At 45.5% G+C, this 121,896-nt stretch overlaps 2 protein-coding genes and 1 long non-coding RNA gene across 8 annotated transcripts; 2 read left to right on the forward strand and 1 right to left on the reverse strand.

The window, feature by feature from the left end:
- The first annotated feature begins 4,426 nt into the window (after positions 1 to 4,426).
- Positions 4,427 to 10,112, forward strand: LOC120375148. Of its 2 annotated transcripts, none has more exons than XR_005586461.1 (5): positions 4,427 to 4,600; positions 5,883 to 6,124; positions 6,203 to 6,335; positions 8,779 to 8,865; positions 9,831 to 10,112. It is a non-coding gene; the product is annotated as an uncharacterized LOC120375148 (long non-coding RNA). The 2 variants fall into 2 exon arrangements; XR_005586462.1 differs by lacking the exon at positions 4,427 to 4,600 and adding an exon at positions 4,946 to 5,011.
- A 4,746-nt stretch (positions 10,113 to 14,858) lies between these two features.
- On the forward strand, positions 14,859 to 80,307 carry FN1 (fibronectin 1). Of its 5 annotated transcripts, none has more exons than XM_039493814.1 (46): positions 14,859 to 15,188; positions 16,445 to 16,573; positions 17,657 to 17,794; positions 21,086 to 21,217; positions 21,542 to 21,679; positions 24,443 to 24,601; positions 26,368 to 26,565; positions 27,379 to 27,558; positions 29,186 to 29,362; positions 30,966 to 31,118; positions 33,201 to 33,329; positions 34,925 to 35,068; positions 39,768 to 39,889; positions 41,318 to 41,495; positions 41,858 to 42,034; positions 42,905 to 43,033; positions 43,160 to 43,249; positions 43,723 to 43,917; positions 45,257 to 45,529; positions 48,599 to 48,865; positions 50,087 to 50,181; positions 50,744 to 50,912; positions 51,418 to 51,504; positions 52,407 to 52,598; positions 54,747 to 55,019; positions 56,102 to 56,284; positions 57,644 to 57,733; positions 58,506 to 58,775; positions 59,562 to 59,678; positions 60,108 to 60,272; positions 61,156 to 61,311; positions 62,512 to 62,625; positions 64,343 to 64,612; positions 67,004 to 67,191; positions 69,093 to 69,180; positions 69,415 to 69,591; positions 70,685 to 70,774; positions 71,022 to 71,201; positions 71,914 to 72,003; positions 72,968 to 73,410; positions 74,321 to 74,459; positions 75,625 to 75,789; positions 77,028 to 77,153; positions 77,952 to 78,058; positions 78,935 to 79,045; positions 79,512 to 80,307. In XM_039493814.1, exons 1-46 carry the CDS (start codon positions 15,041 to 15,043, stop codon positions 79,584 to 79,586), a joined length of 7,416 nt encoding a protein of 2,471 aa, XP_039349748.1. In that variant the 5' UTR covers positions 14,859 to 15,040; the 3' UTR covers positions 79,587 to 80,307. The 5 variants fall into 5 exon arrangements, with proteins under 5 accessions (XP_039349748.1, XP_039349749.1, XP_039349750.1 ...); XM_039493815.1 differs by having other exon boundaries at positions 73,100 to 73,410; XM_039493816.1 differs by lacking the exon at positions 64,343 to 64,612.
- A 10,220-nt stretch (positions 80,308 to 90,527) lies between these two features.
- ATIC (5-aminoimidazole-4-carboxamide ribonucleotide formyltransferase/IMP cyclohydrolase) lies at positions 90,528 to 121,462 on the reverse strand. Its single transcript, XM_039494680.1, has 16 exons — positions 121,228 to 121,462; positions 118,555 to 118,681; positions 116,416 to 116,492; positions 115,015 to 115,081; positions 113,159 to 113,247; positions 111,876 to 112,027; positions 111,634 to 111,790; positions 108,835 to 108,960; positions 108,538 to 108,645; positions 107,301 to 107,386; positions 105,737 to 105,826; positions 103,919 to 104,047; positions 102,743 to 102,835; positions 93,836 to 94,018; positions 91,741 to 91,896; positions 90,528 to 90,884 (listed from the first exon to the last, which is right to left on the reverse strand). The coding sequence occupies exons 1-16, from the start codon at positions 121,247 to 121,249 to the stop codon at positions 90,765 to 90,767; spliced, it is 1,782 nt and encodes a 593-aa protein (XP_039350614.1). The 5' UTR covers positions 121,250 to 121,462; the 3' UTR covers positions 90,528 to 90,764.
- Between the last annotated feature and the right edge of the window lie 434 nt (positions 121,463 to 121,896).

Consider the following 121,896-nt stretch of genomic DNA (forward strand, 5'->3'; position numbering starts at 1 on the left):
TTTACACTCCTTTGCATTTCCGTGACTTGAATGTTTCCTCTTTACAATGCACAGATGTTCCAGTGTTTATATGCAGTGGTGTTGTAGCTGGGTTGGTCCCAGGATAGAAGAAGAGCTCTGTAAACTCAAAAGTTTGTCTCTCTCACAGGCAGAAATTGGTCCAATAAAAGATATTGCCTCACCCTCCGTCTCTCCAATTTATAATAAAAGTTTTGATCAAAATAGGATTTTTCTTCCTTTTTATTGACCCTTTCTAGGATTTCCATGTAAGAGAATATGATGTCTCACTATGTTATTTTAGCCAGGGGAAAAGGAGTAAATTTTAGAAGCCATGCTTAGGAAAACAGCACACAAAATATCTTCTAACAAAATTATGGGAATTATACATTTCCTTTCCAGCACCCAATTTTCATCCACCTGCACCTTTCTGAAATGGTACCTGCAAGTGGTGATTCAGGAGGTAAACACCACTGCCTTGTGTAGTATTAATTTTTATTTTCAATACTATATAATAATGTTTTTAATTATAAACAGAGAGAAGAGTCATGTCGCTACAGGAACTTTGCCTTTATGTAATGTGGACACAATATATCATAGAATCATAGAATCATAGAATTCAAGATCAGAAGGGACCATTATGATCATCTAGTCTGACCTCCTGCAAGATGCAGGCCACATAAGCCGATCCACCCACTCCTTAAGCAAGCGACCCCTGCCCCATGCTTCGGAGGAAGGCGAAAAACCTCCAGGGCCACTGCCAATCTACCCTGGAGGAAAATTCCTTCCCGACCCCAAATATGGCGGTCAGCTGAACCCCGAGCATGCGGGCAAGACTCTCCAGCCATACCCTCTGGAAAAAGGCTAACAATATCCTATCATTGACCCATTGTACTAATTACCAGTGTGGCACTTAATTGACCTATTGACTAAGCCCGTTATCCTATCATACCATCTCCTCCATAAACTTATCTAGCTTAATCTTAAAGTCATGGAGGTCCTTCGCCCCCAGTGTTTCCTTCGGTAGGCTGTTCCAGAATTGCACTCCTCTGATGGTTAGAAACCTTCGTCTAATTTCAAGCCTAAATTTCCTGACTGACAATTTATATCCGTTTGTCCTCGTCTGTCCACATTAGCACTGAGCTGAAATAATTCCTCTCCTTCCCTGGTATTTATCCCTCTGATATATTTAAAGAGTGCAATCATATCTCCTCTTATCCTTCTTTTGGTTAAGGAAAACAAACCGAGCTCCTCAAGTCTCCTTTCATACAACAGGCTTTCCATTCCTCGGATCATTCTAGTGGCCCTTCTTTGTACCCGATCCAGTTTGAATTCATCCTTCTTAAACATGGGAGACCAAAACTGCACACAATACTCCAAATGAGGTCTTACCAACGCCTTATATAACGGGACTAGCACCTCCTTATCCCTACTAGAAATACCTCGCCTAATGCATCCCAAGACCGCATTAGCTTTTTTAACAGCCACATCACATTGCCTACTCATAGTCATCCTACGATCAACCAGGACTCCTAGGTCCTTCTCCTCCTCCGTTACTTCCAACTGGTGCGTCCCCAGCTTATAACTAAAGTTCTTGTTAGTCATCCCTAAATGCATAACCTTACACTTCTCATTATTGAATTTCATCCTCTTACTAATACTCCAGTTTACAAGGTCATCCAAATCTCCCTGGAGGATATCCCGATCCTTTTCCGAATTGGCAATACCTCCCAACTTGGTGTCATCCGCAAACTTTATCAGCCCACTCCTACTCTTGGTTCCCAGGTCAGCGATAAATAGATTGAATAAAATCGGACCCAAAACTGAACCTTGAGGAACTCCACTGGTAACCCCCCTCCAACCCGATAGTTCCCCCTTCAATACGACCCTCTGCAGTCTCCCCTTTAACCAGCTCCTTATCCACCTCTGGATTTTCATTTCGATCCCCATCTTTTCGATTCCCTATATTGTACAGTAGTACACCAGATGGAAAATATGAGTGCTTGGACTGGAAAGTAAGTCATGCTGCCTTTCCATGTTGTGTATAAATCTACAGAGCATAATTAAAAGCAGAAGCATTGAATATCTCCAGACTCTAAAGCCTTTACCTGGCCCTATAAATCCTTCAGCCATATAACAGACAGCGAGCTGGGTTTAAGCTAATCTAGGCAGATGGATACCCTGAGCTGATTATTTGTATTTGGTAACGTTTGTTTCACTGCTGCATGACGGGGTGAAGGAAAAACGTGTCCTGAAGTAAATACATATGGCTCAGGATATGTACAGTGAGCACAAATGCTAGACTAGACATCAGGTGCTTTCTTTGTGGGCGGGAAGGGGGGAAGGGAGGGAAGAAAGAAGGGTTAGTGACTGATCATAACATCATCTTTTCAAAGCTTCCTACCTAACTAGTAAACTGTCCAGCTTTTCTGGCATGGCCAGAATGACAGTTTTGTACAGTGTTCTGAGAAGCCCCCTGTTCCAAAGTGATTCTCATTGGTTAGAGGTTTCTTCCCTATTAAACCTTGCCCCTCTCTGTGTCCATATTCATGAAATGGGGGGATAATATTGATCTACCTCAAAGGGTCTTGGGTGGATTCATTAGTTACTGGGCCCAATTCTGTTCATTTTGGAATCTTGGAATGTTGCCCTTCAGTTTAATAGGTTAGATGGCAACTGAGTTGTATAGGGGAGAGAATTCCTACCCTCCACCCCATGCATTAAGGCTGCTGGCTACCAGGATCTCCCTGTATCAGTGTGCCTGCATGGTTGTTGTTGCTCCCATTACCACAACAAAGTGGATAGGGAGGGGATGGAGACAAGGAGAGAATTAGTGGAACTATGACTCTGCCCACTCCCAGGCACTGGTCAGAGAAGCTGGCTGGACATGAGGGTGGAGAATGGGGGCGGGGGGTGCAGCATACTGCCCTTCCCACAGAGGAAAAGGGGAGCATGGGAGGATTAGTACCCAGGGTCCAGCCTAGGCATCATCCCTCACACAGGCCTATGACTGAGGGCACCATCTGGTCCAATGGGAACAGAGATGGGCTGAATGCTTGAGAAGTGCTTAGAAACTGTAAAGCAGTGTATCAGCACTAGGAGTTACGGGATCAGACTCCCCCTTGAAGTTAATGGGGCTGCACCCAACTGGAGCATCTAGTCCACTGCTTTTATCGATCATCATTTCATATGCAAAAAATTGTGCAGTATATTTAGCTCTTTGTACACCAAGGCCTGCAAATACCGATGGATGGGTGAGTGCAACTTCTACACAAAACAAAGACAAAGGAATTAATTAAGTACAATGAATGTGTTCTTTAAAAAGTGCATTTCAAATATTTATTGTCACTATAATAATTCTTCATTCCAACCATGGAATGCTGCAAATACTATAAACACTGTAAAAAAGGTAAAAGCAACAAATGGCAAGTTTTTGGAGGGTAGCTACTCTAAATGTGCATGGCTGCCTGGTCATTTAGTTTCTCACATGGTGCCTAACTCTGAGTCAATCCAATCTGAAAGCAGAGCTACAACTATGACCAGAAAACATGTGCAAACTATTATCAGCTTTGAATGCCAGCAAAAGAAAGGTCTAACCCACCATAATCATCATTTGGATGTAAGGAATTAATTCAAAACATTAATGACAGAGCAGAACTACATGGGTTAGCCCAGAAAATCCTTTGCTGCTGAGAATCACTTTGGAATGAAAGGAAATGTCTGAAATAAATTGGGTTTAAGGGTCTTTCTTGCAGCCCTAGCAAACAGAGATCCTTACCACAAAATTCATCCTTGATCTGGCATAATGATAAGCCTGCTCAGAAAAAGCCAAAGAAAAGGTTTAGTGTGGAGATTGGATTGTCACACAGCCCTAGACAAGATGGTGCAGGGATTGATGAAGTCTTTGGCTCACGGAGCTCAGCATGGTGCTCACTTGACTGTCCCTGGCAGCTGCTACAACACATTGGGTAATTACAGCTCCGAGTCTGTTCCAACGCTCATCCAGAATGCAAGCTCTGCAGACAAACCAACAAGTTAAAAAAGAATAGGGAAAGAAATCGTTTTTATTGGAGGGGATTCTGTTTTAACTCAAGGCTAGCTGAGAAATGGCTGAGAAGCTAGAAGAAGTAGGGCTGGAAAAATTGTTTCCCAAACTGACTCTATTGCTGATGGTTTGTAGTGCAAACTGTTTGCTGAAATGAGGGGTGAGGGGAACCCATTGGACCAGATCCTTCACTACTGGACTGGAAGGGTTTAAAGTAGCCAGGTAGGCCTATTAAAGCCACAGGCTGCACCTGGAGGAAGAGCCAGGGAGCAGGGAATTGATTGAAAGCAGGTTCAGCTGGGCAGGAAGAGGTGGGGCCTATAAAGCCAGGAAGCTGGCACCAACCAAAGACAGTAATCTCTCCTTTCCTAGAAAGAGGGAGGGGGTATTTGGAGGCTGCAGGGTCCTGTAGACTGCAGTCACTCTCTGGGATGAGGGAAGGGGTTTGGAGCTGGTGCACCCAGAAAAAGGGGGAGAGGGAAGGAGTGGTGAGGGCTGGAAGAGGAAAGCTCTGAGCTGCTGGATAGAGGGTCCCTGGACTGGAACCTGGAGTACAGGGTGGGTCTGGGTTCCCTACCTGCCACTGGGGAAGGGACACTAGTGGGCAGTGACCTGGAAGATTGCCAGGGTTGCTGTGGGAGTGACTGGGGATTTGAAGGACTGTACCCTGGCAGTGGGGGGGATGCAGAGTGACCTGGCTGGAGGGCTGAGTCATGAGGAGGATGCTGCAGTTCCAGGCATGAGAAAGGGGCTGCAGACTAGAGAGGAAGTTGGAGTGATGGTATGCAAGTAGGGTGACCAGATGTCCTGATTTTAGGGTCTTTTTCTTATATAGGCTCCTATTACCCTCCACCCCCTGTCCTGATTGTTCACATTTGCTATCTGGTCACCTTATGTGTAACCCCTGGAGGGGGCGTTGACCTTGTGAGCTCATCCAGAGAGTGGCCAGGAGGAGGTGCCCAGCTAGGGGTGAGTGGAGCACCCCCCCCCCCCGACACTAAGCTCCACCAGAGACAACTGACTGTCATGGGGTTGACTCCAATGGAGTGACATACCGAATGACACTAGCTGGGGATCTGGCCTCTCCCTGGAACAGGGGCCCCCAAACTGTAGGGTGAGGAACATTTTGGGGGGGGGGCACAGTGGGGCCTGGGCCAGCCCCCATGGGGTGGGAAGGGAGCACCAACCAGCCCTACTCTGCCCCTGGTTCTGCTCTGGCCCCACCCCTAGCTGCAGCCTCTGGCTCTGCCTGACCATGGCTCTGGCCTGGCTCCCAGCCCAGCAGCGGCTCAGGCCCCAGCCTCCTTACCGCTGTCTGTGCCCTCCCCACCCTGGGAGCTTCAGTCCTGGTTCTGACTGTGGCTCTGGGGGGTGGGGAGCGCAGATAGGGGTGAGTGGGATGTAAAAAGCTTAGGGACCACTGCTCTAGAAATATAATGGTCTTTTCTAGAGAGGTTTGGGTTTTTTGCCTATTGTTTTGATACTGTGGCTCCCCAAAGATGCTACGTGGGGCTGTTCCTCTCTCCTCTTTCAGGGGATAAGTCGCCTGTGTGCAGAAGGCCAGCTTAAGACAGTGATTCATGGAATTCCTATCACTAGCTCAGCATAGTGAGGAGGGACGTTTGCTGAAAGTGTCTCCCATAGACTCCTCACAATAGGGCTTAAGTGGTGCACAGGCCTGGTTCTGGCCTTCTGAATAGGGGCAAATAGCATCCTTGGCTAGTAAGGATCCACAAAAGAAAGGATATCCTGTCTGCAGGATGAAAAAGCTTGGCGTTAAAAGCTAGTGTTTAAGCAGTGATGTGGACTTGGGGCTGAACTCTGTCTTTGTCCTACTCAGCTGAGCGGGGGAGTAAGGCCCACTTGACAGAGGGAAGAGGGTTCGGCCAACCCATTGCAGCAGCCTTGTTCGGCTGTTCTTCCCCAGGAGGACTGGAAATCAAGTGAAGGCTGGAGCTGCCCTCCTCATAGTAGACTGACTCCAGTAAGGGCCCCAAATCCAGTTACTGGCGAAGAACTCTCAAGAGTTGGCAATACTGCACCCCTCCACCCTCACTGGCCGGACTGTCGGGCCAGGGTGAGGTAGGAAATTAGCTGTATGCTCTCAAGAGGTGAGAAAGGAGTAGGGGATGAACTGTAAATGTCACAATTTCCTCCCAGGGCTGCTGCTGCCCGCCAAGGCTAGCTATGCGATCCCCCGTTTCAGTTCCAGTTACATACTCTTCTGTATCATCATCCTAAATAGCTGTTTGTAACAGACAAACCTTCAGTGCATTCCGCTTCCTACAGAAAGGTGAGCACAACCACTTACTAGGCTTTGTTTCCGTGTGATACCCAATCTGCCTAAGCCAAACCAATGTCGGTGTGATCTGAAAATGCTCTCTGCAAATCTGCGCTCATAAACAGTATGGTTTATTGCTGAGTTCACTTAATGCTGCTATGGGAAACAGCACTGTAATTGAACAAGTAAGTTCACTTTTTATATTTTTAAGATCTTTGGTGAAGAGGAGTCATAACTTACTTCAGTAACACGAAGCTGCTGTGTTGCTTTCTGCATTAAAGAAATGGGTGGTTGTGGTAACAGCTAAGCTATTTTCATTTAAAAATTACACAGTCCTAACACAAAAGCATCTAGACTATGGTTCCAAGCACTGCCCTCCAAAATGGAGGCTACCCTATGGTCTCTGTAGCCACAGCCTCACCACAATGATACTGACAAAGACCCTGTTGCTTTGGAATTCTTAATGCATTTCAAGCATTGCTTTGAAGTAGTCTGAATGAACATCTTGGAACACCCCACTAGGAAGCTCAGGCTGGGCTTTTCAAAGAAGTGTAAGAGATGTAGGTAACTCCAGTGGGATATGGGCTCCGTGCTCAGTATTGCCAACCGCCAAGCTTCAAAACCATGGGGTACACTGCCAAAAATCATGAGATTGGCCTCAAAATCATGACTATTTTTTTAATAGATCGCTGGTTTTCAACCTGTGGTCTGTGGTGACTGTCCAAGATTTCCAAAGAGGCCTTTTTTTGAAAATTTTTAGCAGTCTGCAAATGAAAAGGCTGAAAATCACAGGAATAGATATGGTGGGTTGTGGTGGGTCTTTTGATTTTTGAACTCCCCTTGCCCAGCATGTGTGTGTTTCAATTAGTGTTGCCAGGGCTCCAACATTTACAAAGGTGATTTAGCCTCCTCACATCTGTCAATCCCCCTGCCCAGAAATTATTACTGCCCTCCATTAGTGCTACCCTCAACTCCCCATCCCTTCTGCCCGCTCCAGCCTCACCTCTGGTCCTCCTTCTTCAACTGCTATCCCAGGTCTGGTGGGGAGGGGGGCGCTGCATCAGGGTACCTCGAGCTGCCCCCTTCATAGGGGAGAGGAAAGGATGCCTCACCCTCGCCACACGCAGGTGCTGCATGGTGGGAAGGGGGAGGACCACAGCAAGGGGTTGGGGGAGAGAGATGCAGATGGGCAGCGCCGGGCTCTTTAGCTCTTATCAGAACACATGGGCTCCCAGAGAGCTGTGTCTGCTTCCTGTGGCAGCCCTGATTGGCTGCTCTTCCCCAGGGGGCCAGCAGCCAATCAGAGGGGACTTCCCACCAGGCAGGGCTCTCATGTGTGAGAGGGCTGCTGGTGTTTCCTATTGCATTGCCAGACATGCTGTGGTGAGGGTGGAGCCGAAGAGGGCTCCTGACTCTAACTCCCTGGGAAAATCACAGCTTGACATCCCTGAAGTGGAAGGTCCATGGCCATGTGCTCAGCTGGTGCACGCTCACGCATTGCTGCCAGCTCTTGCCCTGTGTTTGCAGTGATGGGACTTTGGCCAGGGCAGGAGCCCGTCGGGTGATGACACGAAGCTCTCGCCCTCTAGCCAATTTCAACCATGCCTGTGGGGGAAACCCCACTCTCATTGTCTGCCTGCGCCACCTGCTCACCTCCTGAAGCACTGCAACCATTCCGAGCTGCTGCAGGCAGAGCTTCCCATGCCCTCGGCTTGGACAGGGGCAGAGAGGGATGGAGCTGCCGAGCCTGGAAGGGGGACCCTGCTGCAGCCCCCCCAGGCCTAGGGGAGGGCGATGAAGAACCCCATAAGCAGCAGATGTGAGCTGGGGTCGGTGGTGGGAGATGGGCAGAAGTGATGTGGGGTTTGGGGGGGATAGGATTGATGTGGGGATGGGGTAATTGCTGAGCAGGGGAAGGGCAGGTGTAGGGGTGAGAACCAAAATCACTTGTCCCAATAAATGGGAGTGTTGGCAACACTCATTGTCTCTCTCTTTCTCACATACATACTCTGGATGGGGAGGAGGAATTCATCAGTCAAAAGACAGACCAAAAAAGCACACTAATATCTAATGATTTGAGGGGGAGGCCTCACTCGTGGTTTTTGATCTCGAGGTTGGCACTGAAATTGGCATTACAAAAATCAATGAGGTTTCACTTGGGAACCAGGGCCTACCACATGGATTCAGTGATGCGATCTCTCTCAACTTTGATTGTGAGTCTTGTGATATTTGGTGGGGGTTTTTTAAAGCCCCAACTTAAAAATGTAAGTTTCTAACCTTTGTGGTTGCAGAGAAAAGCTTGAAAATGTGACGAGTGCACCTTAATGTTTTGGGTTTTTTTAAAGGCACATAAAAAGAACCCTCACATTTCAACTTGGAAAAATGTAATGATTTTCAAGCCAATTGTGATTTTGGAAGGGCCTCCAGACTGATTCATGTCTTTTGAATGGCTCAGGTTGCTCCAGCTGCAGAACAAGAGCCACAGTTATAGAGTTCCTCATTGGTAGGAAGCCTCACGAATCTCTCCAAGTCGTGAACCAAGGTAAATAATTGAATCCACAAAGGAGCAGAGAGTGGATTTTCTGTGTTGCTGTCAGTGAACATTTAGAGCCAGGAACCGATAGTTTGAGAGGTGGGAAGGATTTCCTTGTCTTATTATTTCAAAGTTATTAACACCACATTCATGACCATTTGCATAGGCAGAAATGTCACAGAATCCTGGCTGGATGAATGTGTCAGAACTGTTGCGCTTGGAGTGAATGAAGTACTGTGCATGCCACAGAAGAGCCTTGATTCTGTTGTAATGAATTAAGCTTTGACTGGACCTAATGGAACCACCACATGCTTGAAATTCTGATCATGAGGAGAGTTCCAGCTCACAGCAGGAGCCCTTGTAAAATATTTGAGCCGCAGGCAAGGTTCCCAGGTATCCCTGTGTCATGGGAAAGGAATCCAGGTTTGCTGTGATTATCACCTGTGCACAGAGAGATAAGGAAGAAAAAGGCAATTAAAGCTGCATTGCATTTCCTCTGTACCTCCTAAAAGACCAATGTATAATTTGGCATGTTGGTTGCTATCCTGCTTGATGGGTGCTCTATATTGTCTGGAATTAGCATGAGCTTAGCCAGTCGAGCAAATTCTGCTCTTTCACATGCACTCAATAGGTGTGTGATGGAGAGCAGAATTTGGCCCAGTGTGCACAATTTATTGGTGGGCGATTTGATTGGGCCAGGAAAGTCAGGAGAACTCCTTAGGCATGTCTAGAGTAAACAAGGAATCAAAGGGATAAAGATGTTTTCAGGAGGAAAAAAGTGTCAGTATGAATGAAATATCTGCAACTAAGTGCAAGATTTAGGACATTGTGTCCTATTAAAGACCAGGAAATGCCACTGAAAGGTGCTTACAAATTCAGACTAAGCACATCATTATGAGAACATCAAGAATGCAGGTTGTTGTTTCTTTAATTCCCATTGGATCAACAACTAAATCAATCCTATGCACTTGCAGCATCCTGAAGAAAGCCAGAGGAGACACCAGAACCTCCATGAAATGAGCAGGAGGAAAATTTGAAGTTTAACTGGAGGCAGTATTGTTATAATTACTACATGTTGTGTTATGATTAATGGGGTAGATTCCTTTGGGAGAGGCAGCTTCTGGAACAACAGGCAGCCAAATGATGCTGAGCTATTTCCTTGAGTGAACCTTGTGGAAATGAGATGCTTATGTATGACTAAATATCAGCCCAGATTGGGAATAATGTGATGGCTAAATAAACAGCTAATTTAAGCACCGTGGCAAATTACCAGTTGGTTTCATTCTGTGAACTTCCAGCTGATGGTTCTGTATGAGACAACTGTACATTTTTCTCTCTATTTGTAAATGTAATATTGTGGCAAGGCATTAGTCATGAAGACACCCACTTGCTAGCACTGTATTTCCAGTTCTGTTTTCAGATGCTGGGTTGGTTTCAGGCCACATCTGTGGCTGGTGCAAATCAACATCACTCTCTTGACTTCAAGGGGTCTATGTTGATTTACAGTGGCTGAGGGGCTTGCCTCCATGTAGTCTACTCACATTTTTCAAACTAACCTTAAGCAGCCACTCCTGACATGCTCTTGACAGTGATTCTAGATGGCCTGGACCACCTTAGATTGCGAGCCCCTTGGAGCAGGGGTCATTTTTGAGTGTTTGGAAAGTGCCTAGCCCATTGTAAGTGCTACCACATGGAAATTATTGTCCTTTACTGAGATTGAGCTCTCTGGGCAGGGGCTACCTTCTTGTTCTGTCTTTGTTCAGCTCCTCACACAATGAAGTCCTGGTCTGTGACTAGGGCTCCTAGGTTCTATCACAATACAAATACACCTCTACCCTGATATAACGCCACCCGATATAACACGAATTCGGATATAACGTGATAAAGCAGCACTCCATGGGGGCGGGGCAGTGCGCTCCGGAGGATCAAAGCAAGTTCGATATAACACGGTTTCACCTATCATGCGGTAAGTTTTTTTGGCTCCTGAGGACAGCGTTATATCGAGGTAGAGGTGTAGTTGTTAATAACAATACACCCGTTCATTGTCCCCTACCTCTGTCTACTACTTGTCCTTGTAGCCTCAGAACTTCCACCATCCTTAGCTCTTATGCTTTTGAACAGAAGTCTCCCACCTGGCTATTTTAATCTTTCTGCACCCTAAGACCCCCCACTCCTACATCTCCGAAATGACTCAGGAAATAACACACACACACACCTTCCATTCCATTGGTGTGAATTTATTAGCAGTTCTTGGCAAGAGCAATCTTCTGTGATTAAAAACATCTCCTTTACCACCCTTAACGCTGATGCCATCATCATTGCAAACCCCTGGAGAGGAAAGTCTTCTAAAAAACTTCCAGGCAGCTCAAAAGAGACGTTTTCAGTCTCCCCAGATTAATCACCCTAACTCTAAACTAGGTGGAGCTGGCGGAAGTGTCTTTTGTTATGTGTCTATACAGAGCCTAGCACGAGGGCATCCTGATGCTTGATTGGGTCCCCAGGTGCTACTGTACTACAAATAACTACAAGTGATATCCCATTACATATGTATATTTCCTAAACTGACATATTTGTTTTCTGATTTGAGGTCAGTTCATACATGTGACCCTTTCCAAATGGAAGTTCATTTTCATAATAACATAATCGTTACTCTATAGCGTCATGTCCCAGCAATGCTCTCCCATAATCTCTTTTGTCGGGGATTCCAAATCAGCAACACAAATGCATTCTGGGATGACATTCATTAAACAAGGTCTCAATAATGGAGACACATTTTTTTAAAATCAATTCCTGTTTTCACCATAAAAGAATTGGGTGTTAACCAGTTTATGATGATTTGTGCCTCTTAAAGGAGACTATTCCTACCCCTTGATATGGCTACACCAGTTTGGCGAGTGTACTGTGTAGAAGTATATCCTTAATCACTTAAAATAGTTTAGATCTAAACCATTAAAACTGGGGAGGATTACAATTTACTGTTTCAGGACTGATCTCCCCCCGTTTTATCCACCTACCTTGCTTGACAGGTCCAGTTTCTGCCTCCTGTAACTTACAAGCAAGACATCATGGTAATGGTTGAGTAGAGTGTCCCTGTGCAGAAGAATGCATATATATTTTTAAATGCCAGAGTCAGGAGGTTTACAAATGAGCTGATTTCCCAGTGCAGTAAGTTTCTCAACAGTTTATGATGTGTCTATCCAGTGCCTAGTATGGTGTTCAGTGATCATTCAGTGCTTAATGTGCTTGCAAGAGCTCTGCTTTATTCTGTGTCTGGTTCCAACTTGCTGTGCATGACCACAAGAGCTTCACAGCACCTGGCCCAGACACTCTGTCTGGGAAGCTCATCCCTTAATGATGCTGTTTCCGGTACCATACTTAGTACAATTGGGCCCTGATCCTGACTGAGGCCTGGACACATTCCTGCAAATAGCATAATAAAACTGCAGGCATCCAATGAGTGGGTTTTAGCCCATGAAAGCTTATGTTCAAATAAAGGTGTTAGTCTCTAAGATGCCACAAGTACTCCTGTTCTTTTACAAATAACTCAGTAAGGAGTTGTTGTACATGGAATTTGACCTCTACTTTGCATTACACTTGATCTTCCTGCAGAAATCTCACTGGGAATTTAGCAAACAAAATGAGGGCGGCACGTGGCATTTAGCATCCATGCATGTCAGATGAACTGACTTAATAGATCAGGAACCAATCCAGCCTGTTGAGTTAATTATTTCTCTGCTAAGAATGCTCACGACATGCAGCAGTTGCTCCCAAGGCATTTGGGCCCAGAGCCTCAAGGATATTTAGACACCTAACTGCGATTGATTTCAATGGGAGTTAAGTATCAGAGGGGTAGCCGTGTTAGTCTGGTTCTGTAGAAGCAGCAAAGAATCCTGTGGCACCTTATAGACTAGGCACCTAAATATGTTTGTGCATCTGGGCCTTGGTAATGAAGAAATAATGGCAAAACTCTTATTGGAAGCCTTGCTGATCATCATGGCTGACATTTATCCTAGCATGATGGGCTCCTGCAGAAAAACCTCAGCACCATCTTTGCAGCACATTGGGGCTGCAAGTGGACTGGCCACACATGAGGGCCTCTATATAGAGAGTTGATGGGGGAGCCGCGGCAGTCAATCCTCCGCCGTGAGGACAGGAGGTAAGTCAAAATAAGATACGTCGACTTCAGCTACGCTATTCCCGTAGCTGAAGTTGCGTATCTTACATCGACACCCGCCCCCCAGTGTAGACCAGGCCTAGGTACCATTACAATGGTGGCTATGTGACCTTCCCACTACCATGCAGAGATCCACGTGTGACTGCTGGCTCCTGGACCTTGCTCACCAGGAGCTGTTAAGAAGCACTCTGGGGAAGAAGGCATGGAGTGATTTAATCTGCAGTAACTTCCCCAGCTGTTTGAGGAGTGGCACAAGTGAAGTTCTGTCTAGTTCCCACTGGTGAAGAGAATCATGGCCACAAAGCAAGATGTTTAGGTTGGAGGATGGCTGTGAAGCAAAAGAAAAGAAGGGATCCTCAAGGTCCTGACAAGGATATAGAGGACTGGGGGAATTTAAAATAATTCTAACATCTGGCAACCAAACTCAAGTTCAGCAATTAAGATTCACATCTCTGACAAACTCTTCTATCTAAGAGGCTCAGCCCTTTTGTTAGCAAAATATTTATTGTTCCAGAGAATTTTATTTCATTGTTTCATTTATTTCAAGGGAGTTAAAAGATGTGTCTTTATTGTTTCTCTCCTCCCCGCCCCTCATAGCTCTCCAATGTTGCCAGGTTTGAGATTTGGATGTTAGAAAACTATATAAAAATAGTTCTTGTCCAATAGTCAAAAGTGAGTCTCAACCCTTGGGTCAGAGATAAATAAAGATGGGATGAAAAAAATAGGCAAGCGTTTTAGAATCCCCTCCCCCAAAACCCCACCAAAATATGGATTGTCAGATTTGCTTGTGAACAAAGGGTTTAAAAGGCCAACACAATTTCCAAGGGAAGTGATGAAAGACCTGTGCCTTGAGTCATTAACACTAGACTAGATAAGGAATCAGGAACTACATTTAGGGTTTCTAATTTGGTGGGGGTTTTTTTCCCCTGATTTTTTTGTTATTTATATTTATGGCTAGTTTCTAGTGATGTGCAAAGTAATGTTTCCCTTGTACTAAATCAGGGGTTCTCAAACTGGGGGTCAGGACCCCTCAGGGGGTTCTGAGGTTATTACATGGGGGGTTGAGAGCTGTCAGCCTCCACCCCAAACCCCACTTTTCCTCCAGCATTTATAATGGTGTTAAATATATACAAATATATTTTTAATTTATGAGGGGAGGTCACACTCAGAGGCTTGCTGTGTGAAAGGGGTCACCAGTACAAAAGTTTGAGAACCACTGTACTAAATGTTTAATGTCTCAGTTCCCCTATGGATAAGCTTGCAGGGAGTATGAGAGGGTTTCTTTTTTTTGGGGGGGGGGGTGTTTCTAGTGCCTTTTGTGAACAAGTTTCAAGACTGCCAAAAATGATGTGGGTGCTTTCAGTGTATACAGTATTTTTTTTTTTTTACTAAAGACTGATTTTCACTATAACTCCCAATACACCGAAGGGAAGGAATAGCCCTGCACTTGCCCCTGGGGAGGGGGACCTCTGATTTGACTTTCCAGCTGTTCCCCACCTCTCATTTCTCAGCATCCTCTGCTTTGCAAAGCTGAGGGAGTGGGAAGGGAGGAGCCAGGATCCGTGCCCCCGCCCTCCGGGCTTAGCAAAGTTTCGGGGGAAGTTAGAGAAACCCCTGCCCGTCCCCTGCGCTGAAGCGGCTGCTCCTGCAAGCAGCATCTTTTGTTCGCGGCTGGATGCACACCCCCATGACGTCAGCCAGGAGCCTGGACCAATCAGAGCGGCAAAGGGGTGTCCCGGTGGGGATCCTCCCCCCCACCCCCGCTGTAGTTAGCCCTGACGGGGGGTCCCCGCAGCAGGGGCCTATATAAACCCCCTGGAGCCAGCCGTCCGCCGCTCCTCGCAGGCTGGAGGCGGAGGACGAGCCAGGCAGGAGTGCAGCGGGCTCAGCCAGGTCCTTGTCCCCGAGCAGCGCCCCACGAAAGTTGTTCGCCTTGGGCTTGCAGCGTGAGGAGCCACAAGCCCGCGCCTCTCCCTAGGGCCATTGTTTTTCTCTCGCCAGCCTGTGACGATGCCCAGCAGCCCGGGGTGGCTGCAGCTGCTGCTGCTGGTTGCCTTGTGCCTGGGGACAGGGGTGCAAAGCTCGCAACCCAAGACGAGCAAAACCAGGAGGCAAAGTCAACAGATAGTCCAGCCGCAGCCAGGCAGCCAGAACAAACGTGAGTATCTGGGGGCACAGATCCACCGCAAAGGGGGGCAGGGACACTGTCACAGACGTTGGGGAGGCTGGGAGTGGGTCCAGGGGTGGACTTTAGAAACCCAGCCAAAATCTCCCGCCGCAGGCTGCAGCCCTGGGTGTGTAGGTGCTTTTTGTGCATAGCGAATTCTGTGATAAAAGAGGGTCCAAAGTGATCCCAGTTGTTCCAGCAGCTGGGTCAGATTTTAGCTCCACGCTGCAACAAGCACTAACTAGAGAGCGCGAGGGGCTTGCGGGCGATGCACTGAGTGGCTTGGGGAAAGTTTTCTGTTTGCCTTTGAATGTTTGTGAGTTACACTCTCATGCACCACGGTTCCAGCCCAAGCGGGGTAAATTCTGCCACCCTTCCTTATGCAGTTGATTCTGAGTAGCCCCAGTGGTACTACTCGAGTAAGAATAGCATAATCTGTCCCTGTGTTTTTTGTCATTAAGGCAGAAGTATAGTGTAATGGGATCTGGTTTAGTTGATGAAATGTAGATGCCAGACTTTTATTTGAACTAAACAGCTGCTATTTTCATGTTTCAGTTCTGGGTACATGGTTTTCATTAGAGCCCTTAGTTAAGAAAACAATAGTTTTATTATTACATGTAATTAAAAATAACCTTAAACACAAAAACACTCTTTCTGCAAACACAATTTGGGAGATGTTTGCTGGAACAATTGCAGTTGTCACCTTTGAAAGCGTCTGGGGAACTTGAGGCAGCATCAGGGAAAAACTTCCTGGCACTAAGATCTATCAGGCTGTGAAATGATCTCTCAAGGGATGTGGTGGAAGCCCTGCTGCTTGGCACACTTAGAACTGACCTGGACAAAACACTTGTAAATGTAAACCTGGGAAACAATCCTACCGTGGCTGGAACCTATCCAAAGCCCACTGAAGTCAGTGGCAGTCTTTCCATTGAACTGAATGGAGCTTTGAATCAGGCCCTAGATGAGATTCTGAGTCTGTTAACTCTTTGTTTCAAAGTCTCTCTAAACTCCTGTGCATGTACTGCAGTATTTAATGTGGTGTAGATTGACATTCAGGTGCCTGATCTCACTTTCTCTGTGTGTCCCAAACTCCCATTGTCTCAGTGGGAGTTTTGCATGTGCAAAGAATGCAAGATCAGGACCTAATGGATAGTCCACACATGATTTAACTCTCCTTTTTTACTTTTGTTTGGAACTCTGTGGTTGAAGGAGGCTAATGTAACCCGAGACTTCCGTTTCTTTTTCAGAGGGCTGTTATGATAATGGGAGATATTATCAGATAAACCAACAATGGGAACGCATATATCTGGGGAACATGCTCATCTGTACCTGCTATGGGGGAAGCAGAGGCTTTAACTGTGAAAGCAAGCCTGAAGGTAAGTTGGTGGGAGTCATGATGAATGACAAATGGGTTGTGAGGCCAATTAAAATAAACATTAAAAAAATTATAGACCACAGATCAGATTCTCAGCTCATGTTAATGGGCGTGAAAGTCAATAATGGATTTATGCTCATTTACACTGAAGATCTGGTCTGAGATTTTAAGAGATGTTCTTCATTAGACATGGGCCTGCAATCGGAACCCTGGGTCCAAATAACAGTCAGCCTGAACTTTGGATCTGAATCTGAACTTTGCAGTCAGCCTCAACTCTATAATGATCTGACCTGGCCCTAGATTTGAAATCCCTAATAATTGCAGAGTACACAACAAATCTGGAGCCAGACTTTTCAGCTCTGACTTCTCTAAACTTTTTATTTGATTGTATGGTCTGTAACTGTTAATATGCATTTCATAGCCTCATGTTGTCAGACCGTTTTTAAAAACATTTTAAAAGTTGACTTTCATTTGCAACTTGTTTCATAGTCCTTCTAAGTTGCATATGAGCGTCCCATAGTTGGGTGTAAGGTTGGAGTAATTATTCTTATACCGATTTATGATTATTTTGATCTCAACTATCTAAGTGTCATAGGGAGACATGGAATAAATTTGGATAAAATTGAGGTTTTGGACAACGGGGATTTTTAAATGTAACAGATATTGGGGGATGTGACCCTGTTTGGGGTAACAGGGACATTTGGATAATCAAACTGAACTTTATTTACTGGGCTGTATTCACTGGTTTGCTCTGGCTGCATTGGGCTGCTCTGGTGACGCAAAGCAGCCATAAACCTATCTTAACTGATGAGATGGTTTATGGCTGTCTTTTGTAGCTGGTGCAGCACAAATCAGCTGATTTGCAGTTGGGTAGGGGGCCACTCTGCCGACTTGCATGCTGCCACACTAATATGTGGCTGTTACTCTTCAGAGAAAACTAGACACATCTGAATTTTCCTGCACAAGGAAAAACAGTGGTGAGGGAGGGAGGGGAATAGGAATGTATGTGGTTTGTATTCTTGCAGTTTGAATGCTACAGCCTGCACCTTAATTCATCCTCACATGGACTTTATTTTCCCCTCAGCTGAAGAAACTTGCTTTGACAAATACACTGGATCTACCTATCGGGTGGGGGAAACTTATGAGCGCCCCAAAGACTCCATGATCTGGGATTGTACCTGCATCGGGGCTGGACGTGGGCGAATTAGCTGCACCATTGCAAGTATGTAACAAAGATATTGAGTAAGCCATTGTTCTTCAGTGTTGTGCATTTTCCAGAGAGGTTGACCTGACAACCCCAAGTGCAGTGCGGATTTGCTTATTACTTAGGAGTATGCGGACTGATGCAAAGCCCACTGAAGTCAATTGGAGGCTTTCCATTGAAAAAGCTCATCCTCTTCCCATGAGTAGTCCCATGGAAGTCAATGGAATTATTTGTGTGAGCAAGGCTGGCAGGATAGGGCCTTTATGAGCAAATGTTCCGATCTACGACATGTTAAAAATAGTGCGATAAGTGTGTTAGTGCCCTGCTAATAGGACCAGTATAAAATATTTCAGCTGCTGCATGCTTGTTACAGCTATAAGAGATGCATTGATGGCAACTCTAGTGGAACAGTGTTTACTCACTGCAGAGAATGAAGGCCAAGTCCTCAGCTGGTGAAAACCAGTATAGCTTCAGTGACATCAATAGATTTGTGCTGATTTACACCAGCTGAGGATCTGTCCCTTAACGTGGCCTCTGTAGTGACACCCACTCTGAGGGTACATCCACACTACTCGCCAGATTGGCGGGTAGTGATTGATCTATCGGGGATCGATTTATCGTGCCTCGTCTAGATGCGATAAATCGATCCCTGAACGCGCTCCCCGTCGACTCTGGAACTCCACCAGGGCGAGAGACGGAAGTGGAGTCGATGGGGGAGCCGCGGCCTTTGATCCCGCGCCGTGAGGATGGGAGGTAAGTCGATCTAAGATACCTCAACTTCAGCTACGCTATTCTCATAGCTGAAGTTGTGCATCTTAGATCGATTTCCCCTCCCCCCCACACAGTGTAGACCAGGCCTTAGAGTCTATGTGCTGGAGATTTGGCCGGCCAGGTTGTGATCTCTCAGACCATTCCCAACGTGCTTCTTACTCATTCTGCTTCTCCTGTCTTGGCTTCCTCACCATCCCCTCCCCTCTGTTCTCTTCTCACCCTTTCATTTTGTTGCCTCTCCATCTGGAGCGCCTTTCCTTTGAGTTGTTGGGTCACTCTTTAAGTCACCTGCTAACCACTTCTCTTTAGCTCCTGATTTAGACTCTGTCTGCAAAACAGTTTCTGCTACTGCAGATGAAGAGCACTTGGTACATTTGGGCTTAGATTTCCCAGTCCCTATGCTGTCTTTGAGAAGCGCAGCTTTATTGCATCTTTAACACAACAGCTGGTTTGGTTTGATTTGCAATTTATTTGCAACATGCAGCGCTGCATATTTCCCACAGGACACCAGACATGAACTCTCAGTAGTGGATGGAAGGAAATCCTGCGAAGGTTGAGGGGTTAGTTCTGCCCTGCATTCAGTGGAGTTGCATTGGGCATGGCTGAGTTTGGCCCAGAATCAGAAATGGGAGATTTCCAGTTCAAGATGTTAAATGATTGTTAAGCTCTGGCTTCCATTTCCTCATCATGGATTTGATCCAAAGCCCACTGAAGGCAGTGGAAAGATTCCCCTGATTGCAGTTGGCTTTGAATCAGTTGTCATATCACTGCTACTGCTCAGATTGTTTGGTCATTTTAGGAATTAGACCAAGGTCATGCTCCTCTTAATCTTGATCAGTGCTATGATCCTTATCCATTCAGACTCAGCCCTTGCAATACTCCACTTGCTGTTCTTTCGGCAAATGGATCTGTGCTAACTAGTGGATCCAAAATGTATTTATTACAAATCCATCTGATCATAACACTGCCATGCAGGTCTTTGAATCGGCCTACAGTATGTCAGCGCATTGAATTTTAGATTTAGCTGGATTAATAACATAATATCAACTATAAGGTCCATCCCCTTCAGAACTTTTTGTTCTGTAAATTCTGGCTAGTGCTTTTGGGTCTCCTGGTTCTAGGCAATTCAACAGGCCTAAGTCGAGCTAGTTGAAAAACCAGTTTCTTTAAAAGTTGTGAACAACAATTTCTTTGAAAATTTTAAACTTTTGTGGGAATGTCTAAATGAAATAAAAGTTCGTTTTGATTTGGCTCCAAAGTTTTCATTTGAATTAAACTCGAAGAGAAAGTTTTGGTTTGGTTTTTAAAAACTGAAATAGAACAAAAAATTGTAAACTTAAACAAAATGAAAAATGCGATTTGAAATTGAAAAAAAATTGAATTTCTGTTCTTTAGCAATTTCCCACCACAAAGCCTAATGAATTCATTAAAAGAAAATGTTTTTCTGCAAAAATAATAATAATTTTTTTTTTGATGAAACACCAAAGTCTCACCTGAGTGCTGTGGGTGACTGAGGAACTTCAGAAAGCATTAATGACTCTTCTGTTTGGAACTCTCTTTCTTTGACATTCAAGGAATCGCCAGCTGGAATGAGGGTGGTCTTGCTTAGTGGGTAGAGCAGAGATCGGGCCCCAAGGACTGGGATTGGAGCTGGAGTCAGCAGCTAAAGCCAAGGGTCAAACTGGAGGGCGGGAACCGGATACCAGAGCCGAGTGTCAAGTGAGAGTCAGTAGTCAAGAGCCAGGTCAAACCAGATGGCAGGAATTGGAGCAAGCAGGGTAGAAGGCAAGGAGGGGTTCAAGGCAGATAAGGCAGGCGTAGGGACGGTGGTGGGCATGCACATCAAATAGCCAGTAAATTGCTGCTGCTGGTTTAAGAGCCGGCCTGCTGGTGCCTGCAGCCAATCAGGCAGTCTGCTGCAGGCCAGCTATACTGATGAGGCTGCCTGGAGATTATCATAGAATCATAGAATCTCAGGGTTGGAAGGGACCTCAGGAGGTCATCTAGTCCAACCCCCTGCTCAAAGCAGGACCAAACCCAACTAAATCATCCCAGCCAGGGCTTTGTCAAGCCTGACCTTAAAAACCTCTAAGGAAGGAGATTCCACTACCTCCCTAGGTAACCCATTCCAGTTCTTCACCACCCTACTAGTGAAAAAGTTTTTCCTAATATCCAACCTAAACCTCCCCCTCTGCAACTTGAGACCATTACTCCTTGTTCTGTCATCTTCTACCACTGAGAACAGTCTAGATCCATCCTCTTTGGAACCCCCTTTCAGGTAGTTGAAAGCAGCTATCAAATCCCCCCTCATTCTTCTCTTCTGCAGACTAAGCTCTGCTGCAGGCCCTGATTCCCTGACAATAAATCTTTTCCCTTAGAATTTATCTTCGCTAAAAGTTCATCTCACATTGACTTGGGATGCCTGAAGAGGATGCTGTTTAAACGACAGGGGATTGGATTGTTTGCTATTCTACAGTGAATATACACAGGCCTAATTCTCAACGAGGTGATGACTAACCCATTTTCTGTTTCCCACAGATCGGTGCCATGAAGGGGGTCAGTCCTATAAGATTGGCGATACCTGGCGCAGACCACACGAGACGGGTGGCTACATGTTAGAATGTGTGTGTCTGGGCAATGGGAAAGGGGAATGGACCTGCAAGCCTCTAGGTATGTAGTGGTTTTGGCACATTTCTTTGAGAGATCAGGCCTCAGAAGTATTTAACAGATGTCATTAAAGAATCCTATATTAAAACAAAGGTTGCTAATTTGTGCTGATTCAGGCCTTTAGCCTGCTCTAACTTAGCCTGCTGCAGTGGCAGTGTCTACTTTTTTTTCTGGCAGCCTCCTCCCATCTACCAATATGGGAAGGCAAAGGTGGTCATGACCCCCTGACACCTGTTTGTGACTCCCAGGGGGTTGCCATCCCCAGGATGAGAGCCCCTGGTTTTTAGAAATATTTAAAACAAACCCTGTCATCCTCCATTCCCACAGCTGAGAGATGCTACGATAACACTGCCGGGACATCCTATGTTGTCGGTGAGACCTGGGAGAAGCCCTACCAAGGCTGGATGATGGTGGACTGCACTTGCTTAGGCGAAGGCAATGGACATATCACCTGTACCTCCAGGAGTACGTATCGATTTCTCTTGCCAACGTATTCACGCCACGCAAAATGGCAGGTGCACTTCATTCTGCTGAAGCTCAGGTTCTAAAATGATGCCTTTTCTTATCCTTTCTTTGGGGCCCAGAATGCACAAGCTAAGACACTTAAAGTAAGACAGAGAAAAAGGAAGACAACTTCAAGTATGTGGTGTGCTTGATATTACATAGAGAAGTAGGTGGCGTATTGGATTTCACCAAAACAAATTGTATGGGGTGACCAGATCAAACTGTAACATAAGAATGGGCCACAAGCAAAAATTTGCAAATGGCATTTGCCATATCCTGTTCTGGAATCCCATACCTCCTTGTGGATACATTGTGGAGTTAGCTCTCTGTGCAGGTGATAAGTGGTTATGTTATTGGGGCCATGCCGTGCTTTATACAGCCATTTTTTGGGGAAATATTCCTATAGGCTAAATGGCTCTAGTGGGTCAAATTATGCACTGATTTACACTCCACATATCCCGCAGGAAGTCCATGGAATTGTGCAGAGTTACAGACCTTACACAGTTTGGCCCAGAATTGCCCCCATGGAGAGAGAAGGTGCTTTTAAAGGGAAATTGTTCCCTGGTTTATCTTTCTTGAGGTTCGGGTATTATTAACAAATCCAAAAATTCCTGCAGAGCTCTAAAAATGCAGGGTTTGCCATTTTTTAACATAATCTAGTCCATCTGAAAGCCAAAACAATGATTATTTAGTCTAATGCTTTGTCTGCACTGAGGATTTGGTAATGGTGTGAACCTTGAGTGTAAATACTTTGCAATTGTGCAAAGATCTTTTAACACCAGCACATCACTTTTCCACTCCAACTTTGTACCAGTCCAACTATATTGTTGCAAAATATCCCAATGGATTGGCCTATAAAATGTAGATGGGGCCTTTACAAGTGACTTCTGCTTATTACCTTCTCTTCTAGTATGACTGTTCTATAAAACAAGCTCCACTATGCAGCTATGACAATATGTACCAGCTGTACATCTGCCCCAAGGTAATTTGACCTGGTCTCTTGTACCTTTGTTATACAGGTTTTGAGATCTTTCTCTGTAGCCTTTAAATGGCCTCATGCCCAGTTGCCTTGAGATATAAAGCTAATAGCTTTTTGCTAATATAAACAATAGAAATGTAAAGAACTAAAACTCAGAGGTTTGGAATTAAAGTCGAAGTTCTGGAGAGAGGTAGTCAAGAAATAAGCTATGAAACAAAACCAGCTGGGACCATTTCAGCTCTGTTTGAAAACACGGGGGGGTGGGAATAATTAACTGTCAAATGGGAAAGGACAAAGCAGAAAGAGAACATGTTATGTGCAAGCTGCAAAGTTACTATAATCAATAAAAACAATTAGGCAGTGTCTTTCATCTCACCGTTCTGGAGTCTGCTGGTGGACCTTAGAGGAAATTGCAACCTATTCATTTTTTTTCCAATAATGGGTTTTGCTTCCAGAATGGAATCACATAGATAAATACATTGTCTAAATATAAAATGATAGTTGTGGCCCACGTAGTAGTGTAAGTACTGATGTGTGGATAAAATATAAGTATTATGGGCAAGATTTTCCAAAGTAACTAGTGATTTTTCTAGTCCAATGTGCCTACATTCTTGGGTGCCCATCCTGAGACACCTGATCTTCTGAGGGCAAGTGTCCACATTTTCATATACATATAAATACATTATCAGCCCTGTAGCCACTTACCACTTTCTTGGTATAGACACAGCCCAGTGTCATTTTATCTGCTGTGGTTTCTTAATGTGTTTGCCACATGTTAGTTTTTGACCCAAGGTACCCTAGCTCAATGGCAATCTGAAGTGATGCGTACCTCATTCCACAGTTGTTCATAGAGTAGATGAAAGCGTTTTTGACCCATGATTAAATGTGAGTCATTGTATCGAGTTGCTGTTGCATGTGAGGGTAAAATGCTGTAATGGAAGAAGAATGAGTTAATCCATGTGGCTCTGCGTGCAGCTAGAAGTAGTTTATTATGCTATCATTTGAACCTATTTGCTCAGTTCATCATGGGTGGTAGATTATTTAAAGACAGGATTCCCAGACACACATGTGAAACTTTCATTAACTATAATGGCAGTTGCTTGCATATTTCTGGGTGAAGAATTTGACCCAAAGATATTGCCTATCAAACAGGATTTAGATCCTTCCATGTGAAATAGGCCCATGAGGTTCAACTGGGCCCTGTCTACAGCATGCAATGACCATGCTAAGAAACTGTTTAGAATTAAGCAACATTAAAACTGGTTTCAGCTTAGCAGGGTTTTCCCCACAATATGGACAAGGAACAAGGTGCTTAAAACAGTTTTGAAAACTATTAGCAAGAGTGGGCAGTAACCTAGGAGTTGGTTTCACATTCTGCCTTGTCCACACTGGGAGCAAAAAGGTGCTATCCGAAAGAATGTTTAAAATCACTGGGTGAAATCCTTTACCATTGAAATCAATGGGAGTTTTGCCATTGACTTCCATGGGACCAGGATTTCATCCAATGTTTTAGAATCGCTTCCCAGCACGTGCCTTTCTGCAACAGAGTCAGGGCTTGAAAGCATGTGGATACCTTGGTAGGGGTGATGGAGCTTGGTAGTGGAAGACGAACTGTACTGTGGAAGGTTAGTCATGGAATATCAACAAAGGACCCAGTATCTTTGCTTTTGTGATGGGCATGCTGCTAAATATAGGAAAAACTAAGCCTTGTTTCCTTTGTTATAAATGTTTCCTTTCCTCTGCAGATCGGTGCAATGATCAGGACACCAAGACTTCGTACAGAATTGGTGATACCTGGAGCAAGAAGGATAACCGAGGAAACCTGCTTCAGTGCATCTGCACTGGTAACGGCAGAGGCGAGTGGAAATGTGAAAGGCATTCAGCTGTGCAAACTCCTGGCATTGGTAAGTGGTAAACCTTATTGGTAAGTGGGGGCATTGAACAGTACAAGTCACACACAAAAGATTTTGTGCTAAATCACACAACGCAAAAATCTTGTCAAAGTTAACAAGAGTTTAGCGAGAGGAAGATCTACAATATCTAAGGTCAAAATTTGACAGGAGATTATCATCTTTTGTGCATGAGCAAATGACCGAATTCATTTACACCGTTTGCATGCACAAAAGAGGTTTGCACATGCAGATTAGAACATGTGCATGTTCAAAGGTGCCAAAAATAGCATGCACAGATTTATGGACCTAAAAATATAGGCTATATCTTGAAAATGTGCCACTTAGGGTTAATATTTTTGAAATAGAATATCAGGGTTGGAAGGGACCTCAGCAGGTCATCTAGTCCAACCCCCGGCTCAAAGCAGGACCATCCCCAACTAGCCTCCTCAAGGATTGAGCTTACAACCCTGGGTTTAATAGGCCAATGTTTAAACCACTGAGCTGTAGGCTTTCTACAGGGCAACTTGCTTTAAATGTCCTGAATTGAAACTTTAATATCTTGTATCTGTCAGAAGTTAAACTATTCTTCTGGCAAGATAAACACATCCACTTATGCTCAAGCTTTAATATGTAGAAATGTCAACAAGGCACTTGTGTATTAAATAAATTGTATTTTGTATATCAGATCCTTTGTGATTTTCGGTATGGCGTTTATTTAGTTTCATGGTATTCACTGTCCTTTGTCCTAGGTTTATAGCAAAATATTCAGCTTCTAAAGCCCTTCTTAATATAGGTTCTTTGTCCTTTTAATGACCTAGTTCTGCTTTTAATGTGTAAATCTAGCTTTTCCCCTGGGGTGGGTATACTAGGTTTTGTGTTAATAATTTCCTACTCTTGCTATCACCATTTCCATTCTGTGGTGGGAATGCTGGTATAGACAGACCCCAGGAAACCTCTAGCACTTAAAGAGCAGAGCTCTGAGTGGGTGTAAACCACACTGTGCTTTTAAAACTCCAGTGGTTGTCAAAGCCTTGCCTATACTTTTGCTCCCATATTGGCTGTTGCAGGCGGAGCTAAACTGGTGGTAGGATAAGTGGGAAATTTTAGCCAAATTTCCAAGTGCAGAAGAGGCCTCTGAGTCTCTTCCCATCTTACTCTTAACTAAAGCTGGTTGAAAATTTTCCTTTGAGAATATTTTTTGTTGGAAAACGGCATTTTCCCAAAATAGTCGTTTCATGAAAAAACTGGTTTCTTTTGAGATTTTTCAGTTTTTTGGTGGAAAAACTGGGGAAAAGAAACCAATCCACCCAATTTTTCAGTTTGGGTTTTTTTTTCCTCCTTCTTTCCTTTCTTCATTGGTTTCAGTTTTTTATTTCAGTTTGTCATCCAGAACAGAACAGAACATTTTCATAGGAAACTTTAATTTTTTATTTTTTTTTTTACAATTTTGTGGTTCCCCCCCCCCCCACATTTCCTGTGGAAAAACAACTCATATTTTTTGACCTGCTCTAGTCACAGTTGTTGGCTGTGCAGTCGCTCTTGTTGGGGAGGATCATTAGCGTGGCAAGAGATTTTTTTTTTTAAATGTTGAAATTTACTAATTGAAGTGCAAACAAATGTTATGAAAATGGAAAGCGATTAATAAAAATATCTGGAGATAATTATGCCTAAGAAAGTTAAATGTTAACATCATAGCACTTAACCTAGATTTTCTGTTCCTTACTTTTGGATATAAAGCCTGCTGCTTATTCCCTCCTTTCTAACATTTTCTGACTTAGGATCTGGATCCTCAACCTTCACAGAGGTACGAACTGCACTTTACCAGCCGCAGCCTCAGCCGCAGCCGCAGCCGTATGGTCACTGTGTTACTGACAGTGGGGTGGTGTACTCTCTTGGGATGCAGTGGCTCAAGACACAGGGCAGCCAACAGATGCTTTGTACTTGCCTTGGCAATGGTGTCAGCTGCCAGGAGACAGGTATGAGCTTTTCTTTTAATGCTCACACCTAGACAAATCAAGGCCCCAGTGCAGCAAAGCGCTGAGCCAGAGCATAGCTTTAACTATGTAAGTAGTCCCGTGGAAGTCAGTGTTTCAGTGCTTTGCGGGATTGGGACCAACATGCAAAAGGAGCTTAACTACATAATTGATCCTGATACAAAGCCCACTGAAGTCATTGGAAAGAGTCGCACTGACTTCAGTGCATCAGGCGCTAAGAGAATTTCAGCTGTTGTTTTCACTTGTAGTGAAGCTCAGTTTCTAAAGACCTAACGTGTCTGAATGTTCATGGCTCCTATGTGTATTGAGGGGAGAGAAAACCCCATGGGGGTTTTTGTCCCTCACTAGAAAGTAGGATCCTGGGGAATGTATAAGAAGGGTGCTCTGAAGAGCAGGCAAAATGAGGAACAGCAAGGGGCTTGGAGAAGGCAAAGGAAAGAATCAGAATTTCTTCCTGGTTTTGATTATTTGGGGCCTGGTTCTATAGGACAGAAGTGACTCCCATTTTGTTACATACATACGGCAGTGGGACAATAAAGCCATGGGATGCAGAATTAGCAACTTTATTCAAACTAAGTTGCAACAGTGTGTTTTTGGGGGAGGATGTAGGTTGAATGAGGATGTTACAGGGCTAGAGCCTCAGCTGGTATAAAATTGGCCTGGAACAATTGAAGTCAGTGCCATTTATACCAGCTGAGGATCTGGTGCAGAGAAGCTAGAGTTATTTTGGGGCACAAAGAACTGGAGTGGGGACATTGAGTCGTAATATAACGTTGTGCTTTGCTTGGTTTAAAGCTGTGACCCAAACCTATGGTGGCAATTCTAATGGGGAACCATGTGTTCTGCCATTCACCTATGGTGGGAGGACTTTCTATTCTTGCACCACGGAAGGTCGTTCGGATGGTCACTTCTGGTGCAGCACAACCTCCAACTTCGAACAGGACAACAGATACTCCTTTTGTACTGGACAAAATGGTAAGTTTGTCTAGAGAAATGTATAGGGGAAAAATAGGTTGAATTTCCAGTATCTGGGTATGGTGAATATAAACACTGTCTGGGCCAGATTTAGCTGGTCTAAATGGGCACAGCTCCACTGAAGCTGCTGATTGCACCATCTGAAGATAAGATGAAAATGACAGCTCTGCAGATTACAGTTAGAGCATGAATAGTTCTTGTGAACATGTTCCCCATCTTCCCTGCATCTTACAAACATTAAACTCCCAACCCTGGGAAGTGGAGAAGGTGTCAATTACCCTGGTGAAGTAGGAGCAGCCAGGGAAAAGGAGGAGATGATGAGACGACATGTCTATCCTTTTGCCCTTGAGGGTTTTCTTTAACTAGCTAGCGAGGGCCTCCTCCTGTATTGTTGTATGGGAAAGGGCCCAGATCAGCATTTTTATTTAAGAAACTCTGTGTTCTATTGCTCTCCCTGCTTGACCTTAAAAATGAAGCTGTTAACCAGAGTATAGCTCACTGTCTGTGACCCAAGTGACCTTTAGACCTCTCTTGGCTGGTTGAATTTCAATCAATCAGACAAGAGCCCTGGCCCGTATTAGGCCATGAGGGTAGGACACTGCTCGGAGACTTGTCTGTGCAATCCTCTGATGTCACTCCCTCAATCCTGACTCCCCAGTCAGGTTGCCTTATATAGCAGCAATCCTAATCTGCCACTGGGAAGGGGTGCTGTGTATTGGTAGATTTAGTAAAGTGGTAAAATACTACTTCTCAGATCTGTCGTTTTTGAGCAGCGTTTCACTCACATGGGTTTATTTGTTTTTTAAATATCTTCTGGTTCCTTCAAGATGAAACTCTAGGTCCCTTTCCATCATGTCACATTTGTTCTATTTTAAGAGAATTCGTGGAATTCAGCTGCTCTGAATTGCATTGGTGATAGGTGTCTAAGAGATCCCTATTGCTCCGCTATGGGCTGGGGAAATCTCAATATAGGAGGACACAAGCAAAGGCTTCATTCTTCCTGGCTATTTGTACATCATTGAGTTGCAACTGTTTCCTAAGGGCTGAGATTTTATTTAAAGTCCTTGGTCCAGCCCAGCTCTCAGTTAAATCCATCCAGCCCCATTTACTTCCATGGGGTTGTACAGCTGTCATAGAACGGAGAGAATATTTGACTCACTGGACCAGCTCCCTCATCCTACTCCTGTTTGTTCCTGACGACTCGGTTGGTTGCAAAGAAACTCTAAAGCAGACCTCAGATGATCCTCTCTGCCAGGGCAATCTGTGGGCATTGTGGAGCTGCTGTTACGATTCCAATGCTGATGCCTTCCCTGGCACAGCAGGCCTATGTCGGATTTCCCTACTCCTCTATGATTCCCGTGGCCAGGCCCACTCTTTCCACATCTGTGCATGGGGGATGGTGGGTGCTTTCTGGTTTTGCAAATTCCTTGAATATGGACCAACTTTTCACAAGGTTTACATTTACATGATTAAATTAGTCTCCGTCAGAAAAGAGGGTTAAGGGTACTCTGGTGAGGGGGCACCTGCGAACTGAGGGTCTGTGCTATGTTCTGAAACACCTCCTGGATCCTCTGAGGAGAATGCCGGCTCAGATACATCTTTCTTTTACTCCTCCTGCTTTCTGTAGTTCTGGTCCAAACCCGGGGTGGCAACTCCAATGGTGCCTTGTGCCACTTCCCCTTCCTGTACAACAACCGCAATTACACTGATTGTACTTCTGAGGGACGGAAAGACAACATGAAGTGGTGCGGAACCACCCAGAACTATGATGCCGACCAGAAGTTTGGTTTCTGCCCTATGGCTGGTAAGTTGTGGATGGTGGTGCTGGATGGGAAGATCTCTGGCTGGTCTCTGTTCAAGACCAGTCATTGAGGTTTCTGTTTAAGACCAGTGGTTCTCAGACTGTGGCCCATGAAATGCAATTGGGATGTGGAGCCCTTCCAGGTGTCCACTGAGCTGCGTCCGTCACTGTGGTGAACTTTCAGTCATTAGTGGCTTCCAGGTAGCTGTAGTCCAATTCAGGTTTCTCCTAGGGCTTCTATAGGTGTTTTTTGACCAGTGACTTTGGTATTGCAAATAGAAAGTAATTTACTCTGCCCATTTGCTGCAGAGAATTTTGGGCCAGATCCTCAGCCGGTGTAAATTGGCATAGCTTCATTGACGTCAGTGGCACTATAGAGGTTTACCGTTACGGATGACCCCGTGCTTCTAACATCAGTCTGTTACCGTGGCAATTATGCAGGTCTCAGTTTATGCCAGTCTCAGTGATGTTAATAGGAGTTGTGTGTGTTTAGATCTAAGGCAATGGAAAATGCTAGCACTTCCTGCAAGATCAGAACTCAAGGCAGCTATCAGAACCCATTTTAAACAGCAAACCTTTTATAACTCAATAGCTCCCATGCTACATTTGCTCATGTACATACAATTCAGTATGGAGCAAATAGAACTAGGAATACTTTGCACTTATAGCAGTGCCTTTTATGTGAGAATCTCAATATCTTAACAAACATTAACTGAACACCACTGCACCCCTATGACGTAGGTGGCAGATACAAGGATCATTCCACCCGCCACTGAAATGCAGCCACCTCTGGGATGGAACCCAGCACGTGTTAAACAGCACAGGAATGAGATGTGACACTTTAAGACATGAAGTGGCAAAAAAGAGTACCACATCTAATTGAAAATGTGAAGGCAATTTTATGTCGGCAATTTTATGTCCAACCTGTGTTGGAATTCGGCCAGGACATAAAATCCTTTAGAAAAGGTCATTTAGGTGAAAGTATAGGACTAGGTCCTCGGCTGATGTATGTTGCCATACCTCCAAAGACTTCAGCAGAGCTACAGCAGCTGAGGGTCTGGCCCGTGATTTTCCTTTGGACGGTGATGAACGTATATTTTGGTAGGAGGCTTGTAACAAAAGAAATTTTCCTCCACTCCTGTCTACCAAAAAGTAAAGTGACAATTAGGTGATAGTTTCCTCTTTCTTGTGGTCCTTTAAAGGCAACATTGCTGGGTCTTCACTCCCTTTGTGCCTTGCACAGATATTTACATCTGTGTAAAGTGAGTGGCCAGCAGTGGTGGGTTTTACACCCACTTTGCACAGCCATCCATAACTACACAGTCTGCAAAGCAGCGGGGCATTACGCCCAGTCTCTGTAGTTAGAGTCTAACAGGTTTGGAGGTAGAAAGACCTGATTTAGTGTGAATAAACTAATGTCAGGGACTTGCATTTAGAGAACATCAGCACCTAGTGAAAGTGGGATTTGGAAACCTAGTGAGGTCATAAACCCCCCACATCAGCATATGGAGCCCGGAGCACTGTGGGAATGTGTATAGCGGATTATATGAATGTTTGTGCTCATTGTAACTCTAACTAACTAAAACCCCTCACACTTCTTGAACAGCCCATGAGGAAATCTGCACAACCAATGAAGGTGTCATGTACCGTGTTGGAGACCAGTGGGACAAACAGCATGACATGGGCCATATGATGAGATGCACTTGTGCCGGAAATGGCCGTGGCGAATGGACCTGCATTGCGTACTCCCAGCTTAGAGGTATGTGTCTTAATTTATGCAGCAAGGTCCTGATCCAACTCTCGTTGAAGTCAAAGGGATTCTTTCCATGGACTTCATTAGGAATTAGAGCAGCCCCCCAAAACGATTCTACTTCAACAGGTCTCACTTGTGGAGGCCAGGAGGGATATTTGTACAAAGATCCAGATGTTGTTCACATTCAGGAATAGTGCCAATTCAGCACTCACTAAACCTCGATTAGCTTGATCAACACACAGCCCTGCATTCTCTTGCTTACATTTAAGGGTCTGCACCATTGCAGCTACTGTGGTTGCTGAATTGAAGCTATTCTGTGCAAAGCCCCAGGCCAGTCTGGAGCTTGAAGACGGGGTTAAAGGGCAGTGCAGTCTTGTTTTGCTATTTTGCAGTGAGGTTTTTAATTCCTCTGTGTAGGATGAATTACCTTTGCAGGCTAATCTGTATGAAAAGTTGGCAGGACAGTACTGAGATTTCTTCTAAGCAGCCCAAGTGGGGAAGTGCTTAGACAGCATCAAAAAAGAGGACTTCAAAGGGGAGAGCGTAGACATTTGATCATCCTAAAGCTACTGACAGCGTTGGATTCATGTCTGGAAAAAGCAGAGTGGGTGCTGTCAGGGATATAATTTATACGGAAAGACTCTCTCAAGGGCTTTGAGGTTTTCCATGTGTCTTGTGCAGAACGGTGAGAGATGCACAGCTGAAGGACCTGCTGTTCAGTAAAGCTCCCTTCCAACTCTGGCTAACCGGCCAGCGCTTGGCATTCTGATCTCTGAAGTTTGGGTCTTGTGGGGAAATGGGGGGAGAGTGAAAGGAAACTGTCAGGTTAAAGCAACTTCTGCTGAAAAGAGCAAAGTAACCTAGTTAGGGAAATAATTTCCTTTTTTTTTTTTTAAAGGGTGTGGGTTCTCTCAACCCCCCTGATAGATCACAGCTGTCAGGAAACCTCTGTGGGCCTTCTTGTAATATCTCAGCATTTACAAAGCACCAGGGGATTTAGTCTCACAACACACCCATGAAGCAGGGAAGTACTAGTCTCATTTTACAGATGAGTAACAGGGGCAGTGCAGATTAAATGACTTGCCCAAGGGCAGGGAGGCTGTGGCTGACCAGGAATTGAACACAGGTCTTTAGAGGCTGATTCCATGCCCTGTCCACGAGCAGTGCAGCTAAATCCTGCCACAAATAACAAGCCATATTTATGATGGTTGATTGCTTCACAAAGCAACTCGCTTCTACGGGGGTTTTCAGGTTTGCTTGTTTTCTTAAACTAGCTGTTATTGACCAGATTGCTTTAAGGCTAAAGGGTTAGGGCCCTGTCCTCAAATGATTTAGTTGGGGATTGGTTCTGCTTTGAGCAGGGGTTGGACTAGATGACCTCCTGAGGTCCTTTTCAACCCTGAGATTCTATGAAATGGTATAAATTGCCATAGCTCCATTGATTGGGGGATCTGGCTCTGTATCGTGCTTCAGTGGGTACAGGGAATAACTATAATGCATCAGTTCTTCTCTTGGGGTTACAACGAAGTGTCGTCAAGATACCAAGCAAAATAAAGTGCGGAGAACATTTGGGGCTGGATTGTGATACCTTTGCTCACACCGAGTAGTATTTTACTTTCACCGAAGTCAGTAAGGAATAAAGTGCTGCTCAGCACATGTAAGAATATCACAATCCAGCCCTTTAAACACAAACCCAGTGATTTTTTTAATATGTCATTTTAATTGCTGTTTCACGTGCTGTAATGAACATACCATGGGAACCTGATTTAAATAAGGCTAAATACTGTGGGCCTGGATCCTGCAAACCTCCTTCCTACAAGCGTCCCTTATTCACACAAGTAGTCCCATTGACATCAGCGCTGACAAGTGGACACAGGGGATCACAGTGTATAATCCTGTCTTGGGAAGATCACGCTTATCTCTGACAGATACCTGCAATCCTGTCTCTCTTTTCTATAGCTTTCCATGGCAACAAGTCTCCTTGCAGTGATGGGGAGGGGGAAGAATATGTTCAGCAGAAGAAGTATTCTGTAACTTTTTTTATTTAAAGCCATAATTGAGGGACGTATCATGTTCTCTCTCAATCAGACCAGTGTATTGTTGATGACATCACCTATGATGTTAACCAGACATTCCACAAGCGTCATGAAGAAGGACACATGCTGAACTGCACATGCTTTGGCCAGGGTCGTGGGAGATGGAAATGCGATCCTGTTGGTAGGTTAATTCCCAGCTGCTCCCGCTTGTTGTAGCTATGCAATAACGCAATAACAAGGAAATGTGTGATAGGGCGGATGGGTGAATTTGGGCCAGATCTTTGGACAGAATTTGCCCTCAATCACACTAGGAGAAAACTGGAGTGACTGTGACTTCAGAGGAATTGCAGCACAGTGAGTGAGAGCAGAGTTTGACTTAACGCAGGCTATCTGACATGTCATGGCAGAAGCTGATAATATCTGCAATAACCCTAGGTAGTGGCAACTTTACTCCTTACTGATTCCTCCCTTGGAGTATTCCTACACTATAACACACTCTAGCTTCAGTAGCTGCCAATGTTACGGGCTAACTGGTCATTTTAGCTACTCATTGGACGGAACTCTGACAAATAAGGCATTCAGCAGGAACCTCAGATTTCATGCCATCAGCTGTTGTGTGGAGCAAGCCAGTAATGCTAGACTCTACCTTGTAAATTGTTTTTTCCTCCGCTTTGCGGAAATCTTCTGGTCTCTTGACTGAACTGAAAAGCATGGAAGATTGCACCAGCAAATACTATCTTAGCATGGACTAAACTTATTTTATTTGGCTGCTTATTATACTGGGCAGCCAAACAAAAAGAGAGCAGGCCAATGCTAAGAGTGCATATGTTAATAGCATGCCAGAGTTTAGCTAAAGCCATTATAGTGCTGTGCTTTTCTGACCAAAAGAACGAACTCTGATCTGATGATAAGTCTTAGTTGTTTGATCTGCGATTACCAATCCCAAGAGAACTTTAATATGTTTTCTTTGGCAACAGTTCAGAAAGCACTAATGGTTAAATTCTGCTTTATTTACTGTATGTCTGCCCGGATTTACTGGAGATCAGATTATAAAGTTCTTGAAAATTGCTCCTTTTGAAAGAAGGAAAGAAATTTGTTTTAAAATGAGTGGGAAAATATCATTAAAGGTGCTGTCTGTTGAATTTTGTCATTCATTTCTCCAGACCTAGTCCCTGTTCTTTCAAAGGGAGTATACAGTTGATGCTCATTGCAGTCCATCAGTAAGACTTCTACGGAGCCGGTTTCAGATGTGAGTTATGCTCACCTATGTCTGGAATCAGTTTGTGGAAGCGAATGGTGTCACTCTAGAGTTTACACCTGAGTTTTGCTGTTGACTTCATGGGAACAAGACTGAGCTTTAAATGAGAGAAGAACAGGTGCAGTAGCTGAAGCAGTACCAAGCTCCAAAATAGTATCTGTTGGCCAGCTCCTTGTGGAAGAGAAACTCCCATTGACTTTAGAGGGAGGAAGGACTGCAGGATCAGAGCCTGTCCTTGGACTGTTGTCATTGTCCAAAACATACCACAGCTGAATTAACACCCAAACATCTGACTTGCCATTGCAGTAGTAAATCTAGGGTCTGGATGAGTTTCCATGTACCCTAGTTTTGAAGTTAGATTTCTTGTGCCCCTTTGAGTAATGCTTGCAGTAACACTGTTTGCAGTGTGTTTTCCCTCTTCGTCATTCTCCTGTGTGTTGACCCAATGTTTTGGTTTTGGTTTTTTGGTCGTTTAAGTTAACATTTGACACTTACTTGTACCTGTTTCATGCCTTCAGACCAGTGCCAGGATTCGGAATCCCGGACCTTTTATCAAATTGGGGATTCGTGGGAGAAGTATGTTCATGGTGTTAGATACCAGTGCTATTGCTACGGCCGGGGTATTGGAGAGTGGCACTGTCAACCTCTGCAGACCTATCCAGGTAAGAATCCTAATGATTAAACACATTCTCCTGACTAGCTCTGGTTTAGTGTGATAGGATGGGGTTGGCTGCATGAGCGGAGCACAGGGTGAACACCCAGCCTGCTTCCTCTGCTGATCTTAGCAACCTGCATGTCCTTTCATATCCTTGTCAACGTCAAATAAGGTTAGGTGGTTTTCCCTATATACAACAAGCAAGTAAGGGTTTGAATTCTCTAGGTTCCTTTGCCTGTGGATGGTTTGCAATTGTTCAGCTCCCAGCATGGTAGGAAATTCCTGTTGGTTTTCTTTTAGAGCAGAACCGTTTCCACCTGAAGGTGGACACAAGAAAGTGTCAAGCTTACAAGTAGAGGGCCAGAGACTGATCACAATGACAATCTGGAGTTATTCATTTGGCTTCACTGGGATTACTCTAGATTCACACTAGAATCTGACCCATTGTGGTTTTATTTCCACTTTGGTGTTTCACTGACATTATAGCCCTGCAATCTATTAAAAAAAAGGTAATAATTGGAGATATACCAATCTCCTAGAACTGGAAGGGACCTTGAAAGGTCATTGAGTCCAGCCCCCTGCCTTCACTAGCAGGACCAATTTTTGCCCCAGATCCCTAAGTGGCCCCCTCAAAGATTGAACTCACAACCCTGGGTTTAGCAGGCCAATGCTCAAACCACTGAGCTATCTCTCCTCCTAAGGTATAGCTCAGTGGTTTGAGCATTGACCTGCTAAACCCAGGGTTTCAGTTCATGAGGGAGAGGGGGATCTGGGGCAAAAAAAAAAAAGTAAGTCTCCTGCTAGTGAAGGCAGGGGGCTGCACACAATCTATCTACTATCTATATATTGCTTGAGGCTGTTATACCATGTATGGCCAGACCTTTCTCACCCAACCCACCTGCTGAAGCGAAATGCACCATGGCAGGAAATGCCTTCCATGGTCAGTGCCCTGAACAAAACTTTTGAACTCTCCTTTGCCCAACCAATTCTAGGAAATATTCAGAGGCAGGTCAATGTCTCTGTTTGCTGGTTTGTTCTTTTGTAGTTCCATGAACATAATGTGATAAGAGCAGCAGTTGCACCAACTTTTCTGTTTAAAGGTTGCTTCTCCCACTGGGCCTTAGTTTAAATATTAAAACTTTGCAGTCAAACACCCTGACTAAAGGATTTATAGAAAACCAGTTCCACTCTCAGTGTATTGTTTGGTTCACTGGCCCAGACCTTGCTTCCACGTTGGCATAAATATTGAGTAGCTCCATTAAAAGTGACAGAGTAATTTTAGTGCATAACTTCTTCTACATCAACAAGATGCTTCCCATTTTGATTATTGGCAGAAAAATTGCTAATAAAGCAAGACTTAGAAAAAGGTAAGAATCATAGAATCATAGAATTCAAGATCAGAAGGGACCATTATGATTATCTAGTCTGACCTCCTGCAAGATGCAGGCCACATAAGCCGATCCACCCACTCCTGAACTAATTCTCTCCCTTGACTCTGCTGTTGAATGCTCCAAATCATGATTAAAGACTTCAAGTAGCAGATAATCCACCAGCAAGCGACCCCTGCCCCATGCTTCGGAGGAAGGCGAAAAACCTCCAGGGCCACTGCCAATCTACCCTGGAGGAAAATTCCTTCCCGACCCCAAATATGGCGATCAGCTGAACCCCGAGCATGTGGGCAAGACTCTCCAGCCAGACCCTCTGGAAAAGGCTAACAATATCCCAACATTGACCCTTTGTACTAATTACCAGTGTGGCACGTTATTGACCTATTGACTAAACCCGTTATCCTATCATACCATCCCCTCCATAAACTTATCCAGCTTAATCTTAAAGTCATGGAGGTCCTTCGCCCCCACTGTTTCCCTCGGTAGGCTGTTCCAGAATTGCACTCCTCTGATGGTTAGAAACCTTCGTCTAATTTCAAGCCTAAATTTCCTGACTGACAATTTATATCCGTTTGTCCTCGTGTCCATATAAAAGAGCCACATTTTTGAGGATGTTTACGGATAAGTTGTAAACCTCTTATTCAGGAAGTAACACCTCCATCTCTCAGTGGGACTAGCCCCATATCATCATACTGTTGTGTGGATAAGGACCCCAGCCTTAGGCTTCAAAAAAAAAAAGAGGGGATCTCTAACAATCTCCATTACATTTATTCAAATGATACATTCTTCCATCTTGTAGGAAGAGGCAGTTTTTCTGCTAATGATTGAAGATTATCAGTTAAAAGACACTATGCATTTTACAACATCTCTGAATCAACTCATTTTAAAACCTGGGTTTGAAATGACTGCCATAAGCACCTGAGTGGAGGAAAAGCACAACTTGCACACACACGCCCACAAGCCAACCGAGAGCCTGGAGGTTTAGTTGTAGGCTTACAACAGAGCACTTTTGTAAACCCAGATTCAGAAGAGCACTTAAGCATGTATTTTAAGTGCATCCCTATGCAGCAAAGCGCTGAAGCACATGCGCATGTCCCACTGACTTACTTAGTTGAATCAGGACCAAAGATGCTAATGGCTTGCTCCATGCCCACTGGAGACCTAGTGGAAAGGCACCCACAATTCCACTGAGTATTGGATCAAGCTCATAATTCACAGCACCTTTTGGCCTTGTTTATGCTCCTTTCTCTGACTCCTCATCCCTTCCCCTGAGATACGCTGTGAAAAGCTTTCAAATAAATGTGGAAAAGGTCTGACTATTGAACCCTCATCTGGTACTACACTAGTGGGTGTAAGTTCCCAGGGAACTCCAGCATTGAGCCGTCTGACTCTGCAGGATGATCTGTTATTTTAGCCATTAAATCCCCCCTCCACCCCCCACCTTTTTTTAAAAAGGTTTCCTTTTATAGTTTGTTTGGATAACAGTGTAACATACATACCTGCATATACTTAAAAAGACTTCCAGCCAAACAAATCCATACCCACACAGAGAATATTTCAAAGCTTGTCTAACCCCAAATCTACATTCAGGAACTTTATATCTGATTTATGTGCACATTTCCAGGCACTCTCATGTCTAAAGAAAGCCCAAAGCCTTGGTTTCCACTCTAACGGAGCGCATATTTCACATAACTCAGCGAGATGTTTGTTTTAGAAGTCTGAGGAGTCAATAAGGCTCAGTAAGAAACTCAGCAAAGAAATCCAGAGGGCTGCGTCCCATTCTTCCCTTTATTGGCAGTCCTTAGTTCTACCCTCCAATTCCTGTTTTGTCTCTCAGATAGAGTTCAGCTGTGAGCCTGATTCTGTGTCCAGAGAGAGAGAGGAAGGATGGGTAGGGCCTGAGGTACAAAGGCCCTGATCCACAAAGGTATTTAGATTCCTATCTTCCACTGAAATCAACAGACGTTAGGAACTTAAATACCTTTGTTGATCTGACCCAAAGAGACTATGTAATTTGGCCAAGGTCACACAGATTAGGGCACTAGTTTGGGATTTGGGAGAGACATTGGTTCAGTCCCCTGCTGTGCCACAGATTTCCTGTCTGACCTTGGGCAAATCACTTCAGGTACGTCTACTCTGCAAAAAAACCACCACCACCATCACGCAGCACAGAGTCTCAGAGCCTGGGTCAACTGACTCAGATAGAGGGGTCTCCCGTTATGGGGCTGAAAATAGCCACGTAGACATTCCAGTTTGGGGTGGAGCCTGGGTTCTGAAACCGGGCATGGAGTGTGTTTCTCAGAGCCCAGAGGCAAACATCTAGATGGGCTCGTGGGGCTCGCTGACCTAAGCTCTGAGACTCACTGCTGTGGGGGTGGGGAGGGTTGTATTGTAGACACACTCTTAGTCTCTTGAGGATGAGCCTCACATCCTTTCCTACCTCACAGGGCTGCCATGAGGCTAAATCATTAAAGATTGTGAGGTGCTCACGTTCTAGGGTAATGGGGGCCATACAAGATGCAAGCGGATCTAAAGAACCCACTTTATTTAGCTGGGTTTGGTCCTGCTTTGAGCAGGGGGTTGGGCTAGATGACCTCCTGAGGTCCCTTCCAACCCTGAGATTCTATGATTCTATGATTTGGCCACCAGCATGGCCAGAGCCTGGAGGGGTGGGGCCAAAGCTGCTGCTGGGTTGTCACGCCCCTTTCATGTAACTGGCTGGAGAAGGAGCAGGCCGTGCAGAACCACTGATTCACCAGGGGGCTGGAATAAGTGGGCAGAAAGGCAGGTGCCGGTACCCAACTCCTGTTAGCTTAAGCGTTGAGGATCCTCAGCACCTTTCCAGAGCTTCTTAGCATGACACAGGATGAGGCTTTAAGTTAGCAGAGGTTTTTTTGCTTTAAAAATTAACCCAAATTGCAGAGAATAGTAACTGATAAAACTTCATTTATAATAAGCACATGTTGAAAAAGTTCTCTTATTCCCCGTGCTCTGCCAAACTATCTGACTCTGTTTCGCAAGTCTCTTTCCATACCACTTATGACACAAGTCTTCCATCACAGACACAATTCTTCCATCATAAGTTTATCCAGACAGCAGATGCTGATGCCTCTAGAGCAAGAGGAGATAGGTGTACCAGAGCCTTTGCTATAATGAGTGTTGGAGCCTGGGGGATAGAGTGAAAAACTATTTCTTTCAAACCTTCATAATAATATTGACAAGCAAATGCATTTTGATTAATAAATCTTGGATGCACTGAATAGCAAACTAGAGGGGAAAACTTCTTAATTAAGTTAAAATGGGGAACTTCCCTTTCAGGTGCCACTGGTCCTGTGCAAGTGATTATCACTGAGAGTGCAAGTCATCCCAACTCCCATCCTATCCAGTGGAATGCACCCGAATCCTCTCACATTTCCAAGTATATTCTCCGATGGAAACCGGTAAGTGTGTACTTCAATCATAATATAAATCATCCGTGTTTGTAGCTCCTGACATCCATGCAAGGCTCTCAAAAGCCAAAAATCAAAACATTTTTGGTTTTGGGCTTTTAATTTTTTCCCAATGAAAACCTGAAAAACACTAATGAAAACTGAAATTTCCTGATAAAAATTCACATTTTGTTAAAATTAAAAAAAGGGGGGGTGTTTTTTTTTGAGGGAGGGGGAAGAGATGATGTTTTCATCCAGCTCTAGTTGCTAATTCAGTGATCTTGCCCTACTGTAGAGGACACTTGCACTGAGGATTAAAACTGACAGATATTATCTAAGCATGTACAGTGACCATGGATATTTGTTAATGAGCATTACTGATCAATGTGCTTATGAATTTATGATTTCATTTGGAGTTAGGTGCCTAAATATCTTTGAGGATCTGGGCCTACAGGGTTAGCAAATATTCTAGGAAATTAGGCAGGTGGAGATTATGTGTGGGATGAATAGTGTAAATCCTTGTGAAAGTTTCCTTATTTGGAGGGAACATTGGCTTTTGTACCATGGACCTATTACTGGAACAACTGAGATAGATTGTATCACCTTAACGAGGAGGTAAAAATGAGCAGGATACAAAGATGTAAACAGCCGGCAGAAGATTAAATAAACTTAAGTCATTGCCTTTCTTCTGTAAAGTCTGAGCCAAAACTGGTTAGCCACAGCTTGCTGGCTTATTCATATTTAAGAGTGATTCATTTTAACCGATGCAAATGAGTCGTCTGACAGTGCCCCAGACAACACTCTCTACAGATGTCTACTCATCCATTAAGCACGTTGGTGCATACCCACCGCCTGGCATTACAAGAACAATCAGGGCCTGGTCCAACGTCCCTTGAAGTCAGTCGGAATCTTTCCTTAATGAAATGGGCTTTAAACACCAGGGGGCCTGACCTTAGAAAGGTGGGGATTCAGTTTAGCATTTCCCATAGAAATCAAGTGTGGGTCAGAGGGGGAGAATCTTGCTGAGCATTGTTTTCAGAGGGTAGCTCAAGTGTGTTACTGGATGATCTCCAAATATTGCATCTGCTGTAGAATTGCTGGCTGACTTTTCTAGCTTGTTGAATGATCGCTGGGTATATATTGCTGCTTAAACCTTTTCAAAGGAGAACTATTAAAACCTCAGGGCACACCCCTAATTTTAACAGGATTGTTACCCAGTATCCCATTATAAATTAACCACAGCGAAATGCCTCTGGAGGGCCACCTGCCCCCGCCCCTCCTCCTTCCGAGGACTTTTGTTCATCCGGATATGAGTTCTGCCAGAGATATAGGCGTCCAGATGCCACAGTGATGGGCTGCCATATAAAAGCGTAATTCAAGATTTCTGCTCTTGGGCTTTGGGGGTCTCTTTCATGGTATTGGATGTCTTTGTTCTTTTAGAAAAACCAGAGAGTGCCGTGGAAAGAAGCCACCATCCCAGGTCACTTGAACTCCCACACTATCTCCGGCCTGAAACCTGGGGTGTTGTATGAAGGGCAGCTCATCAGCGTGCAGCAATATGGACATAGGGAGGTCACCCGCTTTGATTTTACCACCACTAGTACTACACCTATTTCTAGTAAGTAACAGTATGAAACTGTATTTCCATACAGCCGCCTTCCTACACTTTACTTCCTTGTAGGATCATTCCCTAAGTTATTTGTTTCCTGTTAAAAATTCAGCTCCATCCTCTGTGGATGTTATAATAGACTGTTTTTTTGTTGTTGTTGCTTATTTGCCACACTGTGTACTTACCTTTTTAGAAAGGTAATAGGTACGCCTAGATCCTAGCTGGCGTAAATCGGCAGAGCTCCACTGAAGACAATGGAGCCATGTCTTTTAACACCAGCTGAGGATCTGTCCCTTCATTTCTTTTGGGTTGGCATTTGTTAATTCAAATAAAACCTTCTGACCTCTCCCCATCTTTTTTTTCCTCTGCAGGTAACACCCTTTCAGGAGAGACAACTCCCCTTTCTCCTGTGGTTGCTACCTCTGAATCGGTCACAGAAATTACAGCAAGTAGTTTTGTAGTCTCCTGGGTTTCCGCCTCTGACACTGTCTCGGGATTCCGCGTTGAGTACGAACTTAGCGAGGAAGGGGATGAGCCACAGTATCTTGGTAAGGCAGATGTTTGAACCTGTTCGGCCGGGGTAGATTTGTGTAGCTCTGTGATGGGGAGTTGGTTCTCCTGCTCTTATATCCGGGTGAATTCTTAGAACCATCCTTTTTTTCAAGAGCTGACTAACTCTTGTTTAATATTTTTTTCCATTGAGATCACCACGTTCTATAATATCAGCATATTAGACTGGCTGGGAAGGATGGTATGGTGGTTAACGCCCGGGGCTGGGATTCAGGAGATCTGGGTTTCATCCCTCTCTCTATTGTAGAGACTCTGTGTGACTATGGTCAGGTCAACTTTAGTGTCTCCATTTCTCAGTTCTCTCTCTGTAAAATGCGGGTGGTAATATTTCACAGGGGGCATTATGAGGATAATGCTTAAACACTCCCAGGAGTTGTGCTCCGGAAAAGAATATGAGGGGAAAGAACGACATTCTTTGATTTCCATTCAGCTGCTGCCCCCTCTGAATTATGCATGGACCACCCAGATAATTCTTCAAAACCTCCCTGACAGAACTAGAAAATCAGGGTGTGAGTTGGTGTGAAATCAGTGCTGGACTCATAGCAGTGGCTAAAGTCAGGCAGAGTGCAGTTGGTTGCTATGCAAATCTGCCACTGCACCTTACGGCTGACCTGCTTTCCCCTGGCTAGTCCGTGCCCCAACCCCCTTCTAAGTAACCTGCCAGTGGTAGAGAACTGTCCTAGGCTTTGTGGGGCTTTCTGATGGGACTAGAGAGCAGGCTCAGACCAAACAAATGTTATCACAAGAAAATTGTGACTCGACAGAACCAGCCCAGAGTTTTTGGTTGGTTTGTTTGGTGAGAAAAAAAGAACCATTGCTAAGTCTTTTCTATTTTCTTTTTTGCAAAGATCTCCCGAGCACAGCCACCTCCGTTAACATCCCAGACTTGCTACCTGGACGCAAGTACATCGTCAATGTCTATCAGATCTCAGAAGAAGGAGAACAGAATCTGATCCTGTCTACTTCCCAGACAACAGGTACATGTTGGGATGTGCTGCTTGGCTTTGGAAATCTCTATTCTGTGGATTGTTCTCAGATGTTCTGACATGTCTTGGCCACACTTATTTTTCTCATCTGTTATTCCCTTCATCTCTTTTAAACAGCACCTGATGCACCTCCCAAACATAACGTGGATAAAGTTGATGACACTTCAATTGTCGTTAGCTGGAGCAGACCACAAGCTCCCATCACAGGTCTGCCTCATTTACATGCAACTATTTTAAACTGTTGAGGGAATGTTTGCAAAACCTGACATTCAGAAGAGAGGAACATACAAAGCATAACAGAGCGGATGAGCAATTCTGTCCACCCTGGATGCCACATGGAAAGTGTCTTTCCGACAAATGGGGAGTACAAGATGCACCTTGCAGGCTGCAAGGTGCCTGTTTGATTCCTGGTGGGTTTTACAGTGGGTTGGGTGCAAACTGATTCTGCGGGTTCACTTGCAGATCCAGGTTTGACTAATCACAAACCCGCTATCCTCTGCATCCACGGCCTCTGACTGCCCCCACGTCATCCCCATAACAAACCTGGGAAGCATGTTCTTAAAAGTTATGGGGTGTTTTTTGGATCGGTGGGGGGAAATGTGTTCATTTCTTATTTTTACAGTTCCTTGTGCTGGTGGTAGCAATTGCGTCTGGTGATCATGTCTGTTTTGTCACATTAGGTTACCGAATTGTCTATACCCCATCAGAGGAAGGTGGCAGCACAGAGCTCAACTTGCCTGACACAGCTACCTCTGTGACTCTCAGTGACTTATTGCCTGGGGTTCAGTATAACATCACCATCTATGCAGTGGAAGAAAATCAAGAGAGTGCTCCCGTCTTTATCCAGCAGGAAACCACGGGCATCCCATCCAAAGGTAACAGACAGCATGCTTCCTGGGACATTGTTCATTCCAAAGCAATTTGTCAGATGCAGCAGGGCCAAATGAAAAGAAAAATGCAGCCTCTAGAGTCCAGTTTTAGCTGTAAGTGGACCACCAGCAAGGCTGTGAATGGACATACAATCAAGAATGGCCTTTACCGAAAACCTCACCAGTGTTTAGCTCATGTACAAGCTGATCTCTGTTGTAAGACCATGTCTAGGCAAAGGGAAAATCTCAACAGATTTTTCTAAGTCGTCATGAAGATTCTCTTGCGAGATCATGTTACCAGCATTGAAAGGGTATCTGGTTGCCATGATACTTCAGATTTCAGGTGTCTAGGGTTTGTTACCCTGATCCATATTTAAACACCTGAATAATGAAGCAGATTTTTTTTTCAGGTACTGAGCCCTGCTGAAGTCATTAGGAGTACTCAGTACTTATGGATTTGGGAGCTTAACTGTAGGCACCCAAGTTTTTAAAAAATTGCCCTTAATTTTAAAAAAGGAATCAATTAGGCTGTATAACTGAGCCAAAAAGAAATGTTCTGAAAGAATTAGGGATGGTGTGGTGGTAGTGGAATCAGATGTTCTTGCGATGAGAACAATGCCAGGAATGAACGAGGGTCAATGATTTTATGATTTGTCATCCATATAGTCTGTGAATTACCGATGTTTGTATTGGTTAACCATAGGCGGCATGTGGAACTCATTTGCACAAGTAATCCGAAACCTCTGTCGAATATAAGACTCCACAATGACTCTGATACTGCACCATTGAAGCCAGAGGGAGTTTTACCACTGACTTCAGTGAGGCTGGGGTCACACCCTGTAGTTGTTTAATTATAAAGGGATTGGGTTTAAAATTAATGTATAGATTCTCCAGTTGTTCTGCTGGTTTTAAAAGCCTTTTCTTCTTAATTAGCAAAATAGCGTCTTGTTTCCAGTCATTGGATAATTTGGGGTTTGTTTTGTTTTGTTTTTTCAAACTTGTGGCTCTGTACGAAGTTGACATTCTGCTGCTTCATGCATTTGATTTTTTTAGTTTTTCTTTTGTGCCAACAAAACAATCCATATGCAAATCTTAGACTAAAATCTTCTCAGCCACCCAGTGTAATTTCAGATGTACAGTAGACTCAGGTATTTTCTTTAAATCATTTGTTAAGATAGGGCTTTTTTGACATTTTCTGTTGTGTAAATGGTCTCAGTCAAACGTGTCATAGTTTAGTTATTCAGTTACAACTCACTTCTTCCTTGTTCTGCACCTTATTCCTGGAGTCCCCTTTACCATTCTGTAAGGAATCCCTCTGTCTTACTGGAGGTTTCTCTTCTGTCAGATGATGTTCCTTCACCCAAGGAGCTACAGTTTGTGGAGGTCACCGATGTCAAAATCACCATCATATGGACCCCCCCATCGAGCACGGTGTCTGGCTATCGGGTGGAAGTCACCCCAGTTAACCGCCCTGGTGTACATGGACAGAAACTGCCTACTACCAGGAATTACTTTGCTGAGGTCACTGACCTTTTACCTGGAACGACCTATCTCTTCAAGGTCTTTGCAGTGCTCCAGGGCCGGGAGAGCAAGCCATTGACTGGAGAGCAAACGACTAGTAAGTGTCTTTCCTTGATGCTTTTTTCATGGACTTGGAAGTGACTCTTTTCCCCTCCTTTAGAGTAACATGTAAATACATCACTAAAGTGGAATAGTTCGTTCCAACCATGTGGCACCAAGCAAAATGATGGGGCTGAGAATTCAGCTGATCATGCAATGATCTCCTTAGCAGAGGTATTCTCTTCCAGTGCTTTCCGATAGGGGTTTAACTCTCATGGTGTTTGGAAACAATTTAATGTGGCTGGAGTTCTCTCTCTTTTCTTTTTTAATTGATTGAGAAGGTGTGTGCCCTTCTGGCTCATTGCTAGCAAAGGTCTGTGAGGCAGTGACTTTGCAAAGGCACCTAAGGGTGAATTTCAATGGGATTTGGGTGCCTAACTTGCTTAGACTGCCTTTGTACATCCCAATCTAAACGCTGATTGCTGACATGCACGGTTGGCTTTCATTGACCGCCATAGGAGCTCTGTGTGTGCCTCTAAGAACAGGAATTGGCGCATAGTTAAAGTGACAATACATCCCAATGTTACCATGTCAGTCCTGGTTTGTCATATGATATCCTGCTATTCCTTTCAGGAGGCAGCAATTGCCTCCTCAGTCAAAACGTTGGGGGTACAAAATGTTTGTTCAAGACCTCTAGCTACCCTGCTATAAGGTGTTTTTACAGCCCTGTTTCACTGTTGTCACACACAGCTTTGTTCAAAGTCCACTGAAGTCTGTGGAAGTTTTTTTTGCATTGATTTCAATGGGACTTTGGATCAGGCTCGTAGGGAGGGCCTGTTTCCCACTAATCACTGTTCAAGGGCAAAGCCTCTCACAATTTTGTTAGTGGTGACAGTACAGTATCAGTGGCCCAGTCAGTTCCTTGCAAAACCCCTCCTTTGGCTCCTTGGTGTGAGGAGAAGGAGACTTCCTGTCAGTCCCTCTGTCCCTTGCTTCCCACAACCGTAGAGAGGCTGGAAGCAAGGGATGAGGGATGCAAAGGACAGAGGTGAAGCTCAGCATCTCTTTGATTTCCCCAGCTGTAAAATGGATATAATGACCTTTGTAAAGTGCTTTGAGATCTACTGATGACAAGTGCTGTGTAACAACAGCTGGGTATGGCTATGATTTGATCCACTCCTTGAAGTGTTTTCCCGACCCAAGAGAAGCAGATCAAAGAAAGTCAGAATGTGGATCTTGTGAGTATTTCACAACCCTGAAAGAGTGGCCACAAAAGTGTCCCAGTTTTTTATTCTGAAGTTACACACAGAGCCAGGCTTTCAAAAGTGCCCAACTCTCATTGATCGCATATTCTGAACGGTTGTTCTCACTGTTGAAAGTCTGGCCCAGAGTGTCTAAAAGAGAGAGAAGCAGAAGACATTTTGATCTTATTTCATTTCCTCAGAATAAGTACGTTTAGGTGCGTGGACATTTTCAAAAGTATCTACATGACTTAGGAGCACAAGTCCCATTGAAAACACTTCTTTGAAAATCCCACCCTGAATTTCCTTCATGTTTACAAAAAACAAACAAACAAAAAAACTCCACATCAATTGGCCGGATTTTTCCCAAGAGCTCAGCTCCCATTGAGACCTAAAAGTTCTGGTGTTTGTTCTTGTTGGGGTTTGCTAGGTGCAGAGCACTTCTGAAAATCTGCCCACTTCATTTAGGTGCCTAAATGGGAGTGGAGCTCTTTTGCAAAACTGGCCCCAAATGTTCATTTGGAATATGAAGCAGAGCATAGTCATTTGAATAGGCCTGCATAGAATATCAGGATTGGAAGGGACCTCAAGAGGTCATCTAGTCCAATCTCCTGCTCAAAGCAGGACCAATCCCTAGACAGATTTTTGCTCCAGAGCCCTTAAGGATTGAACTCATAATCCTAGGTTTAGCAGGCCAATGCTCAAACCACTGAGCTATCCTTCCCCCTAGTAGTATATATAAGGAATTGTTTTCCATAGGTTGCGATCATCCACTTAACTGCTTTGTCTGAACCACATTGCTAAAAGTATTCTGATACGTCGTGTCCTGTAATTGACAGTCCTGGGGAAAAGAAATCGGTCAGGTTTCCCAAGAAAAACTCTCCAGCAAAAGTCTTCTGATGGTGCAAACTTGCTTCTCCTTTTGTCCTTCCATTAAACAGTGGCCCTCAAATAAGCTATGATTACATATGAGAGAGAGATACAATGCTATCATTTTCTGTGTGGAACAAGCCCGAGTGTCAGTAGAGTTTCATATCCTCTAAACAACTGGTTTTCAACATGGGGATCGTTAACAGGCTTGAGGAGGGTCACAATAACTCTCCCTTTCTTTATGACCATCCTCCTTTTCATTATAGATGGGGGCGGGGAAGGGAGTTATTTTTTCCCTCCCCAAAAAATGTTGATAAAAATTAAAACACTGAGAACCCCAGAACTGGAGGGGTATGTTCCATTAACAGTTGTTTTTTTTTTCATAAATTTCCATTTAGTCAAAAAACTATTTTCTATTTTTAAAGAATATTTAGATGGAACTATTTTTTGACTGATGCTAGTTGCAACATGGGATTGTGGCATGGAAAAGTTGAAAACTACTGCACTAAGCAACATAGGGCCAGATTTTTAAAGGTATTCAGATGCCTAACTCCCATTGGGCGTTCTTTTTCCCAGGACCTTTTCTGGACTTTAATTCCTATAAGTAAGCATTTTGTCAGGGGGTAACATCTCTGCTGCATTCGTTTTGTTCTGGATCCAGCACATCACTTATGTGCTTAAAGTTACGTACAGATTACTTAGATGTTTTGCTGTGTCAGGGCCTTTAAGGATGAAAATGCCAGTATGGAGACATATGAAAGACCTTGTATAATTCCAAAGACCTTGTATAATTCATATAGGAGAGACAAGCATGCATAGGGTTATTTGACAGCATAGTCCTCCGCTTGACTATTTTAGGTTAATGCGTTCCTCCCCAGAAACGTGATGGTGTTTTTTAATTAAAGTTGGTGCATATATTTTGGTATTTTTAAAAAACAACTACCAAGATTTTTCAAAAGAAAGCCATGCTAAACCCATGGAAGGACTGTTAATACACACTTTGCTTTTCCTTCTAGAACTTGATGCTCCCACCAACCTAAGGTTTGACAATCTTACCGAGTCTGCAGTGTTAGTGGCCTGGACTCCACCGCGCGCTCCGATCACAGGATACCAACTGACTGCAGGTCCCACAAGAGGCGGCCAACAAAAGGAGTACAAGGTGGAGCCATCTGTCACCAAATACGCCCTGAGGAACCTGCAGCCTGGGTCCGAGTACACTGTCTACCTTGTGGCGGTGAAAGGCAACCAGCAAAGCAGCAGAGAAACTGCAGTCTTCACTACTTGTAAGCATGATGGGTGCTTATTCATTTACCAATGACACTGTCATCTTCAAAAGCATAGGCTGCGTTTGAAACCGGCCGTTCTAACTCGTCTTTCAAAATATTCCTTTGAAATAATATTTGAATGAAGCTACTCAGGAAATGGCTTTCCCACCATACTTCATAAGAAATTTAGACAAAAACCAAAAATATTACATTTCCATTAGAAATTGCTGATGAAATGTTTCAGCTTTTTGTTGAAAAACAAATCTAAAACTGAAAATTTCCAAAAATGTCAGTTGTCGACAACCCAAACACCAACACATTTCAGGCAAGCATATGTTTTCAGTTTCACCAAACGTATTTTGATTGTTAGGTGGGTTTTCCAATTTTGCAGCAAAAACCCAGGGGGGGGAAATGATTAAAAGCTGACATTTCCCATGGAAATGTGCATTGTGATGAAAAAACCATTTTCCCTCAAAAAAACATTTTTGGACAGTTCTATGTTTGAGCCTTTCTGGTGTGTTAGCTAGTTGTTTAAGAGAATGAGTAGTGGCTAAAAGGGCCGTTTCTTCCCAAAGATTATAGTGTTATGATGAGTTAGTTAAGAACCACTGCATACTTGTAGAAAGAATAGATAGCGTTTGCTATTCAAATAATGATGAAGCTGTGATGTAAACCAACAAGAATCAAAACCTCTCATCGATAAGGCTGATAACCACATCCTTTGTTCAATGGAGTGCGTGGATTTTATATCAGTGTGAAGTTAAAACTAAGCATCCACATTTATCCCTGGTGTAATATTATTGACTTCAGTAAAGTTACACCAGAGATGCACTTGGTCCCCAGTGTCCGCCTTAGATGTGGTCATTTCTGGCGAGGACACTGCGTGGCTGAGATAAAGAAAGCTATTGCCTTTCACAACTACCTCATTGGACTGAGTCCATTCCAGGTTAGGAATATGTTGTATAATTGTATAATTTTTTAATTGATAGTATTTTAAAGAATAAAATGCAAAATCTCAGCCAAGGCTTTTTCCATGCTAAGTTTGTGAATATATCCCAGGATCAGCCAAATTATGAACCAAAAAAAAAAAATACTGTAAATGGTATTTACATTGACACCCCTCCCTTCTTCCCCCACTCTGCCCCTAAACATCACAAACGGCTACCCAGAGAGTTACAGATTTCTGTAACTCTCTGGGTAGCGCTGAGTCTGAACTCCGTTTATCTGTTCCTTTCACAGTGCAACCCATGGGCTCCATCCCTCCCTATAACACAGAAGTGACAGAAACTTCTATTGTTGTTACCTGGACACCTGCGCCAAGGATTGGTTTCAAGGTATTTTCCCACTGAAGCCTTTGGATCTGTTTTGCTCTCTATTGCTCAATTCCATTAGCTGTCACCCAGCTAGGACCAGTTCAGAACGAATGGCCATAGACGATGGTTTGGGGAAAGAAGGGTGGTCACAAATATGGAAGCACTGAGTAGAGCGGGGCAGAGACTTGTGTTTTTAAGCTGAAGTGACTATTCAGGGGTTAAAATATTTATGCAAAGGAGGTGATGCGCTCACACGCCTGATCCAAGGCCCATTGAAGTCAATGGGAGTCTTTTGCCTGACTTCTGTAGGCTTTGGATCAGGCTCATATTTGGGGCATCGAGTTGATAGTCCGTCACTCAGCACCATGAGGTTGCACTGTCCTGTTCTGCCGCGTGATGCTGTGCTCCCTGAGGCTTACCCAGCTGCAGGGCTATCCATGCCCTCGGTGCTCCAGCATAGGCTAACTTCCCCACGACAAGTCAGCTGATCACTTTGGAGGATGTGTCCAGTATGCTTATAGGCACCTAGCTGGTTCATATGTAAGGCTGGAATGCAACCTTCCCCCTTTCTTCTCATCTGCAGCTGGGTGTGCGACCAAGTCAAGGTGGAGAAGCCCCACGGGAGGTGATTTCTGAATCTGGTAGCATTGTTATCTCTGGCCTGACTCCTGGAGTGGAGTATGTCTACAGCATTTCAGTCCTGATGGACGGTCAGGATAGAGACACGCCGATCATCAAGAGAGTAACTACACGTACGACACATCTGAATATCCCTTACTAATCTGTAATGCTCTGACTACTTCGCTAGGTTGTTGCGTGGCTGAGTGGGTAGGGTACTAGCGGAGGGCTCAGGAGAGCTGGATTCTATTTGCAGCTCTGCCACTGCAGGATAGCCTTGGGCAAGTCTCTTTGCCTCAGTTCTTCTCTATATTTAATGAGAATGATGCTAATGATTTTCTTTTATAAAGCACCTTAAGATCTCGGCCTGAATTCAACTGAGCGCTAAAAGAATTATTATTAGTCATAGTAGTATTGCTAAACCCCTAAAACAGTGCATTTGTGTGCTATTTTCTGTCTTCTCAGTCTCAAAGGAGTCTGCTCTCCCTTTGATTCTCAGATGACATTAACATTACTGCATCAGAGTACAGCTCTGAAAGAAGCTATTTTAGTTGTTGGTTAATTTTAAGGGTTTGGGTTGTTTTGTTTTTCAAATGACTCTTGGGATTGTCAGCTGATCATGCATTTGGTTTCTTGTAGCATTATCCCCACCGACTAACCTGCATCTGGAGCCTAACTCTGACACTGGAATCTTGACAGTCTCCTGGGATAGAAGCACAAGTCCAGGTAATTACATAGCATCAGAAACAGCTCCGCATTACCAATATGTAGATCAAGAATAACTCCCGTGATTTACTCCAGAATTACACTAGTGCAACTGACGGCACAGCAAGTGTTGTTAACCGGGCACCGATTAAATGTTTAGCTTCCATGTCATCTTTTGGCATATATTATTTTCAGTTACATTCAAATATCATCTGCTAGAATACAAATGTTCTGCATTCCTGTATGAAAATGGTCTGCAACAGGACCCTTAAAGCTGTACAGTGATATTCCAAAGGATGATCGAGATTGCCTTTCAAGTCAGGTAGGACCGGGGGAGTGAGGAGACTGCTCCAGTATCCTCGGTAGCTAACATAGAGTCTGAAATAAAGAAAGCAAAAAAGACCAAGAGGGTTTCTGGCCGGAAGGGAAAATGTGGGGTTAGTTCATTGAAAGTGAGTGTGGCATTTTCCAAAACACCCAACCTTGGCCTAACTCTTCTCCCACTGATGTGGATGGGAGCATTTCCCGTGACTTCAGTGGGAACTGGTAGGCCAGTGCCGAGTGCTTCTGAAAACCTCCACCCTGAGCTGAGAGATGCAACGTTTCCTGTTTCCTTTCATTAGAATTTTGGCTTTGGGCAACTCCTAAGAGTGCATTTTCAAAGCGCTACAGAGACTAGCCGTGTCTCCCGTTAATGCTCATGGGACCTGCGCGGCTAAGCCCCCCCGGGCACTTCTTTGGAAATGTATCTCAGTGTGTCAATGCGAAATGGACCGATCCTACGTCAAGCAAGCACTTGCGTACCCAGCTGAGGTTGATATTAAACAGATGCTCCCCATCATCTGCGCTTTCTCTGAGCGATTGTATCCAAGCCTGGTTTAAATAAATCCGCCACATTGATTCCTGTGATCTATGTATTTCAGGCATCACTGGGTACAGAGTTACCACCGTTCCTACCAGTGGGCAGCAGGGTTACACCCTGGAAGAAGTGGTCAATGCAGAGCAGAATTCCTGCATCTTTGAAAATCTGAGCCCTGGCCTGGAGTACAACGTCAGTGTTTATTCTGTCAAGGACAACAAGGAAAGCGTCCCCATCTCCAAAACCATCACGCAAGGTAATGGAAAAATGAGCAGCCGCCTCGGTCACTGTAACAGACCAACCGTGTAAACAGTCCCGCTGACTCTGATGGTGGAGGATTTGCAGGCTTAGACCCTAGCAGCAAGGTAGTCACTTGCCCTACGTGCTAGTGCAGGGAGTAAGGGGGCCCTTACACCCCCTTACGCATTGGCAGTCCATCCGCAGGGGAAGAGCTGTCTCTTTGAAACCGGTACACTGCCTCACTTGCACAGGTGGGTTGGGGAATGGGCAGTGCCTTGCCTCCACCCTGTGGTACCTCAGCCAGCAGATCTGAGCCGTCGCAGAAGGGGGAGCCAGGATGTAATGTAGTACTGGTAGGAGCTAGCGGCAGATTACTTTGTGGTCCCAGGACCGACAGCAGTACGATAAAACATCTGAATCCCTGAATGATTGGGTGTTAGTTTTGCTTTGTGAAGGTTTTGTTTGGCTTTGTTTCCGTTAAGCCATGAAACAATGCCAGCTCCTGTGTTTGGCAAATGCTTGCTGTTAACCCTGCTTTTAAAATGTCTGTGCTTCACTGAGTTGCTGTGCGCTCCTGTGAGTATCTCATGCAGCAGTGTTGTATCATTAAAGCAACAATGGCTTTAACCCTGTACCATGCTCTAATGGGGGGGGAAAGCACTAAAATGGCATCCTTTGTGTCTTTTGATACTCTTGAAAGGTGATATGGTAAATGCATCCCATGAGGATCAATAGTTATTTTACAGAAAATGGACATTTTGCTACACTTATTCTGTAAAATATTTGTTTTTCATAACGGAACAAGAAATATTTGCTCAGTTATTAAGCAAACCAGCCTATTGCACCATTTCTATCTGATATTTCCCTTTTCCAGCTAATTCCTAATGATCCTATCACAAGTGTAATAAGCCATAGGTCCTTTCTTACTGAGGGGAGCAGCATCCCCAGCTCCCACTGACTTCAGGATTCGGTCCTTAAAGTGACAGGGCCAGACTCTGAGCTGGTGCAATTCTGCTGACTTCAAAGGAACTGTCAGTTTGTGCCAGCTGAAGAGTTAAAGGCAAAGCAGAATCCCTGATTTCTGTTGGGTCTAACATTTGGGAAAGAACAGCTCTGCTAAAGTTGTAGTGTCCATTGGGAAAATCCCATAGCCTTGTTAACTATGCAAACATCTAGGATGCATGTAGAAGGTTATTCAAATGAATCCTAATTCAATGGCTTGGTTTGAAGATTGTAAAGTTTGGTTAAGAAACCAAGTCAGTTTCTCTCAGGCACACACATAACATTAAGAGCTGGGTGATGCTGTGAGTTTCATATGGAAAACCCATATCCTAGAAAAGCTCATTTTTAACCACTTACAGTTTTTCTAAGCAAGCTTTATATTGCTCCCAAGTTTGGGGTTTTTGTTTTAGCACCAGTGCTGCAGCTATAGCAGTAAGACTTTAAGAATACCGGGCCAGAAAATCATCATCATTTCTTTTAGCTCAATAAAGATACACTGATTTGCACCAGATGCCTTCATTGATTCAAATAGAACTACAGCAGTTTTCGCCAGCTCAGGATTGGGCCCTCTCCAGTTATTTCAGGATTCCCAGTGTGTTGATGATTTTATGCTCTGAACAGTTGAAGCTGGGCATAGTATTCTGACTATTTTTTTAAAAAAATCTCAAGGGTCAGTTATCACTAATCCAGTTTTCGCTTGCTTAAAGATTAACAGGCAAGAGAATTTTTTAAAAAATGCTAAAATTGGGTATGTGTCTTTAAGAGAATCTTTTAAAAAACCACCTCAGGGCCCAGCTGTCTCATCCATACAGTGAGCTCAATGGGAGTTAGGTGCCTAAACTACTTAGGCTGTTGTACATCCCACCAGGCAGAATCCAGATCTTCAAAGGTATTTAGGCACCTAACTCCCACTGAAATCCTGCATTCCTGCCTGCTTCTTTCCCTGTGTCAATATGGCCCTCCGTGTGTTGCAAGGTGCTATTTCATGTGAGGAAGAGTGGCGCAATTGGGCCCTCAGTGGGAAAATGTTGCCTATCACTGTCATCGCTTGACCGTTTCCTCACCGTTAAAACGTGTAACCTGATGCACACTGCCTTATTTTTCCCCCTCCTCTTTTCTTTTGCCTCTGTGTGTCTTTGCTGTTCCCCCCGGCACTCAGTAGAGGTGCCCCAGCTCACTGACCTAAGCTTTGCTGACATAACTGATACAAGCATCGGCCTGAGGTGGACCCCGCTAAATGCCTCCACCATTATTGGTTACCGCATCACGGTAGTTGCGGCAGGAGAAAGTGTCCCTATTTTTGAAGATTTTGTGGACTCCTCAGTAGGATACTACACAGTCACAGGCCTGGAGCCGGGCATTGATTACGACATCAGTGTAATCACACTCATTAATGGCGGAGAGAGCGCCCCTACCACTCTGACACAGCAAACGGGTGAATTTTGAAAACTTCTGTGTTTGTGACCTGGATGGTGTTTCATGCTGTCACTAGCTGCTAGGGTAATGGGCTTTCTCAGAGAAGAATTGAGCCACTCACTGTGATGGGGGGAGGGAGGGACAAGGACTGGCTTCTCTTTTAAATATAGGATGGGAAGGGCTATGCCGTTTGCATGTTTTAGCCCTGTGCATGAACTGCATTTTTATATTGTGGATAACTGCAAAGGCAGGATCTCACTCATGCTGGCTTTTCAGCTTTTCAGGTTTCATTGTTAAACTTCAGTTATGTGATCCCCAAAGTATAAGATCCTCAATCACAATCCCCAAAGGGAGATGGGATCCCCCAAAGGGTGGATACAATTCTAGAAACACTCTTCGGTTTAGCCCCCGACGCTCTCACTGGTCAAGTCATTTGAGCATTTCGTATTTTTTTTGGTGGTGGCCCAACTCTTCAAATCTTGCCTTAAAAGATGGACAAGAAACATTGCTCCCTGAGCCCACGCTAGTGACAGGCATGTCACACTGTCAAGGTTCTCTGTAGTGCATGGGTAGAAGATGAACTGAGAACTAGTTTGTGCATGAAACCCTGTGTCATGTGAATAAGCTGCTGAGGTTCTAAACCCTTAAACACACAAGTAGACATAGAGGCGAAGGGACTTAATGGATCTACCCTCTCCTCCCCTATGTATGCATGTATCAGTTTTGGATGAAAGGATCTTTTCATATGTAAACTGCTGTATGGCAACTTAAGCCTCTCTTGGCCACATCTCTGTAACCCAAGATGCAGCTGCAAGGCCAATATTACAGAAACCTGCCATCTTGTTTTCAAATTATCTCAACAGAATACATTTAAGTATCAGTGATTGCCAAGAGGTTAAAGGAGCCTGAGAGTAGTATGAGTGTTTTTAACTGTAGTGGAACCAAAGGTAGCTTAGGAGTATGTTTGCATGGGTCTGACACCGTAGCCTCTTTTTTGCATGAGATACACTGTAGATTCCCTGAACATCCACATTGGTAAACTCTCACCTTCCAGAAAATGTTTAAAAAAAAAAAAAAAACCCCAATATTCTTTGCATGTAGCTGTTCCTGCTCCAACTGATCTGCGCTTCACCAACGTGGGGCCAGATGCTATGCGTGTGACCTGGACTCCTCCAGTATCCATTGAACTGACCAGTTTCCTGGTGCGTTACTCACCTGTGAAGAAAGAGGAGGATGTTGCTGAGCTGACCATTTCACCCTCCGACAACATGGTGTTTTTAACAAGTAAGAGGTTACCTGCATAGGTCAGCAGAACATAAGGGACTTCTCAAGCTGAAGTCCACTGATGGTTGGTGGGTCTGCAGAACACTTGCTGGGCTGTAGGTGGTCGGATGGTATTAGCTCCCTTCCCATGGTTTACAGCAGCTAAATTACATTAAAATAGATACAAATACGTAAAGTACTTTCTTAATATTACTCTCCTATGTGTTAATGGGTATAGCTGCCACATGGACATTGAGCAGTCATGAATTGGGGAGATATGGTTTTCCTGATTGTGAATTGGAGGTGAGTTGGTCCATGAGATTATTTCCCGAAAGATGTGGTCCATCCTCTGAACACATTAAGAACCCCAGCTCTCCAGTGAATTTCTTGTTGGAGACCCAGCATAAAGGAAAGGAAAAGCAAGAAATTGATTGGAATAAGTATAATGGATCAGATTCCCTGCTGGTGTAAATTGGCATAGCTTCATTGACTTCCATAGAGCTATGCTAATTTACACTAGCGAAGGACTTGGTTCATTGTTTTAACGAAGTTAAAGTCAAACCGTGTAAACCTTTTCCCGCTGAGACAAGGACGATGATTCATCATACTGGGGGGCATTTGAACCTGGTTAGGTATTAAGAGTAGGTACACATTGCCTATCTTGTTTGACAAAAAGTCAATGACTTGCAGTGCAGCGGTCTAGATGAAGACACAAAGGATCAAAATCAGCAAAAGGTCCCCTTTGAGTCTTTAGATTTTGGAAAGGAAAATAAATGCTCTATCTGAAATTTCAGCAGTACAGTGCAACTGATCTCTTGAATTTCTCACAAGCATATAATTAATTTGCTCATCTTGATACAAAAGTTGTGTTTTGTTGAGAGGATTTTCCCTAGAAACTGGACAAGTTGGTTGAGTGAGAGACAGTACCTGCTTTAAAAATAAAGGACCACATTCTTAGCTGGCGTAAAATAGAAGCGCTTCACTGAAAGTCAGTGGTGCTACATCAGTTTACATCAGCTGAAGATCTGGCCCTGTTTATCAGTAAATGCTCAGAGCTGGGAGGCCTGTATGGAAAACTAATCCCTGCTGACAAACCCATCTAAATAATGTCCTTGCCAAATAGCAATAAAAAAAGAAACCACCAACACTTGTTGCAGGCTAAAACTTCCATGAAACCAAAGGCCATTCCCATGCTTAAAACCAAGCTTCAGCTGGACTCAAATGTCTTGACTATCCATTAGGCTCAGGTTTTGCACAGGCTAAGCAAAAATCGGTCGCTCCACATCATGAGCTGTGTCAGTTAGAATCGCTGAGGTTTTTCAGTTGCTCCCAGAGCCTGAAAATTGTGAGGGTCTAAATCGGTGTGGTTTAATCCTTCAGGTCTCCTGCCTGGCACTGAATATCTGGTGAGAGTCTACAGCGTCTATGAGCAGCATGAGAGCACCCCTCTGAGAGGCGTGCAGAAAACAGGTATGTGGAAACCTGCTTGGAAAACTTCCGTTTGCTTCTATCTCTTCCGTGAACCGCTCCTTGATAGGACAACTCTAATCACTGGGGGGCTTAGGGCATAAAAGCCTTTACGATTTTGCTCTGCTTGACATGTATTGTTGGAGAGTTGCATAAAATATTTTATGGGAGTGCTGCAGAGAGACAGCTTGGGAAGTGCTGAGCAAAATGGCCAAGGGGCCAGATCTTCAGCTGGTTTTAATTAAAAGGTGTATAATTTACTTCAGTGGGACTATGCTAACTTACATCCACCGAGGATTTGGCCCAATAAAAGACCAGTGTCCAGTCCCCCCAAGAGGCGTCCAGACACGTCAGGATCAGGTCCCTCCGCTGTATCCCTCTGACATTGTGCAGCCAAGTCTCAGAAGTATTCGGATGTTTTTGTACTTTGGCTTTTTCTGTTCTCTGAAACCAGGGCTGGGTGTTTTTGTTTGGGCAAACATTTAAAATTGTCAAATACCTCAAGTTCAGAGGACTCCAGATGTGGACTGACCTTGCGAGGAGATTCCATTTTTGCAATTACTTTCCTGTGGATTTTTAATGCCACTGTATGATCTGGATCATTACATATTTATAGGTTCAGTGCTGAACAGTGTTTGGCAGGAGTGCAAGCAGGATTCTGAAATCCCACTGTGGGGTGGGGCTGGGGAAATCCCTCATCATTTCAAAATAAATGTATCTGTTGTTCAAATAAGCTGAATGTCCCTTTTCTTGGGTATCCTCCTGCCCCGACCAGGCCTTGATTCTCCAACTGGCATTGACTTTTCGGATATAACTGCCAACTCTTTCACTGTGCACTGGATTGCTCCTCGTGCCACTATCACCGGCTACAAAATTCGCCACCATCTGGAACACAGCGGCACCAGGCCCAGGGAAGACCGCGTCCCACCTTCTCGGAATTCCATCACCCTCACTAACCTGGCCCCAGGCTCAGAGTACGTGGTCAGCATTATTGCTATCAACAGCAGAGAGGAGAGCTTGCCCTTGGTTGGCCAGCAAACTACAGGTCAGTTCGGAAACAAGCCAGACAAAATGTACATTGAAATTCTCCTGCCCCATCTCGACAAGTTGTTAAACTGAATCCTTCCGGTTGGCTGGCGAGTATCTGAACTACTGACAGCAGAGCAGAAAGTTGGCTAGAGGAGAAAGGGCCTGATTCAAAGGCCTCTGAGTTCAATGGACAGACTCCCACTGATTCCCATGAGCTTAAGATCAGGCACAAAGCACATCTATCTGCTAAGGAGACAAGGCATTTTATCATACAAAGGAGTTTCTGAAGAGGCTAAGTGTTAATTCAGATCGCTCAAGCCAATGTCCATTGTGCACATTCTTTTGTTTTAAATGACCCTGTGGTGAGTCTGCCTCAGGGCGTTGTGCTACCAAAGCAAAGGAAAAACCCAGGGAGCGCCGGTTAGCTCCTGGGCTGGTAGATCCATGAGGTTTGAGGCCTTTCTTCTTGCCCTCCAATGGGAGGCATCAAAGCCCTCCCACCGAGGGAAGTAGCCTTCAGAAACGAGTTCTCTGGGCAATTTCCCGCTCCCCTAGGTTTTTCTGCAGGAGGGACACATTTAGGGCTCAATCTAGTGGCCACAGAAGTCAATAGCAATCTTTCCATAGCCGCTGGATTCAGGCTCTTAGCCAGATGTGTCACCTAGAGACCTGACGGCAAACTGTGGGCTCTGGAAAGACTTGTTAGTAGCAACAGCCTCCAGTGTAAGTAGAGTAACAGGAACCTGGAGAGTGTCAAATGTTTTTTTTTAATTTTCTTTTTTAACCTTGAATTCTTTTCTAGTTTCCGATGTTCCAAGGGACCTGGAAGTTACTGCCACTAGCCCCACCAGCCTGGTGATTTCCTGGGATGCTCCTGCAGTTACAGTTAGATACTATAGGATAACCTACGGTGAAACAGGTCAGTGTGATCTAATATTACCACTTCTACAAGTGTGAAGCTTTAAGTTTGGGCCATTTAAACACTGCAGCAAATAGTGAGGGCAAATCTGATTGATGATTGTAGCATGCAGCATGCTCTGAGAACTCAGACGGAGGCAGTGTGCTGATGGATATGCACTGAGAGAAGCAAATATCATGACTGAACTTTAAAGGTGGGGCAAATCATCTTTGCTACCACATCCAGAAACTCCATTCATTGCACTGGAAGATCCATGGGCCTCCCATTTGCCTCTTGGTTTGGGGTGAAAAAGGTCTTTCCAACTTATTATGGGTTGACCCAAATCTCATTGAAATCAATGGGAGTCTTCCACTGACTTCAGCTCATCCCTTGCTTTTTGTTTAAAACGTGAGTAATTATCAGCATTTTCTTTCTTACCCGCTGTCCCAGGTGGCAGTAGCCCTGTCCAGGAGTTTACCGTGCCTGGCACCATGTCCACTGCCACCATCAACGACCTTAAGCCCGCAGCAGATTATACCATCACGGTGTACGCAGTGACGGGCCGTGGAGACAGCCCCGCCAGCAGCAAGCCAGTCACGGTCACGTACAAAACAGGTGAGACACATGGACAACGCTACTAGCTTCTGGTTTATCTCATAATTGTCCTCCGTTTCAGGTGTGAGTGATGGGCCTGTTGGCTTTGGTGGAGTTCCACTCCAGATGGATTTGGCCCATCGTGTTCATAATGTTACAAAATGGGATGGTGGCTTTTGGAGAGGGGAGTTTAGACGAAGACTAAACAAACTTACCGGAGTTGTGGACTTGTTGTTTGGGGGGAACCATTTAACATCCATCTTTGTTGGAGTGAGCGTACCGAGCAAAGGCTGGCTCCTCGCACATGGGGTGTCAAACCACTTGGCTGTTTGATGTAGGATGACTATTCTGTCTGCATCTTACCTCCGGCATTTTTAATGCACTGTAGCACGTAGGGACTCTCTGACCCTAATAGGAACTACCCTTGATGAGCTTTCTGGGGCAAAGATGGTCTTTTGATAGTTGTTTGCATAAGGTTTGAGCCAACTCCCGTTGAAACTCATGGAAAATCTCTTTAATGGCCCTTTTAAAAGACTTCCACTGCCCTTAATGGGTATTGGATGTAGGGAGCAAAGCACTATGGGCCTGAAATATGATTCTTCATTGGGACCCCAGTCAGATTGTAAAGTGCTTGGAACAGAGGCTGTCGAGTGCTCTGTCTGTACTATGGGGTTCCATTCACAGGCACCACTGTGATCAATAAAAATACGTGCTATTATGGTACAAATAATAAGTCAGAGCAGCATGGGTTTTTCCATTAAAAAACCAGTAACAGTCTAAAAGAAGAAAAGCAGAAGAAGTTGCAGGTGGGAGGTCACAGGGGGCCCTATGGACATGGGATACCGTGAGCAAAGGAGACTTTCTGCATTGCAGATGCTCACAGGGCTTATTTTTCAATGTGCAGAGATTAACACGCCATCCCAGATGCAAGTGACCGATGTTCAGGATAGCAGCATCAGTGTCAGATGGCTGCCTTCAACTTCTCCGGTCACGGGTTACCGAGTGACAAGCGTCCCCAAGGATGGCCATGGGCCCATGAAAACGAAAACTGTCCCTGCAGGTGAGTATGTCATCACATCCCTAGAGATCTCGCCCCAATTGCCTGGAGTCCTTCGGCACCACTTCTTAAACCCCCGGGGGAGTCACTTGAGAGTGCCTGGGGAAGATTTCCCTCTCGGCCAGAGCATGTTGGCTTAATTGCTCTTCTGATAACTTTGCATTTTGCCCTCTGGGACATTTCAGTGTGTTTTACCAGCTGTGCTGAGATTAGCTCTCAAGGCTGTTTGCTGCTCTGGTCAGGTTAATGTTCAATCCCATTCCAAAAAGTGGTGAAGATCTGGCTGCATTTGTTTTGTTTCTCTAACGTGGAGAGACTGATCACAGGGCTCCAGCAGCCTCAAGGGGCCTTCGAGTGGGTATGAAGAGAGTAACACTCACTTGAAGGGCTCTGGAGCAGGCTGAAGGAGCCTTGGTATACATGAGTCAGGCCAGGTTCGGCCAGTCTAGTCTGACTCTGCTGACGTTTGGCATCGCAGCGGGTCTTAGGCCACAGTTCAGTACCTTTGCTCAGTACCGCAGCAAGGCAAATTGACCAAAGTTTGGTCCAGCTTTAAAAATAAGGCCCACGACTCGAAGCACGCAGTCAGAATTCCCCATGGGAATGAATGTGTAGCTGCTTGGCTGTGTTACCCCCCTGCTTCCTCCCACCTCCCCAAGCTCTGCAGTGAGCTGTGCCCGTTCCATGCAAGGGACTAGGCCAGGAAGCTGGAAAAAGCTGAAAAGGTTGGCGAGCCAGAGAAAACCCTGCCCCAGTTCTGTGGGTTCTCAGCAGCCACCCAGCAAAGGCAGCAGGTCTGCCATGTGACCACTGGTGACTGAATCTCTCTGCCCTCTCCAGTAGAATTCCCAGACAGAGCTACACTGACCAGTCCCTGGTTTTTACATAGCGAGTAGCGTGGGGCATGTGAGTCCTTCAGTGATATTGCTTTGGTTCCTTTTCCTGGCCCCTCCCGCTTTCCCCAAGCAACCCACACAGACTTTCTGCAGCGATGGGCAGGAGACAATCTGCATAGCCACTTTTACCTCCACCAGGCCACAACACACAGCTTTGACTATGACTTTGCTCCCTTGTCTGCCACGTGGCTCCAAGGGGACTGATTTCAATGGGAGTTTGGCACCTAAATACCTTTGAAGATCTAGGCTTAATACACAAAATCATCTCTCTATTCCAAATTATCCTGGTGTTGTCTTTTCCTTGCAGATCAAACCCAAACTACCATCGAGGGCCTGCAGCCCACAGTCGAGTATGTGGTTAGTGTCTATGCTCAGAGTCAAAACGGAGAGAGCCTCCCTCTGGTTGAGACCGCTGTTACCAGTACGTATTTAATTTCACAGAAGAAACAAAACAACCACCACACCCACGTCTAGTATCTTCTGCTGTGTGCACCTTTTACTGTGGGAACTCTGGGGATATCTAGATTCCAGAAAAGGACGAGCGCCCCTCTTATTAAGAAATAGCTAGCTGGATCAGATGCCAAAATACGCAGTCCCCCAAAATGCTGCCAAAATATGCAATCCCCCACAATGCCATGCTTTTGTTTTCTTTCACTAAAAATGGCCTAAGCAAAATCATTTTTTTTCTTTGTTTGTTTGCCTTTAGCGAATCTTTGAAAAATGTTTTGCATAGACCTCATTTCTAGAGCTAGAGGGCAAAGGTGGTTTTAGAGGGCTAGATTTTAACTTAGAGCATTTGCCTGAGCGAGGGAGTAAGAACCTGCTTTACACCCTTTTGTAGGCCACTAGACCTTGGGACCAGGTATGCAAAAGTAAGCATGGCTTACACAGCCGATTGCTCACTCCCGAGAGCAGCTGGGTGGGCAATGGGCGGAGTCTTGGTCCATCCTTCTGCGTGCTGGCCTGCAGGTGTAGGACAGTGACAGAGTAATATTTGGGCAGCAAGGAGAAAGCAAGGAAGAACCTGTCACTTAGAGGGGTATTTCTAATGCACAGTGTCTCCCAGGGTTTCTCCTGGTGCATCATGGTTTAGGAACCTGTTCTTGCTCAGGCCTGCCTGTAAAGCCACAATCTAACCCAAATAACTATAAAACTATGGTAAGCAGAACAGGAATTTTCTTGAAGTGTTGCATAGGCGTATTGCACAAGCTGCATCAGTCTTAAGCCAAAAGTTTCCTATAAAATCACCTTTGCTAACCTTAAAGCATAGGGAATGCAGGTCTACAGGGCTAACATCACATTGCAAAACAGTGACTCTGAATCGTTATGAAGAGTAATTCATATCTGATGATTACGGGCCCAGTCCTCAGCAGGTGTAAATGTGGATAGCTCCACAAAAGTCCTCACCGGAGCTGTGCATATTTACCCTGGCTTACGATTTTACGCTCAAGTGTAATCTAATGAGATGACGATAATGAGTGGCTCTAATTTGTGGGTATATCTGTGAGATAATTGTGTGTATATGGGCATCCCATGCACGCTCGTTATAAAGCCAAAGGGTTTTATTGATTTATAATATAATCTACATAGTAATTTGCTATTGTTACAAATGATTTAATTGGATGTTAATTTATGAAAGAAAATTGTGGGACTGATGCTCCTCGGCCTCGTATGGTTACTTACACTAGTGAAGAGTGAGTGCAACGGGGGTGTGAAAGGCTATGAAATCAGAATGGTGGGGCCTGATTTCAATGCACACCAAGGCTCCTTACCTCACTGGGCCAGTGTAAAGGAGACTCATGGTGTGTGTAAATTACATTTCTGGCACAGGCCTTTCTATCTGAGCCGAGTGGCGTAAAGGGGCCTTAGTGTAAACGAGAATCAGACACATGGTGGGGTGAAATCTTGGCCTCATTCAAGTCAATGGCAAAACTCCTATGGACCTCAGTGGGGCTGGGATTTCACCCATTGCGTTTTACACTCACTAAGCAGAGGTGTAAAGACCTGTGCAAGGCAGGGGAGAATTGGGCACCTGCAAACCTGAAGACTGCTTTGCATGTAATCAGAATGCTTCTTTCCCCCCACCCCCCACAACCTGCTTTTATCGCATAACCTCTTACCGTTAATTTGCCTAACAGACATTGACCGCCCTAAAGGACTGACATTCACTGAGGTGGATGTCGATTCCATCAAAATTGCTTGGGAAAGCCCCCAGGGGCAAGTCACCAGCTATAGGGTGACCTACTCAAGCCCTGAGGATGGAATCCATGAGCTAGTGCCCGCCCCCGACGGTGAAGACGACACTGCCGAGCTGCATGGCCTCAGGCCCGGTTCTGAGTACACTGTCAGCATCGTTGCCTTGCACAATGACCTGGAGAGCCAGCCCCTGATCGGGACCCAGTCCACAGGTACACCTCTGTCTACACCGCCCAGCGGGCCATAGCAACCATGGCTTAAGCCCTGCTGGGTCCCGTGTCCTTCTGTGTGCAGTTGGTGCCTGGCTGCGGGAGAACCTCCATAGGAGCCTGGGGGGTATTTGCTATTGAGAGGGGGCTTAGTTTGGTTGGAGAGGTGGATGATGCTTGAAGATTACTAAGTATTTATTAAGTGAACCTCTGGAAGGCGAGAGTTACAATAATGGTTGGCTGCTGAGGATAGCAGAGTTAGGGCCACATCGCAGATACCTCAGAGTAGGCATCTTCCATCACCTTTTGGCCCCTGTCCCTACTGATCCCAGTGCAATTCAGGGGGTGATCTGGTCCCCAGCACACATTAGAGCAGCCTGGCCTGAGCAGACAGTAACAGTCCTCAAGGAGCCATCCCAGGAGCATATCACACACTAGCCACACGCCCTCCTCTCTTCGGATGCCCAGGGTGGCAGTGGCAGGACCAGGGACAGATGATCTCAAGGGCAAAGGGCAGTTTCCCGTCCCTTTTGTGCTGCCAGGGATGAAATGGATCGGAGGCCAGGACCCATCCTTTAAACCTATATATTCTTTCAGGACAGTCCCTGCTACACCTATAGGCCACTTAGCCCTTTTGTACCCCAAGTGCTTCCCAATCCCTCTGTTGGCATTGCTCTGAATGACAGAGCGCAGCCCTCTGTATGTCACAGCCTGCCCCCAGCTGGTCATTTACACCTTTCCCACAACAGGGTAAAGGTAGGCTCCCTTCAGAAGAATGCCTCCAGTACGTAACCATCAGGTCCTCATTTCAAGGGTACAACAGGAGAGATACGATTGTTCAAGCATCCGATGCCTGGCATGGAGTCCATGAAAAGTTCCATGAAGAGAGGCCTAGACACGTTCTGGCTCTGGATATTGCAAGTTACCTTGTTTGCTGTCTCACAGCTACAACTGTGCTTCATGGCCAACACACATGTTGGTGTGATACGCTCTTTCACAGGAGCATGGCCGTCCTGCTAGAGACCACATCAGAGCCAGATCCTGCTAGTTCCATTGATTAAACTTTTTATTGACCAATCTCCTCTATGAAATAAGAGAAACACGTGCGCACACAGAAAATAATTACCGTTTCCTCCTATATTGATTTAGAATTTTCCTCTTGTGTAATAATTCCCAATTCACACCAGTGGTTGTATAAATTTCAATTGGGTCTTTGCTCAAAAACTAAGGACCGGAACTATTATGGGAGCTCTGTCTGCTGCCAGCAATCTGAAATCTACTGCAGCGTTTCCCGCATTACCAGCCAAGTCCTGATAGCACTATACAAGCGACACCTCCATTAATTTGCAAATGAAAAGCTGACATGAGTGCAGGGAAGATTATGGATCTTAATTTACAGATTAATATAAAAAAGAAATTTAAACTATCCTAAGTGCTAGAATGATTGAAACTGGACAGGCTGTTTATACCTGTCATAAATGCAAACAATGGTTCTTAAACCACTGTCTGGGTTTCCCCTTAGGGACCCTTTTAGAAAGCTATTGGAGTTCTGTTGATTTTCATGGGCTTTGAGTGAGGCCCTATTTCAGTAAGCAAGGGAGAATTGCATTGTATCTCCATGCTGTAAAATCAAAGTGCTTTGCAGCACCCTGGTAATCGTGGGCATGATGGTGGTAAGCTATATATTTGTTCTGTTATAGACCAAGAATGACAACTAATAAGACAATCAATATATCCCATGGTGCTTCTGTTTCTTTAGTTTATAGGAACCAAGTGATTTCTTCTAAAAAGTTCTTTATTCAAGCATTGAGTATATTAGCTCGGGAAGATATCATATGTAAACAGCATTATGGCTTTCACAGCCCTGATTCTCCACTGCCTTATGTAGTCATCTACACCTGTGTAGGTGGCTGTTAAATGCTCCCATTTGGGCTTGGCAGTATTTTTACATCCCCTCTGTACTCACTGGGCCTTCTTCTCCACTCTCGCGCCCTTGTACATCCGAAGTAACTCTGTAGAGGTCAGTGGAGTTAGACAAGTTGCAAGGCTGTGGTGAAACTGATCTAAAATATTTTGAGAGCATGAAGAGTAGAGGAAGGTAGAAGAGGAATGGACTTAGAGACTCACCTACTGAATGTAAGCACCACCAAAGGCAGCTTTTCTGGAGAGAAGTAGCATCACAGATTTGGGCATCCAAGTCTGATCCTTGAACACTAGCTCCTACATAGTACGGTGACGGGATCCAATAGCTACCCAAGATAGATCATTACCCTAGGCCATCGCTTGTGTATTTCACACCTAGGACTATTTCATGCTCATGATTGATATCGTGAGCTATTTTGACTGGTGGCATGTTCTTCCAAACTAACGGTCGTCTAATTACAATTTTCACAGCGATTCCTCCTCCAACAAACCTGCAGTTTGTCCAGGTAACTCCAACCAGCCTGAAAGTCAACTGGAACGCACCCAACGTTCGTCTCACTGGCTACAGAGTGCGAGTGAATCCCAAGGAAAAGACGGGGCCAATGAAAGAAATCAACCTCTCCCCAGACAGCACATTTGCTGTCGTGTCGGGATTAATGGTGACTTTTTGATCTTTCATTTTAATAGGTGCGGCGTGGGAATGGGGGATGTTGGATTTCTTAAGCAATTTAAAAATGCTTTGGGCCAGAACTGCAGTGGGGGTAAATCAGCGTAGCTCCTGCCAGTCTGGCCTTTGTTTTAAGTCTGGTTAGCTGTGGAGCATAGATCCCTTGGATCCCAATAGTTAAAAGACAGTGGATCTGTCTGCTTAAACTGCAGTCTCCCTGTCCCCTCTTCACTCCGCCCCTACCAATACAGCCTGAGGACTTCTCAGGCAAATATGCGTCTGTCATACACAAGCTACTGGGCTCGTTACCAGAGGATTGATGAAATTCTCTGGCCGGTGTTATGCAGGAGGTCAGACTAGAGGATCTAACGGTCCCTTCTGGCCTTAGACTCAGTGAATCTATTGATCATTTTTTGGAAGCTTCTGAATAATTTGCAAAAATTAAAAATTTTTATTAAATTCATTTTCAAACCTGAATTGGGCCAGCTCCAGCTGCTCTAAATTGAATTAGTTCCAGTGGAATCAAGAGCTGCTGGTCTGACCCCATTAAACGACAATCTGGAACTTCCATTGAAATTTTTCTCAAAGCAGAGCACTCTCTTGTAGTACAATGTTTCTGTTTGCGTTAGGTAGCTCAGTGCATATATTACCTTCTTCTCAGGAATCCTAAGCTTCTGCAGCCCAGAGATGGCTTTCTGCCCCCAAAACCTCAAAGCCATCCAGGTTTCCATTGTAATTTCTTCTGCTTCTCTGTGTGGGGGGGAGGAATAGCACAGTGGTTTGAGCATTGGCCTGCTAAACCCAGCATTGTGAGCTCAATCCTTAAGGTGGGATTTAGTTGGGGATTGGTCCTGCTTTGAGCAGGGGGTTGGACTAGATGACCCCCTGAGGTCCCTTCCAATCCTATGATTCTACTACTGTTATAGATCCAGAAATGCTGCAAGCAGATAATCACACACATATTATGGTTGGACTCCAATATATACTTAGCACTGCCAGCCAACATTCATGAAGGATCTTGGGTTCCTAGTACTGGCTGCCCTTGCTCTACCAGGATACCCACTCCATTTTTTTCATGTATTTATTTCAAATACATTTTCAAAGTTAAGGTTTCCAGCAGTCACTAACAACAGTTTCAGCCTAAATGTGGTTTGCTTAAGGGTGTGTGTGGGGGGAAACAGGGGCCTGATTCAATCCTGACTTGTGTCTGTTTTATACCAGAGTAACACCACTGACTTGAACTGAGTTATGCCAGTTTAACTGAGATGAAAATCAGATCTCACTTTTTTTATTTTTGCATTTAACTGGAAGTAAATCTAACCCTCCTGGTGATTTTGAGCTCACTTGATTTCTATTTTTTTAAGAGTTTCATGTTTAAATAGGTTTCAGAGTAGCAGCCGTGTTAGTCTGTATCCGCAAAAAGAACAGGAGTACTTGTGCCACCTTAGAGACTAACAAATTTATTTCAGCATGAGCTTTCGTGAGCTACAGCTCACTTCTTTGGATGCATAGAGTGGAACACACAGACAGGAGATATTTATACATACAGAGAACATGAAAAGGTGGAAGTATGCATACCAACAGGAAGAGTCTAATCAATTGAGATGAGCTATCAGCAGCAGGAGAAAAAAAAAACTTTTGAAGTGATAATTAAGATGACCCATAGAAGGTGTGAGGAGAACTTAACATAGGGAAATAGATTCAATTAGTGTAATGACCCAACCATTCCCAGTCTCTGCTTAAATAGGACATCCATGGTGACTAACCAATGTGAATCTACTAACTTCTGGATTAGCTCAAGCTTGTTTCCTTGTGTCCCAGCTTTACCTGCTTTTCTGAAGATCAGACATTCCATGTAGCTCCCTGATCATTGTATAACTTTGTTATTTCTAGGTGGCAACCAAGTATGAAGTCAGTGTGTATGCTCTGAAGGACTCTCTGACTAGCCGGCCAGCCCATGGTGTGGTCACCACCCTGGAGAGTAAGCAATCCTACTTTACATATAGCAGCAGGTGCTGTGCATCGAGCCAATGGGCTGAGTCCTCTGTAAGGACCTAGCAGAAGCAACTGAGTGAAGACATCAGCATGTGGCCCTTTACAAATAGTTGATGAATTTCAAAGATTCTGTTCGGGGATTTTTTCTTGTAGACCTCCCCTACCCTCTGCCAAATCATTGCTTCTGCCCGTTATACTGATCTCAGATCCTTCTGTGCAGATATCAGCCCTCCCCGCAGGGCCCGTGTGACAGATGTTACCGAGACAACCGTCACAATCACCTGGCGCACCAAGACAGAAACTATCACCGGTTTCCAGGTTGAAGCCATCCCAGCAGATAGCCAGAGCCCCATTCAACGGACCATTAACCCTGATGTTAGATCCTACACCATCACTGGTAAATGAGATTCTTCATCAGACCATCTCTTCTGCATTGTAATATCTTTCAGTGACCAAGCTCATTAGAGATGCATCTGGTTGCTAATCTGTACTGGGGATACCTTGGTGGGAACTCAGGAGGAATTTAGGTGCCCCTTCATGCTGAGCTTCTAACACACATACACATTAACCTTGAGAACCCTCATTAAAGCCTTTGATCCTACCAAGCCCTCTGAGAGCAGATTGAAAATAACGTTCCTTGCATGGAGGGGTTATAGAATCTGGCCCTGATTTGATGGGAGTGCAGGAAAATAGTCATGTGAGTGTTCACATTTTGTCTGAGGATGGAAGTGTTTTCCAGAGCAGCTGCTAAGGAAGTGCACTTTTTCAGACCATTAATACTCTTGAGTACTGGATTTCTCACTTGCACTTTGCAGACCTTGTTTCACATCGTGATTGAAGCCTTGTTTGTCAGTCCAGAGGTCCAGCTGCCTGATTTCATGCAGGACTAATATTTCTAGACCATTTCCATTAGGAACCTTCTAAGATCTGAATAGATCTCCAGTGACTATCATTCCACAACCCTCTTGGTTCCATTCCCTAGATCATCTTTGCATTCACGTTTTCTGCTGGTTCCACTGGTACATTGTTTCGCTTTTCCATTCATTATTCCTCCCTTGATCATTGAGAACTAATGAGAGCAATGTCCCTGTCTCCTTGTAGCAACCCTTTATGCACTGATTGGTCATAGTTTTGTGCCCTGTATCTGAAGCTAAGGGAGAGCAGTGATGGTAGGAGGCTGAATACCCTGTTAGAAGATGTGTATTTCTTGGATAAAGGTAACCACCATCTCGGATTTATGAATGGGATTTTCAAAAGCACTCGGCATGGACCTAACTCTGTTCCCATTGACTTCAGTGGGAGCAAAGCTAAGCCAATGGGGTGCTTTTGAAAAACCTCACCCCTAATTCCTTTCAGGTCTGCAGCCAACACACCCAGCCTGGGCATTAAGAGCTAGTTAGATTCTACCTGTAGCAGTGATTGCAGCAGCTTTCTGGATCACTTTTTAACCAGGCAAGGCTGAACCTGTAATATTTCTACTCTAATTCCAGGCTTGCAACCAGGCACGGACTATAAGATCTACCTTTACACGGTGAACGAGAATGCCCGCAGTTCCCCTGTAGTGATTGATGCTTCCACCGGTAATGGCTCTTCTTGTTTCTTTTACATCTGAACAGAAAATATACTTGTGCTTTCCTTGACTTTGATCATATATGTAGTTTACTGCATTTTACAGCCTTGTTTCCCTCTTTGAGCATGAAGTGGATTATCGTCAGAGGGTGACTGCAGCCTATGGAAACCCGTTATTTGTCTTCAGCCCTCAGGGCAGGGGAGATGAAGTCATGTTTGCTTTTACCACATTCATTAACTGATTTTGTTTGCTCTTAGCCATCGATGCTCCTTCCAATCTGCGCTTCCTCACAACCACAAGCAACTCCCTGCTGGTTGCTTGGCAGCCACCCCGTGCCCGGATCACAGGCTACATCCTCAAATATGAGAGACCCGGCGCACAGCCCAAGGAGCTGATCCCTCGCCCCCATGCCGGCACCACGGAGGCCACTCTTACCGGTACGTCTGATGGTGGCATTCCCCATGTGATCCAGCAGGAGGTCCAGGAGGTGTACACTTGCCAGCACCACGGGTCTTAGCCCAAGTGGGGATCAGACACTGTGGAGCTGTGCATGTGGGCAGAGCCTGGGATCCACTCCATCCCCCACACGTGCCAGCCAGTGCCACTGAGCAGGCACAAAAGGACAAATAATCTGTACCAGGTAAAGGGCTGGTGCAGATTACACCCTGCTAGAGCAAGGAGAAGCCAAAGACGACGATGTGGTCTCAAGTTGCAGTTGGGGAGGTTTAGGTTGGATATTAGGAAAAACTTTTTCACTAGGAGGGTGGTGAAACACTGGAATGGGGTTACCTAAGGAAGGGATGGAATCTCCTTCCTTAGAGGTTTTTAAGGTCAGGCTTGACAAAGTCCTGGCTGGGATGATTTAATTGGGGATTGGTCCTGCTTTGAGCAGGGGGTTGGACTAGATGACCTCCTGAGGTCTCTTCCAGCCCTGATATTCTATGATTCTATGATAACACAAGGAAACCTAAATTGATTATTTTGCTTAATACAACTCTGATTGGAAAGTGCATTGTATTTGTGCAGAAAGCTCTAGCATTAGAAACCATAGAAGGGAGCGAAACCTTGAGGAGTCTCTGTTTAGCTATCCCGGACTCATTTTGTAATTAGGGGTTTCCTCAAGCCTGAGGTCCTTCTGTTCCTCCCCAGGTCTGGAGCCAGGAATCGAATACACCATCTACATCATTGCTGTGAAGAACAATCAGAGGAGCGAGCCATTGGTTGGCAGGAAAAAGACAGGTAAAATAATGTTCCGGTCCACCTTGAGGGGAGAAGTTGACCTCTCCTCACTGGGGAGTCTCAGCGCTGTGGGTAATGTCTTCTCCAGAGGGCTAATTTTATAACATTGTTTAACAACATACACCAGTGAAAAGGATATTTTAATCAAATACAAGGTTTCCCTAAGTGACAGGCTGCTTGTAGAAAGTAGCATTTTTCCTTCATTTTCTTTTTCTTCCCTTAAAAAGAGGGATACATTTTCATAAGCAGGGGTTCTGCAACGGATGAGGTGATCTGCTGAACAGTGCAAAGCACAGTTCAGTGGGCTCAGACACTGAGGACCTGAGATTGCATTCAGTTTGTTTCTTCCTTTCAGCCATAATGAAATGAAGAAACAAACTAAATGCAATCTCAGGTCCTTAGTGTCTAATACTCACTTTCCTTCTAGCCTGTGATGGGCTCAGTGGGAGAAGCCCACATGGACTGAAGCTGTTCATTTGCTGCACACTTTTGATACATTTGAATTTGTCTGACTTTGTGTCCCGTCTGTGAGGCGCTGCAAGGAGAAGGTAGCCAGTAAAATCTCTGTCATCCAGCTGGAGACCTCAATAGCATAAGAGGGAATCCCTTAGCACGTGCCCAAGGTTTTCTTCAATTGGTGGACTATGAATGTCTATTGCAATCATCTCTTGTTTTCTTAATTTGCGCATTGGTGGCTTCTCTGGGTGCAGTGACCATAGCTTTGCCTCAATAGTATGAAAATTAATAACAGACTTTTTCTCTTACCCTCCCCACACTTCAAAAAATAGCCTCTGTAGAGTAATCCCAGAGAGGTTAAAAAAAGTGTGCTGTACTCGTGGGAGAGTTGCTAACATTTAATTGCTTTGAGCGCTTTACAGCATTCACTGTAGTTGCCTAGTTTATCATAACTAATGCTGGGGCTTAAGGTGCTTTGCTTTATGGCTTCTAACCTTTCTTTGGCTAGACAAGCTCCCGCAGCTGGTAACCCTGCCGCACCCCAACCAAGGCGGACCGGAGATTCTGGACGTACCTTCCACGGTGGAGAGGATTCCTGACACAAACAGGTTTGACAATGGAAATGGTATCCAACTTCCAGGCACCAGTGGCCAGCAAACACTAGTGAACCAGGGACAGCAAGTCTTCTTTGAGGAACATGGTTTTAGAAGGACCACCGCTCCCACCACAGCAACTCCCATTAGACACCGGCCAAGACCGCAGGCACCAAATGTGGACGAAGAAATCAACCATGGTAACAGGTACCCAGGCCCAAGAGTGGACTTTCCGCACAATGACACCACGGGCCAGGAAGCTCTTTCTCAGACAACTATCTCTTGGAGGCCCCTGCTGGAAAGCTCTGAATACGTCATCTCATGCCAACCAGTCGGCACCGACGAACAGCCTTTACAGGTAATTGATTGTTGTTTCTCAGATGCACTGTGAATGCTGCCACCCTATTGGACTTGACTACGGCAGTCCTCAGACACTTAAGGAGACAGGACCTTGGGATTCTAGCTTCCCGTGGTTGCATTGTAGAGTTGATATAAGCAAGTTCTGGCTCTTAAGATTCCATCTGCATCCATCCTAGGTAACTTCTGATTGCCACTTCACCGTGTAGTATTAGCAGCCCTGTCAGGTTAACGCTGTTTTAGCCTCTGGCTGACGGCAGGGCCCTGAGGGTGGCGCTGTGCCTGGGGGAGAACTGAGGGTATATTGGCTAAAACAGAAAGACCCTGGGGCTCTGTTTGCACCTTTCCATAAGAAAGTGCTAATACAGCGAAGGATACTTGGGGATTTTATCCTATAAAAGTGCTTAAGAAGAGACCTATATAAGGTTGTGGAATCTCTAGCACCCGAGGGCTTTAAGAACAGGTTGGACAAACAGCTGTCAGGGATGGTCTAGATAATACATAAACCTGTCTCAGTGCAGGGGGCTGAACTAACTTACTGAGGTCCCTTCCAGTCCTACACTTCTATGATACTATGAAATTCAGTAGTGGAATGAGGCAGCCAAGTCAATATTGCTGGTCGAAAGATGGTCTTGTGGCTAAAGTAAAACACTGGGGATTTGGGTTCTGTTCCTGTTCTACTAAAGACTTCCTGGGTGATATGGGGCAAGTCACTTCACCTTTGTCTAAAACTGAGATCGTAGTAGATCCCTACTTCACCATGGGACATGGAGGCTGAATTCATTGCTATTTGTTAGGCACGGGACTGGGCCCCATTTTGCTAGACATGGTACAATCACGTATGAAGACACCAGCCTTACCCTCAGCAGCATACTCTTGCTAAAGCCAATTTTGTGGTGATGTACTTGCAGTTCAGAGTTCCTGGAACTTCCTCTTCTGCTACCCTGACCGGCCTTACTAGAGGTGCCACCTACAACATCATCGTGGAGGCACTGAAAGATCGTAGGAGACACAAAGTTATGGAAGAGGTTGTCACAGTGGGCAATGCTGGTAGGTTTAAGCTAAACAGTCTGGGCAAAACTCTGCCTTGCACCTCTTACCCACAGGCCGGATCTCACCAGGCACTCGCTAGGCTGCAGTGCAATAGGTTAGGAGCACCTTGTTTCCTCGTTTCACATCTTATTTACAACATACACTAAAGAAACAGTTCTTTCTGGTTCTGTGGTGCAGATGACTATGCAGTATACTGACTCGATGATAAGAGCTGAGGCTAGTCTACTGCCTGAATGTGCATTGAGAGCGAGGTGGGTGCCAACCAACTTTTGTTGGTTCTGTTCTTTTATTGGACCAACGTCTGGTGGTGAGAGAGACTGTCCTAGCGGAAGTCAGAGATGCTAGGCCTGTGATAATGCCAACGTTCCCACCCAACATCGAATTACTGGAACCAAAATAATGTACCTACCATGACAAAGGGGTTACTTTGAGTCCTTCTCCTCCTCCTCCCTGTCTCTCCAGTGACCAACGGATGGCAATTGGCCAGATGAATTGCTGGTTAACCATCTCCCTGGTTAATAGAGTTGCCTGCTGGGAGGCTGTCTTTGGGCCATAGGGTCCAGCTCTCCCTGCCTGACAGCTGTGGTGTAACCAACACCTCTGCTGGCTGTAAATCGCCTGGCAAGTTCGCTGTATATGGGCAGACTGGCTGGGTGGAGTCCGACTCCATGCATGGGCAGACAGTGGGACCTTACATGAGCAAGATCCCTCCCTGAGGTATTCCTTCTCCTCTGTCACTTGAGGTTTCGTTCTGTGCCAGAGTTCAGCTCGGGCCCCAGTAGACCCAGCACGCCTGAAAAGTATCACTCCCCCATTGTGCAGCACAGAATCCAAACGCCTGCTGCTCCATGTGAGTCCAGCACGTTTCTCTGTAAAGGTGGGTTAGTTAGATCACTGCTTTCCAGTAGCGAATGCAAAATGTGTGCACGCTTGAAACCTGGCAGGTCAAAATGAAAATAACTTTCACCTATGAGGTTGTTATCATCACTCTACTGCTCTGCCAAACGCACCTGTAAAATAAATCCTAGGGAGGCTGTTATGCTGACAGCGCAGCCAAGCGAATGCTCCATCAGTACTGGGAATGTGCTTTCAGGTATGACCGTTCTTCTCTTCCTAGGTTTGTATCCCTGTATATAACGCCTCTTTGTTCTCTTCTTTCCAGTGTCTGAAGGAGTGAACCAGCCAACCGACGACACGTGTTACGATACTTACACTGGCTCCTTCTACTCCATTGGAGAGGAATGGGAGCGATTGTCTGAAACGGGCTTTAAACTCTGGTGCCAGTGCTTGGGCTTTGGCAGTGGTCATTTCCGATGCGATTCATCTAGTGAGTAGCTTCCTTTTGTCCATCCCCACAGATCACTAAACTCCATGCCGAATTAGCACTAAACGGCATGTTTGGCAGATGCAACCTGACCCAAACATGAAGCAAATAAATGCACACTCTAGTACATGCGTTGTATCATCAAATGATGGAAAACTGGTTAGCTGTCGTTGAACTTTGCAGCTTATCCAGTACTGCTGTTCACTGCATAAGCAACGGTCATGTTTGTATTTATCGGTAAAGCTTCTGTGAGGAAATGAACATTTCCCTTCCATTGCTAGGGGAGTCCAGTTAATGCTTGAAAAGGAGAGACTGCGTGTCTAAAGTAGATCAGAACAGTCATTTAAGAAAACAAACCTGCATAATTAAATATATTGGATTTCTAAGTCCTAACTTTATCCATCAGCACAATGGATTTGATACAACTCTCATTAAGTTGACTTGGGAGCAAAGTTTGGTTTGGTTTGAACGTACCGTCCTAACACTTTGAGGCTGGCAGTGCGTGTTGCCAAACAAACAGCACCATTGCAGTCGCATCTAGTTTGAGCCTTCGCAGGACTTGGGCTTAAGTAGACAATATTCAGCTGAAGGGTTGGGGATGAAACAAAGTAAACGTGATTAAGTGGTTCCATAGGGCGCGTGTCTTACTGATTTAAATTGAGCTTTATATTACAAAGTAAGCAAAGCAAAAAGGGAATTTCTATGTTGTATGTAGCTTTGAGAGTAATTGCTACAAGGCAGACCTTTTTTCATAGGTCTAATTGTTCTATTACGTCATTTGGTACACAAGGTTTCACTGTTTTCGCATTATTGGTGTGAAATGATTATACTGTCTATTTACTTCTTTAAAAGACAAGTACATTTCCTCCCCTGCTTAAGTTCCTGTTTAATTAAGCTTCCTTTTTATGTAGTTCCAGGGATTCCCTACGAATGACATTTTTAAATTCTTTCCCACCTCTTCCTTCCTGGAGAGGCTCCTCCACCTTTACCCAATCTAAAATGGCCCCTCTCCCACTTAAAGTCCTAATCTCAGATTGACTGCTGGGAAAAGGAGGGACAACTCTGCTAACATCCAGAGAGTTGTGCCCATTTACACCAGCCGTGGATTTCTCCTTGGACCTTGGATTTCTCCCTCCTCCCCTTTGGTTGGTGCATGAGGCTTCACAGATCAATTCTCTGCTCCTTAAGCAACAGGCCTGTGTAGAGTAACCACCTGACGGTTGTTCCTCTGGTTCATTCAGAATGGTGCCACGACAACGGGGTGAACTATAAGATCGGGGAGAAGTGGGACCGCCAGGGCGAGGGCGGCCAGATGATGAGCTGCACGTGTCTCGGCAACGGAAAGGGAGAATTCAAGTGTGACCCGCGTACGTCCCTTCATATTGACGTTAACTCTCAGTTTCAGGCTTTTATCTTATCTGTGCTCTTAGACTCTCGCCATTGTGGCACAGAGTGGGTGGAACCTAAGTACGGTTAAAATGGGCCTGTTTTACTCTGTGTAACATGGCACTCCATGATGGGTGAACGGTACAGGGGACTGAAGCTAGGATCTATGGATTTTAGAGCATGAACTAAAAGACCCTTCTCTGTTAGACAAGGCTGTAGCAGGCTTATGAACCTCCAGGCCTGTCGACAGAGGCAGGCAAAGGGGACAATTGCCCAGGGGCTGGGGGGATTTAAAAGGGCCCGAGGGCCCCTGGCCACTGCTGCGGTACCAGCAATGGCAGCCAGGAGCCCTGGGCCCTTTTAAATCACCTGGGTGGGCCGCAGGGCTCCTACGGATGCGCATGACACTGTGGGCCCTGTACTTTGGGGGGCCCCACTGACAGGTGCAGTCGGTCCCGGAAGTGACGGCATATAATCACTTCCACTCCAGGCCCTGCCCCCACACCCCAGGGACGCCCTGGCCCTGGGGCCCGGAATTGCTCTCGGCTGGCCAGGACAGAGCACTGCATTGCCCTACAGATGATGAGTAAACGGAGTGTTTTAAATCAATTGACCCCACCAGAGCCAATCAATGAGTCATTGGCAGAACTGGAGACAGGAGCTTTGCCTCCTGGGTTCTTGCTCTAGCCGCCCCATCGCCCTACCCCCAAAGTCTTAATCCTTAAAAGCAAATATAGACCATGTGACGGAATCTTGCTTCTTCCTCTGATTCTTCACAGACGAGGCAACATGCTATGACGATGGTAAGATGTACCACGTAGGAGAACAGTGGCAGAAAGAGTACCTTGGTGCCATCTGCTCCTGTACTTGTTACGGAGGACAGCAGGTAGGCAGAACTAGTCTGGCATGTTAATCCTGATGTGATGATGCTTATTACTGGGCAACCAGTGGGGGAAATGTGACGTTTTATTAATAGCTTGCTAAAACCTTAGAAGTTTAGGTTTGAGTCAGCAATTACATGACCAGGGAAAGCTGTCACCTCTCAAATAAACACTTGGAAAGGCCCTTCCCCCACAAAATCAGAGATGAATGTCAAGAAAGGTCAAAGTTGGTTCCCTTTGTGCCTCTCCCAGCTTTGCAAACACGTCCAGTACACCAACTAGAGATTCTCAAACTCTGGCCACAAGCCCTTAGTGGTCTCTGAAGATAGGGGCTCGCTCATCCTCCTTTCCAGCTGCTGAATTATACATACTTTCCTAACACTTTTCCAGCTAAGCAGTTGCTCCGTGGACAATTACATGCTCACACAGTGGTTGGGGAGAGGGGAGTGGGACATGTAAGTGGGGGAGGTATTCATGAAACAGTCTCACTGTTGAAATGCAGCCCACTCTGGAAAAGTCTGAGAGTCCCACTGCAGACTTACTTAAACCAACCCCCTATGCTACTCTCACCTGTCAGTCACAGGGTGTCCACGTTAGTGTCACACACAGCCAGAAGAGAGGCCGATAGCAAGAAAAGCAACAAATGGGAAAGCATAAGGAGGAAGGTAAAGCGGAGACCAGTCCCTACTTTAACTTCACACCATCTTCTGCTTCCTTGCGGTGTGAAAATCATCACTGTTACACTGGTTTCAAACCAGAGTAGCTTCATCGATGTCAGTGCAGTTTCCCCAGGGATGAAATCTGATTTGTGTATAAAGTATTAACTTCATCTGTCATGAGGATCCTTAGAAACAGTATCTGATTGAGGTGTGTTTCTCAAGGGCTGGCGCTGTGACAACTGTCGCAGACCTGGTGCTGAGACGGCCCCCGAAGGCGCTGCTGGCCACTCCTACACGCAGTTTTCACAGAGATACCACCAGAGCACAAATACTGTACGTATAGAGACCCCATGTCCATTCGTTATGAATCTTGCCGGGGGGGGGGGTGTATTACCCACAACTCTTGTTAATAATAATCATGGATTAGAACCACTTGCAGATTTCCATTTGTTCTGCAGTTGACACAAAATCTTTAAAGCCTTGTTCAGCAAAGAACTTAAGCACGTGCTTAAATTTTAAGCATGCACTTAAGGTTGTTGATTATAATGGGACTTAATCACGGGTTTAAGTCTTACTACATGCTTTAGTACTTTGCTGGATTGAGGACCTAAATAATGGGAGTTCTTCTCCATTCCAAACCTTCACATACTAAGGCAGATCAATAGAATGGTTTGTAGTGAGAAATCTAAACAGCTGCAAATGCAAGGAGTTTGGCTGCAGTTCTCAGCCGAGATTACCACGTTACAGCACTTGTCTTTTACAGTATTGAGCACTAACTGGTTTCCTTTCCTCCCGACAGAATGTCAATTGCCCAATTGAGTGCTTCATGCCCTTAGATGTACAGGCAGACACACAACATCGACCAGGAAAGTAACATCAAGCAAGTCTTAGACCACCGCCAACAAAAATCTATCCACCAAGATGACCAGCCAAACGAGTGATGCTAGCAAATCCAGATCTTTACGAATGGCCTTCTGCTCCGGAGTCACTTTCCCAGCTTAAGCTCAACTCACAGCTTCTCCAAGAATCATTCTTGGCACGTTTCAGACTTTTCTCATGATTGATAGCAGTGTGTATTGTTTTGTTTCTCTCAGTGTTTCATACCATTCAGTATTTTCAAATGAAAAAACGATACTAAATTGTGAATTGGTTGGGGATAAAAATAATACCGGGGCTGGGAGAGTAAATGAGATGGAAGGCTCCCTTGCCATGCAAACAAAAACGACACTACTAACGTTTAGAGGAAGGAAAGTCCACTGAACTCTTCTGCTTTCACCTAAGCGTGCAGCCAGCAATAACCTAAGTGACTGCATACCCCATCACTGTGATATTTAAAATATGCACAGTCCTAATTTTTTCTAAATGATCCTATTATTTTTCTAGCTGTATCTTTGTATCTCATACTGTTATTTATCAGTTTTGTTCCCCGTCCCTCAAGTGTTTTTATATGGGAAAAAATGTATTGAAGAAACTTAGTATGCAGTTGATAAAGAGGAATTTGGTGTAATTATGATCGGTGATTATTTTTTATACTGTAAGTGCCAAAGCTTTACTACTGTGGAAAGACAACTCTTTTAATAAAAAGATTTACAAACCAAATGTGTGGCTAGTGATTTTTTTATTTTTGTTGTTGCAAGGGGGTTCAGGGAAAGAAGGTATACACTGAACTGAAATCGCTTTGCCTTTGGAAAGAAGATGGGACAGCCGTCTTTCTGCAATATGAAGTTGAAAATAGGAGAATATTTGTTGATCATTTGCTTAAAGAAAGTAGCATAGAAAACATTACTTGAATTACGGTAGCCTCTAAAGCAGGAGTCGGTAACCTTTCAGAAGTGGTGTGTCGAGTCTTCATTTATTCACTCTAATTTAAGGTTTTGCATGGCAGTCATACATTTTAATGTATTTAGAAGATCTCTTTCTATAAATCTATCATATATAACTAAACTATTGTTGTATGTAAAGTAAATAAGGTTTTTAAAATGTTTAAGAAGCTTCATTTAAAATTAAAATGCAGAGCCCCCCGAACCGGTGGCCAGGACCCGGGCAGTGTGAGTGCCACTGAACCCGTGCCATAGGTTGCCTACCCCTGCCCTAGAGACACCCATGGAGATCAAAGCACCACTGAGTTAGTACAAAGCCCATAGAGCTAGCACACAGTAAGAAAGTGATTGAGAGACCTTCAGGGCAGGGACTAATTAGATGAGCCAGACAAAGAAGGGGAGAAAGGAAGTATTATCTCCATTTTAAAGATGGGAAGCTGCAGGACAGCACGTAAGGCCTCATCCAACAAGGTACTTAAGCATGTGACTAACTTTAAGCACAATTATTGTCTCATCAGTTTGAATGGGATTACTGACATGCTTAAAGTTAGCCCTGTGCTTAAATATTTACTGAACTGGGGTCCAAGTGACTCGCCCAGCATCCCAAAGGAAGTGGCCAAGCCAGGAATTAAACCTACATCTATTGAGATCAGGCCTATGCCATAGCTACACGATCACCCAGACAGAGTAAGCACTGGGGAAAAAAGATTATAAATGATCTTAACTCATCTCTCCTTGTAACTGTTGATGGAGGATTATTTAATCTCTCATTTCTAAGCAAGGGATGGAAATGTATAAAAGATACCGATCTCAATTTTACAAGAATTTACAGATTCATACTACTTCACTTGTCTTCCGAAAATGAGCTGCTACATCTACATTCCTGACACGGCAAATTAAAAAATCAAACTGCAGAATACAGTTTGTTCAGACATTCTTGCTAGTAAAAGTGATCTGAGCTGTAACCGCTAGGTGCTACTGTAATACATATAAGGGAAGGAATTAATTTTATGGCACCTCAGCAGAAATTCCCCACAGTAAGGGAAGACAGATATATTACAGATATATATATAATATGGGAACAGGGCAAAGAAATGGACAACTATGGAATATTTGGAAGAATGTTTTGCTGTGATCTTGTTAAGGGAATGAAAATGTTACACTCTGATCACAGTTATTCACAAACTTCCTAGTTTATGATTTCTATTTACTGCTGAAAAGATGCATCCCTACTCCACCCTGTTGAGAGACTTTCTGGTGTTTACTGAAAGAGCAGTTTTACATTCAGATATTCAATTTTACATTCATCCAGCAGACTACCACAACTCTAAAAATATTATCCCTGTAGAACTTTTTCTTTTTTTTTTCTTTTTTTTTTTTAAAGCAAAGTCCGTTGGATTGCAATGAATTAAACTAGGAATAAGACCCTTTGGTTTGTACTGTCTGCATTGCAAAAACCTCAAGCTCAACAATTACGAGGAAATACCAAATGTGAAAGCTTCCCTCATGATTCCTGGAGCCAAATTTTGCTCTTAGTTATACAGGAGTTGCATTATTCAAGTCAATAGAATTACTCTAGATTTACTTAAATATAGAATGAGAATGGAATTTGGCTTCTTGACATGAAAAGTATGGCAATAGACAGCAATTGTTTTAACATTTCTATCAGGCAGCTGAATTGTTTGCAACCAGTAAAATTGTTGCAGTAAGAATGAGCAGTATCTCAAAGTTGCTCCAATAGATGAGCTAAATAAGTACCTAAAAAATACCAGAGTTAGATCTACGGAGAGAAAATTAATTTTCTTGTAAACTAGATTTCCATTATTGTATCTTTCCCAAGCTGTGTTATTTATGTCCATCCAGACCTCGCTAGAGGAACCTATGCCTTTATGACCTCAGCTCCAGATAACTAGCTCGCTCTAGATAACTTAGCCCCTATAAATCCTGCATCTTGGCAGGGGGTTAGACTAGATGAGCCTTGCAGTCTCTTCTAATCCCACGACATAGGAATTGCAAAGACTGGGATCAGTCTTTGCCAGTAGCCAGTACCAGATGCACCTGAAGAATCAGCAAGAAACCCCTATAGGAGCTATTTGTGGGATAAGCTGCCCCCAGAGAACATTTCCACCTCACTGAGCCCAGTTAGTCAGATGTAGGTTTACAACCTGGAACATGAAAGTTTATATCCCTTCTAAAGCTCCCATTTATTCTTTTAATATTCTAACTCTGGATATTCTTGTCATGGGGCTAAATGATGTATTTGGGGGTGCCCTTGATAACCATTAGCCAAGGGCAGCATAGAGGTCATAGAAAGAACTGTGAAATGCAAGCAATAGTTTCTTGTCGAATTTTTTTTCAAAAGGGGAGGATGTTTGTGTGATGATTCCATCCAGCTCAATTGCAGAATGGGACAACAAAACTGCTCGAGGACTTCGAAGAGAATGATTGGCAAGTAGAGCTGGCCAGAAAATGATTTCCCCAGATGATGAGAATTTTTGAGATTTCAAAAGATTTTTCCCATCTGTTGCGGGGTGGTCACCCCACTCCAGCCCTGAAGGGGTTAAAAGCAGGGTGGAGAGGCCTGCAGCAGGGAATGCGAGTGAGGGCAGCTGTGAAAAGCTGAGTGAGTCGCTGACCACAGCTGTAGGGAGCTTAATCAGGGCCCAGCTGGCCCTGATAAGAGGGCTGGGGCCAGAAGCTAAAGACAGACTCTCTATAGGGTTGAGAGGGAAGGACTTGGCTGCAGAGAGCCCAGCTGAGCGAGCTGGGGAGCGCTGGCCTGGAAACCCCCCAAGCTGTGGTCTAGTAGAAGCAGTGATGAGCTGCCAAATTTTTAACAACCGGTTCCCTCCCCCCCCCCCACTCCTGTCCCATCCAACCCCCCCCCCATGTTCCTTGACAGCCCCCCCCAGTACCCCTGCCCCATCCACCCCCCTTCCCTGTCCCCTGACTGCCCCTTGCCGTCCCATCCAACCCCTCCTCTCATTCCTGATGGCACCCGGGGACCCCTGCCCCATCCAACCACCCCTTCTCTCTGTCCCCTGACTGTCCCTGGAATCCCTACCCCTAACTGCCCCCACCGCCCCATCCAACCCCTGCTCCTTTCTGACCCCCGACCCGACCCTTACCCCCATTCAATCCCCTGTTCCCTGCCCTCTGACTGCTCCAACACTAATCCACCCCCAACTCCCCTGCCCTCTATCCATCACGCCTCCCTGCTCCCCTTACCTTGCTGCCTGGAGATGGGGTCCCAGCTGGGCTGGGGCTGGGACCCGACACTGGGGCAGGAGCCGTGCCACCCAGCCGGACCGGCCGCAGACGCGGGACAGGAGCCCTGCTGCGCCGCCCGGCCGGACCCGGACCGCGGACCCCGGGCAGGAGCCGAGCCCGCCCGCGCCCGCCGCTGGGCCACGGACCCGGAGCCAAGCTCCGCCGCCGGGCCGCGGACCTGGACCCCAGGGCAGGAGCCGAGCCCCGCCCGCCCCGCTTGCTTACCTGCCTGCCTCCGTCCCTCCTGTTCAGGCTTCCCGTGAACATCTGATTCGCGGGAAGCAGGGGAGGGGGAGGAGAAGGGGGCGGAGCAGGACAGGAGCGGGAGGTGAGCTTCAGCCGGAGCTTTTGTTAAATTTAGCAGCCCTTATAGAACTGGTTGTCCTGGAACAACCGGTTCTAAAATGGCTGCTAAATTTAACAACCAGATCGCGCGAACCAGTGCGAACCGGCTCCAGCTCACCCCTGAGTAGAAGGCCAATTAGGTACTGGGATTGCAGGGGGCAGCCCACGGGTAGGCAGAGGCAGCAGGTCCAAAACCCCCTCACCTATGATGAGTGGCTTTCACACTGCAGTCCGCCCCAGGGAGCAGGGGTTAGATGGTGACTGGCAGTAGCCCATGACTGAGGCAAGGTGGGGATAGAGGGTTGGGGGTTCCCCAGGGAAGGGAGCCCCAGATCTGTGGGGTATTGCCAAGGGGCAGCACCCCAAACACAAGGAGGCCCTGGTCCTGGGAGGGACATGGGGCCCAGCGGCAGTGGGACACCGGCCTGCAGAGGGCACTCTGGAGGCTGGAAGAGCTAATTCCTGAGATGACCAGCAGGAGGCACTGCAGGGGTGAGTCCTGCCCCATTACACCATCTCAAATTGGGAAAAACTGTCAAAAATCTCTACAATTTTCACAAACTGGCCACTTTTGTTGCTTTTCGTTTGGGTCAATTGAAATGTTTTGTTTGGATATCTTAAACATGTTCTATTTCAAATTTGAGCTGTTTTAAAAAAAATTATTCTAAATCCAGTTAAATTGCTCAACAAAAAGCCATTTTGAAATGAAAACCAAAACTTTTAGCTGGAAAAAATATCAAAATGGGACATTTAGACAATTTCAAAATTATTTCTCTTCCCCCCCCCCATTTTTTTTTTCAAGCTGGGAAATTCGTTGAAGCCAGCCTGGACCTGCAAATAGTTTCAGTTCTGACAAATGCAGGGCTGGCGGGGGGGCAAGTGGGGCAATTTGCCCCGGGCTCCGCAGGGCCCCACGAGAATGGCTGAGACTCCCTCCCCGGCTCCAACCTGACCCGACCCCACCTCTGCCCCTCTCCCGGAGCCTCAGTGCATCCAGGAGCGTCCCAGGACAGCGCTGCAGCGTGGCTCGGGCGGGGCCCCTGAACTCTGCCCCGCTCAGAGCTGCATGGTAAGGGGGCAGGGCTATGAGCTCCAGGCTGAGCTCAGCTCGGCCCGGAGCTCGCAGCCCCGCCCCCTTATCACGTGGCTCTGGACGGGGCTCAGGGGCCCTGCCGGAGCCACACTGCAGCTGTCGAGGGAAGCGCCTGGATGCGCTGAGGCTCCAGTGAGGGGGGGACCGGGGGGTACGGGGCCAGGGCCGGGGGGGGGGTTGGATAAGGGGCAGGAAGTCCCAGGGACAGTCGGGGTACAGGGAGGGGGCAGCGGTTGGGGAGGGGGGCAGTCATGGAACAGAGGGGGGCTGGATTGTGGGCATTCCAGGGGTCTGCCAGGACTCGGTGGGGGGTGGATAGAAGTTGGGGCAGTCGGGGGACAGGGAGCAGGGGTGGGGTCCCGGGGTGGTGGTCATGAGTCTCTGGGGGATGGTGAGGGGACAAGGAGCAGGCCGGGTTGGGGATTCTGGGGTGGGCAGGCAGTCGGGGGACAGGAAGTGGGTGGGGGTTGGATGGGGGCAGGGCCAGGCTGTTTGGGAGGCACAGCCTTCCCTACCCTAAAGCTCATTCAGCAGTTTGAGGCTTGCAGAAGAGCCAAGCTGTTAGCTTTTCCATTAGGGCTCCCATCCCTTTCACTTCTCAAATGCCAAGTTATAGTCTATATTTAATTTCAGTACCATAGGGAGATTCATGTCAGGGGACGGGAGCTTCATTCAAAATTAGCCACTGGGGGAGGGATCACATGAGAAGAGCAATATCCTTCCCAACCCTACCAAGAGAGACCCCCCCCCTTGCATTCCCTGAGGCTTCAGAGGGGTTAATTCAGTGGTTCTCAAACTTTTTTGTACTGGTGACCCCTTTCACATAGCAAACCCCTGAGTGCGACCCCCCCCCCTTATAAATTAAAAACACTCTTTTATATATTTAACACTATTATAAATGCTGGAGGCAAAGCGGGGTTTGAGGTGGAGGCTGACAGCTCATGACTCCCAGTAATAACCTCGTGACCCCCTGAGGAGTCCCAACCCCCAGTGTGAGAACCCCTGGGTTAATTTAATTTTAGCATCCTGTGTCCATTCACATGCATGTGCTATTTTGAGCATTTCAGTTTTCACAACATAGGCTCATCCCAGATTCTGGAACAAGCTCAAATGCTCAGTTCGTGGAGTATGTACATAAGCTATATTAAAGACAAACCCACAGTAACCGTCTCCAGTTTGTGAGGGACCACATGGAGCCAGTCTCTAGGAAACAGATAAATGCACGTGGTTAAGTCCATTAATGGCTATTAGCCAGGATAGGTAAGAAATGGTGTCCCTAGCCTCTGTTTGTCAGAGGGTGGAGATGGATGGCAGGAGAGAGATCACTTGATCATTACCTGTTAGGGTTACTCCCTCTGGGGCACTTGGCATTGGCCATTGTCGGTAGACAGGATACTGGGCTGGATGGACCTTTGGTCTGACCCAGTATGGCTGTTCTTATGTTCTAACCTAAATGAACCCAAAGTTATGGAGACAGATATGAGTCAAGGAAGCCAGCAGAGTATCAGAAACCTGGAAAAATCTCTGACTGGATGGGCTCAGGTGTTTGGTCACAAGCTGAGGTGGTTCAAAAGTTTTGGATTTTTTTTAAACAGAATTTTTTTATTGTTTCTTTAAACAAACACAGAAAGCAGCAAATATTTGGCCCCACACTTCTGAAACCAAAACCATATTCAGGTTTTGGCAGACTAATTTCAGCTTTTCAATTAAAAAAAACTACAACAGATTTTGAAGGAAAGCAGACATTGTCTGCGATTTTTTTTTCCTGCTTTTTAAAAACCCCTAGTTTTCTATCCAGAAAAAGTTTTGAAGGAAAATATTTGTCCAACCCTTTTAATGAGCTTTAGTGCCTTTTAGCACTAGCTGATGCTGAGAAGCAGTGATACCTTGTAAAGAAGTTTTCTCAAAACTGGATTTGTGCCATGATGCAGAAGGTTTATTTTTCCCAGGGCCGCCTGGGGTGGGGGGGGGAGCAAGTGGAGCAATTTGCACCGGGCCCCACGAGAATATAGTATTGTCTAGTATTGCAATTTTTTTTATGGAAGGGGCCCCCAAAATTGCTTTGCCCCAGGCCCCCTGAATCCTCTGGGCGGCCCTGGACAAATGGGCATTTTTTGGCACAAAATGTTTGGTCAAAATATTCCCAATCTGCTCTTGTGGCAACATACAATTCAGTCAGCAAACCTTAGCAACCCCAAACTACGTTCAATGACAGTGTGAAGGATGCATCTGGACACATGAACTTGCAATCCGATGCTTATGCAGTGGTTGGCCCTGAGTTTCAGCCTAATGCAGTATCTGCACTCTCTTGCGTGTAGGGATGGGCTAGTCCCAGTGGATATGGAGGAGGAAAAGCACTGCTCTGCACTCCACTTCACACCAGCTCATAGGAGGGACAGCATGCTCCTCCCTCCCTCCCATGCACTTCCACATCTGCTCAGCAGCTCCCAGAGGCAGAGTGCTGTCAAGTGTCCCCAGTGGCGCACTGCAGTTCTGTGCCAAGCTCAATGCATCTGACAGGCAGTGTTATCCCTTAGCTTGCAACATTCTTTTCCTACCGTTTGGGAGGCAAGCAGACCTTACCAGCACACCATGTCGCTGAGCGAGCGTCAGACACATGGGCGCTCAAGTGCCTTAGCTAAAACTACGCAGTGCTCAACAAGAGTGAAAAGCCTGCACTCTCTAAGCACAAATCCCTCGGTGACTGAAAGAATAAATCCCCCATCACTTAAGCTACAGAGCCACAGCAGCAGTCCCCCTCCGTGAAACACGCTGATGGCTGAGCATGAGTCTACACTGTCTACCGTTCCACTCCAAAATGGCTACACTGCAGATATCAAATGGAACCGCCTGTATGCATTCACCTCATAGTGAAACAGTGGGATGCACATTATAAAAACAATACATTGTCCTTGCCAGGCTCAGTGGGGAGGGACACGAAGGACATAAGTGTGGTTCTGTGCCCATCTCAGCCCAGCATAGTTCAGAGCAGACTTGGGGCTGTGCTAATCTGGTTGGTGATGTTGTCTCCAAGAGGGGACTATGGGAACCTTGTGCACCATGGCCACGTTCCCCTGCCTCCCACTAGCTCTTATGCCTGCCCCACGCTGGGGGGCTGCAGTGGGGAGGGGTGAGTGGTTTATGGCCCCCCTGTGCAGGAATCAGGCCCCTAATGAATTCAGCTGAACAGGCCTCTACACAAGCCCCCCAGGCAGGTGGTAGCCCTCTAATGTGGCTTTGCAGCAGAGGTACTGACTACTATAGGCACGTTCATACTGACAAACTGGAGATCTGTCAGAGCAGAGTAACAGCACTCAGGATGCCGGGGTTCACGCTACTGCTGTCTGACCATAAAACGTGGGCGCATGGTAACTCGGGGAACACAACACCCTGCTCCAAGTAACTGACGGGTGTGAGCTGTGAGCAGGGTGATAGGGTGACCAGATAGCAAGTGTGAAAAATCAGGACGGGGGTAGGGGGTAATAGGAGCCTATATAGGGAAAAACCTCATATCAGGATTGTCCCTATAAAATCAGGACATCTGGTCACCCTACAGGGTGATGTAAGGGGCTACATAACTAGGTGCGTGCTGGTATGTAATGCAGTGAAGGAAAGCACAGACTGATTAGGGTTTCTTATTAGACTCAACTAGTTTCTCCGCAGGAAGTGGTTGAAGCCTCATTGCTTCGCTCATTTCAAACTCGCCTGGATAAAGCACTCACGAATACAGGGCAAAGAACGATCCCTCCTGCCCTGGTAGGGAGATGGACAGGGCAGATAGCCCAGGATTTATCTTTCATCTGTAACAACCATCACTCTGCAAACTGCTGCCAAGATACAGGACAAGCGCACCCCGCCTGGAACCTCCCATCCACTGGGGGTGCTGCAATCAGCCCATCTCACACCCACAGCAGGAGGATACTGGCCAGGAAGGACACAGTTAAGGCAACATGGGGGATGCACTGATCTAGCATCACCCCTGCGCAGCCTTCGCTGCCAGGGCAGCTTTTGAGGTTGTGCCGATTAAAGCTGCCAGGTCACAGGCTGGGACCAGACACTCCCTCTCCGGGTCCAGGCCATGGAGTTTAAGTTCCACAGTACAATGCAGACTTAAAACCACATCTGTGAGCTCCTCGGACTCGGATCTGTGGGGATAACAAACCCTGCAGGCCCAAGAGCAGCTGCTATTTATCCACTTTACTGCTCTGCATAGAGTCTGTCGCCACCGAATTCAACCTACTGAGGCCAGGACCACTTTGGAATTTATAAGCTCTGTAGGGGAGGAAAGAGGAATTGGCTGAACGTGTCTGAGGTTTCCCCTTGCATGTATAACACACAATGTAGAGACAGCTATTGCAAAACTCTGAGCTGTGCAAGTAACAAAAACAAACAGGTTTTATAAGTGCAATCAAAAGATATCCCTTGGAATGTGCTGGCAGTAGCAAATAACCAGTATGTTACTTTGTTCACACTGCTAAACTCCAGATTTGCACTAGTTTTTCTAACCGGAGTTCAGCACAATGTAAAGTGAACTGTACACATCTGAGAACAGAAATAGCTCTAGGCAAGACGCCTATGTATGAACTCTGAATTGAATTCACTTGGTACGAGAACCAAGCATGTAAGATTTACAGGAACTGGTATTTCCCCTTTCACCTCTAAGAAAGCAATTCAAGCCCACCCTTTGGCAGAACCACTCCCCAGGGGCGGCTCCAGGCACCAGCGCTCCAAGCGCGTGCCTGGGGCGACAAGCCATGGGGGGCGCTCTGCCGGTCGCCGCGAGGGCAGCAGGCAGGTTGCCTTCGGCGGCATGCCTGCGGAGGGTCCGCTGGTCCCACGGCTTCGGCAGACCTCCCGCAGGTGTGCCGCCGAATCTGCGGGACTGGGGATCTCCCGCAGGCAAGCCGCCGAAGGCAGCCTGCCTGCCGTGCTTGGGGCGGCAAAATACCTAGAGCCGCCCCTGTCACTCCCAGAGCAGGATTTGGTGTATTGAACCTGGAACTGCCTCAGAGACAGGGCCAATTACATACTCTCAGCAGACATGAGGATAATGGATGGGACACGTTGGGAGAAAGCTGCTAACTCAAGAGCAATCTGTGTAGTTTCAGTTTATAACAGATTTTTGTCAATCCATTACAAATGTGGCTGCAAGGCAGGACTTTCACAGTGTTCCATCAGCTTTTTAATTAATTGGTAAAATCTGGGCTATAAAATGTAACTCATAAAATGAAGCCTCTTTTCCCGGACACACAAAGAATGTGGAAGACATAAGACTGCACACTCAACACAGCCAAGAACCGCGTATTTATTTTCAAAAGAAATTAATTCCTTTGCAAGTAACAAGCTTCTTTTCCCTTTAATTTGCAGCCAGCAGCAGGGGCTTTGTTTACTGACTACACAAGGACACTCTACCGCATGTGCAGACTGGGTTTCCAGACGTAACGGGTGAAGTTACGGTCACTGCGTATGCCGAGCCCGGGGCTGAGCGAGTGACAGCAACCGGCTGCGACAGCCCATGGTGGAATCAGTGATGGAACAGCCGAAGATTGGTGTGAATGAGAGTTATTCCCAGCTCATTGCATGCTTCGATCACAACCTGGTCGGCAGCTGAGCCGGACGGGGCAGCAATAAACTGTACTCCGCTCTGAACAAAGATTTGGAGAAGCTCAAGGTTAGTGATGAAAAGCAAAAACAACTGGACTAATTGTGCAGTGAAACTGGGAAATATGGTACAACCAGCACAGACTTGTGCTCTTCTCCAGCCCGGATGGTCAGCCCCCAGCTCACTGTATTCCTGCAGTGCAATTCAAAACCCGTGGCTGGCCCGTGCCAGCTGACTTGGGCTCCGGGGGCGTGGGCTGCAGGGCTGTTTAACTGCAGTGGAGACTCCCGGGCTTGAGTTCTGGGACCCTCCCTCCCACCCTGCAGGGTCCTAGAACCTGGGCTCCAGCCCGAGCCCGGAAGTCTACTCTGGAATTTAACAGCCTCTTGGCCTGAGTTGGGGCCTGGGCCAGCTGTAGACATACCCTAGGAGTCCTAGACATGAACCAGGACCCCACTGCGCTAGGTGCTGTACAGCTACACAACAAAAAGATGGTCCCTGCCCCAAAGGGCTTACAGGCCAGTGAGTAAGTTACTCACAGGACTAGTCCTGGATTACTCCTCATGTAAGTAACTGCTTGCCAATGAGAGTAAAAGGTTCACAATCTGCTCCTCTGAACTTAACAGCATTATCTGGATATTTTTTGGCTACATTTGTCATACTTTTACACTCCTTGAATTCTAGAGCCAACATCCATGGTAGTTATCGAACATCTCTTCATGGAGAACCAGTGTGCTCCAGAAAAACCTCTCCTAGAATGCAGCAGTGCTAGTTGGCACATTTCAAGCACCACGTGTATAAAATGCAGACACATTCCACAGTGCACGAAATAAAGCAAAAAACCACCCGAGTGTTTCCCTTACGTCACCCTGACATCCAGGCCTCACGGTGACCTTACCCGTTTAGCTCTGTCCACGTTATCCCTAAAAGGGAAGAATGCGTCTGAGCTGAGGGAGACTGCATCCAGCTGGCCAATCCATTCCGTCTTCTTGGCCTCAGAGAGCTGCGCTGGGACCTCCTCAAACAGCGCCTTCCATTTAACCAGATCGTCCCCCTGCAGGAACAGAGTCAGCTTAGCCTGATGGCGTTGCTCCTTTTACTGCTCTCTGGCTATCACCATCCCAGAAATGGCTTCTGGGCCTCCTCCCAGCCACCTATTCATACGAGCGATGTCACATCCCTTTTACATCCAAGTTCACATCTATTCTACAGTCCTGATCTTACGTGGTGCTCTGCTGCTGTGCACTTCACACCAGGAGTTTACTAGACCTGAAGTGACTGTGGAAAGAGATCACCAACCACCGCTCCTGCTACCCTCCCTGCTCCTCACTCGTTTCTGGCCCATATGCTTTCTTTGGCCTGTTTGTGCTTTGCCGCTCGGTGTAAACACAGGACACACACACAAACAGGATTTGGTATAAGGAGCTTCACACATGTCTGATGAACAGGAGCTTGCCTTATGAATCACCGTCCTAAACTGCACTAATCCACCTCCCATGCCATCCCGTTAAACAAGCAGTTGCTGATGTATGGATGATTCACAAGGTTCCCATTCCAGCTGTTGGGTTTATACTTTAAAAGGGCATATATGCTTTACTGAGACAGTCTCTCACTGCCTGCAACAGCCTGACCCAGTTTGATTCTGGGAATCCAAGCAGCCATAGAAATGAGCTGCAAAAAGCAGAGTGAAAATACAGTAGGAAAAGTTTAAGTGCTGGCAATACTTTGAACCTTTTATTCTTTGTTTTCTAAGATGAATTAATTTAGTCCCCGTTGGAGACTGCCCAATAAAACAGCCCTGGAGACGGACATCCTCTGAACAGGTGGAAAGTCAATGCTCCCTTACACTGCAGCACACAGTGGATGGGGAAAATCAGGAGAGACGGTTGTATCCCCTGACTCTCTGCCACTGACCTACCATGTGACCATGGGCAAGTCACTTTCCATCTTTGTGCCTCTCCAGCCACCCCCTTTTGTCTATTTATAGTGGAAGCTCTTCAGGGCAAAGCCTATCTCTGTGTATTTGTCCAGCACCTGGCACAAAGAGGCCCCATGCTCAGCTGGGTCCTGGAAGTGCTGCTGCCCAGTAGTAACGGCCCTCCAGCTACCTCTGGCTGCGAAAGCCTATTACAGCTTCGCTGCCCACTTGTGTACCTAGGACTGCAGGGATTATGATTGTGGGGGCAGCACCTGGGGTGTGGACAATGTGTCTCCCCTAGGAACTGGGCAGAGATTATTTTCACACAGGCCAAATAGTTCTCAAACTCGAACGACCTCTGGCCATTAACAAGCTGGATCTCATTTGACCTGTCCCAATACGCTCAACTTTCCCCCTATACAAATTGACTACAGGAGACAGATGGGTGGCTTCACTAACCAAAAGACCCAAATCTGGCCCTAGTTATTACCTCTGGTTTTTGAGGGACAAAGAGTGCAACCCAGGAAGCATGCCCAGTGAGGCGGGAACAAGGAGAGGCTCCTCTCTCTCAACAACAATTAAAGAGTGTGATCTGAAAGGATACAGCCCTCTCGGGACGGTGATGCAAGACTGGGATGAGAGATGGAAGGGGGAAAAAAGGGGCAAAGGAAGACACCACCCACACGATTCAGGAATCTCTGCCTTGGACTATGGCTACATTAGCGCTTCAAAGCGCTGCCGTGGCAGCGCTCCCGCGGCAGCGCTTTGAAGCGCTAAGTGTAGTCAAAGCCCCAGCGCTGGGAGAAAACTCTCCCAGCGCTGTCCGTACTCCAGCTCCCTGTGGGGAATAACGGACAGCGCTGGGAGCCGCGCTCCCAGCGCTGGGGCTTTGACTACACTGGCGCTTTGTAGCGCCGCAATTTGCAGCGCTGCAGAGGGTGTTTTTTCACACCCTGCTGCAGCGCTGCAAATTTGCAAGTGTAGCCATAGCCTTGGTCCATTCATCAACATTGATCCCACAAGAAAATTTGCAGAACCTCCTGGACGGTCTTTAGGGAAAATCCTGGCACGTTACCTCGCCGATGGTTCCGGTGACATACTGATCGATGGCGTTGGAGATCTCCGCCCTCTTCACTCCAGCTTTGAACTTCATGGCGAGCACTTGGGGGTGTTGTCTCAGCCACCAGTGGTTCGCCTTGTCGCCGGCAAGACGTGTGCAGTGGATTCGGGACTGCTGGCCTGCCCCTATACCGATAACCTGCAGCACATGCAGAACTCTGTAATGAGCAGCCAACGCACGTCCCCGCGCACTGTGATCTTTATCAGAGCAGCCCCAACCCCAGAGCCATTATTCACAGACATGAAGGCAGAGGAAAGCCTTCCAGTCCCTCCCCTGATGGTGATGAGTGTTCTAGAGATACCTAAGCCCTTCAGCCTGCAACTTGCATCTGGGACAGATCCCAGCACTTGTGACTTCACTGGGGCTCCATAACTGGGTTCTGTGTGGACACTGGGGTCTACCTGTGTGCAACAAGCAGCAGGATCGGGACCCAAGTAACCAGGACCGGCACTGTGTTGAGAACAGGCTCTGTCCATATTGTCTTTATGTGGCTCCCAGGTTCAACTACTTCAATTCCCCACCCCACGCTTACTAGTATCTCTCTCAATTTTCTTAAATCAACATTTTCTAGCCTAGGCACAAAATTTACTTGACCCCACCCTCACCACAAGGGTGTTTGTTTCTCTCACCCATTCAGTACGTGCCCTGTCACTATTTATTATTATTTGTGCTACCACAGCACCCTAGTGATGGACCAGATCTCTATTGTGCTAACAGCTGGAGAAACGGACTAGCTAAATTTTGCTTCCTGAATTCGACAAGTACCTGCACGCACCTTCTGCCAAGGGAGTTAAACTGTCACATCCAAAAAAGGTTTCATGCAGTTTTGGGTTTCAGTTAAAAAGCGCTTTGTCTGCTCTAGGAATGACATGGGCTGGTGAGAGATTCTAGCCATCCTACCTGTTCCTGGAAAAAGGTATTGGAAAGAGAATTCAGGTCTGTGCCCAGACCACCCCTGCGGGTGTAATCTCTCCAGGCGCCATGGTCGGCATGGTATAAAACCACTATATGGGTTAGATGCAACTTCTGGCATATTACAAATAAGCCCCAGTCATGCCTGATAAGGAGGAAAAGCAAGTATTTGATCTGGACAACTGGCCTGTCAAATCAGGGCATAACTTGAAACATCAAAGCTTTGCAGCTGCCAATACATTTCCTATTCTGCCATCTGCCAGAAAGAGGAGGATTTTAAAATAGCTGCACACTAAACCGAGCCCTTACTTAGTGGGTTTGGAGTTTAATATAAAACCAGGCCCCGGGGCAGGAGCAACGTTTGAAATGGGACCTTTTCAAGCCACCTAGAATGAAAGAGGCAGTGTATCTGCTTTGCCTCCTCAAGCCCTGCTCTTGTCAGACAGATTCTTCACTCAGCATATAACTTTTCCTTCTCTCCCTTCAACTGGGGCACATCCTGGAGTTCCTATTTCTGGAGAATCTTCTGCTCTCCTGCACTGTAAGCCCTGACAGCAGTTTGCACTGTTTAACTAAGTGCGCCATTAACTGCACACCTACGCATGCCAGTCTATATGGCCGACTGCAAACCACAACCATTAAAGGAGAGGGGACAATATTAAAATAAAATCATCATTTATTTTAAAAATTAATTAAAATAAATTAATCATGTTAAAAAAATTAATAAATAAATACCACCCCCACCCCCTCCGGACTACACTGCTGAATTCCCCTCCCACCTAGAGGGCCAGTTGCACTTTTGTGACACGTCTTTTGTCACAAGTCCTGCAGTCTCCAGCCCCGCTGGCTCCTCCTGCTTATAAAGCCCTGGCATGCTTTGGGCTGGGTACGTCATTCGCACACCCTGGAGCCGCTCCCCCTCCCCCTCCCCGAGGATGAGGTTCACTCCTCATTCTACAGTATTGCCTGGTTCATGGTGTCGAAACATTGGTGTGATGTTTTTACACCTCAGTGAATTTAAAACAGGTGTCCCTGGGGTTTGTGTTATGCATCCCGTTGCCCCCCTCTGCAGCAGAGAGCATGCTGGGAAGCCACGCAGAGCAAAAGCCAGTGAGCCACATGACATCTGGACACGGCGCAAAATGACAAGTTAGGTTTTAATGTATACGTGCGCTGGCTGAACCGCGTAGCCTTGTTCTTTGAAGGCATTCACACGCAGGGCCAGACTCAGCACACAATTACTACCAGGCGTAGTGCTTACTACTGCTAGTCCCACAGCCTTCAGTATCACGTTTACAGTTATGTGCCTGTCTGTATGAGGTATTAATGTGGCCTCCATCATTGTAGCATCTGAGCATCTCACAATCTCCAATGAAAGATCCTCACCACACTCCTGGCAGTGCTATTAGTCCCATTTTATAGATGGGCACTGAGGTACAGAAGCTACAGGTCTTGAGGTGCCTAATGTCCACTGATTTTAGGTGCCTTATGGATGGTCTGCCTACCCACACTGGAGGGGAACAGGTTAATGTAGGCCTGAGAGGCCAATTAACCCACCTGGAGAGCAAGCCAGGCCTACTGAAAGATGAAGCCCAGCTGTGGAGAAGCTGGTTGAGGGGAAAAGAGAGGCCGTCTGGAGCAGAAAGAGGCTGCAGGGGAGCCGAAAGAGGCTGAGAGGAGCAGCCAATCATGGCCTAGCAGGCCCATATAAGAATGGCCGCAGGCAGAGCAGAGTTCAGAAGCTGACTGGAACTTGAGGGGAGGGGACCAGGCTCCTAGTAGGGTGAAGAAGCCCCAGCACCTGGGACAATTCAGTGCTGCAAGTGTACTACCCTGCAGTCACTCTTGGTAGCTGAGAGCCCTGAGGAGAACAGGAAGGAGACTGGAGGACCAGGACGAAGCCTGGTTGAGATCGTGGGAAGACACAGGATTGGAGCAAGCTGTCAGGGAGGGGAAAAAGCCTGAAGAAAGGCTACTGGTGGGAAAGAGTCCAGGGAAGCAGCAGCAAGGTATCTGACAGAGCAGAACATGGCTGCTCAGCCTAGGGTCCCCAGAGTGGAACCCAGTGTAGCAAATGGGTCTGGGTTCCCCTTCAGTAGCTGGGAAGGTGGCATGAAGCCCCCTGACAAAAGGGGAATGAGGACAATTTAAAGCCCTGAGCGAAGGGATGCAGGGACCTTGGGTCCAGAGCTGGGGACCGAAAACCCGATGTAAGGATTAGGGTGACTGACTGTTGGACTGTGTTGTGGGGCTAAATGTGACCTGGCTGGAGGGCCAAGCCATGAGAAGTGAGACCACCACAGGACTGGAGTGACTGCGGCCGTGGATGCTAGGGAGGAAAGAGCTGCTGTGCCCACGCCCAGCCATGAGGGGGCGAACCAGTGGTGAGTCCACTCTTCTATGTGCCTAAATACCTTGGATCTGAGCCTAGGCGACTTGCCCAAGGTCAAATAAAGCCTGTGGCCGAGCAGGGAGGTGAATTGGGGTCTTGAGTCCCACCAGGCCAGCCCCCTAATGGCTGGAAGCTGAAGCCAGACAAGTTTAGACTGGAAATAAGGAGTACATTGTTAGCAGTGAGTAATTACCACCAGAACAACTTCCCAAGGGTCATGTTTTTCCTAAGAGAAACACTAATTCAGCAAGGAATTATTTCAGGGACATCGTAGGACCGTGTTATGCAAGAGGTTGGCTAGATGATCAGAGGGGCCCCAGAATCTATGATCATCCTGCTCCTCTAGCTCTGTCTCTTCAATGGGGCTGACTACCTGAGACTGGGCACACAGCATAATGCGTGTGCGTGCGCACACCCCCACCCTTTGAAGAGTTCATTAACACCACCCCCTCTCCTCCCCCACCCACCCACCCTTTGAAAAGTCTCATTAGCTCCCTGGCCCAGGGTGAGTACATTTTGTTTTGATGTACCGGTAAAGCACTAATCCCCCCTCTCATTTTCATTGCTATAGCAGGGGAGTGGAATGGATTGTGCTTGGGCTGGTTGCTTTTCAGGGCAGCTTTGCAAGGCTGGGCTGGGCATACATCCCCAGCTATTTCAAAATCAAAACTCGCAGGAAAGTAGAAACCCCCATTCATAGTTTCTTCCTGCATCCATTAAGCCGAGACTGAAGAGTTAACCAGACGGGCTAGCGTGGAGATGCTGTGCTGAGGCCAGCAGCCCTGGCCAATGCCTCAGACTTTCCGACGCAGCTAGAGTGCAACAGATGTTGAAACTATAAGTCAAAGGCTGAGTAGAAAGAAATGAATCATTTGCCTTTTCATTCATCAAGATGTAAAAGGTGAACTCATTACCAGAGCTGTAAAACACACCTCCCCCAAAGAGTAAATGAAGGACTCATGCTGTGGTCTTTCTTGGGCTGACACTTTCTATCATTTGCTCATAATTAATTTATTGCTACTGTGTTTAATAAATCCATAGAGTTGAATATGAGCAATGTTATTAATGTCATTATATGAAATAACAAAAAAAGTGCTCGGCTTTTTTTGATGGTGCTTTTCATCAGCGTATCTCAAAAGCACTTTATAAAGTATGATCATTTTACAGATGGGGAAACTGAGTGACTGGCTGTGATGGGGCAGCAGCCCCTCACTGGCAGAAAAGGGGGTTAAAAGCAGCCCTAGGGAACCTGTGCTGGAGGCAGCCAATTAGAAAGGGGCTGAGAGGAGTAGCCAATCATGGCCTAGCAGGCCCATATAAGAATGGCCGCAGGCAGAGCAGAGTTCAGAAGCTGACTGGAACTTGAGGGGAGGGGACCAGGCTCCTAGTAGGGTGAAGAAGCCCCAGCACCTGGGACAATTCAGTGCTGCAAGCAGGGACCGGGGGAGATAGAGAGCGCTCCTGGCTGGCTGCTAGGGCCTGCAGGCTGAGGCCCTGAGGTAAGGATAGAAGAGGGAAGCCGCCCCAGAACAATGGACTGCAGTTGCTGGGTGGAGATTGCAGGTCCCCCGGAAGAAGCCCTGTACCTACACAGAACCCCGATGAAGTCAGTGGGGTTCTACCTGGCCACAGAAAACTACCTCCGCTGATGCAGTTTCAGCATCAGAGCTTTATCTTTTTTATTTCCCTGGCAACCTATGTCGTCTGGCTAAATTAAGAGATCTACTTTCATGCCTTGGATTCATTCTGAGTAACGAGCGAAGTCTAATACCCTCTTAAAGTTTAGCTTATAAAGAATGTTGCAGTATATATTCCCGAGTGGACAAAATGCAGCATGATAGCTGAAAAATGTCTACAATATTTAAAATCAAAGATAAATGGGCCTGTTGTATCTTTAAGATACTCTGAATGGAAAGGGGGGGCTCAATTGCGATTTTAAATTTAGTAATACTGATAATATCCAACTCTCATATCATGCTTTTTCCATCAGTAGATCTCTGAGCGCTTTACAATCTTGATGTCTTAATCCTCACAGTGATCCTGTGAGGTAGTGCTATTAACCCCCACTGTACAGACAGGGGAGCTGAGGCTAAATGACTTGCCCAGGGTCACACAGAAAGTCTGTGGCGGAGTAGGGAAATGAACCTGGGTCTCCCAGTGCTCTAACCACTGAGTCGTCCTCTTTTTCCTGTGTCATTAAGGAGTGAGAACTAACATGCTGCCCAGCATTATAATGGTTGGTTTTGCCATTGTAGGAAAGCAGACAAAGTAAGGGAGAAGGGCCTTCCTGCAATTCTTGGTGACTGTTGGTTTACTAGAAGCAGCAAAGTTGGTTTACTGAAAATTAAGTGACAGTTCCACAAATGCTTCTTCCCACCCCAATCCTCCCCAAACCTAATTAGCAACCTGCCCTGCTTGCAGCATCTGTTCCACATACAATCCCAAAGAAACCAATCTGGTTGAAAGAAATCATGGGTCACTGAGACACAAAAGCTCCTCTGAAAGAGGTGGGTTGTAGGTAAGGCAACCCCATGGGAATCAAAGGAATGGAAGTTGGGAGCACTCAGCACTGTGTAGGATTGAGCCAGTAGTCCAGAGACTGCACACATCACATGCCTAGACTATGTCTTAAGACACTTTGTCATGAATTATCAATCAAGTTTCCCTTCTCAGCTTCTACCTGGGGAGGTGAACACTGAATATTCCAGGGAAGAAAGCTGATCTTAAAGCCATGGTGAGTGATCAGCAAGTCAGTTATCTCCAGACAGCACTGCATACAGGAAATCGCTTGAGCTAGGTAACTTCTTAATTGGAATGCCATATGCAGGGACACAAGATCTCCTTTATGTGTACCTCAAAAATAAGGGAGGGTGATGTCAACTCCTAGGGTACATCTACACTACCCGCTGGATCGCTGGGTAGTGATCGATCTATCAGGGATCGATTTATCGCGTGTAGTGTAGATGCAATAAATCGATCCCCCGTCGACTGCTGAGCTCCAGCTCGGCGAGAGGCAGAAGCAAAGTCGACAGGGGAGCCGTGGCATGCTGCGAGGACATGAAGTAGTAATTTTAATTCGATCTAAGATACGTCAACTTCAGCTACACTATTCTCGTAGCTGAAGTTGCGTATCTTAGATAGATTCCCCCTCCACCCCCCTCACCCCCCGCAGTGTAGACCAGGCCTTAGAATCCCCAAGGGCATTTCATAGACCTCCTGAATAACATGGGCACAGAACTTTACCAGGTGATTCCCGCATCAAGCCCATGAAGTAGCGTATTTTAGAAAGTCATTCAATTTTGATTTAAAGCCCGCAAGTGTTAGAGAACCCACTGGTTACCCTCACTGGTAAAAAGAATTGTACCTTATTTCTAGTCTGAAATTGTGTAGCTTCTGCTTCCAACCATCAGATCTTGGTCGTTCCATTAAAATAAAGGCAGAATGTACAACAAAAACCAAGAAGAGAAACATGTATATTTGGCTAAGAGATTTTCCCATGAATGTGCATAAGCATATTATCAAGCAAACCTAAGGCAATGACCCAGCTGGAATTCTGCTTATACAGACATGATTCTAGCCCACTTCTCATCCATCACAAGGGCCTTTTCACATACAGATGGGACATGCATTACTCCAACCACTGCAGAAACATCTGCAGTAGCACATTAAGCTCATCACTAAAAAGGCAACAGGGGTTGATGGGGCTGCTGCTGTACTGCGTGCGCAGAAGAGGAACAGGAACTCAGGCTAATCAGACCTTTGTCCTGGGGCAACCAGAATGAATGCTTTCAGAGACAGAGACCTCAGGGAGAGAAAATGCCAACTTTCCAGCCAAATGCCTTGTCAGAGCTATGTAGCACGACACCAGAAAATACAGTGAAGTAACGCAGGGGTGCATTTTAACTCTAGACAATGACAATCTGGTGCATTCAGATGAATAACAATGAGGATGGATTAAACAAGGTATCTTTAAAGGTGACATGCAAAGGAAATAAATTGGGATTGTGCCTGATTTTGCTTCTACACCTCTACCCAGATAGAATGCTGTCCTCAGGAGCCAAAAAATCTTACCGCATTACTTGCTTTGATCCACCGAAGTGCGCAGCCCTGCACCCCACCCCCGCGAAGCGCTGCTTTGCCGCGTTATATTGGGTCGCGTTATTTATATCGGGGTAGAGGTGTATATGTTGGGGGTGGGGGGAGAGAATGTGAGAAATTCTGGTTTTGTCTCACAGGGTTAATGGAACGATGACATCACAACAGCAAGCAATTGAGAGGGGAAATGAATTTCAGTCAGTCAGTCTGTTTAAAAGCCTTTGGTAACATTTAAATACAATGCCTAAAGAACACCAGGGAGCAAACAGAACGAGGAGTACTTGTGGCATCTTAGAGACTAACAAATTTATTTGGGCATCAGCTTTCATGGCCTAAAACCCACTCTGAAAGCTTATGCCCAAATAAATTTGTTAGTCTCTAAGGTGCCACATGGACTCCTCATTGTTTTTGCTAATACAGACTAACATGGCTACCACTCTGAAACCTGGGAGCAAATGTTTCTGTTAAAAATTCACACCCCATCTGTTCATTTATGGTGTAACTTTTGACAACACACATGAAAGCCCACCCCCAAGGTAAGTCTTCCATCAAAATCAAGGAATACTTGACATTCCTGATACTCCACAGTTAAAAGACAAACAGAATAAAAACCTCATCTACTTGCAAAAAGCCCTTCTTTATACATCATAAAGCAGCAAAATAAGGCAATTAAAATATATCCTTTGCGGTTGCCTTTAAATTAAACACAGTCAGACACCAGGTGTGAAACCCATTCTCACATGCTAATGCTTTAAAAGGCCTTTATCAAATGAATGCCCACCAACAAAAAGACCCCTGATAAAAACCTGGACAGAAGATTTCGAAAAAAAATCAATGATTCAGGCCCTGATCCTGCAAACATTTAACAACACAAACAAAATTATTCAAGTGTTTAATGCTTTGCAAGCTTGATCCCTTAGTCCCTAAATCACCATCCATTCCCTGGTTGTGAAAAGATGCCATGATTTTGCTTTCACTGGCGGCCACTTGTGAGCTACAGAACTTGAACTACTATTCCACGTAACAGTGTCTAAGGGCAGGTCTTCAATACCCGCCGGATCGGCGGGTAGTGATCAATCTATCGGGGGTTGATTTATCGCGTCTAGTGTAGACACGATAAAAATCGATCCCCGATCGCGCTCCCCGTCGATTCCGGAACTCCAGCTCGCGAGAGGCGGAAGCAGAGTCGACGGAGGAGCGGCAGCAGTCGACTTGCTGCCATCCTCACGGCCAGGTAAGTCGACCTGAGATACGCTAGGTAGGTAGCTGAAGTTGCATATCTTAGGTTGGACCCCCGCACACACACCCCGCTAGTGTAGACCTGGGCTAAGCCAGCTTGCCTATACTTGTTTAATAGCTTCCAGTACACTAAGTGATTTTAAAGCTGGTGCCTGACAAAACGTACTATAGGCCAGTTTGGCTGATACTAGTATACTCCCCCATAAGCAGCCCTGTTTGGTTACCTGCCCATTCTTAGCATAGCAAACTGAATTGGACTGAGTGTACTTGACAGCGATGGTGGCCACAGTCAAATTTTGGATAGCAGACTCGGGCAGCTGAAACAACAGAAAGCGATAATGAATGTATCACTTCAATAACTGAGATTTAAAATGTTCTGCAATGGGCTATAAATCTGCAAACCAAAAACCACTGCATGAGCTATATAATACCAGAGCAAAATGACTAAAAATGACCAACAATCTGATTATCTACTAATGTCATCAGTTCTTGTAGCCCAAACCAACCCTAAACTCAGGTCTTGACAGCTAAGTGACTGACAGTCAAAGACTGGCCCTAATTCTGAAAACATTCACGCACTTGCTTAACTTTACACTGGTGAACAGTCCAGTTGAATTCGCTACTCACATGTACAAAGCTAAGCTTGTGCCAACATATTTGCCAGATCAAGGCCATAGTTTGAAATCAGGCTGACCAGGTGTCCTGATTTTATAGGGACAGTCCCGATTTTTGGGTCTTTTCCTTATACAGGCTCCCATTACCTCCCCACCCCTCATCCCAATTTTTCACTTGCTGTCTGGTCACCCTATTTGAAATGCTGTTGACAATTTTATTTTACACTCATTCTGCTACTAATTTGTTAAACTGTTTCCCCATTTACGACGTTTCTCAGCTCCCCTTGACATATTTGACTATTTCTACATTCATATAGGTCTGCTACTTCAGTGAAAAATTAGGACAAATGTAAAACACATGTAACTAACTGCCCACTGGTGATGTGTAAACCATCTGTGGATGGAACAGAGAGATCTAGGAGTTTATACAACACAATGCAAACCAATGAGACTATTAAACAGTGACTCCGAATGAGACCACAATGGTTTCTTACCATATTAGTGTGGAACTGTGGAAATTAAAAGAGGAACTTCCTATTTATAATCTTGATAATCAGCAATAAAGAGCTAGATCCTGCTCATCTTACTCAGACAAGTAGCTAAAACGAAGGCAATGGCTCTACTTGCATGAGTAGATTTGGCCCAGTGCATCATTTTGCTGAAAACACAAGTCTGCCTGAACGTTTTAGGGTCTCTTATGATAGAACTTCACTTCCTTTCCTGATTGGAGCCCACCAGTTCACTCAAACAGTCCTCTCATTTCTCACCAAATTCTCTTACACTTACATTTTTGGTTTTGCTAACAATGTTCTTGAACAGGGACCGATCAATAACGCCATTGTTCCTCTTCTGCGTGAGATGCAACCCAAAAAGGGTTCGAATCTCATTTTCATCTGGCTCGTAATCAAGCTCCATCTAAAAGCAGACAAATAGAAAGTAGTGCTTCACGCTCTTTGAACCCTTCCGATCCAATGTCCAGCAATGACCCTTTCAAATCTGACTTCCAGCAACAGTTTACCTTAAAAAACAATGTAAATCTTTTACATAATCCAAAACAGATGAGTGGAAAGGGGATGGGATGCCAAAACAGAGATAGTACCAGCAAACTGGAGCACCAACTTCTCAGCACCAGAACAAAGTGTCACTTTAAGGGAGAACATACATGATAGGAGTGTGCACACTGGATGTTTAGACACATAGGGCCAGACTGTGACCCACAAAGATCCACAAGCAGAAAAGACCTTCCCTGCACAGAACTGCCCCCTCCCATGTGGCCGTGGAAGAGGAAAACCATCTTTGCAGACTTCCCCCACCTTTACGGGGGCATAGATGGTGGAGCAGAAGCAGGACTTGGGGAATGTGTGCTGTCTCTTCACTCTAACATTAAGCCGAACACCAAGCATAAGGTCCCTTTATGGGGAATCTGGTGACAAGCAGTGATAGAGTCTCTCAAGCATTAAAGATTTACTAGTTACTAGTGCATCCTTGCAAAACTGATATAACTTGGGAGGAATCAGCCTTCAAGACTGCCTGTAATTTCTTTCCTGCTTGCCTGAAGCACCTGAGCCACCTTCTAGAGCTCCTCTGACAGTAATGCTTGAATCCGCCCCTCATCTAAAGTTGGAATTTTTGTACGTGCTGCTACTTAAGTTCTTAGCTTTCCTGTGTGCATCAGCCTCTCAGAAAGGGACTGGGATAAGAGCTACATGGATCCTTTGGCTATAGTATAAAATCTCCTATGGAATCTACAATGAAACTGGCAGAATTTAAAGTCACATGTACGCTCCTCAGCATTTGTGAGCAGGGGGCATGGGGATGGGAATTTGAATGATCTGACAGCGTCTTGTTAAATATTTGACAAGTACTGCTATCAACATAATATGGAATCATGCATTACCACGGCGTCTAAACTGTGCCTGCAACGTGATTATTCTTCATCACATGCGATTCAAATATGGTGTTTTTTTTAAAAAGAGCTTGCTGTTGTCTTTGGTTGTACCCACAGATTGATCCTGAGATCCTACAGAATCTGTTTTGTAGTTTTAAAAGGTTGTGCGCGCTGATGTAACAAATTGCTCCAAATGGGTGTCTCAATTATAAAATTAATGACAAAGCTGGAGAATTTCATAGATGGCAGGGGAGGTATCTATAAATGTCAGGAACAGATAGGGAGGTTGGAGCGAAGGGGAGAGCAGTCCAGAAATTGTATTTCTGTAAAGTACTGTTGCTAATGTGTGTATCATTACAACAACAACAAAATCAATGAAGACATTATGAAAAATGTCCTGTTTAATATAAGCCTTTACTGTATCTTCATGGACATGCCACTCTGTGAAATTCTAGATCCTTTAGAAATCTAATCCCAAACTGAATCAAAACCCAATTAGCTGAATGGGAACGTTCACATGCTCTTCAATGGGCTTTGGCTCAGGCATTATCTGTGTGTAGTTCTAGCGCTGTGAACTCTGATTGGTAGAAACAATATTTCCAAGTAGTATGGAGAGAAGGCCACAGAAAAGCAGCTTATAATGAAGATGGAGCTTTGGGTGGGCCGAGAAGTCTACACTTAGACCACAAATAAAATGAAACATGTAGCACACCCACCTGGAGGATACAGTAACTCCCATTTTTCTTTCTGGAGAGGATTTTGAGAGCTTCCTCCTCATAGCCTGGGGCCACTATACCATCAGATACCTGCAACACACACATACACACAGCATTAGCCCCTGAGGGGAAAGAGCAACACTAATATGCCATTTTAGATACTGTCATTAGAAACATATTAGAGGCCTGGTCTGAAGCCAACAAGAGACTATGGACTTCAATATAATTTGGATGAGGGCTCCACCCTGCAAACATGCACAAGTGCAAGTAGCATTACAAATGAGCATAATCCATTTAAGGACAACAGGATACTCACATGCTATGTGTTTGCAGGTTTCAACCATATGGATGGGTGCCACAATGCCTACAGGAGCATGTGTTTTTCCGCAGTGAAGTCAATGGAAACACACCTCCTACACATTTCCTATGGGTGAATTCATTCCTGTATCTATTCGAGACAGGTTTCTTGTAATGGCATACTGGAAATACTTTACCTACTATATAGAAGGCAGGTTTGTATTACGTTCTCTTTACTTTGAGCATCTCTGAAATTCAGGGTGATCAATAAAAGTCCTGGTACCTCTGTGAATGTATTTGTCTAATTGGGTTCAGAAGAGGCACTTTTTTGATGATGGCAGGTTTTCTTTTCTAAAAACAACTAACACTTGCCTACACAACAGAAGTGGTATGCGGATATGGAGCAGCACCTTTTGGACCCAAGCTCTGACTGGTCAGAGACAGACAAAGAAACTCCTCTTTCAAACCCATTCATTATTTCAAACTCTCGGATACTTTGAGGACACAAATAGTGACAGAATGGAACCGCGTTGGCCCAAAGAGAATTAAAAACTGACAGAAGTGGTTTATTTTAGGGCCATAAAGTGATACATTTCCTTTTCATTCATACGCTGCTTTCTTCCCTTCTTAAATAACGCTCAGTGATACGAAGTTCAGCCTACAACAAACATGAACACTGTTTGGTTAAGTATTAACATTGTCTGATTTAATTTCGCATTCAGGGTTGTCATCTATTCTAGTGACTTATGCGATATGCTCAGTTACACGGGCAAAGGGGAACCCAGCAGAATTAGGAGTACTATAGGTTCGTAGGCTCAGTCTACTGGGTAGGCAGCAATCTACAAATGCACTCCTTTTTCCCCAGGAAGAAGTAGGCAGGCACTTGTAGGGACTACTAGGAATTCCCTACTGTTCCACCAGAGCTGCTGAATCACCTATTACTACAATACAATCAGGGGTTTAGAGACTTGCTTAAGTGGACAATGAAGGTTATGATCCATCTTGGAAGTTAGTGGTTTGATTGTTCAGTTTTCACATTTGCTGCCACTTATGAGTCACAGCTTGAAAAAAATAATCAAGACTGGTTTAAATTCTGAACCCTGGATATTAAATGATTGGAATGGACCAATAAATACAAATGAATAAAATGGACAGAAACAAAAATGGACCAATTAAAAAAAAAGTATGAATGGAATTGCCATTACAACCAATGAGTTCACCAAGAGCTCTTCACCTTTGCAGAATAACTTGCCGTTCTTTTACTAACCTCTCTGGAAATGATTTTAGCAGTCGGGACATCACAGATATCAGAGAGAGCGATGAAGTCACCAAATGAAGACATCCGATCAGCACCTGCAAAATAATGTTTAAAAAGTGATTCAACCGCAGCACACAAGCAAACCCACACCTACACCCCACCAAACCATTCATGACTCAGTTTCTTTCCTCAGAGTTTGCTAATTTCATCACAAAGCAGAAGAAAGGGACACTTAAGAATCACAAGGAAGGGAAAAAAAAAAATCTAAGGCAGCCTCCCTGCCACAAAACCCATCTTAAAATATTTCTGTAGGTACCTATTTTCCTTCTCTACATTCTCACTTACAAAGCTTCTGTAATGAACGTTTTATATAACACTGACTTTTCTAAGCAAAACCAAAGCCATTTTGTATTTCATATTTAATGAACTGGTGCTCATTTAAAACCAGAGACAAATCGCAGCAGATGACACTGTGGAGGTTTCCTATTCAGTCAGGTCAATGGTCTTCAGTGTTACCCCGCAACAACCTAGCCATTCGAATCGTGACAGAGAATGCCAATCGTGTAGTAGTGCTTTTACATGAACAATGACCATCAGAGGTGACCTACAAATTGGTGGAGCAAAACTGGGTGTGTGTCAATTATTCCCTTTTGAAACTGAGATTTTATCTACCTGCTTTTCCTGGAACATGATAGACAATGGGAGAATGAGCAGAATGACATCAAAATATCAAGAGTAAAATCTGAGCCACTGAGAAGGGGCAAACATTTTTTTTAGCCTTCCTTTTTTTGTTTCTGTCAATACTTTAAACTCAAATATAAACGAACGGTTGGGAGAAAAGATTTCTTTGTGAACGATTCAACAGTACCACACCCACAGTTGAGGGCTGAGAGCTTCCAATCCAGTTCTCTGGTTGTCCAGATTTTGCCAGCAAAAGCAGGAAAGAGATTTCTGAAGTGAAAACAAGCAGGAGTTGGTTGAACTAGCTAAACTCACTTTGACTGAGAGCCAATCCTGATTTGAATCTAGGTCCCTCAAGAGGAGAATGGATTGCGCATTAATCAACAGAGTTATTTAGACACTTCTGGAGAAAAAACAAAAACACAAGAGCTACTCGGATCTTCTAAATAGCACCATAAACTTGCAAAGAGAAGAACCTGTGAACCACACAGCACGTTGCTCAGGAACAAGTACTATTGGTCTTCTCAGTTCTTTGCACAGATTATTTTTTCACTTGCCATCCCACCTCTTGCTCGTGCATATGCAGTTGCCAAAGGCGTCAGGGTCGCGTGTAAATCATGCACCATGCAGGCCTGAGCTTCTTCCACCGTGAGTGGCAGTCCAACAGCAGCACCTGGTGGATAAAATGAGCAAAGACGGTGGAAGAAGAAAATGAGAACTATATTCTGGTCCAACTCCTTCATATCAGCAAAGCTGCTGGGGCATTTTAAGAGGCGAGAGGAAGGACACTGCAGTGGCATTCAAAGAACAGAGTGCCTGTATTTCTTCCATAAGACGAATATCAATAAGACCCCCCTCTTACCTGCAGGACTGACGTGTTTGAACGAAGCTGCTGCAGGAATACCTAAAGCCTGCTTGAGTTCTTTCACCAGCTGCCAGGCATTCAGAGCGTCGCACAGGTTGATGAACCCAGGGGATCCATTGAGAACTGCACACAGATCATAAATGCACATTAAAGGGCGAAGGCCCCTCTCTCTAAGGAGCCTGAACACTGAGTATAAGTTATTTTAAATGTAAACTGCTACTGCTTAGAACCGAAAATTATACAAGCTGTTTTCTTTTAAACACACCGAGCACGTAGGGAAAGAACGAGCTGTTTTCTGCCCAGCTGCTTTGGACATTGTATAGCATGGAGTGCACTGAGTGGAGCCCAAACACAAGGCCAAGATTCTACAGGACACCCACAGAGGAAGGGCAGTCCTGCAGTTTACTCACTACATTGTGACTTGGGAAAACTGGATGCAGTTTGGGTCTCTGCCACAGGCTGCCTGTGTGACTTTGGACAAGCCACTTAGGCCCTGATCCTCAAAGGCACTTCGGCAGCCAACTCCCACTGATTTCAAACTCCCATTCCAATGGGAGTTAGGAACCAGATCTTCAGGCATTTAGGCACTAGTAGCCCCATGCCTCAGTTTCCCCACCTGTAAAATAGGAATTGCACTTTCTTCTCCCACCCATTAGTCTCCCATGTCTAACTGGGTTACAAACTGTCTCTTCCTGTCTATATACAGTCTAGCAGTGTGGAGCCCTAATCTCTAAAGAGGACATTGTAATAGAAGTGGTTAAAGAACATGGAAATACTTTATTCAAATATGTACAGTTTTGCTCCCTCTGTGGCGAGTCTTCCCAGAAACCCAAGGTGTTTTGTTTTTTTTATTTTTTTTTATTTAAAAAACTCAGTGGATATGGCCCTGATTCTGCAAGATACTCAACCACGTGCCTAACTTTAAACACATGCGCTGTCCAATTGACTTCAGGGATAAAGTTAAGCAAATGCTTTTCAGCAAAGCACTTAATCCGGACCTTTAATCAGAAATGCTAAACCAGAAGAAGAGCACAATCTCTCACAGTGCCCCAAATGTGAAATAATCCCTACGTATTTTAATACTACCATGGCATCTGCACACTCAAAACTATAAACACAGAGAACCACCTGTATTTGTGTTTCTGAACCGGGGTGGGGAGAGGGGGGGGAATTGGAAGGATGATGGGGGAAAAAAATTGTTCTTGTGTTCCTGAAGGAGACTAGGACACCTGAAACCAATATCATTCTGCTGACATGCAATGTAGACTTGCTAGCAAATCAGCTTTCAACTCCTGTCTGAGTCTCTTATGAGGTTCTTTAATTAAAACTACAAGGCAATGTGAATCATTAAGACCATTTCTTACTAGCATACTGCCTACACGTGAGGCATGAAAGCCAGAACTTCTGAACAGTGACATGGCAAACACTATTATGAGACCAAAAAAAGGAGCTATCCCCACCATATTTGAGGGTCACTCTCATATCACGGGGATAAGGAAAGGGAAAACAGCAGAAAACTATCTAGAGAAGCATGAAACAGAAGCCCTGTCTATATTAAAGGATCAGCTAGAAAAACAAGAGAAAGTAACCGATTGGTGAAATTTTAGAGCCACAGATGTCGAAAGGATGCTAAATAAGGAGAAGAGGAAGGAGAACGTTTTAAGAAACAGTAAAAGATTTTTCGTCCTGGATTTTAGTAATAAGTTAGGACAAAATAAGCTGTTGCAACTCAGTCCTTACACATTGGCTTAAATGGAACTGCATAGTTTTACACCAGTTAAGGATCTACCCTTTAATATGAAATTACCGTAAAACTCGCAGAAACAAATTGTAGATACTGAATTTCCTCATGACAGCTACTGTCTCTCGCGCTGTTCATTCGTTTAATTTCAAAGTGCTTCCTACTCAACAACCAACTCTTTACTCTAGAGACTTTTGCTGTGTGGCAATCAAACTAAGCAACTGCAAGACACTTCAATCCCAGGCAAACATCATGCCACAAAACAAGCCTGCTACTGTAATGGAAACAAATCTTTCTAGAACCGAGGTGCCAGGCTGGAAAGTACTTCGTCATCCTCATAGGATACCAGCACATCATCCTGCTTCTTTTAAAAAAAACAGAACAGAAATATTTATCAAACACTTTTGCCTTTGTTGCAGCATTAACAATTTTACCATCTCCACCTAGTAACGAGCCTAGCAATCCATTGCTAGGATTTATTTTGTTCCTAATTGTGTTATGTATGTTCCACTATCATGGGGATAGGGAAAGGAAACTGCTGCAGGAAACTAGCTGGAAAAGCATAAAACAGAAGACCTTAGTTAGAAAAGTTAAAAAAAATAAACGAGGAACAAAAAATCCTAGAGAACAAGTTAGGCACTTGACTGGTTCTGCCTAACCCTAGGGAAATAAATACATATATTGCCTAGGATCAGGCAACACTAATCAAGCACCAAACTTACTTTCCCTGGGCTTCCCCTAGCCTTGCAGGGGAGCAAGCAGCCAGAACTGCATTCGGCCTACTCCCCCGCAATACAGCAGGCAGCCACTGGGGGAGCTACTGACCAAGGGATAACAGCGGCACAGCACATTCCAGCCTCATACCTTCGCACAACTTGTCCTGGGGCTGCCCAGGGTGTGCTGAGCTGATCAAAACCCTTCCCTTTTAAAGTCACAGAGCACAGCTCAGGGAGGCATTCCCAATTCAGAATCAAATACACATTTTCCCAGCAGTCACCCTGGAGGGCCACAGGGTGGACTCCGCTGCTGTAGCTCAGGCAATCCTGCTGTCTTACCAGTCAGAGGAAGCTTAGGCCTCAGCGTATAGAGCTGCGCGGGGGTCTGGTGGGGGTTCATGCCATAACGCAGCGGAAGCTGGGCTACCCCCTTGCTATACTCCTTCCTGAAGTAATCGGAGATCGCGCCATCATACTGAGCAGTGTGAGTGAATGCCTGAGGACAAAACAGGCAAGACCGTTTGGTTTCTAGGACACGCTCTCCAAACGGAGCACAATTTGTTCTAAAGAAGAGGACGGACCTTCAGGGCCAGCTGACGTCTGGTTTCCAAGGAGGTGTCTTGACTACTCGATGCCTTCATCTCTTCAGCCACAGAGGTATAATCTGCAGGGTCACACACGATTGTCGCACGAGCATGGTTCTTCGCAGCAGCACGTAGCAGGGCTACTCCTCCTTCAAAAAAAGAAACCCAGAAGTGTGTAACATTTCTCTTCCATATCCAAAATACTTGGAAACTCACATCTCAGCGTAAGGTTGATGCCCTCTGACCTAGAGCTAAGGTATCACGGTTCCCTTCTTTATTAATATTCTATGGTGCCTGCCATCTGAGGATCTCAAAGCCCTTTGCAAATATTAATGGTCCTGTATGTAAGCTCTGAGATCGCCTTTCCCTCTTAAACCCAATCACACACAGCTATTAAAATATCTTTGATCGCATAAGATGCCTGGTCCTTGCAAGAGACCTGGTGAGCAGACACCAGAGATAGGACATCATTCAGAAGCTTTCTCTTCATGACACGCTGAACAGGGATGCTGTCCTGTTAGGTTAGTAACTGACATGAGGAGCAAAGCTACGTATCAGAGAGAAATCCACATTTGCAAGCCCTCCCTAGATGGCACCAAATCAAGGGTCCTACCCAATTTCACAAGGGAGTAAATGGCGCACAAAGACAAGCCCCTGCATTTGTAACTGCTCCTTACAATGGTGATCCTCCTGATGCTTTTAATTGTTTAGCTTTTCTTCCCCAAAGCATCTATTTCTCATTGCATTGCCATGTGCTGCAGGAAGACACTTAACCTGCTCTCCACACTGCAAGAGAGTCTGCCCAACTTGCCTCTTCTAAACAAAGCCCCCGCATATACACACGGTGCTTCTGTAAGACAGACTGCACTATTCCACCAGCTGAGCAGTGCGGCTCTCCAGTCAGTTGGAATGAATCTGTGTTACTGTAACTTTCATTATTCTATTCCTGAAGGGCATCCTCATTTCACTCTGCCACCCAAGCTTGGTCTACACTTACCCTTCCTCGATTGGAAATTGCCATAAATGTTTTGCCAAATGGTCACGACCACCTGAGCGAACTGTGTTAACACGGTAGTACAGATCAACCAAAAAAGGGCTTAGAGTGACAATATCATTATCAGCACTGCAGACCTTTATGGATGCATGAAGTCTCCCAGGAAGAGGGACAGAGGTCGCTAACGGACCAGAGATCAATGCCTTTCATCAGCTATCACTTTTCCCATAGCTATCACGTCAGCCCTCAGTGAAAGGTTTGTTCTCTCAGTTTCCCATGGACTTACCGATGTCTATGTTTTCAACCGCCTCCTGCACAGTGACGTTTGGGGAAGACACGGTCTTCACAAAGGGGTACAGGTTACAAACCACAACTCTGGAAAGTGATGCGGAAAAGCCTGGGTTACTCATCAAGAAGTAGGGTAGTCAAGTCAGGCTTAGCTGTTCCCACAGTACAGTCACTGTTCTTTCCTCATGTCCTCGTTTCTGACGTGAGACCAGCGCAAAATCCTAAACTCAGATCTGTGCCTCTCCTAAGGAAGTGGGGATTGCTAAAACTCATTGATTCATACATTCTAAGGCCAGAAGGGACCATTGTGATCATCTAGTTGGACCTCTCGCATAACCCAGCCAATAGGACTTCCCTGTATTAATTCCCGGTTCAAGATCTGCTTGAACTACAGCATCTTTTTTAGGAAAACCATCCATTCTGGATTTAAAAATTTCCAGTGAGGGAGAATCCACTTGCTAAACTGTTCCGATGATTAACTACCCTGGGCTAACCATTTTCGATATGGCCTTCACAAGCCTTTCATCTTTCAGACAGTCCTATTTTGCCATGTCCCATTCATTTGGGCCTCACCATATTTCTAATCACCTTTACTACCCATCACTGCATTTTTTCAGGTCTTTGTGAAGAGCCGCACCCTCACCCAGTGACTTGGTGGCTGCTAACACCTGTATCTATGCAAGTCAAAACAGTAAGCCATTGCATTCACCATCCTGACTTCAATGGAGCCATGCAAATCACACCAGCCGAGGATGAAGTCCCATATCTTTTAAGTCAGTTAATCAAAATTAGCTATAGTGAAGGTAAATCATTTTTTACTGGAATACAGAGCAATGAGGACACTTTATTCCCTTCTGAATTTAGCCAGGCCTTTTCTAACATCCTGTGTGCCTTGAGCTGGGATCTTCACTGAACTATCTATGTTGATTCCTACATTTTTACACCCTAGGCCGGGGTAGTCAATAGATGGACTGCAAGCCAAGACTGGACCACCAGACACGTTTGAACAGACTGCGAGATCTTTTTATTTACTTATTATAATTACTGTGGTGTGAAAATGTTTCTCTGGATTCTGAACCTGGACTATAGCTTGACAGAAAAAAAATAATTGACTACCCCTGCCCTAGGCTTTCAAATCCAGCCCAAGACCAATTTGTGCAGACTATTTATCACAGCTCAATTCCACCTCCTTTCATGCGGATCAATCCCTCAATAATTTAATTCAGCCACTCGTTTTTAAACTGAATGCAATACAAGAGAAGTAGCGGTTACTTATGTCTGCCAGTGAAAGCTGATCATTACTCTGAGGTGACCAAGCCCCCAGGCGAGTATACTGATAAACTAATGCAGATACAGAGCAAGATGAATAGAAGGGATCTATGTTGCTTAGTGTTTTGACCTCTTGGGATCCCATCTGCTCTTTCATGTAGACTCTGGAAAAGAGCTATTTGCTGTCTATAATCTAGCCCAACAACCTTTGTAGGGGCCCATCCCAATTCTTATGTTTAATCCATCTATCTGTGTGTTGAAATTCAAACAGCTCTGTGCAAATCTCAAAGTGCATGTTTATTAAGCAAACATTTCAAAATCAAAAATAAAATGGTCAGATCAACCCCCTTGAGCCCTTTTTGCTATAGTTCTAGCTAGAAAGACAGATCTGCAACAAACTAACCAATAAAATCCACATACCCAGTGATTCCAACAGGGAAAAGGAACAAGAACACAGATGTGCCTTTTCCTCTTTGGGGATGGAGCTGCGATCCCTTCCACTCCCACTCACTGGCATTCCCTGATTGGTCTCTAAACTTTTTCTCATGATTACTGGTTAGCTGCGCCGCGTATTCAGATATTTACCTTACAAGGCTGAACCCCTGTTTGTCCATATCAGCTCCATCTTCTGGAATATTACGAGCCAAGATTCCTAATTACAAAAACAGTAGGTTTTTTTAGCAAAGGATAATTAAAACTTTCTCAGCCTCTTTCTTCAGAGTACATCCTCTCTCTGAGATTTTATTCCATAAACACTTCTTATTATGTTTAAGTTACAACAGCAGCAGCAAAAATCCCATTGTATTGGCTATCTGGCTGCTCAACTTTCACTCTAATAGATTTTCTAATAGATTTTCCAGCACTAAATCACAGGGGAACTCCAAGTGCTGAACACAAAGCCCCAAAACAACTGCACTTAATGAGCAGCCAGCTGCTTATCTTAAAACGTGGGAATGGTCACCGAAGGCTTTGGGGCATAGGTAAGGAGGAAAAAGCCACCCGTGACCTGCCACCCAACAATACATAAACCCCATGAAACAAATGAGGAGGTAACAAAGTGGAGCCTTGAGCAGAATGAGAGACCCGACAGGCTGGCATACAGTAAATGGGAGAGGAATCCAGAGCTGAATGTCCCCTGAAGAGACCCTACTTTTCCAGTCCTCTCAAGAGTATGAAATGAGATAGCCAATAGGTCCAACCCTATGGATCTCAAGTGCTGCAACAGGAGATGAAGCACGAGATGGCTCATTGGGTGGACTGGCCAAATAACTGCAGTTCTTCCAAAAGTAAGAGCTTGAATCACCTCAATGAACAGGGAGCCAGTGAAGCTTACAAAGTGCAGGAATCACCCACCAAAGCCGAAGCTGCCATGGGGCCCCATTCTGCAGGCCAAATTCATCTACAGGCCAAGTTCAGTGGAGCTGCACCTGCTGGAACAGGTTTAAATTTCAGTCTGCCAGGAGTTTGCAAGGGAAGCCCAAGGCAGGCCACATTGCATTGCAGTAAGATCGCTGCATGTCACAACTCTCGAGTACTGTCAGAGCTGAGCCGCTCTGCTCGCAGCTGAAACCAGGCTGAAGTATTCTTCCTGTAGATACGTGCTACACCCAGGACAATGAGCCGTTCATTGTGGTCAAACATCAACAGAGAGGGCGGCCACTGCACATGCAAGAGCCTCCTCGCATGTCTCCTACTGAGTGAACAATGCCTCCTACCTTGTTGCTAGAGTGATGAGAGGTGACGACTCAGTCTCCAGCATCCTGGAGGGAAGGCACTAGTCTGATGAAAGGGTGCTGGTCAGTGTGCCACACATTTTAACAGCCAGAGAACGATGCACTCCTGTTGATTGCGTGTGGGTTACGACTGCGTGACCTGCAGCTTCATTGGTCCTCATTCCCCAATTCTTTCACCCAAACCCCTGAAGGGCCATCCAGCAAGCCCCCTTGATTTCCGTTTCAAAATGGAAGGACACTGGCAATAACTTACCAGCATGGACTGCGGGGTGCAGGGTTTTCACACGTCCCCCTAACATTTCAGGAAATCCGGTCAGATCGGACACATCTCTGCTCAAGGGGGAAACAAAACATTGAAATGATTGCTCAGCACTTGACAGACTGAGTGGTTCTGCAGGCTCCATATTCTCATTCACGGCCCAATCGGGTGCTATTTAAGTCAATGGGAATTTTAACACTGGCTGCAATGGGAAGAGGTTCAGACCCTAAAAACCTCCAAACTTTCAAGGGACGCCCAAGATTAGGAAGGCCAAAAATAAGACTTTGCAGCTTTGCGTGGATGAAAATCACGACTTCTCTGTCTCCAATCACTACTGAAGAGAGAGCACGATTCTCGGAAGTGGCAGGGCCCTGTATGTTCACAAGGCTGGAGCATATGGAAGGCATAATAAATGGGTTATTAGTGTATCACACAACTCAGTTTCTTCCAGTATTGCATCCTTGTTGTGAAGGGCTGGTAGACGTTTCAGGACAGGGAGTCACGGAAACTATTCTCCGTTAAGGTTGGTATGGTTTATGGTTCCATTAAGTCTGGCATCTCTCTGACACTAGCTAGCAAAATGGTCCTGCGAGTAACCGTTGTTAGCAGAAACACGCTAGGAATGCTCGTTTAACTTTCTTCCACAATTTAACTGATTTCCTACACTTAACAAGGCATAGAGCTGTATTTCATGTAAAACCTACATCCAACACAGCATAAAAGAAGGAGGACACTGGTTTCCATATCTGCCCTGAACAGCACAGCAGGAGTTCCCAAAATAAATAAATATATCTAATGGGCATCAGCTGCTTTTCCCATGAATGGAAACAAAGCATGTATTTTTTAATCAAATTAACCTGACCTGCACAGTTATTTTGTGAATGGGCTTTTATACTGAAATAACCAGCCAAGTCAACGTGACCTACAAAAAAAACCAACATTACCTCTGTCTTAAACTATTTTATCCTGGAAGATATGGACTAGATAACTCAATAAGAACTTGTACAAATGAGCTGTGAGATCAATCTTAGAAGGAACATTATATGGGAAAGCTGGCACAATCATTTTAAAGATCCAGCATTTCAGATACAGTATAATTATTCCGCTCTCAGGCAGACGTTCAAGGTATCAGCACCATTCCTCCTGGAAAATGTGGCTTTAATCCCACGGCTGTTATATTGTTCACTGTTCTTCATAGTTAGCCATAGCTAATGCATTAAGAAATTATGGATTTGCTTTTCATTTCCTTCATCTTGTGACTGTTTATAATGAGAAGGAACTGTAAATTGGGGAGGGAATGAGACTAACGTGACCATCCCTAAGTGCTGTCACCTCTAGAGAGAGGGACCAGAAACACAACCTCAGCGGAATTTTGGAGGAAGCATAAATTAATGGAGACACCACCACAGCTTCTCTTGCCACGTTCACCCTCTTCGCAAATGACCAACAGCCAGTCAAGCCAAGCGCTTTAACGGATTTGCCATCAATACACTGGAAACTATTTATATTTGACTGAAACTGCTTTTGAACGGTGGAGTGCGGAGACCCAGAATCAAAACGTTTCCTCAACTCACAGGCTGAACTGGCTACAGACTCTGCGTGCCTCCCTTTTCAGTGGAGGAGTGCTCACGCTTTCCTGCCTGTCACACACTGAGGACACCCCAAATCATTTGCCACTTTTGAAAAGCCGGGCCATCATTTTCAGACAGACAATTTGTGGTTTTGAACAGAAATAATCTCCAAATGCCCATAAAACCCTGTAACATTTCCTACTCTCCAAGAAGGGGCAAAGACCAGTTTTCAGCTGCCAGCAGAGACTAGCATTAAGGCCTGATTTTTTAAGACAACATATTGCCTCACAGGAGAGGAACTGGGTCAGGGCAAACACCTGGGTTGCAGGAACCCTCACTTCCCCATCAGTCACCACACACACTCCCTCATCAACAGTCTTTGGACTCAATCTGTTTCCAGCCAAGGAGCCAGACCTTGAGTTCTGTTGCACTTAAATGGTATAGTTCCCTCCCCATCTTCGCCTCAAATCACAGCAAACTAATCAAATGATTTAACATTTTCAGACGGTTTGATATATTTTTTGTGGGGAATAACGTTGACACAGAGAGAGAGAGCTCTTACCTGACGTTCAGGCCAGCATCCCTAAGACAGTTTGCCGTTCCTCCAGAGGCAACCAAACCCAACCCAAGAGAGTTGAGGCATTTTGCAAATTCTACCAGGCCAGTCTTGTCTGAGACGCTGAATAAAGCTAGGAGAAGAGAAGAGAAGAGAGGGAACATTCTGGTAACACACAGGTGGATTTCCCCCCCCTTTACCACATTGCATAAAGTAACAGATTTGAGGCCAAATATGCAACTAACCTCAATAAACAATTTTTAAATCAAAACTAGAAATTACTCCTGTAGACAATCTGCGTGTTCAAATGCCAACAGGGTCTGCTGCCTTGCTGAGTAACTGCACAATCTAACAGTATCATTAAACATTTGCCCATACTCCTGGAAGGCTGTGAGGCTTAGTAGAAAGAGAACTGAACTGGCACTAGGTTCTACACTTCTAGCTCTGCCACTGGCCTGCTGGATGACCTCGGGCAACTCATTTTGCCTGTCTGTGCCTCAGTTTCCCCATCTGTAAAACAGGAATAATGACACTGACCTCCTTCGTAAAGCACTTTGAGATCTATGGATGAAAAGACAGGAGCTGGGTATTGTTTATTATAATAGTGTTTAGGTGAGGTTTTGGGGGTGAGATTTGAATTCATTTTAAAACTAATAATAATTATGGGGGGGAGGGATGCAAATTATGTTGGCGGCTTTGAAGAGCTCAGTCAGAATATTTTTGCTAAAACACATGCTTAGCTCTAGTCATAAGGTGTTCGCCTACACAGGAAGGAAGAATAATTCCCGGCTGAAGTTTTCTGGCCTGTGTAATGCAGGAGGTAGCTGAAATAACCACAATAGTTGCCTCCTGGCATTTCAAATTAGTCTAATTTCACCTGCAAGACCAACATACAACTGCAAATTTTTTTTGTGCTCAAACTGAGTGTCCACAACTCTGAAAAATAAGGCCCTGGATATTTGCAAAAATAGCAACTTGCTTATTTCACTTGGCTTGGGAGTAGCTAATGGAAACTTTACAAGGGAAGAACAACAGTGTCTACGAATGGCTTTATCAAAAGGTGGCACAAGGTATCTGTGAATTCCTATCTATTATCTTAGCAGTGCAGATTAATGGCACCAACAGCCCACAGATCCAGCAGATTGATATCATTAAGCCCTGAACTTGCAAACATTTACCTCTGAGTAACTTCGTGCATAAAAAGTTACTCAGAGGTGTTTACAGGGTCGGAGACTCTCTGGACCGAGCAGGAATGGATGCAGTTGCTATTGTCCTGAGCTGTTCCGAGTTAACCAGATTTTATATTTCAAAGTGCTTTACAAGCATTAAACATGCACACTTGTCAGTGTATCTTCATTTTATAATGGGTAAACCGAGGAAAAGAAAGTTTACTTGCCTAAACAAGTGCCACAGCAAATGGGTGTCAGGAATAGAAAACGCAGGCCCAGTACAAGATCTTAACCAAGGCCCTGACCAAGGGTTTGGATCAGCCCATGCAGACCCCCAGAGCACCAAAGAACTGATTGCAAAGCTGGGGCTCTTAACATTTCTAAGTCAGGACACTGGTCCCAGAAGATCAATGTGCAAGTAATGAGCGGGGAGGCAGTTTTTTATTCACTATTTTGAAGGAGCTTCTGTGTATTCATAGCTGCATCTGCTCATACTTCCAGCCAAGTAACTTCTTAAAAAACTCTTGTTCATTCTATCAGCCCTGCTGAGCCAGTGCAGCTACAGAGCGAGCTGGATTCTACTCAGCTCCAGACATCACCCCAACTAATAACTAAGCCCATGTCCACACTTACAAGCTCACAGCAGCCCTGCTGTAAGAGCACTCATGTAGCCATGTTACGCTGCCTTTGTGTTGCTCAGGGGTGTGAAAAAACCCCTGAGCAACAAAAGTTTTGCCGACATAAGTGCTAGTGTGGACACGGCCTAAATGCCGTGTTAACAGTCATGGCATGGGGCTAATTCATGGTCCTGCCTTGCACTTTGTGCAGTTATTTATATCTGTGCATCTTACTAGATGACCTCCTGAGGGCTCTTCCAACCCTAATTGTCTATGATGCTATGAAATGGCACGCTCCCAGATCTAAAATGCTATTTAGAAACATTTTGCACATGCTTTACAGTCATGTGACACTGACTGTGATTTGGAAACCCTGGACAATTGCAAAGGGAACCCAACCAAACCCAAACCTGCTGGTCGTTTCTTACATTTCAAACAGGATTTCACTGCACCCTTGCTGGGCGAGGGGAATTTTGAGGTGGGAGAATCCAACTAATATTTTTAACGCCCAACATAAAAAATGCTCACAGGCCCCATTTCAGCCTGCCCAGGGATGTACAGAGATCCTGTTTCAAACACCTGCTCAGAAGCGTCATGGGCTCTTCTCCCCCTCCCCGCTTTTTCCATGGCCTGGGGCACCAGCATCTCAAAGCCCTTTTGGCTGGATCGAGCGTCAGCTCCGGGTCCGAGCACTGCAACGTCCGGCCCATGCAATACAGCCCCGGATTTAACCCCCCCCCCCCCGAGCCCAGTCACGCTGCGCCCCACGCAGATCACTAAGGGTTAAAGCCCCCCGCGCTAGGCCGGAGGCTGCTGCAGGAAAGGCTCAGACACTGCAGCTGCAACCGGGGGTGGCGCTGCAAGACCCCGGGGCGCGCGGCGCGGGGCATTACCCAGCTGCTGCCCCGTAGCCATGCTCTGCGGCGGGCCCGATCCCGGCGGCGGCGGCGGCGGCTGCTGCACTGGGGGGGCGAAAGAGAGAAATGCACGTGGGGCGGCCCTAGGAAGCGCCGCGCAGGAAGTGGGGTTGCAGCTGCATGCTGGGAGCGGCTGAGCCGTCTGCAGAGACCCAGCTACGTCCCCCAAGGGCGGGGACCAGCTGAATACAACAGTCGGTGCAGTGACCACGCGCCGCCCTATGCCTGCTGCGAGCCCCCACGTGCTTCTGCATCACACAGGCAGGGCCGCCTCCCCCCCCGTCCCCGGAAAGCTGCTGCGGGGCCCCAGGCTGAGTTTGGAGCCAATTTAAGAGCCAAACTGTTGGCCGGCCTGGCACTGCCTGCGTGCTAAGCAGACTTCGGATCCTAAGTCCTAGTCTCAGCTAGGCAGGTTTTACCAGCGTAGCTGTACCAGCAAATTGTACATGCAGTTTTACTAGCAAAAAAAACCCCAAACCAACCCACCACCGCAACAAACAGGTCTAACTTCTTATACCACTCGCTAAGGCTTTGGCAGGCAACGCTATGTTGTGTGGCAAAATCCCACCTGGCAACTATGCTGGCAAAACTTCCTAGCATAGACCTGCCCTAACACAAATCCTAGGTCTTTCTCAAAAGGTCCAA

This window comes from Mauremys reevesii, linkage group 11 (genome assembly GCF_016161935.1).
Source record: "Mauremys reevesii isolate NIE-2019 linkage group 11, ASM1616193v1, whole genome shotgun sequence".
NCBI lineage: Eukaryota > Metazoa > Chordata > Testudines > Geoemydidae > Mauremys > Mauremys reevesii.

Excerpts from the sequence above, each read along its gene's own strand:
- FN1 (XM_039493814.1), top strand. The coding sequence starts at position 15,041 with ATGCCCAGCAGCCCGGGGTGGCTGCAGCTGCTGCTGCTGGTTGCCTTG. Across the intron at positions 42,035-42,904 it reads GGATGAGCCACAGTATCTTG|ATCTCCCGAGCACAGCCACC; the intron begins GTAAGGCAGATG and ends TTTTTTGCAAAG. Across the intron at positions 67,192-69,092 it reads CTGTCGTGTCGGGATTAATG|GTGGCAACCAAGTATGAAGT; the intron begins GTGACTTTTTGA and ends TGTTATTTCTAG.
- ATIC (XM_039494680.1), bottom strand. The coding sequence starts at position 121,249 with ATGGCTACGGGGCAGCAGCTGG. Across the intron at positions 116,493-118,554 it reads GATGCTGGCCTGAACGTCAG|AGATGTGTCCGATCTGACCG; the intron begins GTAAGAGCTCTC and ends CCCCTTGAGCAG. Across the intron at positions 104,048-105,736 it reads GGAGTTACTGTATCCTCCAG|ATGGAGCTTGATTACGAGCC; the intron begins GTGGGTGTGCTA and ends GTCTGCTTTTAG.